Source organism: Oncorhynchus clarkii, chromosome 5 (assembly GCF_045791955.1).
Source record: "Oncorhynchus clarkii lewisi isolate Uvic-CL-2024 chromosome 5, UVic_Ocla_1.0, whole genome shotgun sequence".
Lineage (NCBI taxonomy): Eukaryota > Metazoa > Chordata > Actinopteri > Salmoniformes > Salmonidae > Oncorhynchus > Oncorhynchus clarkii.
The window spans coordinates 47,320,905-47,461,776 of NC_092151.1; the positions used below are offsets into that span (position 1 = coordinate 47,320,905).

At 42.6% G+C, this 140,872-nt stretch overlaps 1 protein-coding gene across 8 annotated transcripts; it reads right to left on the reverse strand.

The window, feature by feature from the left end:
* Window positions 1-11,214: 11,214 nt before the first annotated feature.
* LOC139408936 (mitogen-activated protein kinase 10) lies at window positions 11,215-110,533 on the reverse strand. Of its 8 annotated transcripts, none has more exons than XM_071153432.1 (14): window positions 110,300-110,533; window positions 94,807-94,878; window positions 78,721-78,890; window positions 61,596-61,725; window positions 61,143-61,201; window positions 59,087-59,225; window positions 58,514-58,679; window positions 43,679-43,750; window positions 40,574-40,756; window positions 32,899-33,023; window positions 20,314-20,340; window positions 19,073-19,136; window positions 18,553-18,630; window positions 11,215-12,405 (listed from the first exon to the last, which is right to left on the reverse strand). In XM_071153432.1, the coding sequence occupies exons 1-14, from the start codon at window positions 110,300-110,302 to the stop codon at window positions 12,263-12,265; spliced, it is 1,431 nt and encodes a 476-aa protein (XP_071009533.1). In that variant the 5' UTR covers window positions 110,303-110,533; the 3' UTR covers window positions 11,215-12,262. The 8 variants fall into 8 exon arrangements, with proteins under 8 accessions (XP_071009533.1, XP_071009525.1, XP_071009528.1 ...); XM_071153424.1 differs by lacking the exon at window positions 43,679-43,750 and adding an exon at window positions 57,097-57,168; XM_071153427.1 differs by lacking the exon at window positions 43,679-43,750 and adding an exon at window positions 57,097-57,168 and having other exon boundaries at window positions 94,780-94,878.
* Between the last annotated feature and the right edge of the window lie 30,339 nt (window positions 110,534-140,872).

Genomic DNA, 140,872 nt, shown 5'->3' on the forward strand with positions numbered 1-140,872 from the left:
AGTATATTCATACAGTTCTTACACATGTGTAATTGACAAAAAAAATCGAAAGTATTTCGAAAAACGGTCCAGAAAGCACCTTTTTAAGGGGTTGCTAGGTTTTTGAATTTTTTTTCACTTTTTCAAAATTTTGCTTTTGGATGTTGACTTGTGTTGCATTTGCAATATGAAAAACCACGGTGGAGCACGCTCGCCACCTGTTTTTTAAAAAAGTATTACACCTGGCATTTGCCATATGGCATTTGCAATCAACTTTGAACGAAACGACGCCGAATTGAGTGGTATTGGACACCGTGTATATGGTGCCAATGACTTCCCATTCACTTTTGTCCATTTCAGGGGGGTGTTCCCTTACTATTTGGATGCCTCCATCTAGTTCCCAAGAGCAACAGAGCTTTTGTACTTTGTAATCATCTGTAAAGTTGTTTTATATGCAATCATGCTAGCTAGATATATTTTGTTAAAAAGCCTGTATCACTAGCTAGCTAGATGGTTAATGTGGTGTACAGTAAGAAACATTACCGTTACAGTATTACTGAATGACAACTATATAGCCTTCTCACTACTAGTTGGTAAGTTGGTTGATATGGGATGCAGTAGGCTACAGTACAACATTAGTATTAAATGATAACAACGTAGCCTTGTCACTAGCTAGTAGTTGGTTGATGGGGTGGGGTACAGTAGGCTACAATACAGCAACAATAGCCTTCCTACTCTTCTGTTATTCGTTGGGTCTGGAAATTGTTAAATTAGCTAATATTATAGAAAGATCACACATTCATGCAGCTGTGGTGGTGTCCCATTGTATTTATCCATACCATAGCTGCTGCAATGTATATGCCTTTTACTTGAGAGCTCTGACCTCTTTTCCAGGTCTGATGTTATTGATGTTATTTTTGACCTGGTAAAATAAGCGAACGGTTGTGTGCACTGTCACTAGATAGAATTGTGTGGTTCGGTGGCATATAAAAAAAATAAAAAATAGACATACAGTATATCATCAGCAATTCTCAATCAGATGAGATACACACCAACCCAAATGTAATTTCATTCATTCATAAATGTGGGCACTAATTATTGTTAATATTCCAATTCTCTAGGCCCTCCATTGCCAAACCTGAAGCCCCCTGTCCCCAGCAGGAAAGACCAGGAAATGTTGGCTTAAGGTACAACTTCCTATTGAGGAAATGTAAGATATCATATTTAGAGTTACTGACATGAATAGAAGCATATACAAGAACTCTATCAAATGTATTTATAAAGCCCCTTTTACATCAGCAGTTGTCACAAAGTGCTTTTACCGATACCCAACCTAAAACCCCAACGAGCAAGCAATGCATGTGTAGGAGTAAAGTGGCTAGGAAAAGCTCCCTAAGAAAGGCAGGAACCTAGGAAACTTAGAGGAACCAGTCTCTGAGAGGTGTCCAATCCTCTTCTGGCTGTGCTGATGGAGATTATAAAAGAGTACAGCCATTTAGGGTAGATCGTTCTTCAAGATGTGAAGAACTTTCATAGATGACCAGCAGTGTTAAATAATAATCAGTGGTTATAGAGGGTGCAATAGTTCAGCACCTTTGGAGTAAATGCCAGTTGGCTCTTCATAGCTGAGCATTTAGAGGTTGAGACGTGTAGGTCCGGTAGAAGGAGACAGGATCAAACAGCAGGTCTGGGACAAGGTGGCACCTCCGGTGAGCCCTGAGCAGGTCAGGGTTCCAATAGCTGCAGACAGAAACAGCAGAGACTGGATCAGCAGCAAGACCGGGTAGACTGGGGACAGGGACAGCCAGGAGTCGTCAGGCCAGGTAGTCCTGAGGCATGGTCCTAGAGCTCATGTCCTGCATCCTTTATTTAACTTGAGTGTAGACAAAGCCTAGATTTGTAACTTCTCATGATTTAGCCTATTTTTCAATCCAGATCTGAGTATTTGATATCCTTTACACTGTACACTGTTGATAGTAATTTTTTCCAAAGCCAATCACTGAATGTCCTACTAGAAGGATTTGATCAGGTTGACACTTCTAAGTCATAATAACACAGAACACACACACATTCTTTTTATCATCAATTTCTCTCAGTCAACCTTTGGTCATTTGTGCTATGTGCTGTGCTTGTTAAATGTCCTTCCCTATAGGCATGCTGAAAGTAAAAAGTTTACTAAGGGTTGATAACAGGCTGCTTGGTCAGCTATTTGAGCCAGTAAAGGGGGCTTTTGTCACAGATCCCCCTGGAACTTTCATTGCACACACCTTGCCCCTATTCCCACTGATTGTATTTGTAAAAATGTGACCTTTGTTCACCATGGTGGGGTCGATTATTGTTCCCATGTCTGTTGGTGGTGTGAGTACCTATGCGTTGGTGCAGCTGTTATGCTACGTGCTTTATATACTGTGTATTATGGGTATCGTCCCGTGTCGGTCAACAAGATTTACCCTCGCTCTTTTGTTTGGGTACAGCCCAGTGTTTTTGTATACATGTTTGTTTTGGGTGTATTCCTGCACCTGTCTCCAAAATCCTTTATACCAGAATGACAGCTTTACTATTCTTAAGTAGAGGAATGACTTTTGCTTCGCTCCAGGCCTGAGGGGACACACTTTCTAAATCAAATCAAATGTTATTTGTTACATACACGTGTTTAGCAGATGTTATTTCGGGTGTAGCAGAGTGCTTGTGCTTCAACTTTGGTTGAGAGAATGCCAAGAGTGTGCAAAGCTGTCATTAAGGGAAAGGGTGGCTACTTTGAACAATCTCAAATCTAAAATATATTTAGATTTGTTTAACACCTTTTTGGTTACTACAGGATTCCATATGTGTTATTTCATAGTTTAGATGTCTTCACTATTATTCTACAATGTAGAAAATAGTAAAAGTAAGAAAAAGCCTTGAATGAGAAGGTGTCCAAACTTTTGACTGGTACTGAAGTTCAGCTTTGCAGCGCGATTGAAATTTAAAGGCCCCATTAGCGGAGACCGCATTCAAGCTACTAAGTGTTGCATATGCAGTCTCAGTCAGAAATTACCTTTACATTTCTATTGCACAATCTGTAACGCTTCAGCAATACAGATTGAATAGAGCCCTATCACTCCTCGCTTGGCCACATGTTAATGGGCTAAACACTCCCAACACTCCTAGGATTGGTTCTATTAAGGATAACAAAGGTTGAAAAGGCTGTGGAGGTATGCCATTTTGTCAGCCTGTTATTGTCATGCAAAAGACTTCTGGTCTAACAGGAATTGACCGTTAATTAACATAACCACGTTCTCTAGGCCTCCAAGCATACAAGTAGCATACAAGCCACTGATGCACGCCTTTGGAACATCTACTTTAAAAAAAAGTTGAATAAATCAATTGAATAAACACCATCACCATAAAACCATTATTTATTTTAGGCAGGTCTAAAGAAAAAAAAATATTTCAGAAGAACAGAATATGAGTTGGCCTACTGCATGTTATCTGGCTATGCGCCATGCCATAGGCTTATTCATTTAGCAAATACGATATGCTTAAGTCCCGTGCCATTTTATATGATATGATTTTAAAGTAAGAAGAATATAACTGAACTTAACTGAATAAAATAGAGAGGATATTTTTCCCATTCCGGAGCAAGAGTACGCATATGAATTGGCTATACTGAGTATTTGAAACAGGTCCTATATGCTAGATTTAGAGTTATTTGGCAACTTTAGCCATGAATGATACAAACTATAGAATGCCTTAGAAATCAAAAGATATATGGGCTGCATGATGCATCTATCGGCTATTGATGATTTGGGAAAGTTGCAAATAAAGCTTGCGCTCTGTTCCTTGTCTCAGGTTGCACACACTGTTCTCTCATCAAGTGATCATATGTTCACCCATCAGACGTTACTCAATTTAATCTTGTCTTTAAGTCAAATCTTATTGGTCACATACACGTGTTTAGCAGATTTTATTGCGGGTGTAGCGAAATGCTTGTGTGTCTAGCTCCGACAGCGCAGTAATGTCTAACAAGTAATTTCTAACAATTTCACAACATATACAGAATACACACAAATCTAAGTAATGGAATGGAATTAAGAATATATAAATATATGGACGAGCAATGTCAGAGGGGCATGGACTAAGATACAGTAGAATAGTGTGGAATACAGCATATATGTACATATGAGATGAGTAATGCAAGATATGTAAACATTATTAAAGTGACTAGTGATCCATTTATTAAAGTGGCCAGTATATATATATATATATATATATGTATATAGGCAGCAGCCTCTAATGTGCTCGTGATGACTATTTAACAGTCTGATGGCCTTGATGTTTTTCAGTCGCTCGGCCCCAGCTTTGATGCACCTCTACTGACCTCGCCTTCTGGATGATAGCGGGGTGAACAGGCAGTGGCTTGGGTGGTTGTTGTCCTTGATTACATTTTTGGCTTTCCTATGACATCAGGTGCTGTAGGTGTCCTGGAGGGAAGGTAGTTTGCCCCCTGTGAAGCGTTGGGCAGACCGCACCACCCTCTGGAAAGCCCTGCAGTTGCGGAGGCTGCAGTTGTACCAGGCGGTGATACAGCCCGACAGGATGCTCCCAATTGTGGATCTGTAAAAGTTTGAGGGTTTTAGGTGCCAAGCCACATTTCTTCAGCCTCTTATGGTTGAAGAGGCGCTGTTGCGGGTGGACTGTGTGTGTGGACCAACTTGAAGCTTTCCACCTTCTCCACTGCTGTCCCGTCAATGTGGATAGGGGGGTGCTCCCTCTGCTGTTTCCTGAAGTCCACAATCATCTCCTTTGTTTTGTTGACATTGAGTGAGAGGTCATTTTCCTGGCACCACACTCCCAGAGCCCTTAGCCTACAGGGAAGAGCTGAGGGCTCTGGGAGTGTGGAATATTCCTGGTACCACACTCCCAGAGCCCTCACCTCCTCCCTGTAGGCTGAGGGCTCTTGGAGTGTGGTGCCAGGAAAATAACCTCAACGTCAACAAAACAAAGGATGATTGTGGACTTCAGGAAACAGCAGAGGGAGCACCCCCCTAATATGACCCATTATGAAATGGGCATGAACAAAAAAGACGTCATCCATATGCCCTGGAATAGCGAAAGGAGGCCACTTTCCCACCATTACGTTTTTCACTCATGTCAGGGCTACTCCTGTTACTCCTGTTATTTCGCTGACCATGGGCTCTCCAACCCTGTTCCTGCAGCTACCCAGTGCTTAATTTGGGAAACCAAGTGAAATCTGTATGGGAACATCGATAGTAACATGTTTTCACAACTAAACATATTTCATTAAACTGTTGACAGACCCACTGGAGAAACGAATGGAGTGAGGGGATGAGAAACGCACGATGGGGAGATATTCTGTTGCTAAAGGTAATGTGTCAGCCTATTAATTATGAAAATATAAAAAAATCCCATTTTCTAGGCTACTCAAAATTTAGGCTAGACCAATTTGTTTGTTTTTCTGCTGTTTCATTGTGTTATGTTTTTTGTGGATGTTTCAAAACCTGTTTTCCACTCAGTTTCAACCTGTTGTTGAACTTCTTTCATATATGGACGAGCAATGTCAGAGGGGCATGGACTAAGATGATGTTTTGATGATGTCAGAGTGGTTAGAGTGACAATAGAGCCCTGAGCACCAGGCCATTAGCAACCTGATGATTGTTAGCGAGCTGGGTACTACTAACGCATGTGCAGAGAAGATTACCGTGACTCAGCGGTCATGTAGAATTTCACTGCAGTCATGACTCATGATAAGGTCTCCGCAACAACACTGGGTGCTATTTGGGCCATACCAAACTCAACAAGAAACTTTGTTGTCATGCCAACTCCGCCCTGTTTCTAAGGGAGATATGGGAAATGAACAGGAGGCAGCACTGTAAGGCCAACGACAATAGTGTGCACACACACACAGATAGAAACATTCTCAAGATAAAAAAAGCATACTCATTCCCAAGTTCAAAGTTAGTTTATTTTCAATCATATACATTTTTTTTACATACACTGTGCTTGTAAAATGTTAAGTGTTTTAAACAGGTTTCAGTTATTTTTTTCTCTTTTGAACCATTTTCTTTGTTTGTTTTATTTGATTGGAATTGCTAGCCTTTGGAGCTTGAGATCGATCGTCAGCGTGAACAAGATAAATTATTTTCAAAGTGATAACTATCATGTCAACTAAATGGTTCACTAACTTACATCAGAAAAAGAGAAGGAATGGGAAAAAATCTGAAATGCCCTGATTCAGATGAACCAAATCATCTGTTTAGATTTCAACTTCACATAACAACTCTCAACATCTACTATAATCTGTTCTGTTCCTAACATTATTAGCTATTCACAACATCAGCCCCTTGGTTTAACTATAATAATTGTTTCTTGCACTGTTATAGTATGATCATCGAGAAGTAATAATGGACACTAGCATTGTTGTTTCAATGACTAGGATAGACTCATTTGAAATTAGTCAAAGATATTTTGGATGAATGTTATGCCAGATATCTTATGGCATAAATACAACGGTTGAGCAATGCAGACAGGCCTCGTGGACAATTAATTAACTGTAAAGGCAAAATTTAATTTTTACATTTAATTTAGTCAAAGCTTTTGTGTGGTAGGTCTTTCACAAACACTTTCAGTTCAAATTACAGAAATTATCATTCTGTATTGATACCCCTTCCCCAACCATAATGTCCCAACCAAGTCTAATTCTAGTTTTAATGTGACTGTACACAAATACACTGTATATACCCCTCATCATATTTCCAATGACATACTCTACCACGATACTGTTAAATGTACATAACAAGAACACGCAACAGTTTAAAGAAAACCCTTACATTGACTCCTCTGCCCTGAGGGTCCTCATAACGTAGTGTACAAAGTTAAGGCCCAAAACATCTGAGAACATTGTTAAAATAACGCCCTTTGTCCACATGCCTTTTCCCATTAAATTCAGCTGACAAATGCTGATTTATTGGAAGTCATAGGTATAGTAGGAAACCACATCATTTACATTGATTTCTGACACCTACAGTACATACTGATGTGCTGGCTGTCTAAAAGAAGCAGTTGGAATAAAATAGGCCCACTTCCAGCATTTTAGAACATGTACTCTTCTGATTTAATGTGGTATTTCGTTTCCTGACACAAGAACAAGCCAGTTGATCAGAATATATCATGGAGTATCAGAAATTGCCATCTGTCTAGACAGAAAACTACTTTGAAGTCAGATTTTGCAGTAAAAAAATGGTGTAGATACAGCATTTTGACTTTGTAGAGCAGTATGGTGGAAATTAGTTAATACTACACACAAATCAGACAGAAGCATGATGTGCTGTTGTACATTTTCCACTGGATATTTTTAAATATAAGAACCCACACGTTTGTAATTATTATTACTGAAGTGAAGCGGGTCCTTGTTTTGAAAGACTGAATCTCTCACTAACAACTAAAACTGTACAGGGACGATCATTAAATGCAAAAATGTTTATTTGTTGTGAACTCTTTATCCTACGCATACAATAACAAAAACATCTTCAAATTTCTTTAGATAATATACCTGGCCATTTCAACAGATCAAAGATTTTTTACCAAATTTGTAGTTACTGAGTTTTGCCTTTGTAGGGCAAGCATAAACCAGTCGTAAGAAAATTGTTGGTAATTGATCTAAAATACTATATACATTAAAGTTCTACCCTGTTCTAAAACATTTCTTAGAGCCTGTGAACGGGAAGCCGAGCCCTATCCTGGATACATCTCAGAACCCCCGTTTAGCACTTTATTAGCTCTTTAAAGTGTATGCTTAGCTCTTTGAAGTGTACTGTACTGTATACAGTGCTTACAAGTAATTGCCCACTTATTTACAGTATGGAGACATTAGAAATAAGGGTGTAATTCTAATTGAAATGTGACTATCAATATGACTTCTATAGGTTTGTATTAATTATGACATACTATCTATTTACAGTATTTATATGGTATTGTCCATGCAAGCAAGAAAGTTATACATTTTTGCTAATGCACTGGCTTGCAACAAACATGCAGGAATTCCTTAACAATTTGAATGTCATAATAACAAGACAAATGCACACAATGAAACATTGCTGCTATCCCAACCAATCTCCCAATGTTTCTGTAAACTGTGCTTAATCTAGAAGTGTAGTAGATTAAACTACGTATGGATCTCATGCGTATCTACTACGTATGGATCTCATGCTTATATACAGTATACAAACAAAAGTAAAACTGAGTATTTCATCCCTTTATTGAAATGTAAGGACACTGATCAAATAAGACATTTACAGATACAAACCAAAACCATACAAATTAGGAGGTATTCTGCTCAGTTGCTAGGTAACTATATAGGTCAGAAGAACATTTATATGATGATGACTATCTGATAACAAGTCCATTGTGTTTTAAAAAGTAGGCTTAAATTCTACATTATTTAGTTATTCAAAGATGCAACAATAACATGGTAATGGTCGTAGTATAGTTCCAATAGGGAGGACATGGGCATCGGTCAGTAGTGGTGACTATGTGCATCTACAGTATGTGCAGACAAAGGGTGTGAAATCATGCAGAATCAGATTGAACAGGACACGCTAGACACTCGGGTTTCAACATTTCTGGTAACTTTCCCAAAAATTTCCAGGTTTTTCAGAAAATCCTGGTTGGACAAGAGGAATAATCAGTGAGGGAATCTTCCAACTGGGAATCCTCCAACTGATATTTACGGAAAAACACAGAATTTTGGGAAAGTTACCATAAATATTGCAATCCTTACAGACACCAACTTCAGATTCTACTTCAAATAATACCTAAATTCAGCATCTCAGTAATGGGGTCCGTCAATCTGTAGCTTAATTTCAGTGCACGCATCGTTGTATATCTAAGATGAGGAAATGGCATAATTCCAAACAAGGCACTTCCCATTATTCTGATTCAGTCAATGAAAATAATAAATAAATCAATAATAAATAAACTTCCAGTCAAAAATTATATTTAACATTACTGGTCTTATAGGTAGTCGATATATCATCGGATTCCCTTTTGACAAAATATGGCATTAAGGTAGTACTCATTCAATGTAAATTAAAATGGATGCAATTTGAGGAACAAAACTAAAAACGAAACTATGAGGTAACCCCCCCCCCCCCCCCCAAACTGTTCTGTGCTTCCGACAGTAATACACATATAAGGCGACTGTCTCCTGAACTACTCTCCTTTACACCACAGTAGTGACACAGAAACAGAGTGAGTGACCTTCCTGGTTGTGGTTAGGTGACATTGGGAATGACATGCAAGGCTGTGGGTGGGACTGGGATGCTGTGGGTGGTGCAGGGATGCAGTCAGAATAGATTTCATTTCACAAAAACACAAACCAACTACGAGAACTTAAGGTTCCAGCTCAGCAACAGGGTTTGGGTGAATTTACATTTCAATTCAGTCAATTCTAGTTCTTATTCCAATTTTCCTAGCCTAGTGGTTAGAGCGTTGGACTAGTAACCGAAAGGTTGCAAGATCGAATCCCCGAGCTGACAAGGTAAAATCTATTGTTCTGCCCTTGAACAAGGCAGTTAACCCACTGTTCCTAGGCCGTCATTGAAAATAAGAATTTGTTCTTAACTGACTTGCCTAGTTAAATAAAGGTAAAATAAAAAAATAAAAAATGCATTTCAATGAGAAATGTAGAATTGGAATTTCAGTTGACATTCAGAATTGACTGAATTGAACCCAAACCTGCTCAGCCCTGCTCCTGCAGAAGATCACACACTGTATGTATATTTACATATCCATCATCAATCGAAGCTCCCCATCCACAGGTTTCGTCACCAATATGGTTGAAAAGAAGTTCAATTACGTTAAATGGTATTATAAACAAAAGTATTTATAGTTGTAATTTATCATATAATTAGTGTTAGCTTTTGTAATCATGCAGCAGGACTAAAAGGTCAAACTAAGGTGAAAGGTTAGGGGTCAAATGTCAGGGGTCAAGGTGGTGATGTCATGTGGCAAGGTGTGCTATAGAAGAACATCCAGTACTGCCTGCCTGCCTGCCTGCCTGCCTGCCTGCCTGCCTGCCTGCCTGCCTGCCTGCCTGTCTGTCTGTCTGTCTGTCTGTCTGTCTGTCTGTGTCTCACACAGCTGTACAGAATTACATATTTACAAAGGGCGGGGGTGCTATGCAGTGTCGAGCACTAGCCCTAACACCTGCGGAAATAATCACATGAAAACACACCAATCTGTCACCCACACAAGAGACAAACCCAAGGACCAAACCTAGAGGTTATTAAAACATAGCAATACAGTCACATAGGGGAAAGTGAATGGAGGTTTATACACTGCTCAAAAAAATAAAGGGAACACTTAAACAACACAATGTAACTCCAAGTCAATCACACTTCTGTGAAATCAAACTGTCCACTTAGGAAGCAACACTGATTGACAATAAATTTCACATGCTGTTGTGCAAATGGAATAGACAACAGGTGGAAATTATAGGCATTTAGCAAGACACCCCCAAAAAAAGGAGTGGTTCTGCAGGTGGGGACCACAGACCACTTCTCAGTTCCTATGCTTCCTGGCTGATGTTTTGGTCACTTTTGAATGCTGGCGGTGCTTTCACTCTAGTGGTAGCATGAGACGGAGTCTACAACCCACACAAGTGGCTCAGGTAGTGCAGCTCATCCAGGATGGCACATCAATGCGAGATGTGGCAAGAAGGTTTGCTGTGTCTGTCAGCGTAGTGTCCAGAGCATGGAGGCGCTACCAGGAGACAGGCCAGTACATCAGGAGACGTGGAGGAGGCCGTAGGAGGGCAACAACCCAGCAGCAGGACAGCTACCTCCGCCTTTGTGCAAGGAGGAGCACTGCCAGAGCCCTGCAAAATGACCTCCAACAGGCCACAAATGTGCATGTGTCTGCTCAAACGATCAGAAACAGACTCCATGAGGGTGGTATGAGGGCCTGACGTCCACAGGTGGGGGTTGTGCTTACAGCCCAACACCGTGCAGGACGTTTGGCATTTGCCAGAGAACACCAAGATTGGCAAATTCGCCACTGGCGCCCTGTGCTCTTCACAGATGAAAGCAGGTTCACACTGAGCACGTGACAGTCTGGAGACGCCGTGGAGAACGTTCTGCTGCCTGCAACATCCTCCAGCATGACCGGTTTGGCGGTGGGTCAGTCATGGTGTGGGGTGGCATTTCTTTGGGGGGCCGCACAGCCCTCCATGTGCTCGCCAGAGGTAGCCTGACTGCCATTAGGTACCGAGATGAGATCCTCAGACCCCTTGTGAGACCATATGCTGGTGTGGTTAGCCCTGGGTTCCTTCTAATGCAAGACAATGCTAGACCTCATGTGGCTGGAGTGTGTCAGCAGTTCCTGCAAGAGGAAGGCATTGATGCTATGGACTGGCCCGCCCGTTCCCCAGACCTGAATCCAATTGAGCACATCTGGGACATCATGTCTCGCTCCATCCATCCATGTCCAGGAGTTGGAGGATGCTTTAGTCCAGGTCTGGGAAGAGATCCCTCAGGAGACCATCCGCCACCTCATCAGGAGCATGCCCAGGCGTTGCAGGGAGGTCATACAGGCACGTGGAGGCCACACACACTACTGAGCCTCATTTTGACTTGTTTTAAGGACATTACATCAAAGTTGGATCAGCCTGTAGTGTGGTTTTCAACTTTAATTAATTTTGAGTGTGACTCCAAATCCAGACCTCCATGGGTTGATAAATTTGATTTATATTGATAATTGTTGTGTGATTTTGTTGTCAGCACATTCAACTATGTAAAGAAAAAAGTATTTAATAAGAATGTCATTCATTCAGATCTAGGATGTGTTATTTTAGTGTTCCCTTTATTTTTTGAGCAGTGAATATTGCTGTACAGTAATGTATGAAAAGGGCCCACTTTGCCACATCGACTGAAGCACAGGCAAGGAATTTGGGTTACCAGCAGCCAGTCAATTTACACTTCACAGAAAGATGACTGTCTCAGTATTTTTTATATTTTTTAATGGTGCCATATTTTTTTGGGGGGGATGGGGTGTATAAGTAAAGTAACAAGAAGTTCATATTTCATTGTTTTTTCTTTTTGAATGAAAATTAAAGCTTAACTTTCACAATCATTATTCTTTACGTTTTCTTAAATCCCTTTTAATATGATACTTTTTTTATTTTGAATAATCTTTGTTCTTTTTCAGGTTTTGGTGGGTTGGTTGGTTGTTTGGACATTGCGTTTCACCTTCTGAAGAACATTGGGTTGCGCAGGCAGGCTGCTAGTCACCTGCAACACCCCAGGGGTCCTGCGGAGGTCTCCAGGCTGCTGTCAGTGTCTGAGGCCAGGGTCTGGTCGGTGGACATGGAGGAGATATCGTTGACGGAGGGGGAAGGGAGGCTCTCACCACTGCTGTTCACGGCTGCACCTGTGCTGAGGGAATCAACAGACAGCCGGGTTACAACGAAGTAAGAGGAACTAAGGAAGTACACTGAAATTCAAATTCCAATTTTACTTCAGTGCTTTTCAATTAGAAAAATGTGGAATTGGAATTCCGTTTGCCTTCTGAATTGACTGGAATTTTAATGGAATTGACCCCAGCCCTGCCACAGACACTACTGGACATTCTCAGTCAGTCACAACCCTTATTGTGACACATAACCCCACACAGAAACTGGACACTCGGTCACAACACAACCAAATAGTACACCCAGAACCCCACATACAAACACATCACAGTGTGTCACCAGACAGGTGAGAGGCGAGTTAAGGCTGGGGTACTCTGTCGGCTATCTCCTTAAATACAATAATATCACATTAGTGCATTATAAGAATGTAATACTTTTATGTTAAAAGATGTAGTTCCCTATCTACCTACCTGTCGTTGGAAACATTACAGACCAGGGTGACATTTCAGCATTCATGTGCAACTGTTTACCACTAGATGGTGATGAATTTCTGCAAACATACAGACATGCTTAGGATACAGGACAGTATAGTACAGTATTTTAATGCACTGTAGGTACACAGTATGGATAGTAGCCAGACCATTTCTAATACAATATAGATATATTTGAGGCAAATGTCTTTCAGTCCTGTTTGTCTTAAGTTTCATCTTGTAAGCAAGAGTTTGGTGAGTGGACAGTTATGCTTTTAAGATGAATAAACGTTTGTCGGTGTTCTGGCTTGTTAGGATGTTTAACCGAGGGTTACATTTATACAAATGTTGAATTATACTGGGTTTGTTTTCCAATCATTTTTAAAAAATAGATTTTTTAAAGTCATCCCAAGTGGATGGGGTTGGTCATGGGGGATATATGCCTCCTTTTTTTTAAATATATATTTTTTATTATCCTTCAAATATGCATTTTGCATAAGATACATAAGGTAACCAAGGTGGTTCCCTACAGAATCCCTTCCCTATGTGTAAACTTGATTGTGTTCACCCTAGATAGAGCTCTACTGAGGTTCGGTTTAACATGGTAGTATTTTGCTCTAGAGAGGTAGATGCAGCCTTCCAACAGAGGTAAGGCACGCATGGGGGTCCAAGGTTTTCTTCTGGGTATTTTGTTGTTTTTAGCAGTTTTTTACATTTTATTTATACACTGCTCAAAAAAATAAAGGGAACACTAAAATAACACATCCTAGATCAAAATGAATTAAATATTCTTATTAAATACTTTTTTCTTTACATAGTTGAATGTGCTGACAACAAAATCACACAAAAAGTATCAATGGAAATCAAATTTATCAACCCATGGAGGTCTGGACATGGAGTCACACTGAAAATTAAAGTGGAAAACCACACTACAGGCTGATCCAACTTTGATGTAATGTCCTTAAAACAAGTCAAAATGAGGCTCAGTAGTGTGTGTGGCCTCCACGTGCATGTATGACCTCCCTACAACGCCTGGGCATGCTCCTGATGAGGTGGCGGATGGTCTCCTGAGGGATCTCCTCCCAGACCTGGACTAAAGCATCCACCAACTCCTGGACAGTCTGTGGTGCAACGTGGCTTTAGTGGATGGAGCGAGACATGATGTCCCAGATGTGCTCAATTGGATTCAGGTCTGGCGAACGGGAGGGCCAGTCCATAGCATCAATGCCTTCCTCTTGCAGGAACTGCTGACACACTCCAGCTACATGAGGTCTAGCATTGTCTTGCATTAGGAGGAATCCAGGGCCAACCGCACCAGCATATGGTCTCACAAGGGGTCTGAGGATCTCATCTCGGTACCTAATGGCATTCAGGCTACCTCTGGCGAGCACATGGAGGGCTGTGCGGCTCCCCAAAGAAATGCCACCCCACACCATGACTGACCCACCGCCAAACCGGTCATGCTGGAGGATGTTGCAGGCAGCAGAACGTGCTCCACGGCGTCTCCAGAATCTGTCACGTGCTCAGTGTGAACCTGCTTTCATCTGTGAAGAGCACAGGGCGCCAGTGGCGAATTTGCCAATCTTGGTGTTCTCTGGCAAATGCCAAACGTCCTGCACGGTGTTGGGCTGTAAGCACAACCCCCACCTGTGGACATTGGGCCCTCAAACCACCATCATGCAGTCTGTTTCTGACCGTTTGAGCAGACACATGCACATTTGTGGCCTGCTGGAGGTCATTTTGCAGGGCTCTGGCAGTGTTCCTCCTGCTCCTCCTTGCACAAAGGCAGAGGTAGCGGTCCTGCCGCTGGGTTGTTGGCCTCCTCCACGTCTCCTGATGTACTGGCCTGTCTCCTGGTAGCGCCTCCATGCTCTGGACACTACGCTGACAGACATAGCAAACCTTCTTGCCACAGCTCGCATTGATGTGCCATCCTGGATGAGCTGCACTACCTGAGCCACTTGTATGGGTTGTAGACTCCGTCTCATGCTACCACTAGAGTGAAAGCACCGCCAGCATTCAAAAGTGACCAAAACATCAGCCAGGAAGCATAGGAACTGAGAAGTGGTCTGTGGTCACCACCTGCAGAACCACTCCTCTATTGGGGGTGTCTTGCTAATTGCCTATAATTTCCACCTGTTGTCTATTCCATTTGCACAACAGCATGTGAAATCAGTGTTGCTTCCCAAGTGGACAGTTTGATTTCACAGAAGTGTGATTGACTTGGAGTTACATTGTGTTGTTTAAGTGTTCCCTTTATTTTTTTGAGCAGTGTATTATAGTGCACTCCTGACGTGTCTCACTCTACTGTGTGGGAGTCGTTAAAAGCATATCTAAGGGGCCAAATTATTTCATACACAGCGTATGACAATAAACAGCGCACTAAACGCTTATCGGAGCTATCTCAACTCATTCTAGATGTGGACAACAGATATGCCTCTTCTCCGATTCCTGAACTCTACAAAGAGACTGCTACACTAATCGGAATTTGACAATCTTTCCACTGAACAAACGGAGCAGCTTCTGTTTAAGTCGAGGCAGACATTTTATGAACACGGAGAGAAAGCTGGCAAGTTGTTATCTCACCAGCTTTGACAATCCGCTGCTAGCAGCACCGTACCTGAAATGTGTGTTGCAGCTGATTTAACTTCTACCAATCCCAAATAAATCAACAATCAATTTAAGCAATTCTACTCTGCTCTTTACTCGTCAGTGGCTCTTCCTGACACATCTCGTATGCATGCATTTCTAGACAATCTGGACATCCCCTGTCTCATCTCAGATGAACAAACTAACATGGATGCCTCAATAAGTGATGATGAAGCTACTCTGGCAATCCAGTCCATGCAGAGCAGTAAAGCTCCTGGGCCTGATGGCTTCCCTATTGAATCTTATAAAGCATTCTCCTCTAAACTATCCCCTAGGCTCAGCTCAATATACAATGAAATCCTTTCTAGTCAGAAACTGCCCCAGACATTTACCCAGGAGACCCATTCTGTTTTTCTTAAAAAGGACAAGAACCCCCTAGACTGTGGCTCATACCGCCCCATAAGCCTTTTGTGCTGCGATTATAAAATTCTCACTAAGGTCCTCTCATGCCGTTTAAAGACAGTGATGCTTAATATAATTAACTCTGACCAAACCAGGTTTTTTTCAGGTAGGCAATCTTTCTATAATATGCGGCGGATATTTAAAGTTCTTTATTCTGCCCACTCAACTCGACAGCCAGAGGTCGTCATCTCTCTTTATGCTGAGAAGGCTTTCGACCGGGTTGAGTGAGAATATCTATTTACAGTACTAGAGAGATTTGGGTTTGGCCCGGCATTCCTTTCCTGGATTAAGATGTTGTACTCGTCCCCAGTGGCTTATGTTCGCACCAAGAATGTTACCTCAAGCTACTTCCCTCTCCCACAGGATTACGAATTGATTAATTTGAAATGACTCGTTCAGACATCTTATTGTAATATGCAGAACTCAAGAGGTCCTCATTAATCTTTCCTTTAGAGGATTAGATAGAGCCATTTGCTCTGAAGTTAAATGAAATAGCCCTATCTATAATTTCTTGTAGATTAAAATATGATTGAGCTCGTTCTGTTTTCCCGGGCTGGAATTGACACCAGCATAACAGGGTATGGCAGAATGGGTAACCCCTTGACATGGTTGTCTAAAAACATTAGCAGAAAACAAATAGATGAGGACCGAGTTTAGGACCGAGTTTGGGAAACTGACCAAGTTAAAGAGCAGAATTTTAAACTAAAGATACAAATATTTAAGCAAGTAGGAACACAACAGTTGTTTGGTTCTTGTAAAAGCCCTATGCTCCCGTAGCAATAGAACAGTTTTATTTCTTTGTATGCTCCTATCTTCCCGGAGCAGACATTTAAGCTTCCTGTTGAATCTGTGGCGTTAAACTATCGTAGGTAGCTAGCAAATCTCAAGTCTTTGTCCTAGACAAAGCATCAGACTGCGAAGAATGAGAAAGATGACCAGATACAAAAGATGTACCTGGACATGTGTGGCTCACTTGGTAAAGCATGACACTTGCAACACCAGAGTTGTGGGTTCGATTCCCAATGGGGGACAAGTGTAAAAAAATGTATGCACTCACTACAGTAAGTCGCTCTGTATCTGTCTACTAAAATGTAAATGTAACAAGCAAGTTAAGAGAAAAAGTGAGTTTGCTAAGGCTTGCTAAAACGATCCCTCTCGGTCCAGAGCATGCCAATGGTGCGGTGATATGTAGGCAGACCATTAATCTCCTGTTTGTGTCTGTAGCAGTGGGAGGCACGTGATTATAGGACAGTGGAATACATTTAATCTGACCTCCAATAAAACAGGGAGGCAAAATCACAATTTATGGGTTCATACATTGATTGTGTCGAATAACATGCTTACTCTAATGCTATCCATCTATGTAAGCCCTGAGCCAAGTGGTGCTGAAAGGCAGTGCTTTAGAGCCTGGTACTACTACTGCTGTGAAATATTGCCATCTGGGGCTCTTCAGCTGCACTGTGTCTGTCCTCAGCACTAGGAATACCCATCTGCTTAATTGCAGAGTTCTAGAGAGGAAGAGAGAGATGAGAGAGAGGTAGAGAGATGAGAGACAGAGAGAGGTAGAGAGATGAGGGACAGTGAAGGGAGAGAGCTACAGTATCACACTGTGTATTAAATCAATCCCAAGGTAGCAGTTTAGCCTTATCACTGTCCAAGAGCCCATAACAGGCATGTAAGGGGTTCCCTCTGTAGATCCATCCAGAAAACATTCTCTGCAGAAATTTGCTGCAGAGAACGACCGAGGCAAGTTGTTTTCCTCTCTCAGCAACACTAGACTCTGGATGGACGCCATAATAATGTTACCAATACTGTGCCATCATGATTCCACACTGCTCCACAGTGGCCATACAGGTGAATGACACGCAGCTGCCGCTTTGGTAAACACTCCAATATTTTATTTTTTACTGAAAATGAGATGAGTTCTAGTGCTATCTAGAAGAGTATGGACCAAGGACCCCAGCCTTAAATCATGATATGTGACAGTGCATACACAGATGTGAAGAAAAAAAACAGCCTACATGATATTTGCAGAGAGTAGGTGGATAGCAACCTTTTTAATCAATCCACATTAACACTGCTCTGTTACTCAATATAGAGTGGAGTCACGGATATCTTTCTTAACACTTAATTGCATACAGTAATACCATTCAAATAAAGATGAATCACTAAACATACACAAAACATGCAAGTTTGGTCAAAAATGACCAAATCTACAGTTTAGATCAGGGGTGGGCAATTCCAGTCCCCAAGGGCCTGATTGGTGTCACAGTTTTGCCCCAGCTAACACACCTGACTCTAATAATCACCTAATCATGATCTTCAGATTATAATGAAATTGAAAATCAGCTGTGTTGGATAGGGATGGAGAAAAAGTGTGACAATAATCACACCCTCTAGTACTGGAGTTGCCCACCACTGGTTTAGATGGATACTTTTACATACAGATATAATTACTCATCTACAAATTCCTACAGATATAACACTTATTTAGCCTATCAATTATATTTGTCTCGGGAAAACAAGATGGGAGACAAAGACGCATGGGTCAACGCACAGATGGATTTCTGTTACAAGAAGACCCCAGTGATTATACAGTATTATTAAATCAACTTACAGAGGGACTAGGTTATGCACTGAGAGTACCTGAGGGAGAGGGTTGTCCCTTCACCACCCCGTTCTTCGTCCTCTCCTCAAAGTTCATCACCTCTTTGTAGATTAGTTCTGAAAAGAGAGAGAGAGAGCGAGCATGAGAGAGACAATGGAGAGGGAGAGACCAAAAGAAAAGGGGAGGAAAAAACATTAAAATACCAGCACAGAAATCTATTCTCTGCTTTAGCTGTCTCTTGTTGTAAGTCTAATTACAATGGGAAGGCAGCAAGGTCATTGGAAATGTTAATATACAAAGTTAGTAAACAGAAACAAATAGAAAACAGATAGGAATACTTAATTGTTGACAAGCTTCTACAGTAGGTAACTAGATACACAAGAGAATAGAGAAAAGTAGTGAATGTAAGTTGGGAATTGTCTCCCTAGAGACCACAAACGTTACAACTTACAAATAATTTAGCTTTTATTCAGAGATCCTACCTTATTCAGAGATACTCCCAAAAGAGGCATCCATAGCAATAGAATTAGTAACTATAAAGGAATATGACATGTTTACCTTTCCATTCATCGATAGAGTGTTCTCTCTCATCCAGCTGTTTGTCATAGATAGCAGGAGGAGGCTGGAGGGAGAAAGATAAATCGACTGTTTGCTGAACCTGGTTTTAGCAATGGCTAACAGATTGGTGATATCTAAGAACTGCCAGTATCATGACAGCATTTAAACTATCCCTTGAAAAGAATACAATTTAAAGTTTCAACTATAAATTAAATGACACAAGCTCTAAATATGTGCAACACTAGCCATCTTTACAAAATATGTAGTAGCCGCAGGCACGCACGCACGCATCCACACAATGCATGAGAGTTCTGTAAATCAGCAGAGGGGACATAATATACACTCTCAGCATCAGTTGCATGAGGTGTTTGAACAGCCAAACCCATTCACTGCACAGAACAAGTGTAAAGGACAAGTAAAAGTAGAACAGAGATCATGATGAGAACAAAGAATGGTAAGATACAGAGGTGGGTCGGGATGACAATAGGCTACCGAATTGAGATGAAGAATGAAAGAAACGGAAGATATTTCTTACAATCATTTACAATGCCTCTTTCATGACAATGAATCTCTGAACAACTAAGACAATCTGCTCTAGTTTTCCTTTATGATTAGATTATTGACAGGAAGAAGGACAACACCTCCTCTGGGGATGTAATAATAATAATAATAATAATATTTAACTTGTAGAGCCTACAGACCAGGCCCTTCAAATATTTCCATATGAATATGTTGTTGTCTAACATCCTATAGGCATGCCAGCCTATATTGCTTTCCATTAGTGAGGAGAAAGCCACACAGACACAGTACAGCACATATACATTCTGCCATGTCATCTCTGTAAGAGTTGTTCTATCAACTTAAAATAAGTGTTATAATGCACCATAAAATGTAATATAACTCATTATAAATTCCCTTAGAAGTCATTATGTGTGTGCCTCATAGAACATGTTACCGAGGGGTTTCTTTGGATGGTGCAACTTTGGTCATTTATATTTGTAAAGCTCTATATATGCTGTACAGTTTTTATATGCTGTCCTATATACTGTACATTTCCAACCAAAAAGGTAGCACCATTTTTCTAAGAGGTCATTGAAAAAGAGCTGAAGATTGGGTTTTGGACAGCCGCCCCAAAATATATGTAGTACAGTTTTGTACAGTCATATCTGGTCATATCATGTTTGCAATGCTCTATATGTTGTATGATATAGTTCTCTTGAGGTAGTATAGTTTTTATTTACCATTGATATTTGGACGAGATCCCTGGCCTTCATCAGCATGAAATGACAATAGAGAGGGGGGAAAAAAACAGTACAACATTGGTTTCAGGGAAATGGTAATGCCATAGATGGCCAATATAATATATATATATACTGTATTTCACATCTATACATCCTTATATATGCTACATCAACTAACATCGTCATGTAGGGTATCACTTTTTGGTAATATTTGCTATGATAAACTAAAATGTATGTTTTAACAAAAGAATGAGGCATGCTACAAATTAAATATATACATTAACATAGTCATAATACTTTAAAATGCATATTCCTATTTTCAAAGAAAGATATTATAGTGAAGTAGTGTGATTCGCTCTCAAATAAGGAAGTAACAATAAACTTGATCAATTTATTCATTGATCTTGTTGAGAGGCATTGATACACTTCTTTTTATATAAAGTCGTAGCCTGAAATCCAAACTAATATACACTGCATTCAGAAAGTATTCTATTGCTACAGCCTTATTCTAAAATGGATTCAATATTTTTTTGTCCTCAATCTAAACACAATAACCCATAATGATGAAGCGAAAACAGTTTTTTAAATATTTTGCTGATGTATTAAAAATAAAAAACAGAAATACCTAATTTACATAAGTATTCAGACCCTTTGCTATGAGCATTGAAATTGAGCTCAGGTGCATCCTGTTTCAATTGATCATCCTTGAGATGTTTCTACAACTTGATTGGAGTCCAACTGTGGTAAAATCAATTGATTGGACATGATTTGGAAAGGCACACACCTGTCTATATAAGGTGCCACAGTTAACAGTGCATGTCAGAGCAAAAACCAAGCCATGAGGTAGAAGGAATTGTCCATAGAGCTCCGAGACAGGGACAGATCTGGGGAAGGGTAACAAAACATTTATGCAGCATTGAAGGTCCCCGAAGAACACAGTGGCCTCCATCATTCTTAAATGGAAGAACTTTGGAACCACCAAGACTCTTCCTAGAGTTGGGCCTTAGTCAGGAAGGTGACCAAGAACCCGATGGTCACTCTGACAGAGCTCCAGAGTTCCTCTGTGGAGATGGGAGAACCATCCAGAAGGATAACCATCTCTGCAGCACTACACCAATCAAGCCTTTATGGTAGAGTGGCTAGACGGAAGCCACTCCTCAGCAAAAGGCACATGACAGCCCGGCTGAGGTTTGCCAAAAGGCACCTAAAGGACTCTCAGACCATGAGAAACAAGATTTTCTGGTCTGGTGAAACCCAAGCATCACTTCTGGAGGAAACCTGGCACCCTCCCTACAGTGAATCATGGTGGTGACAGCATTATGCTGTGCTGTGGGGATGGTTTGCAGCGACATGGACTGGGAGACTAGTCAGGATCGAGGGAAAGATGAACGGAGCAATGTGCAGAGAGATCCTTGATGAACATCTGATCCAGACTGCTCAGGACCTCAGACTGGGGAGAAAGTTCACCTTCCAACAGGACAACGACCCTAAGCACACAGCCAAGAAAACACAGAAGTGGCTTCAGGACAAGTCTCTGAATGTCCGAGAATGGCCCAGGCAGAGCCCGGACTTGAAACCGATCGAACATCTCTGATGAGACCAGAAAATAGCTGTGCAGCGACACTCCCCAATCCAACCTGACAGAGCTTGAGAGGATCTGCAGAGAAGAATGGGAGACACTTCCCAAATACAGGTGTGCCAAGGTTGTAGCGTCATACCCAAGAAGACTCGAGGCTGTAATCACTGCCAAAGGTTCTTCAACAAAGTACTGAGTAAAGGGTCTGAATATTTATGTAAATGTGATATTTTTTTATTTTTTTATTTTTTTTTCACCTTTATTTAACCAGGTAGGCAAGTTGAGAACAAGTTTTCATTTACAATTGCGACCTGGCCAAGATAAAGCAAAGCAGTTCAACACATACAACAACACAGAGTTACACATGGAGTAAAACAAACATACAGTCAATAAATATTACAGTAGAAAAATAAGTCTATATACAATGTGAGCAAGTGAGGTGAGATAAGGGAGGTAAAGGCAAAAAAGGCCATGGTGGTGAAGTAAATACAATATAACAAGTAAAACACTGGAATGGTTGATTTGCAGTGGAATAATGTGCAAAGTAGAGATAGAAATAATGGGGTGCAAAGGAGCAAAATAAATAAATAAATACAGTAGGGAAAGAGGTAGTTGTTTGGGCTAAATTATAGATGGGCTATGTACAGGTGCAGTAATCTGTGAGCTGCTCTGACAGCTGGTGCTTAAAGGTAGTGAGGGAGATAAGTGTTTCCAGTTTCAGAGATTTTTGTAGTTCATTCCAGTCATTGGCAGCAGAGAACTGGAAGGAGAGGCGGCCAAAGGAAGAATTGGTTTTGGGGGTGACCAGAGAGATATACCTGCTGGAGCGCGTGCTACAGGTGGGTGCTGCTATGGTGACCAGCGAGCTGAGATAAGGGGGAACTTTACCTAGCAGGGTCTTGTAGATGACCTGGAGCTAGTGGGTTTTGCGACGAGTATGAAGCGAGGGCCAGCCAACGAGAGCATACAGGTCGCAGTGGTGGGTAATATATGGGGCTTTGGTGACAAAACGGATGGCACTGTGATAGACTGCATCCAATTTATTGAGTAGGGTATTGGAGGCTATTTTGTAAATTACATCGCCAAAGTCGACGATATTGCAGGATGGTCAGTTTTACAAGGGTATGTTTGGCAGCATGAGTGAAGGATGAGTGTTGCAAAATAGGAAGACAATTCTAGATTTAACTTTGGATTGGAGATGTTTGATGTGAGTCTGGAAGGAGAGTTTACAGTCTAACCAGACACCTAGGTATTTGTAGTTGTCCACATATTCTAAGTCAGAGCCGTCCAGAGCAGTGATGTTGGACAGGCGGGCAGGTGCCGGCAGCGATCGGTTGAAGAGCATGCATTTAGTTTTACTTGTATTTAAGAGCAATTGGAGGCCACGGAAGGAGAGTTGTATTGCATTGAAGCTCGCCTGGAGGGTTGTTAACAGTGTCCAAAGAAGTATACAGAATGGTGTCGTCTGCTTAGAGGTGGATCAGAGATTCACCAGCAGCAAGAACGACATCATTGATGTATACAGAGAAGAGAGTTGGTCCAAGAATTGAACCCTGTGGCACACCCATAGAGACTGCCAGAGGCCCGGATAACAGACCCTCCGATTTGACACACTGAACTCTATCAGAGAAGTAGTTGGTGAACCAGGCGAGGCAATCATTTGAGAAACCAAGGCTGTCGAGTCTGCCGATGAGGATGTGGTGATTGACAGAGTTGAAATATAAATTGTTATTTTCAATACAATTGCAAAAAAATCTCAACCTGTTTTTGCTTTGTCATTATGGGGTATTGTGTGTAGATTGATGAGGGGGAAAAACGATTTAATACATTTTAGAATAAGGCTATAATGTAACAAAATGTGGAAAAAGTCGTCAAGGAGTCTGAATACTTTTTAAATGCACTGTACTACATTTCATTATTGGGAACATATATACATGTGCTTATTATGCACCATGCCAGTCCTATGTACTGTATGTTTCACTGTATTACAGTTCAAGGAAAGCCATTCCTACTGTATTGCATTATGCATAGGCAAATAGGCCTACTTTGTGTGTGATGCATCTAAATAATTCATCAAGCAAGAGACAGCCTGCATATGGATTTTTCCCAAACTCACTATCATCTCATAATGACAAAGGTCTTTAAGAGGGAATGACTATACTTAATACATAAGCACATAACCAGTGGACCTCAATAAATGCCTGCTATTATGCCTATTACGTTCCAGTAAGATCTGTCCTTATCACACAACTACCATCAATCACAACCCTTGGAGGAGAATGTAGTGTATTCTCCAAAAGTATCGACACTGTGTGTATGTGTCCTATTTGAGGAATCATGCACATTCCAGCAGGCAAAACAATCAGTTTAGCCTGCTGGGATGTATCTACAGTACATGATGGTCAGTAACATGCGAACATGTTTCTATGATTACACAATACCAGATAAGCCTAAGTGGGTCGGAGATGGCCATTAAAGGTCAAACCATGAAGACAAGCAGGGGTGAACAAAAAAGAAATATTATGAGACGTGAAAAAAAAGAAGAAAAAAAAAGGCACTCTCTCTGGACAGTTCCCATAGAAACCATTATGAGAGGGGAACTTAACATACAAAGAAAGCTTTGTCCATTTACCTACATTAAAAAAAAAAAAAAAATAAAAAATCAAATTTATCAACCCATGGAGGTCTAGATTTGGAGTCACACTCAAAATTAAAGTGGAAAACCACACTACAGGCTGATCCAACTTTGATGTAATGTCCTTAAAACAAGTCAAAATGAGGCTCAGTAGTGTGTGTGGCCTCCACGTGCCTGTATGACCTCCCTACCATGCCTGGGCATGCTCCTGATGAGGTGGCGGATGGTCTCCTGAGGGATCTCCTCCCAGACCTGGACTAAAGCATCCGCCAACTCCTGGACAGTCTGTGGTGCAACGTGGTGTTGGTGGATTGAGCGAGACATGATGTGCTCAATTGGATTCAGGTCTGGGAAACGGGCGGGCCAGTCCATAGCATCAATGCCTTCCTCTTGCAGGAACTGCTGACACACTCCAGCCACATGAGGTCTAGCATTGTCTTGTATTAGGAGGAACCCAGGGCCAACCGCACCAGCATAAGGGGTTTGAGGATCTCATCTTGGTACCTTTTCTGCCCAGGATGGCATAGCAGTTCAGACGTATTTTTGTCCTCGTCCTGTCGTGTCCCGTATATATATATATTTACAACTTTTTTTTTTCACATACATTTTTAATTTTCCAAAAACTCATCTTCAGAACACTCTCCTGCAATCCGTTTCACCATTTTATATTTATATAAAAAAGTATTATTTACCTCAGATCTGTGATCCTCCGAGAGGCTAGCCAGAAATTAGCCAGAAGCTAGCCTGGAGCTAGCCAGAAGCTGGTCCAGAAGCTACTCTGAAGCTGGTTCAGGGGCCAGTTCAGAAGCTAGTTAGCTTATTTACTGGCTAATCGTTGGTACTCAGCTGACCACGGTTTGTGGTCATCGGCTGTCCTTTGGCTCGAGAATCTATCGCCAGTTTTGTACGGCGCGGTGCAGCGCAGCACGGCTCGGAGCGGAACATATCGGACCAATTTTTCTCTCTATGTCCCTGGATTTCGGCCGCTGGCTCTGGACGTCCATGCCTGGATCTCACAGCTAGTTAGCTGCTATTCGTGTGACTATCGGCTTTCGTCGATTCCGGAGCTAACATCAATTGTTCCGGAGCTAGCCAGCTGAAGAGTTCCATCAATCACTCCTGGGCTGCAGTCACCTATCCGGACCCGTTTTGCTGCCTACGCGGAGCCCCACCGGGCCTTCACGGCTAGACTGCCGACGTTGTCTACCCGAGGGAACTGTCCGGCTGGCTCCTCCGGCGCAACGTTGCCTGGGCGCCCATCTGCGGCCTGCTAGCCGTTGGCTATCTTATCGGCTGCTATCTGAATAGACAATCGGACAATTTTTATTTTATTTTTTATTTATTTATTTTTCTTCTTGGGCCTCTATAACTATATCTATTGTTTTTATTTTTGTTGTTGTTGTGTGATTTGGATTCATCCCCTCTACCACACGGAAACCCACTAATCTACTGACGGAACGCAAGAGTTGGCTAATAACAGACCTCCATCTTATGCTAGCTTGCTCCTATGCTAGCTTGCTACCAATTTAGCTGTCTAAATCGCCGTGACCCCCAAAGAACCTCTCCACTCACTGGACCCTTTTGATCACTCGACTGAGCATGCCTCTCCTTCATGTCAATATGCCTTGTCCATTGCTGTTCTGGTTAGTGTTTATTGGCTTATTTCACTGTAGAGCGTCTAGTCCTGCTCATTATACCTTATCCAACCTATTAGTTCCACCACCCACACATGCAATGACATCTCCTGGTTTCAATGATGTTTCTAGAGACAATATCTCTCTCTTCATCACTCAATACCTAGGTTTACCTCCACTGTATTCACATCCTACCTTACCTTTGTCTGTACATTATACCTTGATGCTATTTTATCGCCCCCAGAAACCTCCTTTTACTCTCTGTTCCAGACGTTCTAAACGACCAATTCTTATTGCTTTTAGCCGCACCCTTATTCTACTCCTACTCTGTTCATCTGGCGATGTAGAGGTGAATCCAGGCCCTGCAGTGCCTAGCTCCACTCCTATTCCCCAGGCGCTCTCTTTTGACGACTTCTGTAACCGTAATAGCCTTGGTTTCATGCATGTTAACATTAGAAGCCTCCTCCCTAAGTTTGTTCTATTCACTGCTTTAGCACACTCTGCCAACCCGGATGTTCTAGCTGTGTCTGAATCCTGGCTTAGGAAGACCACCAAAAATTCAGACATTTTAATTCCAAACTACAACATTTTCAGACAAGATAGAACTGCCAAAGGGGGCGGTGTTGCAATCTACTGCAAAGATAGCCTGCAGAGTTCTGTCCTACTATCCAGGTCTGTGCCCAAACAATTTGAACTTCTACTTTTAAAAATCCACATCTCTAAAAACAAGTCTCTCACCGTTGCCGCCTGCTATAGACCACCCTCTGCCCCCAGCTGTGCTCTGGACACCATATGTGAACTGATTGCCCCCCATCTATCTTCAGAGCTTGTGCTGCTAGGCAACCTAAATTGGAACATGCTTAACAACCCAGCCATCCTACAATCTAAACTTGATGCCCTCAACCTCACACAAATTATCAATGAACCTACCAGGTACCTCCCCAAAGCCTTAAACACGGGCACCCTCATAGATATCATCCTAACCAACTTGCCCTCTAAATACACCTCTGCTGTTTTCAACCAAGATCTCAGCGATCACTGCCTCATTGCCTGCATCCGTAATGGGTCAGCGGTCAAACGACCTCCACTCATCACTGTAAAACGCTCCCTGAAACACTTCAGCGAGCAGGCCTTTCTAATCGACCTGGCCGGGGTATCCTGAAAGGATATTGATCTCATCCCGTCAGTAGAGGATGCCTGGATATTTTTTAAAAATGCCTTCCTAACCATCTTAAATAAACATGCCCCATTCAATAAATTTAGAACCAGGAATAGATATAGCCCTTGGTTCTCCCCAGACCTGACTGCCCTTAACCAACAAAAAAACATCCTATGGCGTTCTGCATTAGCATCGAACAGCCCCCGTGATATGCAGCTGTTCAGGGAAGCTAGAAACCATTATACACAGGCAGTTAGAAAAGCCAAGGCTAGCTTTTTCAAGCAGAAATTTGCTTCCTGCAACACTAACTCAAAAAAGTTCTGGGACACTGTAAAGTGTATGGAGAATAAGAACCCCTCCTCCCAGCTGCCCACTGCACTGAAGATAGGAAACACGGCCACCACTGATAAATCCACCATAATTGAGAATTTCAATAAGCATTTTTCTACGGCTGGCCATGCTTTCCACCTGGCTACTCCTACCCCGGTCAACAGCACTGCACCCCCCACAACAACTCGCCCAAGCCTTCCCCATTTCTCCTTCTCCAAAATCTGCTCAGCTGATTTTCTGAATGAGCTGCAAAATCTGGACCCCTACAAATCAGCCGGGCTAGACAATCTGGACCCTTTCTTTCTAAAATTATCTGCCAAAATTGTTGCCACCCCTATTACTAGCCTGTTCAACCTCTCTTTCGTGTCGTCTGAGATTCCCAAAGATTGGAAAGCAGCTGCGGTCATCCCCCTCTTCAAAGGGGATGACACTCTTGACCCAAACTGCTACAGACCTGTATCTATCCTACCATGCCTTTCTAAGGTCTTCGAAAGCCAAGTCAACAAACAGATTACCGACCATTTCGAATCTCACCATACTTTCTCTGCTATGCAATCTGGTTTCAGAGCTGGTCATGGGTGCACCTCAGCCACGCTCAAGGTCCTAAATGATATCTTAACCGCCATCGATAAGAAACATTACTGTGCAGCCGTATTCATTGATCTGGCCAAGGCTTTCGACTCTGTCAATCACCACATCCTCATCGGCAGACTCGACAGCCTTGGTTTCTCAAATGATTGCCTCGCCTGGTTCACCAACTACTTCTCTGATAGAGTTCAGTGTGTCAAATCGGAGGGTCTGCTGTCCGGACCTCTGGCAGTCTCTATGGGGGTGCCACAGGGTTCAATTCTTGGACCGACTCTCTTCTCTGTATACATCAATGAGGTCGCTCTTGCTGCTGGTGAGTCTCTGATCCACCTCTACGCAGACGACACAATTCTGTATACTTCTGGCCCTTCTTTGGACACTGTGTTAACAACCCTCCAGGCAAGCTTCAATGCCATACAACTCTCCTTCCGTGGCCTCCAATTGCTCTTAAATACAAGTAAAACTAAATGCATGCTCTTCAACCGATCGCTACCTGTACCTACCCGCCTGTCCAACATTACTACTCTGGACGGCTCCGACTTAGAATACGTGGACAACTACAAATACTTAGGTGTCTGGTTAGACTGTAAACTCTCCTTCCAGACCCATATCAAACATCTCCAATCCAAAGTTAAATCTAGAATTGGCTTCCTATTTCGCAACAAAGCATCCTTCACTCATGCTGCCAAACATACCCTTGTAAAACTGACCATCCTACCAATCCTCGACTTTGGCGATGTCATTTACAAAATAGCCTCCAATACCCTACTCAACAACTTGGATGCAGTCTATCACAGTGCAATCCGTTTTGTCACCAAAGCCCCATATACTACCAACCATTGCGACCTGTACGCTCTCGTTGGCTGGCCCTCGCTTCATACTCGTCGCCAAACCCACTGGCTCCATGTCATCTACAAGACCCTGCTAGGTAAAGTTCCCCCTTATCTCAGCTCGCTGGTCACCATTGCATCTCCCACCTGTAGCACACGCTCCAGCAGGTATATCTCTCTAGTCACCCCCAAAACCAATTCTTTCTTTGGCTGCCTCTCCTTCCAGTTCTCTGCTGCCAATGACTGGAACGAACTACAAAAATCTCTGAAACTGGAAACACTTATCTCCCTCACTAGCTTTAAGCACCAACTGTCAGAGCAGCTCACAGATTACTGCACCTGTACATAGCCCACCTATAATTTAGCCCAAACAACTACCTCTTTCCCTACTGTATTTAATTTATTTATTTATTTTGCTCCTTTGCACCCCCATTATTTTTATTTCTACTTTGCACATTCTCCCATTGCAAATCTACCATTCCAGTGTTTTACTTGCTATATTGTATTCTACTTTGCCACCATGGCCTTTTTGCCTTTACCTCCCTTATCTCACCTCATTTGCTCACATAGTATATAGACTTGTTTATACTGTATTATTGACTGTATGTTTGTTTTACTCCATGTGTAACTCTGTGTCGTTGTATGTGTCGAACTGCTTTGCTTTATCTTGGACAGGTCGCAATTGTAAATGAGCACTTGTTCTCAACTTGCCTACCTGGTGAAATAAATAAAATAATAAAACCTAATGGTAGTCAGGCTACCTCTGGCGAGCACATGGAGGGCTGTGCGGACCCCCCAAAAAATGCCACCCCACACCATGACTGACCCACCGCCAAACCGGTCATGCTGGAGGATGTTGCAGGCAGCAGAACGTTCTCCACGGTGTCTCCAGACTCTGTCACGTCTGTCACATGTGCTCAGTGTGAACCTGCTTTCATCTGTGAAGAGCACAGGGCGCCAGTGGCGAATTTGCCAATCTTGGTGTTCTCTGACAAATGCCAAACATCCTGCACGGTGTTGGGCAGTAAGCACAACCCCCACCTGTGGACGTCGGGCCCTCATACCACCCTCATGGAGTCTGTTTCTGACCGTTTGAGCAGACACATGCACATTTGTGGCCTGCTGGAGGTCATTTTGCAGGGCTCTGGCAGTGTTCCTCCTGCTCCTCCTTGCACAAAGGCAGAGGTAGCGGTCCTGCTGCTGGGTTGTTGCCCTCCTACGGCCTCCTCCACGTCTCCTGATGTACTGGCCTGTCTCCTGGTAGCGCCTCCATGCTCTGGACACTACGCTGACAGACACAGCAAACCTTCTTGCCACAGCTCGCATTGATGTGCCATCCTGGATGAGCTGCACTATCTGAGCCACTTGTGTGGGTTGTAGACTCCGTCTCATGCTACCACTAGAGTGAAAGCACCGCCAGCATTCAAAAGTGACCAAAACATCAGCCAGGAAGCATAGGAACTGAGAAGTGGGCTGTGGTCACCACCTGCAGAACCACTCCTTTATTGGGGGTGTCTTGCCAATTGCCTATAATTTCCACCTGTTTTCTATTCCATTTGCACAACAGCATGTGAAATTATTTTAAATCAGTGTTGCTTCCTAAGTGGACAGTTTGATTTCACAGAAGTGTGATTGACTTGGAGTTACATTGTGTTGTTTAAGTGTTCCCTTTATTTTTTGAGCAGTGTATATCTTCACACCTCTAATACAAACAAGGCAAATGGAAACAGGCTTAACTAAATAGGCACTGAGCTATAGGACTGAGCAAGGGCTACTAATCTTGGGCTCCCGAGTGGCGCAGCGGTCTAAGGCACTGCATGTCAGTGCTAGAGGTATCACTACAGACCTTGGTTTGATTCCAGGCTGTAATCACAACCGGCCGTGATTGGGAGTCCCATAGGGCGGCGCACAATTGGCCCAGCATTGTCCAGGTTAGGGTTTGGCCCGGGGTAGGCCATCATTGTAAATAAGAATTTGTTCTTAACTGGCTTGCCTAGTTAAATGAAGGTTAAATAAAAAATATATAATAATCTATAAGGCTGCCACTCTCATCCTGGCTACCCAGCTAGCACATTTGGTGCCTTGGGAATGTGGGAATGTATGTTTTTGGTTTCACATTGGTTATGGGAACAAAGCCATACCTTTCCTGACAGGTAAAACTGATTTTTTTTTAAATGTTCTGAAAACAGAAGTGAACATTTTGACTTCCTGGGAACGTTTATTTTTAGGTTGCAGGGATGTTCTGAGAATGATTTACTCTGGTTAATTGATTATTTTCCTGTAAAATTGTATTAATTGAATAACTTCCTTAAAACTTTAATTTAATATTTCAATATGTTTTGCTGATGCTAAGAACGGAATGTTTTTAAATAACTGTTAGTAATGAAATACCAAGAAAATACATTTGTTTTTGTCAAGTTCCTTAAATGTGCTGAGAATTTTCCAATGCCTAACAACTATCCTGCACCATTCCCAAAAAGTTGTGGGAAGGTTGTATGCAAAATACAACCACGCCTTCACCAAGCTCTAAGAAACATATGGTTCTCAGAACATTACAGTACCAGTCAAAAGTTTGGACACACCTATTCACACATATGGAATCATATAGTAACCAAAAAAGTGTTAAACAAATCAAAATATATTTAATATTTGAGATTCACACTCTTGGCATTCTCTCAGCCAGCTTCAAGAGGTAGTCACCTGGAATGCATTTAAATTAACAGGTGTGCCTAGTGTTATGGGATTATTAAATTCCTCTAACACCTAGTTATAAGTTAATTTGTGGAATGTCTTTCCTTATTAATGCGTTTGAGACAATCAGTTGTGTTGTGACAAGAGAGGGGGGGTATACAGAAGATAGCCCTATTTGGTAAAATATCAAGTCCATATTATGGCAAGAACAGCTCAAATAAGCAAAGAGAAATGACAGCCCATCATTACTTTAAGACATGAAGGTCAGTCAATCAGGAAAATTTCAAGAACCTTGAAAGTTTCTTCAAGTGCAGTCGCAAAAACCATCAAGCGCTATGATGAAACTGGCTCTCATGAGGACCATCACAGGAAAGGAAGACCCAGAGTTACCTCTGCTGCAGAGGATAAGTTCATTAGAGTTAACTGCACCTCAGATGTGAACAGATGATTTCTGCATGTGTGGTTACCACCGTGAAGCATGGAGTAGGAGGTGTGATGGTGTGATTTCCTGGTGACGCTGTCTGTGATTTATTTAGAATTCAAAGCACACTTAACTAGCATGGCTACCACAACATTCGGCAGTGATATGCCATCCCATCTGATTTGCGCTTAGTGGGACTATCATTTAATTTTTAACAGCCCAATGACCCAAAACACACTGTGTAAGGGCTATTTGACCAAGAAGAGTGATGGAGTGCTGCATCAGATGACCTGGCCTCCACGATCACCCGACCTCAGCCCAATTGAGATAGTTTGGGATGAGTTGGACCGCAGAGTGAAGGAAAAGCAGCCAACAAGTGCTCAGCATACGTGGGAACTCCTTCAAAACTGCTGGAAAAACATTAATTATGAAACTGGTTGAGAGAATGCCAAGCAAGTGTTCAAAGCTGTGATCAAGGCAAAGGGTGGCTACTTTGAAGAATCTAAAATCTAAAATATATTTAGATTTGTTTAACACTTTTGTGGTTACTACATGATGTGTGTTATTTCATAGTTTTGTAGAAAATAGTAAAAATAATGAAAGACCCTGGAATGAGTAGGTGTGTCCAAACTTTTGACTGGTACTGTATGTGCTAGCTGGGTACAGACTCATCCACATAGAATGACGTCATTCTAATTCCTTCATTGCTTTTCCTACTCACCGCCTCCACCTCGGCTGGGTCGTACCAAACGTTGATGTAGGGGTGCTGTAAGGCTTCGTCCACTTGTATCCGCTTGGCTGGATCAATAATCAACATCTTAGACAACAGATCTCTGGCCTGGCTAGCTGTGGAGACAGAAATAGAAGCAGATTCAGGTTCCATACAGGGTTCAGAGTCAAGGGAAAGGACATGAGAGAGGAAGAAAATCAATCAGCAATAACACACTGTATCAAACAGTCTGCATCTGAAATGGCACCTTATACTATGTTGTGCACTAAATTCGAATAGGGCTCTGATCAAAAGAGGTATGCGATATAGGGAATAGGGTGCCATTTCAGACACAGCCAAGGTGTGAGACAATAGTTTACAGTGCCTTTAAGATTCTCCCTCTGTTTCCATAGCACCACAGTCAAGGCTTAAAGGGGAATGGAAACACTTTAGGAAGTAAATCTAAGCAGAGATGTATTCAATCCACTAATACTAAACGTGCATTTAACATAAAAAAAACATCTCTATATTCAGTATTTTGATCGTCAACAAGGTTTATTTGTGCTATGGTCAGCGCCCTTTTTTAATTGCCATAGTAATGACTGACGCCAGTGCGTCACTGGCAGGAATCATCAAATTGTCTGTGGTATTGAGTCTTCGCGCGGAGAGTGAATCGAAGAGAGTAAGGGTAGGTGCAGACAACGAGGATGGCAACAACAAGTAGTAATTCAAACATGAACTGTATAGCGCCAGGCTGTATGAATTGGCAACAAAAAAATCCCTTGGTAAATTACCATCCTGCCAAGGACCCACAACTTTTGAAGAAGTGGCTCCATGTCCTGAAGAGGAAGGACGTGCCAGCTTGAGCAGAAGGATCTGCAGACAGCACTTTGCGGAGGCAGATTTCGCGATGAAGTGCACTTTCGTTGCAGCAACCGGGAGTTTCCGAATGGAAAGGAGTCATAGGCCTACGTTGAAGCCCTACCGACCGACCATCATCAACATCGCTGACAGATTTGTTTTTGTAATGTTTTGTTAGCTCCTCCTCATTTAGCTAGACTGAAAATAAATGTCCCTGTATTTGCTGTGTGTGTGTGTGTGTTGACAAAGCATACAAGACAGGAAGCTTGTTAATGCCAACTGATATATTTGGGTTGAGTTGTCTTAGGATGACATCTTCTTCCCTGAAAATGTTTTAATCCTGGAGGAGACTGTGCAGGTTAGTACAGCATGCCAAACTGACCCCTAGGTGCCAGAGTGTTCCTGTGCTGCGGTGGAGAAGAGGTCCACCATCACTAAAGAGCTTGGAGCCCAGAAGGATTGCGCTCAAGACCATCAGTATACAACAGAGTCCTGCCCCTATCGGCCACAGATGGAGCTGACGGAGAGTGAGATCAGTGAAGACCAGAACTCAGAGCGAATTCAAAAATACACATCGGAGTGGAATTGTTTTTCCACATCAACGGATGTGCTACCTTGTCCCAGTTCTGCTGTTTCGGTTCTATCTCTCAACCTGTGAATACTCAGCTATGAAAAGCCAATTGACATTTATTATTTTGATGTAAAAAGGGCTTTTGTAAAATACATTTGAGTGATTGATTGTTTGCTGTGCTGGATGCTGTCTGAGTAATGGGACATTTTTATAGTATATTTTGGTATCTATTTAATCTGCATCTTAACTTCTTAAATGGCAATCAGCAGTAGAAACAATTATACAGTGTTATTATACTGCTCCTCTTTCGGTAAAAAGCTGAGGGATGGGGCTGGAGAAATTAAACCACTTTCAAATTCATAGACGGAGCTATAGATGCAAGGACTATACTGTACCCAGTTCGCTTTGGATACAGGCATCTGCTAAATGGCATATATTATAGTCTACTTTGATTCTGCCAACTAGCTGCCCAGTGTAGTTACCATTCCTTTATTTTTTAATTTTTTTTATTTTTACCCCCAATTTCGTAGTATCCAATTATTAGTAGTTACTATCTTGTCTCATCGCTACAACTCCCGTACGGGCTCGGGAGAAACGAAGGTCGAAAGTTATGCATCCTCTGAAACACAACCCAACCAAGCCGCACTGCTTCTTAACACAGCGCGCATCCAACCCGGAAGCCAGCCGCACCAATGTGTTGGAGGAAACACCTGGCGACCTTGGTTAGCGTGCCACAGGAGTCGCTGGTGCACGATGAGACAAGGATATCCCTACCGGCCAAACCCGGGTTCGCGCCCAGGCTCTGTCGCAGAACGCCACGACTGGGAGGTCCGTGGGGCGACGCACAATGACCAACCTCCCAATGGCCAATTGTGCGTCGCCCCACGGACCTCCCAGTCGCGGCCGGCTGCGACAGAGCCTGGGCGCGAACCCAGGGTCTCTGGTGGCACAACTAGCACTGCAATGCAGCCCTAGACGACTGCACCACCTGGGTGGTGGGGCTCGTATAAACACTGATGGCGGCGCTGGCTGGGGTGATTGATCTCACAACCTATGCATTTTTCTCTTCAATACTCTCCAATCACCACATCTAAAAGTGTGGCTACAGAGGCCTTGATGGTGTCCACAAAAATAGTATTGACCACCCCATCAAACACATCCTCAGGCTGTGTACATGTAGGGTGTGTCAGGGGTCTTGTCAGGGGGGAGTAGAATGGTGTGCTGCGAGGCATAGAGTCCTTAGGGTCTGGCACCCATGACGTATCGGAGTCGTGGTATGTTGTATGAACATCCATGGTATATGCTGAAATGAAGAACCGGAGGATTTATGGGCACTCCTTTTATTGTTGAACCAGTCCTTTGGTATCAGGGCGTGGTTAACGCAGCCACATACTTAGTTTTCTTCGGGGGCTGACCCTTCTGAGGATGTCCCTTCTTGGGATTCCTTTGAATCTAAATCCTCAGGATTCGTATATATTATGCACTCCCTTAGCCCAACAATGCTCTGCCGCTGTTGGCTCCGTACAAAGAGCGTCCATCAACTAACATTTTCAATTCTATTAGTTCCCAACTTTTAAAAGGAATAAGCACGCACAACCTAAAATCCCCAGTCACAAATATTTTGGTTGCGGACTTCCTCGTTGCTGATATAGATCTCTACGCACCCACATGGAAGTCCAATCTTTCTTTGTATTTTCACCCTGTGAAATACTCTCTCTGAGGAGTCAGGGGCACCTTCCCAACGGGTCTGGTACCCCGTGAACACGCTATACCCCTTTGTGATAACTCTCAGTTTGGGACACACGACCTTGCGAAAAACCTGCCAGTCTTCAAGCCCGTAGTCCACTCCTAAAGTCCGGTCTGTATTTTCTTCTCCTTCGGCTACGGTATAGAGTTTCACTCTACAGGCATGGTAATCAAACTGATAACCCCATTGCTGTCCATTAGACATCATCACTTGATCTTTCAGCGACGTTGCAGGCGGTATTTGGGTTCTATACACATTTAGAAACCGCTTTTTTGGCGCATCGTATATTGTTGCTTTATACGCAGACCTTTCAACCGCGGTCCTGCTTCCGTTGTTACGGTCATCACTGCTTTGCCGCTGATCACAAAATCCATGTTTAATTTCTTTAGTGGTTTATCATGGTCACTTGTGTTGTTCTGGGTCTTATTTATAATGCGTCTTCCCCCAACACAATACACCCAGGACATTCCTGCTTCATAGACAACAGCCCTAAGGGCAATAAAATAGGGTGTGTGGGGCCATCCTCTTTGAAATGATTCAAACACACCCCCCCCCCCAGTTCAACGAGGTCCCTACACATATATCATCATGACAACTTCAAAGGAATAGATGCAATATATGCATAAATTAACACACACTCTAACGCGTGACAACAGGATGCACTTATATGGGCATAACCAAGTGATAACTTCCCGCCAGGATGTCCTGACCGGATGTCCTGAGCATATTTGGGCATGCACACGCTATCCGGACATAGGGTGCCGTCTACTGTATTCCGGACATAGGGTGCCATCTACTGTATACTGCGTGCCGTCTTCTGTATTCTCTCTCACCTCATCCAATTATCCCTTGTGCCCATAGGGTGAACTGGCAATAAACTGCTAGCCTGTATGCTCTGCAAACAAAATCATTAGAAATGTTAGCCTGATACCGAAACTAAATCACAATGTGTAATGGAGCACGCCCCATTATTGGTTAGAATGAGATTTCATGAATCATGATGCTGTCTGCAATTCGAACTCCGGTCGTCTAATCTAAAAGGTAAATGTCATACCATCGCGCTGAACAGCGCTGGGGATAAACATCATTATAGGATACTGATTGTATATAATGAGCACCTATCCACTACTGATATTAACCTTAAACAATTTATAACCAAACAACGTTTCACCAATTATTTGACTGGCATATTGGCTGCTGACTGGTTGAGTAACCTCTTCTGCGAGGAAGTCCTTCATAAGAATTAGTGACACGTCCAATAAATACATTGCCATCCAGACAGACTTACAGGAACCTCTGACTGGAGAGCAGCAGATTTAATTATACTGTATTTAGGGAATCTGTCTTCCTTTGATATATCCTTCTAGGATATTCTCTGGTAGCCTAATGTAGGAATACTTATTGGGAATATTTTTTTAAAAGATTTCTTTCTCAAGAAATGTAGAGGGAAATGTAGTGCATTACGTCTTGGTTTAAAACATCTTCCTCTGAAATTATTTTACATTTGTGGGACTAAACTATTTGTATTATTTAAAATGTTTCTTTTTTATTCCAAATATTTTAAAAATGTATTTTTTTGCAAAGAGAAGTATTTTTTATATATATTTTTTTTTTCTTCATTTTTTGGTATTTCTGTCCCTATTTTTTTTCAATCATTGGCATGTAATACCATTGACATGACCACCAGACTACCCTCCACGCCTACCCAAGAACACACAATCCTCTTCAGCCCAAAACCTCAATGTGGTGAACAAACAAGCAATTACTCGAACTACAAAAGCACATAAAATAAAAACACCACAATATAAAAAATTATAATACAAAAATAATAATATTATATATAATATAATTATAATATTATATATAATATAACTGTCGATCAGGAGCACATTTCCTTTGTCTATGAAATCAGTATGAAATCTATGAAATTTTACTTATCAGTAAAATCTTGTGACCTCCCAGTTTCTTTTGAAATGAATCCTTCTAGTGTATAAAAGTGTTTGACAGTTATTTTGAAGTTTAAAAAAGGAAAGCTTTCCCCAGCAGAATTAAGAGATGGTATATCATGTTGCTTCTATCCATTAAGTCACCCAATATAACTGTTGGTGGCGATATAACAAAATTGTTTAGAACAGGGAGTAACCACTGTTTTACTTTTACCCAAAAGTTAGCAATTATGGGCCTCCCGAGTGGCACAGCGGTCTTAGGCACTGCATCACAGTGTTGTGGTGTCACTACAGCCTGGAGTTTGATCCGGACGTGACCGGGAGACCCATAGGGGGGCGCACGATTGGCCCAGTGTCGTCTGGGATTAGGGGAGGGTTTGGCCGGGGGGCTTTCCTTGGCTCATCGCGCTCTAGCGTCTCCTTGTGGCGGGCCGGGGACCTGCAAGCTGACCTCAATCGTCAGTTGAACAGTGTTTCCTCTGACACATTGGTGCAGCTGGCTTCCAGGTTAAGCGAGCGGGTGTTAAGGAGCAGCGCAGCTTGGCGGGTCATGTTTCGGAGGACGCATGGCTCGATTGTAAAAGGATCGCAATTGGATATCACAAAATTGTGAAGAAAAAGGGGGTAAAATTACAAACAAAACAAATGTTAATGTAAAAAAAGGAATAATAAAGTTATGGGGCAATACCAGATTTGTATCAAATCCTCCACACCACTAAAATGGCACAAATGGGATTCTTTGATGCATCATCATCTTGTTAGTAGCCAGATATTTTTACAATATCTTCAACTGAAGATGGAGTGTAATGTTGTTTTATAATAAAACCAAAAACCTGTTGTTTTCAAGGGATGGGAGTATCAAACAGCTCTTCCTAGAAAGAGTGGAATTTGTGTGTCAAGGCAACCAAAATGAAAATGGTATGGCTTCATTGATTTTAACTATAGTTTCCCATCTGTGAGATTTATAATAAGATGTCTACAAACAAACAGTTTCTCTTTTCTTTCCCTTAACTTTTTCCCCCATTCTGTTGAAATTGCTGCCAGTAACTGATTGTTATTATAATTTGTACATACACTCAGTTGACAGTTTATTAGGTAAATCACCCCGTTCACAAAAACGGATCGCTCCTACAGGCAGTGAGTCATGTGGCCGTGGCTTGCGATATAAAGCAGGCAGACAAGCATCAAGGCATTCAGTTAATGTTCGATTGAATGTTAAAATGGGCAAAACGAGTGACCTAAGCGACTGAGCGTGGTATGATCGTCAGTGCCAGGGACGCCGGATCCAAAATCTCAGAAACTTCCTCCTGGCCTTTTCACACACAACAGCAAATAGGGTTTACAGAGGATGGTGCGACAAACAAAATGGTGGGCAAACACATCTTAATGTGGATGGTGGGCAAGACGGATGGTGGGCAAAAACATCTTGTTGGTTAGAGAGGTCGAAGGAGAATGGCAAGAATCGTACAAGCTAACAAGCGGGTCACATACAGACAAATAACAGCGCAGTACAACAGTGGTGTGCAGAACTGCATTTCGGAATGCAAAACTCGTCGATCTACTCCTAGAATTTAAAAACAAGAAGAAGCGGCTCCAGTGGGCATGCGATCACCAACACTGGACAATTGAGGAGTGGAAAAACATTGCCTGGTCTGAGTCCCATTTCCTGTGGCATCATGCTGATGACAGTGTCGGGATTTGGCATAAACAGCATGAGTCCATGGACCCAACCTGCCTGGTGTCAACGGTATAGACTGGTGGCGGTGGATTAGGGACTGTTTGTCTGGAACACGTTAGGTCCCTTGATACCAAGTGAGCAACAATTGAATGCCACAGTGTATTTGAACATTGTTGCTGATCAAAACATTGTTGCTGACCATAGAGCATCGAACGGGCTGTTTTCAGCATGAATGTACCGTGGTCCAATCTGCAACAACTGCATGATGTAATTGCGTCAACATGAACCAACACACTGTAGAATCCATGCCTCAAAGAACTCAGGCTGTTCTGGGGGGTACGACCCGGTACTAGATGGTTGTACCTAATAAAACTGCCTATTCCTATACATTGTGCATAGTGCTTGATATTAAAATTACCCTTACTGTCAATGATATCATTTTTAAATCAAATAAAATGTTCCATCATCTGCATATAAGGACATTTTGGTTTCAAGCACAATAAAGTGAGTGGTCTCCAGTTTTTGAGGTGTACATGGCTTTTATATTGACCATTTGCCTCCTGCTACAATAGTACCCTCTTTGGGTGGTTGATAGTTACCCGTTGAAAGGAAAAATGTAAGCAGGCGAAAAAAGTTAATTTAATTTCTGTAAAAAAAATAAAAAAAAATTTAAAAATCAATTGGTATAACATCAAAAGCAGGAGATTTGCCTGAATTCATCTAACCAATTTAAGTGAAGCTATATTACTTAAATTAGGCTGGCACCTCGCGAGCCACATTGCCTCAAACTACACAACCTCCACACACATTCTCTAAGGGCTGTAAGCATAAAATGAGAAATACTAGAATTATTAGGCTATAGAATACTTTATTGTCTCACTTACCTTTGAGTTTGTTGTGCTCTGAGTCTGCAGGGAAGAGGCAGTCGGGGAAGAGCTTGGGAAAGGTGAGGCCTGCGTATTTGGGTCTGTTCTCTACATAGTTACGGACAGTGGGCTGCAGCTTCTTCATAAACTCTGGTGAGGGTGTGCCCAGCTGCTCAATCACTTTATTCCATTGGTCGATATCTGATAGGGGGTGGGGTTAAGAAAAACACACAACAAACCTGGACAGGACAGCACTCTGGCTGTATCAAATAAAAAATATATAGGCTTTAATATATAGCAGTAACCAATTGAAGGGGACAATTGCATAGGCCTACAATAGTCCTACAAGCAGATGCGTAAGAGCCACATTGGGACATATCACTAAATGGAGGGACATGAGCAAAGTGTAACAGTAACAGACAACTTTTCTATAATCTGCCATTTCTTAAACAAGTTCTCTCTTCCATATTTAATTAGTTCAATCATAGTAAACAAACAGATTTCTTCCTATTCTGACAGTCCAACAGATGTTGATCAACATTGTGCAGTTGCGGTATGGACTGTGAGTGGGTTCACAAACGAACAAGTCCTTGTAAATCCTATGAATCACTGCAAAAAGGTGTCAACTTGTAGGGAGGGATTTCCAATGGAATGGAGTTTGCCAATTGTGCAATATGTGTTGTGTATGGTCCCTGACAAATAAACAAATTGAATAGATAATAAAATATTTACATTGTCGACAATAAACACTAGTATAGTACCTCAGTATAATATCTATACTGACGCAAAACTCTCCAGATGTACGTGTCAGAACAATGTATAGAGAGTCCTGTCTGAATGTACTATTGGTCAGAGACTTCACCCCCCTCTCCTCATCTCATCTGCAATGGTAATTCCACTGCTTTAGTCTGCTATAAGAAAGACCCTATTAATACTAAAGCTTTTGCTATTACGTTATAGCCCTCCCCATTTCCCATAGCCTTAAAGGGGTTCCAAATGGCAGCCTATTCCCTATATAGTGCACTACTTTTGACCAGGGCCCCTATATATGTAAGGACACACACTGGAGACGAGAAGCAGGTACAGAGAATGAACATTTAATGGAAAACGGACTTCAAACAAAACAAGAACAGTGTCTGGACAGGGTGAACAAAAGAACATTACGACAATAATGTTGACACAGAGAACAAAACTGAGGAACAGACAGATATAGAGGGAGCAATCAACAACGTGAATGAGTCCAGGTGAGTCCAATGAGCACAGATGCGCTTAATGATGGTGAAAGGTGTGCGTAATGGAGGGCAGCCTGGTGAGGGGAAGTGTGAGCAGGTGTGACAGTACCCCCCCTCTAGGGGCGCCACCCACCTGGGCGAGCCTGACGGGCCAGCTGAGGCATGGGCGCTGGACAAGCCGGGTGAGGCGTAGAAGCCTGAAAAGCTGGCTGAGGCATGACGTGGGATGGGAGCCTGCCGAGCCAACCGAGGAAAGGAAACCTCTCAAGCCAGCTAAGGTGTGGAAGCCTGACGAGCCAGCTGAGGCACCCCCGGTTCCATCAGCGGCAGCACCCAGACCCAGGCGTCACCACCAAAAACAAAAAACAATGCTTTGCATCAAATAGTGGTGTCAGCATTCTATAAGGACAGATGCTGGAGACAAAGAAGCAGATACAGGGAGTGAACATTTAATAGAAAACGGACATCAAACATTACAAGAACAGAGTCTGGACGGGGGGGAACAAAATCGACATTACGACAATAACGCTGACACGTGGAACAAAACTGAGGAACAGACATGTATAGATGGGTCAATCAACAACGTGAAGGAGTCCAGGTGAGTCCAATGAGCGCAGATGTGCCTAATGATGGTGTCAGGAGTGCGTAATGGAGGGCAGCCTAGTGCCCGAGGGGAAGCGGGAGCAGGCGTGAGAATATAGAGAATAGGGTGCCATTCGGGACATCGTCACAGTGCTAGTGAGCGGAGCCAACACTTCACTGGTGGGAATGATTTCCTCTTTGGTTTCCTAGCCCTTTAAATTATTTAAACTGTTTCCTAATGCTGGGTTAAATACGTTGCAAGCACATTTGTGTTTAATGTGGGTTTTAAAACTAGCAGATAGCAGATTGAAACAGCTCCTAGTTCTCTCTCTAATTTATAACCATTGCTTTATGAATATGCAGATTATTGTACTGGTACTGTACAAAGTTCCAAATGCCAATTGGTGTGATTTGCTGTTTTTAATGCTGTTTTTATTGGGAGAGCTCGATTTCCATGTCATTTATTACAAATGGCAAATCAACTTGAAACTTTATTTGAATTATCAGCACTATTTTGGGATAGGAACAGAGGGGGAACGGATGGTGTGTGTGTTTGTGTGTGAGGGTGGCCAGGCTGAGGGGGTCTATGTCATTTTTCTCTCCATCTCCCACAGGTGGGTGCCAGTTCAAAGAGAGAGCCAGCAAGCCAGGACAAACAGAAACACATGACCTCATCCTGCTGGAACGCCGCTTTCATTTCCTCTTTGTCTACATCATACTTTGGCAATCACATCTACACAATGCAGGAAAAGGAGTCCAATCTACACAATGCAGTGAGAGGAGCCTTGGCTTTCATTCCTTAAAATGATTCTATATGGATGTTAAGCTGTCTAATTTGATTTAAAAAATTGTTCCATAAAAGTTCCATATAGATAAATATGTTAATTTGTGTTGAATTAAAAATAAAGTATTGTTTTTTATACATATGAGTATCCCTCATCATGAATTTAGGCTATTTTCTAAATGTTCAGATTTTATGATGGTGTTCAAACTGCTCATCTCGATGACAGACCTGATATATTGTAAAGGCTAGAAGAAGGCCAGAAGTATGTACGTGTAGCCAATGTGAAATCACTAGCTAGTTAGCTGTGGTAAACTAGTAGCACAGCCAATGTGTCGATGTATTGATACGAGTTACAGTCTACAGAAGGAGGCAAGGATACCTCTCAAAATGTTCTATATAGAAATAACTGCTTTAAGGGCCATGTATGACGCTAGCCATTTAACCCTATACAGTATTTGGTTCTTCTAGCAGTGTACAGTATAGTGTTGATGACAGTACCAGAAGGAGACAAGGAGGCAAGGATACGGTCGGTGCCTGGGAACAGCACTGTTCCTCTTATCACCTCTCCAAAGATGCAGCCCACAGACCACATGTCCACTGCAGCCAGACACAGTCCCATACCAGTCACCCAGCATACATGCAGGTACATACATGACACATGTCACACAAACTCCATCAACCACACACTGCGCGCAGACATGCAAAAAAATTCCACGTCATTGTGAGTCCTGTCTGTCATGTAATTGCAAACATGTTATGTTTTGTTTACCACAACAATGGCTGTTAAGACACTGCTGTCTTTGTCAGTTATTATGTAGCGGTGGTCACCAACAGGTCGATCGCGAGACATTCCTAGTCGAGTCATTCCTAGTCCTAGTCGAGACATTCCTAGTCGATCACCAAATGATAAATTTTTTTATTTATTCGTGTTTTGCACTGTTGGCGGTAGATGTTCCTGATTCAGAAGCGTTGCGAACTGGGTAGGCGAGGTGTTCACATTTGGAACCATTTCATTTGTCTTAAAAGACCAACTCTGCCTACCTGGTGGACCGGGAGATCTGTGGCTAAATAATGTGTGCCTACTGTGCTGGCCAATCCAATAGCTCAAATCACTGTACCTACAGGTTCTAAGACTCTGGCCACAGCAAAGTTTGATACTAGCCTACCTGAGATTTCATAACTTTTAAAACCATGACCAGAGAGAGAATGTCAAAGAATACCGCAAACAGCTGCTGTTTTTATGAGTGAGTTCACATTTAAGTTTTTATTAAGCACTGTGAACACAGTTTTCTTTATATATATATATATTTTATTTTTGCATTTTCCAATTAAGAACATTCAAAACAAAAGTGAAAAGATATTAGACAACAATAGGACAAAGTGACAGTAACAGACAAGCGTAAAAAAAAAAATATATATTATAATTATATATACAAACATACAATAAGGAAAAAAAATTATAATGAGACATTGGATCACTTGCCGTAGGCTACATATTATACATTACGTGTGAAACATTATGTGAGAATTATATAGAGATTCAATCAATGAAATGTGGGGGGAGATTCTTGGCAATCGCTAGCAATATTTCTGTTAGCTTTATAGTATGGCTTTGCCTAAGATTGGTGTTAGTAAAGTTGCCCAGTAGACAGACCTCCAGGTCTAAAGGGAATGCAAACCCATGAATTGAGGATATGGTATCGCATACCCCCTGCCAGAAACCGTGTAGTTTTGAACACTGCCAAGTGGAATGGAGGAATGTTCCTTCATCTGAGCCACATCTAAAACATAGGGAGGAGATATCTGGGTTGAACTTGTGCAGTCTAGATGGGGTGATATAGAGCTGATGGAGGAAATTAAACTGGATCAGTCTGTATCTGGAGTTCAATGTGGATGTAACACCATCCCTGCATAGGTCACTCCATAGACCCTCATCAAGACCAATACCCAGATCTTTTTCCCATCTAAGTCGGGGTTTATCTAGCTCAGGCAGTGTTAGTCCTGACATAAGAGCATCATGTACACAGGGAATTGTCTTGAACAGTGGTTCATCTGCGTGGCAGAGTTGTTCAGTAGGTGACATCTTAGGTAGGTTCCATTGTCCCTTGAGAGTCACCCTAATAAAGTTTCGTAGTTGTAGGTAGCTCAAGAAGTCCCTGTTAGGCAAGTGGTATTTCTGTTTCAGCTGATCAAAAGACATAAGAACTCCCTCCTCGTAACAATGTTCCAGAAGAGTGATCCCCCTTATCAGACCATTGTCTAAAGTTACTATTCTGGAAAAACATAGGAATCAATCTATTGTTCCATAAAGGGGTTTTAGGGGAAAGAAATCCCCCTCGTCCGAACAGCTCATGCAGTTTGCACCATGCCAGGACAGAATGTATGATTAAAGGGTTGTCTGTGATGGTTTTTATATAATTTCTGTCCCATTTGTAAAACAATTCTGCCCCAATGTCATCATTTACCTCAAGCTTTTCAATGTTCAACCATGAGGGAGAGGGACCATTGTCAAAACTCTGAGCCAGAAACCTAGACTGTGCAGCCCAGTAATACATTCTAAAATTGGGGAGGTTTAACCTCTTAAAGCTAGGTGGCAGATTTTTCACCTTTGGATAAATAGCGTGCCCAATTTCAACTTCCTGCTACTCATGCCAAGAATATAAGATATGCATATTATTCATAGATTTGGATAGAAGAAGTTTCTAAAACTGTTTGAATCATGTCTGTGAGTATAACAGAACTTATGTAGCAGGCAAAACCCCGAGGGCTAACTGTTCAGAATTATTTAAACATTTTTCCCCATATCTCTTCCGTAAATTGTCTTTGCCATTGGAAATTTAATAGGAACATACTTTCAGTTCCTACCGCTTCCACACGATGTCGCCAGTGTTTGAAATATGGCTGAGGTTATTTCTTTGTCGTAACAGGAAGTAGGCCAACTCAGAACAGGGGATACATTTGTGAGTTGCACAAGACGTGCGTTTTTCTAAGCTGTTTTTTTATGGATCAAACTCGCTTTAGAAAATTTACATTTTCGATATATATGGACGGAATTAATCGTACAAAAGGACCAATTGTGATGTTTATGGGACATATTGGAGTGCCAACAAAAGAAGCTTGTCAAAGGTAATGCATATTTTATATTTTATTTCAGCGTTTTGTGTAGCGCCTGCTACGCTAGCCCCTTTGTTTACTGCTGGTGAGGATGGCTGCAGGCTATCAGATAATAGCTTCATATGCTTTCGCCGAAAGGCATTTTTAAAATCTGACATGTTGGCTGGATTCACAACGAGTGTAGCTTTAATTGAGTATCTTACATGTGTGATCTAATGAAAGTTTGAATTTTATAGCATTTTATTTGAATCTGGCGCTCTGCATTTCACCTGGAAATTGGCCAGTTGAGACGCTAGCGTCTCCCCTATGACTGTAATCAAGGGTCAGTTTATCCAGGCCAACCCTAGGGGTTTTGCCGTGCCAGATAAACCATCTGGTCAGCTTGTCGAGAGAGGGAAAAAATGCTGTGGGAACAGGGATAGGGAGAGATTGAAACAGATATAGAAATCTGGGCAGGACATTCATTTTAATTACATTGATTCTACCCAGTAGAGTGAGAGGTAGGTCCATCCATTTACAAAGGTCACCCTCCACCTTTTGCAACAAACTGGCCAGATTGAGTTTATAGAGGTTGTTCAGATTACCATCCACCATTATGCCCAAATATGTGAAGCCCATAGGCGACCATCTAAAAGGAAACTTGTGCTTGATGGTATGATGGTCAAAGACAGACAACGGTAAGATTTCACTTTTATCAAAATTGACCTTATATCCAGAGAAAGAACTGTAACACTGCAAGTGAGAGAGGGAGTGTTCTGGGTTTGTTAGAAATAAGATAAGGTCATCCGCAAAGAGTGATACTTTATAGGTATGGGGTTCCACCTCAAAGCCATGTATGTCAGGGCACGTTCTAATAGCCTCAGCCAACGGTTCGATGGCGAGGGCAAAGAGGTGGGGGCTAATTGGGCAACCTTGTCTGTTCCCCCTATAAAGAGGGAAAGAGGAGGAAGTAATCCCATTGGTAGCAATCCTAGCTTTAGGAGATTGTGAGTGATTTTATCAAATTTACAAACACGGTACCTAAACCAAACTTTTCCAAGACGCGAAAGAGGTATGGCCATTCAACCCTATCAAAGGCCTTTTCAGCGTCGAAGGAGACTGCGACACTAGGTATTTTGTTTTTGTTAGCAAAGTGAATTATATCAAAGAACCTTCTGAGATTATTGGAGGGCAATCTATTAATTATGAAGCCAGTCTGATCTGGGTTGACCAACAGGGAAAGACATGACTCCAGTCTCTTAGATAGCATCTGGTGACCAGTTTACAATCTGTGTTAAGGAGAGAGATTGGTCTATAGGAGGCGCACTTTAGCGGGTTTTTCCATTTCTTGTGGATTACAGTAATCACTGCTTGAGAGAAAGACTCTGGAAAGCAGTTGTCTTCCCTGGCTTTTTTAAGTACCTCCATAAGGTAGGGGACCAACAGCTCCCTAAATTCTTTATAGAACTCTGGAGGGAAGCCATCCTCCCCAGAAGATTTATTAGAAGGTAAGGATTTAATGGCCTCCAACAATTCAGGAACTGAGAAGTGTTCACTCAGGCGCTCGCTGTCTTCCCCTGACAGGCATGGGAGGTTGAGAGAGGAGAGAAAGGAGTCGATCTCTGATAGATCATCGCTTGATTGGGAAGTGTAGAGGTCTTCATAGTATTTCTTAAAAGTATTATTAATTTCAGTAGGGTCAAAAGATATCTCATTAGTAAGAGTTTCTATAGCATTAATTGTCCTCTTACTTTCCTCTGCTTTCAGTTGCCATGCCAATACTTTGATCTGCTCTTTGATGAATGCACAAAATTCAGGTTGCTTTAGGAGTGTAGAATTTAGTCTCCATCTATATGCTCCATTTACCTTGGTAGGAATGAAGATTGATAATACCAGAGGAGAATGGTCACTAAGCAATCTGGGGAGATACTCAACATCTAACACTCTACGAAAGTAAAAAGTTATCTATGCGTGTGTGTGTCTTGTGTGGGTGTGAATAAAAAGAGTAGTCCCTATCCTGTGGGTGCAACTGTCTACAGATCTCTAGTAAATTGAGATCTTTCATGAATGACATGGTGAGCTTGCCGGCTTTGGTAATAAGTGAGGGTTTATCAGAGGACCTATCAAGAACTGTATCTAAACAAAAATAAAATCTCCTCCAACCAGTAGCTTGAGAGTTTGAGTTACTCTTGTCATTTTAGTGTTTTAAGTCTTTGGCTTGTAGGGGGGTTTTTATGTAATGATACAAATAAATGGTGCTTGAGTGACCTGAATGAAGACATTCTGAATAAACATATGGTCATCGAAGTTAGGAGCATAAATATTCACTAGGGTCCAAGACACTGAAAACATATGCCCCTGCACCAAAACAAACCTGCCAGAGGGATGTTGACGCAGAAGGGGATGTGTCTACTTATCAAAATTGCAGTTCCTCTTGCTTTGGAGTTAAAAGAGGACGCAAAAACTTGTCCTACCCATTCCCTCTTCAATTTCTTGTGTTCACTGGCTGTAAGATGTGTTTCTTGTAAAAACACAATGTCAGCCTTTAATTTCTTAAGGTATGTATAGATTATTTTCCTTTAAATCGGGCTGTTAAGACCTTTTACGTTGAATGTGACATATTTTAGTGGATTAAGCATAAATTGGGTTTCAATTTGCTGCTGCTTCACTGCAGCCGAGGTGAGTAAGACATTTAAACGTGTTAACCCTCGCAAGGCTGCAGGCCCAGACGGCATCCACAGCCGCGCCCTCAGAGCATGCGCAGACCAGCTGGCCGGTGTGTTTACGGACATATTCAATCAATCCCTATACCAGTCTGCTGTTCCCACATGCTTCAAGAGGGCCACCATTGTTCCTGTTCCCAAGAAAGCTAAGGTAACTGAGCTAAACGACTACCGCCCCGTAGCACTCACTTCCGTCATCATGAAGTGCTTTGAGAGACTAGTCAAGGACCATATCACCTCCACCCTACCTGACACCCTAGACCCACTCCAATTTGCTTACCGCCCAAATAGGTCCACAGACGATGCAATCTCAACCACACTGCACACTGCCCTAACCCATCTGGACAAGAGGAATACCTATGTGAGAATGCTGTTCATTGACTACAGCTCGGCATTCAACACCATAGTACCCTCCAAGCTCGTCATCAAGCTCGAGACCCTGGGTCTCGACCCCGCCCTGTGCAACTGGGTACTGGACTTCCTGACGGGCCGCCCCCAGGTGGTGAGGGTAGGCAACAACATCTCCTCCCCGCTGATCCTCAACACTGGGGCCCCACAAGGGTGCGTTCTGAGCCCTCTCCTGTACTCCCTGTTCACCCACGACTGCGTGGCCACGCACGCCTCCAACTCAATCATCAAGTTTGCGGACGACACAACAGTGGTAGGCTTGATTACCAACAACGACGAGACGGCCTACAGGGAGGAGGTGAGGGCCCTCGGAGTGTGGTGTCAGGAAAATAACCTCACACTCAACGTCAACAAAACTAAGGAGATGATTGTGGACTTCAGGAAACAGCAGAGGGAACACCCCCCTATCCACATCGATGGAACAGTAGTGGAGAGGGTAGCAAGTTTTAAGTTCCTCGGCATACACATCACAGACAAACTGAATTGGTCCACTCACACACACAGCATTGTGAAGAAGGCGCAGCAGCGCCTCTTCAACCTCAGGAGGCTGAAGAAATTCGGCTTGTCACCAAAAGCACTCACAAACTTCTACAGATGCACAATCGAGAGCATCCTGGCGGGCTGTATCACCGCCTGGTACGGCAACTGCTCCGCCCTCAACCGTAAGGCCCTCCAGAGGGTAGTGAGGTCTGCACAACGCATCACCGGGGGCAAACTACCTGCCCTCCAGGACACCTACACCACCCGATGTCACAGGAAGGCCATAAAGATCATCAAGGACATCAACCACCCAAGCCACTGCCTGTTCACCCCGCTATCATCCAGAAGGCGAGGTCAGTACAGGTGCATCAAAGCTGGGACCGAGAGACTGAAAAACAGCTTCTATCTCAAGGCTATCAGACTGTTAAACAGCCACCACTAACATTGAGTGGCTGCTGCCAACACACTGACACTGACTCAACTCCAGCCACTTTAATAATGGGAATTGATGGGAAATGATGTAAATATATCACTAGCCACTTTAAACAATGCTACCTTATATAATGTTACTTACCCTACATTATTCATCTCATAGGCATACGTATATACTGTACTCTATATCATCGACTGTATCCTTATGTAATACATGTATCACTAGCCACTTTAACTATGCCACTTTGTTTACATACTCATCTCATATGTATATACTGTACTCGATACAATCTACTGTATCTGCCTATGCTGCTCTGTACCATCACTCATTCATATATCCTTATGTACATATTCTTTATCCCCTCACACTGTGTACAAGACAGTAGTTTTGGAATTGTTAGTTAGATTACTTGTTGGTTATTACTGCATTGTCGGAACTAGAAGCACAAGCATTTCGCTACACTCGCATTAACATCTGCTAACCATGTGTATGTGACAAATAAAATTTGATTTTGATTTGATTTGAAATATGTAACTGAATGGAAATCTATCATATGTAGATAATTAGGAAATGTTTCAACTTTGGTTTGAACACAGAAGTGACCTATGTGTCTCTTTAGGAAGGAAACAATAAACATAGAAAAAAGGAAGAAAAAATTATAAAAATCCCACCCACCCCGAATGTCAGATTAAAACAACAATCCCAACAATCAAACATGAATACACTTGTAGAGATACGTTGCTGCTTGCTTTCCATCTTGCTCTTACTAGTTAAACCTTGGCGTAAACTAAAACCTGCGAGCTCTCTAAGTTGAAAACAAACATTGTGAATAGATATTTATGGCTGAATATTTACTGCCCACGGTAAGGGCCGCTTGAGTCTCTTTTCGAAAGATTAACATAAATGAGGGGGAAAGCAGTGGGCCTAAGCCCACTTATTTGCTTCGCCCAGTGGATATGGACTAAAACCAAAATATACTCTCCTGTAAATGTAATAGAACTCACCCCGGAAAGATACGGTTAGTTGAAAATGCTGCGGTTAGTTGAAAACAAACAAACTGCATTTTATCCCCCAGAGAGACCGTCCTGGCTCAGACGTCGTTCAGTTCTTTGAAAAAAGTGTGCACTTTTCCTGGTGTGTTGAAGAGATGGCTTAGGCCTTTATACTGAACTTTCATCCGCGCAGGGGGGATGAGGTAGCCGGTGATGTTCTTCTCCTTCCGTGCTGGCGGCAGGTCTGAACTGCTTGTGGCGTCTGGCGAGATCCGCGCTCATATCCGGGAAAAGGCTGACCCTCTTTCCATCGATGGTGATGTCCCCTTTGGCTCTTGCGAGTTGCAGTATCTTCTCTCTGTCTTGGAAACGGAAGAACCTGATCAGGACAGCCCGTGGGGGCTCATCTGGCCGGGGTTTCGGCACTGATGTTCTGTGGGCACGTTCGATTTCCAGCGGCTTGGTGAAGTTGATTATGCCTAGGACCTCCGGGATCCATTGAGTGAAGAAACGGACCGGGTCACGGCCCTTGCTGTCCTCTTTCAATCCCACCACACGGATATTACTACGTCTACTCTGGTTCTCCATCTGATCTACCTCGTTTTTGAGGTAGGCATTGTCCTTTTGCAGTTGTATCAAGACTTGGTCATGTCGAGCGATGGTATCTTCAACTGTGCTAATGCGCAACTCTGCCTCAGTCGTTCTCAAAAGGAGATCATTCATGGAGGATTTCAGGTCATCACTGGAAGAATGGAGTGTAGCCGATTTCTTATCAATTTTCATAGAAAGACCTTTGTTACCATCCTGAATTTCCCGGAGGAGAGTAGCCAGCATGTCGGCAGGCTCGCAAGAGGCTGTTGGGAGCAAGAGTCTGGAACTGTTGTCTGAGTTATGAGGGCTAATGCTAATCTTGCTAGCTGTAGCGTTATCGTTATCTTGGGAATCAACAACGTTTTGGTCGTCCTTCTTGCCTCTCGGTCGGAGGTCCATGGCTCTTTGGGAAGGTAAGTACTTGACAATTTATCAGCCGATGTTAGAATATTGTTTCAACGTTGTTATTTAGGTAAAAATAGAATAACTTTTAAGAGCTCGGTTTGTCAACGTCTGCTCAGCTCCGCCGCATCATGTGCTCTCGTGAACACTGTTTTTATTCATCATTATTACAAACATAAAACACGCTTCTCCCTACTTCCGCTCGCGCTGCAATGAATGAGTAGCCAAGTGTATCGATAGCCGTGCATTTTTATTATTAGCAGCTCGTCTTGTCTATTTTAATATCGATGAATATTTTACTTTCTCTGGTCATAGGAACAACATTAATTTTTGCATGAGGCAGATGCGGATGCGCTGCAACTCGAGTTTCTCCAGGTGGAAGACGGTGTCCCCTCTGTCTGGTCAGTCTCACCAGAGGAAAGGAAGGAGAGAGCAGGGACCATGAGAGGTGGACCCTCTGCTGCTCTCTCTCTCCCTTTTCTGAGACTAATGCCGTGTTCAAAACAACTGGGAACTGGGAAATCTCCGACATCTGCCTTCAGAGCGTTTAAGACAACTGGGAATTATGTTTTCGAACGATCATCCAACTCGGAATTCAAAGTCAGAAATTCATCTTTCTGAAGCGCAGACTTTCTTGACCTGAAGACCACTGACGTCATGATTTGAGCTTGTTTTTTTTAATTTTTAGTTCCAGTTTATGCTCAGCTGTGCCTCGCAATTGCTACACCAACTGATCTATTTTGTTATCAAAGCTTTAGTTTTGAAATATATTATTGTCGGGGGAAACAATATTGGCAGGCCAGGCATATAACCAATATGCTATGATACTATATTCGGCCTATTGCACAAACCTCATTCCTAAAGAGCTGTTTTTATTAGGTTAATGTTAAAAAATGTAATCATGTAAAAAATAGTCTGAGCAATAGATCTTGCTTTTTGACTGTGAAAGTGATCTTGACTCAGAAGAGGTTGGTGACCACTGATCTAGCAAGAGTATGTGAGTAACGCCACACTGTCCTTGCAGGGCTTTTCTTAAAGCACAAATCATGCAGAAGAGGACTGTAGGTTCTTGTAACTTCTTGTAACATGTAACCTGGGGGGCATGGTGTACGGTGTCTGACCCCACAACACACTCCAGGCAGACGCACACCGGCGCCAGAAATATTCCAATAAATATTCAGAGTGAGGGATGTCTCATTCTGCCAAAGGGGTCCCGAAATAAAAGAGGTTAAATACAGGATGGATTCCCATAGAAATATAATTAGTCATTCCATGATGGATCCATGGCTTTGTCATCACATTCTTCAAGTAAATCATTTATATAAACAGGACTTATGGACTTAAAATATGTATTTTTTTTAGGGGTTACTGAATTTATGGTGAATTATGGTAATGGTGATACATTATTATTAAATATATTATTTGAGCTATTAGAGGTGTTATGAAGCCAGCCAGTACAGTAGCAAGATTGGTTAGAGACAATAGAGCTAGGTGGAAACCATTGTACCTAACAGAGGAGTACAGGCCACGTATTGATTCAATTCACCTTCAGAGAGTCTGAGAGTCATAGGGCTCTATTTTCGCCTGCCATTAACGCACACTCTTTGGCAAATTTGACTTGTCAAAGCCAGGCGCCAGGGTATGTAATTTACTTGTCTTATACAGTGCCTTGTGAAAGTATTCGGCCCCCTTGAACTTTGCGACCTTTTGCCACATTTCAGGCTTCAAACATAAAGATATAAAACTGCATTTTTTTGTGAAGAATCAACAACAAGTGGGACACAATCATGAAGTGGAACGACATTTATTGGATATTTCAAACTTTTTTAACAAATCAAAAACTGAAGAATTGGGCATGCAAAATTATTCAGCCCCCTTAAGTTAATACTTTGTAGCGTCACCTTTTGCTGCGATTACAGCTGTAAGTCGCTTGGGGTATGTCTCTACCAGTTTTGCACATCGAGAGACTGAAATTTTTCCCATTCCTCCTTGCAAAACAGCTCGAGCTCAGTGAGGTTGGATGGAGAGCATTTGTGAACAGCAGTTTTCAGTTCTTTCCACAGATTCTCGATTGGATTCAGGTCTGGACTTTGACTTGGCCATTCTAACACCTGGATATGTTTATTTTTGAACCATTCCATTGTAGATTTTGCTTTATGTTTTGGATCATTGTCTTGTTGGAAGACAAATCTCCATCCCAGTCTCAGGTCTTTTGCAGACTCCATCAGGTTTTCTTCCAGAATGGTCCTGTATTTGGCTCCATCCATCTTCCCATCAATTTTAACCATCTTCCCTGTCCCTGCTGAAGAAAAGCAGGCCCAAACCATGATGCTGCCACCACCATGTTTGACAGTGGGGATGGTGTGTTCAGGGTGATGAGCTGTGTTGCTTTTACGCCAAACATAACGTTTTGCATTGTTGCCAAAAAGTTCAATTTTGGATTCATCTGACTAGAGCACCTTCTTCCACATGTTTGGTGTGTCTCCCAGGTGGCTTGTGGCAAACTTTAAACTACACTTTTTATGGATATCTTTAAGAAATGGCTTTCTTCTTGCCACTCTTCCATAAAGGCCAGATTTGTGCAATATACGACTGATTGTTGTCCTATGGACAGAGTCTCCCACCTCAGCTGTAGATCTCTGCAGTTCATCCAGAGTGATCATGGGCCTCTTGGCTGCATCTCTGATCAGTCTTCTCCTTGTATGAGCTGAAAGTTTAGAGGGACGGCCAGGTCTTGGTAGATTTGCAGTGGTCTGATACTCCTTCCATTTCAATATTATCGCTTGCACAGTGCTCCTTGGGATGTTTAAAGCTTGGGAAATCTTTTTGTATCCAAATCCAGCTTTAAACTTCTTCACAACAGTTTCTCGGACCTGCCTGGTGTGTTCCTTGTTCTTCATGATGCTCTCTGCGCTTTTAACGGACCTCTGAGACTATCACAGTGCAGGTGCATTTATACGGAGACTTGATTACACACAGGTGGATTGTATTTATCATCATTAGTCATTTAGGTCAACATTGGATCATTCAGAGATCCTCACTGAACTTCTGGAGAGAGTTTGCTGCACTGAAAGTAAAGGGGCTGAATAATTTTGCACGCCCAATTTTTCAGTTTTTGATTTGTTAAAAAAGTTTGAAATATCCAATAAATGTCGTTCCACTTCATGATTGTGTCCAACTTGTTGTTGATTCTTCACAAAAAAAATACAGTTTTATATCTTTATGTTTGAAGCCTGAAATGTGGCAAAAGGTCGCAAAGTTCAAGGGGGCCGAATACTTTCGCAAGGCACTGTACAAACGTATGTGGACACACCTTCAAATGAGTGGATTTGGCTATTTCAGCCACACCCGTTGCTGACAGGTGTATAAAATCGAGCACACCGCCATGCAATCTCCATAGACAAACATTGGCAGTAGAATGGCCTTACTGAAGAGCTCAGTGACTTTCAACGTGGCGCCGTCATAGGATGCCACCTTTCCAACAAGTCAGTTTGTCCAAAAAGTTCATTTCTGCCCTGATAGAGCTGCCCCGGTCAACTGTAAGTGCTGTTATTGTGAATTGAAAACATCAAGGAGCAACAACAGCTCAGCCGCGAAGTGGTAGACCACACAATCTCACAGAATGGTACCGCCAAGTGATGTAGCACATAGCACGTAAAAATCTGTCCTCGGTTGCATCACTCACTACCGGGTTCCAAAGCATGCCGCCATTGAACTACAGAGCAGTGGAAACGCGTTCTCTGGAGTGATGAATCACGCTTCATCTGGCAGTCTGACGGACAAATATGATTTTGTCGGATGCCAGGAGAACGCTACCTGCCCCAATGCCTAGTGCCAACTGTACATTTTGGTGGAGGAGGAATAATGGTCTAGGGCTGTTTTTCATGGTTCAGGCTAGGCCCCTTAGTTCCAGTGTTGGGAAATCCTTGCAATACAGCATACAATGACAATCTAGACGATTCTGTGCTTCCAACTTTGTGGCAACAGTTTAGGGAAGGCCCTTTCCTGTTTCAGCATGACAAATCAAATCAAATGAATTTATATAGTCCTTCGTACATCAGCTGATATCTCAAAGTGCTGTACAGAAACCCAGCCTAAAACCCCAAACAGCAAGCAATGCAGGTGTAGAAGCACGACAATGCCTCTGTGCACAAAGCGAGGTCCATACAGAAACGGTTTGTCGAGATCGGTGTGGAAGAACTTGACTGGCCTGCACAGAGCCCTAACCTCAATCCCATTGAACACCTTTGGGATTAATTGGAACACCGACTGCGAGCCAGGCCTAATCACCCAACATCAGTTGCATTTGTGGCTGAATGGAAGCAAGTCCCTGCAGCAATGTTACAACATTTAGTGGAGCCTTCCCAAAAGAATGGTGGCTTTTATAGCAGCAAAGAGGGGACCAACTCCATATTACTGGAGATGTTCGACGGGCAGGTGTCCACATACTTTTGGTCATGCAGTGTAAAATCCAAACATGATTGCAAACACGACATGCACAACTCTTGTTGAAACAAGACGTCATGTTATTGTATATAAACTGTTGCTCGTGGTAACGTGGCAGCGCACTCCGAGAACAACAAAGACACCTTCCCTGTAAGCTAACACAATGTAAATATACGGAACGAGTGAAATTATAATATGCAGTGCGATTTCTGTAACTTTTTTTGAACAACTTCTGTGAGGTCGTACTTTATCGGAGCTCCCGTTTATTAAAAATGATACGGAGTGTTCACAGCTGTCTTTACGAGGGGGAAAATGGCACCCTTATTCTTTGAACTAGCTCAACGGCCATTATTTACATTATCTGAATAAGGATACAGTCACGGCCAGGGAACAGGATTTTGTGACGCACCATTTCTCCCATAATGCACCCCACCGACCATATATCCACTGCAGGTACAGAGAGAGAGAGTGAGAGATAAGTCAGAGGTTAGCATTAGAAAAGAAAACGTAGGCTCTTTCTCAGTTCCTTTATCCTCAATCCCTTGTATCCTTTCTCCTCTCTTCTTTCTCAAAACTAATTAGAGGTGAAGATTCAAGGTCCCTGTTAGGAATATTATGAATAAATGACTAAACAATATTCTCATTTTAAATTCTCCTCCGATGTGTTTTGAGAATGAGGTGAGTATATGATAGAGGGTGCAAGGAATCGAGGAATGAGGAATTAAGAAAGAACCCTTGTCGGTAGAGCGCTATCGGAAACAAAGTAATTTGAATGTGGCGGTTGATTATTCAGACTGAGAAATAATTAGTGTGAGAGAAGAGAGGTAGCATGCAGACAAATTACTATTCCACTAATAAAGAGAAGCAGTTAGAGTCTCCAGGGGCTTTGCTGGTGGCAGGAAATCCATGGTCTGCTCTCTCTGCCTACGTCTAGTCTAGTTTTATATTTACCCAGGTAAGTTGACTGAGAACATATTCTCATTTACAGCAATGACCTGGGAAATAGTTACAACCTGGGAAATAGTTACAGGGGAGAGGATGAATAAGCCAATTGGAAGCTGGGGATGATTAGGTGGCCATGATGGTCAGATTGGGAAATTAGGCAGGACACCAGGGTTAACACCCTTACGATAAGTGCCATGGGAGAGTCAGGACTCTCGTTTAACATCCCATCCGAAAGACAGCACCCTACACAGGGCAATGCCCCCAATCACTGCAGCATTTTTTTTAAACAGAGGAAAGAGTTCCTTCTACTGGCTCTCCAACACCCCTTCCAGCAGAATCTGATCTCCCATCCAGGGATCGACCAGTACCAACCCTGTTTAGCTTCAGAGGCAAGCCAGCAATGGGATGCAGGGTGGTATGCTGTGAACCATACAGCTATTCGGTAATCACCAAGGTCACCAGATAAATACAGAGCTATAAAGGTTTATTTACACGTTAATTTACTCAATCCATTCAATGGAGGCTAGAGTTAGCTACCGGAAGTAACTTTATCTAATTTCCAAAAGGGTACTTGGATTCGAAACACAGTGCATAAAATTAGGTGTTCAAGGCACACACTTCAGTAATAGATAAGGTGACAAAGAAGAAGATATGCTTATGTTCTGTGTCACCAGAGGTGTCAGTGAGTTATGGGTGTTAATTGACCCCAACCCTGGCTGTTAGTGCAAATGCATGTTACAATGTAGAGGTGTGTTACAGCAGAGGTGTGTTAAAGTATTAGAACACACTCAACCAGTAGCATGTTACAGTGTTAGAACACCAGAACACATTTTCAAACCTGTCTTACCATTCTCTTTGTACCCCATGCCCAGGATGACCTCTGGAGCTCTGTAGTACCGTGTCACCACGTACGGGGTCATCATGAAGCTGGTGCCTGCAGTCCTTGCCAGGCCAAAGTCCAGGATCTTCAGCGTACAATCAGACTTCACCACTATATTGCTAGGTTTCAGGTCCTTCAGACGGAAAGCAACATCAAAGAGATGAGGATCATTGAGGTAAAAGTTTAACGGGTGATGCTAGCTACTACAGTATTTTTATTTTAAATGTCGACAGATGGCGTTTCACAGCAGACAAAACCGGTTGCAATGACGTAACTTCCACCAGCGCTGCTCACTGGGTTATGAGCAGTGCAAGGTTGAGCATGAGTAATGTTTACTATATCCAGAACATCCTAGTACATAATATCAATGACTAGGGTTACTGCTGGAGACCTGACGGAAAATTTGATTAATTATATTTCTAGGTTGGAGGACTTCTCACCATGTGTATGATGCCAGCGAAGTGCAAGTGTTTGATGCCACACACACATGCGTACAGTACACGTAAAGGCACACGCACTCACACACACAGGCCTTCTCACCCTGTGTATAATTCCAGCTGAGTGCAGGTGTTTGATGCCACACAGCATCTGATAGAGCAGGTAGGACATTCTCTCATGGTCTAGCTCCATCTGAATCACCTGGCATAGGTTGGCATCCATCAGCTCCATCACCAGGTACCTGGGATGGTGATACATACAGTTAGTTATAATATGTTTTCATAACTGGTAATGCACTGAGGCTGAGACTGGCTTTCTGGACACAGATTAAGACTAAAAAGCATGTTCAATGGAGAATATGGCTGTAGTAAAATAATCTCCAGAATGTCACTGCCATCTTTGCTTCAGAAAACCCTCAACACCAGAGAGAGACAGGGTAACACAAGGAGAGGTTCTAATTGCCTACACTTCGGCATAACTGTTATAATAACGTTCACTGGAACAGAGGTCTAATAAAAGAGATGAGATGCTTCAACCCAAGAGGCCCTACTTTAATGTGGGCTCCCGAGTGGCGCAGTGGTCTAAGGCACTGCATCTCAGTGCTAGAGGTGTCACTACAGACCCTGTTTTGATTCCAGGCTGTATCACAACCGGCAGTAATTGGGAGTCCCATAGGGCGGCGCACAATTAGCCCAGCGTCGTCCAGGTTAGGGTTCGGCCGGGGTAGGCCGTCATTGTAAATAAAAATGTGTTCTTAAATGACTTGCCTAGTTAAATAAAGGTTAAATAAAAATACTTATGATTCCCACTCTCCTCCCTACCACATCTCTTCTTTCATTCCTCCTTTACATCTATTCTCAACACAATGGACACCACACTGCAGAACATCAATGGGAATCTACATACTCTTTCTCAAAAATGTACATACTTAAAACCTCTCTTGGTAGGGGGCAGTATTTTCACCTCCGGATGAAAAGTGTGCCCAAAGTACACTGCCTGTTTCTCAGGCCCAGAAGCTAGGACAAGCATATAATTGGTAGATTTGGATAGAAAACAAATGTCTGAGTATAACAGAACAGATATGGCAGGCGAAACCCCGAGGACAAACCATCCAGGGGGGAAAAATTGAGGTCATAGGATTTTCCAATTGTTTTCTATGGGATACCCTTATTATTAGGAACCTGGTTGCAGTTCCTATGGCTTCCACTAGATGTCCACAGAACAATTTCTAAAGACTATGTTTTTTTGAGAAATTAAGAAGTAGTCCTATTCATTGTAAGTGTCACTCCAGGTGGACTCTACTGTTTTGGTGCGAGTGAACTGGACATAAAGATGGACATTATCGAACAAAAGGACCATTTGTGATGTTTCTGGGACATTTTGGAGTGGCAACAGAAGAAGATCTTCAACGGTAAGGCATGAATTATGTCGCTATTTCTGACTTTTGTGGAGCACCTGCCTGGTTGAAATATTATTTTTATGTCTTTGTATGCGGGGCGCTGTGCTCAGATAATCGCATGGTTTGCTTTCACCATAAAGCCTTTTTGAAATCTGACACAGCGGCTGGATTAACAAGACGTAAAGCTTTATTTTGATGTATAACACATGTATTTTCAAGAATGTTAAATATTTTAATTTGGTATTTTTGAATTTCGCGCTCTGCAATTTCACCAGATGTTGGCCAGGTGGGACGGTGCCCATAAGAAGTTTATTTTTATTTTTTTACTGTACATAGAAAAGCCCATTCTTATTTAAATTGCTGTAATACATTTTTAATTTCAAGCACATACTTTGTTTAATTTTGTGCTGTTTTGGATTGAAAACAAACACCATTCCTTGCACTACCTTGCACTGACAAGCATGCTTCCTTCCATTCACTGTAGTATCAGCAACATTCATGAATCATCCAGTACAAAAAGACAGAGCCTGAGGCTTCAAATTATACTACACTAATATCACTTTCACTGACATCACTCTTAGTGGTTATTTTCTCAGACTGAGAATAATTTAACAAGAGTCTTGAACGTACATAATATAATTTTGCTCATCTGAAATCAGACTTAAGTCTGATGAAACTAGAAATGTAATTGGCCTACATAAAGTAAATATAATCTCACGATTATTCCTTTTTCCTCTGAATATTGTTTACTGTACTTACACATCCTGAAAGTCTTCTAGTGATTTCTGTGGTGTGAAAACATTTAATAAACTGATGATCTGAAAAAGAAAGACAACAGAGAAAAAAACTGGGTCAACATTCAGTATCAGGTTAACCAAGTCCATCTACAGTAACAACAATAACAGCACATTGCTGATTTCTTTTGCCATATTGAAAACTGAATATAGGGACAGAGAGAGAGAGAGAGAGACAGACAGACAGACATCTGCTCTGTGAGGATTATATCCATGGAAAAACAAAAAAATCTGTCTGCCTGTATCAATTCCCATCATACACATTGCCCCAGGCAGGCAAGAAATGTATTCTGGTCACAGACTCACTTTACGGGGAGGGGACTCACTCTATCAGCACCACAGAATGGGCCAATAAAAGACCACAAAACACCAGCTAGACTATTATCTTGTTATTTGTTTAACCATAGAGACATCTCACATTTTTGTGATTGACACATTTCATGAGCACCAGTTCCCTGTATGCCCGCTTGGCATGGGTCTGGTTCTGAAAGGGTCTGCTGAGCTTCTTGATGGCCACGTTTCTGTCGAGGACTGCATCGTACCCGGCACTGCAGAAAACACAGGACAAAAACATTGAATTAGAACCACAGAAATGTACCAGTCAACTTACTGTCGTGTGGGGGGCTTTGTCCATTCTAGTCATTATGTTTCTATATGACAAAACAGGAAGTGAGTCAGAGACAGCACATGGCAGACAAATGAGAATGATAAGTGAAGTCCTGTGAAAGATTTAAGGGTTTGCTATTGATCAAGATCGATGGTCCTGGCTCTTCCAGGGCCTTTCTGTCTGTTCTGACCATGATTGTAAACTAGCCTGGTCCCTGATCTGGTTCTGCTGTATAGCCAACTTCTATGGTAGTTGTGCCAAACAGCACAAACAGATGTGGGACCAGGCTAGGGTGTAACCATCTAAAGCCATTTGTGCTGATATTAGAATTACATAGGGAATACCTGTAGATTGACTTTAATGCAGACTTCTGATGCCAGAGAAAATCCACCAGAACCACCAGTGTAGACATATCCTTTGGGGCCCTGGTCAAAAGTAGTGCACTATATACAGTGCCTTCGGAAAGTATTCAGACCCCTTGACTTTTCCTACATTTTGTTATGTTACAGCCCTACTCTACAATGGATTAAACAAAAATCCTCAGCAATCTAGACACAATAATGACAAATAATGACAAAGCGAAAACAGACATTTAGACATTTTTGGTAATAAAAAACAGAAATACCTTACTTACATAAGTGTTCAGGGCCTTCGCTATGAGACTCTAAATTGAGCTCAGGTGCAACCCAATGGTTGCAACCCAATGGTTCCACAGAGTTCCTCTGTGGAGATGGGAGAACCTTCCAGAAGGACAACCATCTTTGCAGCACTCCACCAATCAGACCTTTATGGTAGTGGCCATAGCGTCACTTCTGGAGGAAAGCTGGCACCATCCCTACGGTGAAGCATGGTGGTGGCAGTCTCATGCTGCTGGGATGTTTTTCAGCGACAGGGACTGGGAGACTAGTCAGGATCGAGGGACAGATGAACAGAGCAAAGTAGAGAGGGATCCTTGATGAAAACCTGCTCCAGAGAGCACAGGACCTCAGACTGGAGTGAAGGTTCACCTTCCAACAGGACAACGACACTAAGCACACAGCCAAGACAACGCAGGAGTGGCTTCGGGACAAGTCTCTGAATGTCCTTGAGTGGCCCAGTCAGAGCCTGGACTTGAACCCGATCTAACATATTTGGAGAGACCTGAAAATAGCTGTGCAGCAAAGCCCCCCATCCAACCTGACAGAGCTTGAGAGGATCTGCAGAGAAGAATGGGAGAAACTCTGCAAATACAGGTGTGCCAAGGTTATACCCAAGAAGACTCGAGGCTGTAATCGCTGCCAAACGTGCGTCAACACAGGACTGAGTAATGGGTCTGAATACTTATGTAAATGTGATATTTCAGTTGTATATTTTTTTATACAATTGCAAAAATGTCTAAAACCTGTTTTAGCTTTGTCATTATGGGGTATTGTGTGTAGATTTATGAGAAAAAAACAACAATTTAATCCTGTTTAGAATAAGGCTGTAACGTAATATACCCTTTCAAGCATTTTTCTTTATTTTTACTATGTTCTACATTGTAAAATAATAGTGAAGACATCGAAACTATGCAATAACGCATAAGGAATAATGTAGTAACCAAAAAAGTGTTAAAAACAACCCCCCCACCCAAAAAAATCTGCTTTAATATTGTGGATAGATTGTTGCTTCCATCAATGTAATTGTCTGCATCATTTCCAATCAACCATATATTTTGGGGGTAAATATATATATCTATATACATACATACTGTCACGATCGTTGTAATAACATTCGGACCAAGGCGCAGCAAAATAGAGAATTAAAAGGCTCTCTATGGTCAGGGCGTGACACATACTGTACATACACACACACCCACCCATATACAGTTGAAGTCGGAAGTTTACATACACCTTAGCCAAATACATTTAAACTCAGTTTTTCACAATTCCTGACATTTAATCCTAGTAAAAATTCCCTGTCTTAGGTCAGTTAGGATCACCACTATATTTTAAGAATGAGAAATGTCAGAATAATAGTATAGAGAATGATTTATTTCAGCTTTTATTTCGTTCATCACATTCCCAGTGGGTCAGAAGTTTACATACACTCAATTAGTATTTGGTAGCATTGCCTTTACATTATTTGACTTGGGTCAAATGCTTCGGGTAGCCTTCCACAAGCTTCCCACAATAAATTGGGTGAATTTTGGCCCATTCCTCCTGACAGAGCTGGTGTGCCTGGGTCAGGTCTGTAGGCCTCCTTGCTCGCACACGCTTTTTCAGTTCTGCCCACAAATTTTCTATATGATTGAGGTCAGCGCTTTATGATGGCCACTCCAAAACCTTGAATTTGTTGTCCTTATGCCATTTCTCCACAACTTTGGAAGTATGCTTGGGGTCCTTGTCCATTTGAAAGACCCATTTGCGACCAAGCTTTAACTTCCTGTCTGATATCTTGAGATGTTGCTTCAATATATCCACATAATTGTCCTATCTCATGATGCCATCTATTTTGTGAAGTGCACCAGTCCCTCCTGCAGCAAAGCACCCCACAACAGGATGCTGCCACCCCCGTGCTTCACGGTTGGGATGGTGATCTTCGGCTTGCAAGCCTCCCCCTTTTTCCTCCAAACATAACGAGAGTCATTATGGCCAAACAGTTCTATTTTTGTTTCATCAGACCAGAGGGCATTTTTCCAAAAAGTACGATATTTGTCCCCATGTGCAGTTGCAAACCGTGGTCTGGCTTTTTTTTATGGCGGTTTGGAGCAGTGGCTTATTCCTTGCTGAGCAGGCTTTCAGTTTGTCTATATAGGACTCGTTTTACTGTGGACATAGTGCTTTCGCGCCAAAGTACATTAATCTCTAGGAGACAGAACTCATCTCCTTCCTGAGCGGTATGACGGCTGCATGGTCCCATGGTGTTTATACTTGGGTACTATTGTTTGTACAGATGAATGTGGTACCTTCAGGCATTTGGAAATTGCTCCCAAGGATGAACCAGACTTGTGGAGGTCTACAATTTTTTTTCTGAGGTCTTGGCTGATTTCTTTTGATTTTCCCATGACGTCAAGGTAAAGAGGCACCGAGTTTGAAGGTAGGCCATGAAATACATCCACAGGTATTTTGTGGAATTTTCCAAGCTGTTTAAATGCACAGTCAACTTAGTGTATATAAACTTCTGACCCACTGGAATTGTGATACAGTGAATTATAAGTGAAATAATCTGTCTGTAAACAATTGTTGGAAAAATGACTTATGTCATGCACAAAGTAGATGTCCTAACCTACTTGCCAAAACTATAGTTTGTTAAGAAGACATTTGTGGAGTGGTTGAAAAATGAGTTTTATGTAAAGTTCTGACTTCAACTGTATACACAGGGTGCTTTAGCAAACAAACAGCAGAGACCTGAAGACACCATACAACCTGGAACTGAGCTTGCTAGGACAGACCAGATACAACTTCAATTAGCACTGAGGTGTGAAGTGAGAGGTGTCGATGCCTTTGGGCCCAACAAGTGGCAGCAGACTTTGAAGCCATCCACTGACATTTTCTACAAGAAATCCAGAAATGAAAGATTCTCCCAAGTGGGTGTGACACCTACTCCCACTGCCTGCTGCACTGCTGCTTGGATTCCACCTGGCGATCTGTCTCCCAGTCTGGTACAGGTAACTTCACCACACTCCCCCCTCTCCCCTGAGCTTTCGCTCACCTCCAGCACACACGCACTGCACTATTGGGGCGAGTGACTCTGAACTTACAATGGCTAACCCCAAGTCGTTATTTTTCTTTTTTTTGTGCATTTTGCCATTTGCCTCATGACTCCTGCATGCCTTGTTGACTACAAACTTTCTTTACCAAGCCGTGGGACAGACTGTTTGTTCCCACACTCGGGACTCTGACTCTCTATTGGTTACACAGACTTTTGGCCTCCCATCCTATTCTAACCACCTTTCGCTGGCTTTGTATTCATGTTACCTGATGAAAATGCTGTACAATATGATCTTGTTGCCATCTAATGCACATTCAGATGTCATAAATCAGCACTGCCAAGCTCTCCCTGTCCTAAGCCGTGCTTTGATTGTATGACTGTTGATGATATCTGGAAATATGCATGTACACCCTGGCACATCTACTGTTTTAGCACCAATTCTGACTTGTGCTCTGATATCTGCTTCACTGATTTCTGCTCTCGTAAAAGCCTGAGTTTTCTGCACGTTAATACTAGAAGATTATTACCTAAAATGGATCAATTGAAAGTGTGGGATCACAGCTCCAATCTAGATGTGTTAGTCATTACTGAGAGGTGGTTAAGGAAGAGTGTTTTGAATACTGATGTTAACCTTTCTGGTTATAACCTTTTTCGGCAAGACAGATCTTCCAAAGGTGGGGGAGTGGCTATCTTTACCAAGGATCACCTTCAGTGCTCGGTTGTCTCCACCATGTATGTCCCCAAACAATTTGATTTGCTGGTTTTAAGCATAAACTTCAAATGGCTCTTTGTTGACTGTTGCTGGGTGCTATCATCCTCCATCAGCACCGGCCTGTACCCTACCTGCCCAAAGCTCTCTCCTGGCCCCTTACACTAAGTCTGAATTTGTCCTGCTAGGTGACCTAAACTGGGACATGTTTAAACTACCTGACCAAGTCCTAAAGCAATAGAGCTTCCTAAATCTTTCTCAGATTATTACCAATCCCACAAGGTATGACTCCAAACACCCAGAAAAGGCTACACTCCTAAATGTTATCCTCACAAATAATCCTGATAGGTATCAGTCTGGTGTTTTCTGTAATGACATTAGTGATCACTGTTTTACAGCCTGAGTTTGGAATGTCTGTTCAGTGAAACGATCTGTTCTGATTTGTCATAGACGCTTGCTAAAAATCTTTAACGAGCAAGCCTTCCTTCATGAACTGGCCGCTGTAAAATGGTACAGAATCAGCTTGATCCCCTCTGTCGAAGACGCTTGCACCTTCTTTTTTGATATTTTCAGTGGTATTCTCAACAAACACGCCCACATAAAGGAAACGAGAATTAAAAACAAGTTCAGCCCCTAGTTCGACCATGATCTTGCAGAGTTTCTCCACCTCAAGAATTGCATTTGGCGAAAGGCTTGGCACATGCATACTCGTGTTCAGGCAAATGAGAAATAAGTGCACTCAAAATATCCGGAAGGCCAAAGTTAGTTACTTTAAGGAGCAGTTCTCTCTCTGTGGGTCTAATCCCAAGACGTTCTGGAAAACGGTTAAAGACCTGGAGAATAAACCCTCCTCCTCACATCTGCCGATGTCCCTTAATGTTGATGATGTGGTTGTTACAGACAGGAAGCACATGGATGAGCTCTTTACATCACCACCTCATTAAGTCAGGATTCCCATTTGACTCAACCATGCCTCCTTGCCCGTCCAACATTTCCTCATCTCCCATCCCTTCTAATTCAACTATCCCTGATGCTTCTCCCTCTTTTGCCCCTGCCCCGCTAGAAAGTTCCTCCCTGCAGGCAGTCACTGAGTCCGAGGTGCCAAAGGAGCTCCTGAAACTTGACCCCAAAAAAACATCTGGGACAGATGGTTTAGACCCTTTCTTCTTTAAGGTTGCTGGCCCTATCATCGCCAAGCCTATCTCTGAACTTTTTAACAAGCCTCTCCTTTCTGGGGAGGTTCCCATTGCTTGAAAGGCAGCCATGGTTCATCCTTTATTTTAAGGGGGAGATCAAGCTGATCCTAACTGTTATAGGCCTATTTCTATTTTGCCCTGTTTATCAAAAGTGTTGGAAAAACTTGTCAATAATCAACAGACTGGCTTTCTTGATGTCTATAGTATTCTCTCTGGTATGCAATCTGGTTTCCGCTCAGGTTATGGATGTGTCACTACAACCTTAAAAGGTCCTCAATGATGTCACCATTGCCCTTGATTCTAAGCAATGTTGTGCTTCTATTTTATTGACTTGGCCAAAGCTTTTGATACGGTAGACCATTTAATTCTTGTGGGCCGGCTAAGGAGTATTGGTGTCTCTGAGGAGTCTTTGGCCTGGTTTGCTAACTACCTCTCTCAAAGGGTGCAGTGTATAAAGTCAGAAAATATGATGTCTCAGCCACTGCCTGTCACTAAGGGAGTACTCCAAGGGTCAATCCTAGGCCCAACGCTTTTCTCAATGTACATCAACAACATAGCTCAGGCAGTAGGAAGCTCTCTCATCCATTTATATGCAGATGATACAGTCTTATACTCAGCTGGTCCCTCCCCGGATTTTGTGTTAAATGCTCTACAACAAAGCTTTCTACCCTTAACCTTGTTCTGAACACCTCCAAAACAAAGGTAATGTGGTTTGGTAAGAGGAATGCCCCTTTCCCCACTGGTGTGAATACTACCTCTGAGGGTTTAGCGCTTGAGGTAGTCACCTCATACAAGTACTTCGGAGTATGGTTAGATAGTACACTGTCCTTCTCTCAGCAAATATGAAAGCTGCAGGCTAAAGCTAAATCTAGACTTGGTTTCTTCTATCGTAATTGCTCCTCTTTCACCCCAGCTACCAAACTAACCCTGATTCAGATGATCATCCTACCCTTGCTAGATTACGGAGAGATCATTTATAGATAGTCAGGTAAGGGTGCTCTCGAACGGCTAGGATGTTATTTACCATTCGGCCATCAGATTGGCCACTAATGCTCCTTATAGGACACATCACTGCACTCTATACTCCTCTGTAAACTGGTCATCTCTGTATACCCGTTGCAAGACCCAGTGGTTGATGCTTATTTATAAAACCCTCTTAGGCCTCACTCCCCCTTATCTGAGATATCTACTGCAGCCCTCATCCTCCACATTCAACGAGCTGCAACAAACACTCAAACTGGACAGTTTTATCTCAATCTCTTCATTCAAAGAGTCAATCATGCGTGATGTATTGTTGTCTCTACCTTCTTGCCCTTTGTGCTGTTGTCTGTACCCAATAATGTTTGTCCCATGTTTTGTGCTGCTACCATGTTGTGTTGCTACCATGCTGTGTTGTCATGTGTTGCTGCCTTGCTATGTTGTTGTCTTAGGTCTCTCTTTATGTAGTGTTGTATCTCTTGTCGTGATGTGTGTTTTGTCCAATATTTATTTTTCATTTTTAATCCCAGCCCCCGTCCCCGCAGGAGGCCTTTTGCCTATTGGTAGCCAGTCATCGTAAATAAGAATTTGTTCTTAACTGACTTACCTAGTTAAATAAAATAAAACATTTTAACAACTAGTTAATCCAATAAAATGACCCTTTGAATGTGATATTACAGTGCAGAACACTGTTTTGACATTAGGCAATACACTTGCACTACTCATTAACATTGACTGAACATCACATTTCCATAATTTCTATCCCATGTCTGATCAAAGGTGTGATCATTGAAGACATCTTCAATAATCATTGATACAAAAAATAAAATGTATTGTTTAATTACAACATACTGTATGTATTCTGTAATCAAATAAAACTAAATGAAAGAAACAATATTTAGCAGGCACTAGTTTGCATTAAGCCTGTCTTGAGCATTTGGCCATAGGTTTCGACATCACAGTAAATGTGCCCATTGCTCATGTACTTAGGGAAAAACCTTTTTGGCATGGCGAACCCAAGCCTGACACAGGTCTGGAACGATGACACTGCATGTCTCATTCATGGCCTGAATGAGGGTGGTAGTCTCATGGGTATGGCAATGATACATCTTTCACCTGTACTGTAATCGTCATGTATTGTATTTTACAGTATTGTATTGTTCCTGTACGTTACTCAGTTCGTGTGGCACTAGCAACACCAGAGTTGTGGGTACGATTCCCACTGGGGTCACATACGAAAATGTGCAGACTCACTGTTGTCACTTTGGATAAAAGTGTCTGCTATGTAAATGGAATATATTGTATTATGGTATTACAGTAATTTATTGGCCAATGCAATTTTAGTAAAGCAGTATAAACCCCACCAACTTCATTTTGGATACATGTTTACTGTACAGGGAATGCATTTGTTACATACAGTGCATCTCTGATCTTGTCAACATCAGATACAATTTACTGTAAAGTAAAATCATAATAGTCACCATCATAATAGTACATTACAGTATACACTGAGTATACAAAACATTAAGAACACCTGCTCTTTCCATGACAAACTGACAAGGTGAATCAAATCAAATCAAATGTATTTGTCACATACACATGGTTAGCAGATGTTAATGCGAGTGTAGCGAAATGCTTGTGCTTCTAGTTCCGACAATGCAGTAATAACCAACGAGTAATCTAACCTAACAATTCCAAAACTACTACCTTATACACACAAGTGTAAAGGGATAAAGAATATGTACATAAAGATATGAATGAGTGATGGTACAGAACGGCATAGGCAAGATGCAGTAGATGGTATCGAGTACAGTATATACATATGAGATGAGTAATGTAGGGTATGTAAACAAAGTGGCATAGTTTAAAGTGGCTAGTGATACATGTATTACATAAAGATGCAGTAGATGATATAGAGTACAGTATATACATATACATATGAGATTAATAATGTAGGGTATGTAAACATTATATTAAGTAGCATTGTTTAAAGTGGCTAGTGATATATTTTACATAAATTCCTATAAATTCCCATTATTAAAGTGGCTGGAGTTGAGTCAGTGTGTTGGCAGCAGCCACTCAATGTTAGTGGTGGTGGTTAGCAGTCTGATGGCCTTGAGATAGAAGCTGTTTTTCAGTCTCTCGGTCCCTGCTTTGATGCACCTGTACTGACCTCGCCTTCTGGATGATAGCGGGGTGAACAGGCAGTGGCTCGGGTGGTTGTTGTCCTTGATGATCTTTATGGCCTTCCTGTGACATCGGATGGTATATGTGTCCTGGAGGGCAGGTAGTTTGCCCCCGGTGATGCGTTTTGCAGACCTCACTACCCTTACGGTTGTGGGCGGAGCAGTTGCCGTACCAGGCGGTGATACAGCCCGACAGGATGCTCTCGATTGTGCGTCTATAGAAGTTTGTGAGTGCTTTTGGTGACAAGCCGAATTTCTTCAGCCTCCTGAGGTTGAATAGGCGCTGCTGCGCCTTCTTCACGATGCTGTCTGTGTGGGTGGACCAATTCAGTTTGTCTGTGATGTGTACGCCGAGGAACTTAAAACGTATTACCCTCTCCACTACTGTCCTATCGATGTGGATAGGGGGGTGCTCCCTCTGCTGTTTCCTGAAGTCCACAATCATCTCCTTTGTTTTGTTGACGTTGAGTGTGAGGTTATTTTCCTGACACCACACTCCGAGGGCCCTCACCTCCTCCCTGTAGGCCGTCTCGTCGTTGTTGGTAATCAAGCCTACCACGGAAGTGTTGTCCGCAAACTTGATGATTGAGTTGGAGGCGTGCATGGCCACGCAGTCGTGGGTGAACAGGGAGTACAGGAGAGGGCTCAGAACGCACCCTTGTGGGGCCCCAGTGTTGAGGATCAGCGGGGTGGAGATGTTGTTACCTACCCTCACCACCTGGGGGCGGCCCGTCAGGAAGTCCAGTACCCAGTTGCACAGGGTGGGGTCGAGACCCAGGGTCTCGAGCTTAATGACAAGTTTGGAGGGTACTATGGTGTTAAATGCTGAGCTCTAGTCGATGAACAGCATTCTCACATAGGTAACCCTCTTGTCCAGATGGGTTAGGGCAGTGTGCAGTGTGGTTATGATTGCATCGTCTGTGGACCTATTTGGGCGGTAAGCAAATTGGAGTGGGTCTAGGGTGTTAGGTAGGGTGGAGGTGATATGGTCCTTGACTAGTCTCTCAAAGCACTTCATGATGACGGAAGTGAGTGCTACGGGGCGGTAGTCGTTTAGCTCAGTTACCTTAGCTTTCTTTGGAACAGGAACAATGGTGTCCCTCTTGAAGCATGTGGGAACAGCAGACTGGGATAAGGATTGATTGAATATGTCCGTAAACACAACAGCCAGCTGGTCTGCGCATGCTCTGAGGGCACGGCTGGGGATGCCGTCTGGGCCTGCAGCCTTGCGAGGGTTAACACGTTTAAATGTTTTACTCACGTCGGCTGCAGTGAAGAAGAATCCGCATGTTTTGGTTGCGGGCCCTGTCAGTGGCACTGTATTGTCCTCAAAGCAGGCCCAAACCATGATGCTGCCACCACCATGTTTGACAGTGTGGATGGTGTGTTCAGGGTGATGAGCTGTGTTGCTTTTACGCCAAACATAACGTTTTGCATTGTTGCCAAAAAGTTCCATTTTGGTTTCATCTGACCAGAGCACCTTCTTCCACATGTTTGGTGTGTCTCCCAGGTGGATAGTGGCAAACTTTAAACTACACTTTTTATGGATATCTTTAAGAAATGGCTTTCTTCTTGCCACTCTTCCATAAAGGCAAGATTTGTGCAATATACGACTGATTGTTGTCCTATGGACAGAGTCTCCCACCTCAGCTGTAGATCTCTGCAGTTCATCCAGAGTGATCATGGGCCTCTTGGCTGCATCTCTGATCAGTCTTCTCCTTGTATGAGCTGAAAGTTTAGAGGGACAGCCAGGTCTTGGTAGATTTGCAGTGGTCTGATACTCCTTCCATTTCAATATTATCGCTTGCACAGTGCTCCTTGGGATGTTTAAAGCTTGGGAAATCTTTTTGTATCCAAATCCAGCTTTAAACTTCTTCACAACAGTATCTCGGACCTGCCTGGTGTGTTCCTTGTTCTTCATGATGCTCTCTGCGCTTTTGATGGACCTCTGAGACTATCACAGTGCAGGTGCATTTATACGGAGACTTGATTACACACAGGTGGATTGTATTTATCATCATTAGTCATTTAGGTCAACATTGGATCATTCAGAGATCCTCACTGAACTTCTGGAGAGAGTTTGCTGCACTGAAAGTAAAGGGGCTGAATAATTTTGCACGCCCAATTTTTCAGTTTTTGATTTGTTAAAAAAGTTTGAAATATCCAATAAATGTCGTTCCACTTCATGATTGTGTCCCACTTGTTGTTGATTCTTCACAAAAAAATACAGTTTTATATCTTTATGTTTGAAGCCTGAAATGTGGCAAAAGGTCGCAAAGTTCAAGGGGGCCGAATACTTTCGCAAGGCACTGTACGCAGTGGTTTAAACGTCTCTAGAGACAATATCTCTCTCATCATTATGTAATCATATCCTACCATACCTTTGTCTGTACATTATGCCTTGAATCTATTTTACCGTGCCCAGAAACCTGCACTTCTTACTCTTTGTTCCGAACGCACTAGACGACCAGTTCTGATAGCCTTTAGCCGTACCCTTACCCTACTCCTCCTCTGTTCCTCTGGTGATTTAGAGGTTAATCCAGGCCCTGCAGTGCCTAGCTCCACTCGTACTCCCCAGGTGCTCTCATTTGTTGATTTCTGTAACCGTAAAAGCCTTGGTTTCATGCATGGTAACATTAGAAGCCTCCTCCCTAAGTTTGTTTTATTCACTGCTTTAGCACACTCTGCAAACCCGGATGTCCTAGCCATGTCTGAATCCTGGCTACCAAAACCCCTGAAATTTCCATCCCTAACTATAACATTTTCCGACAAGATAGAACTGCAATGCAGAGTGTTGGGGAATAATCAGAATTAGTTGGGTAACATAGACAGGATGTTTTATTTTCATGATAGGCTTATGAGTTATTTCTCATAAGAATGAATTTTTTTGTACTATAGTGGTGGCCATTGGCAGTTCTCTGTTCTCTGTCACGACTAAGTTGTTTGGGCCGCAGAGATGGGAGAGGCCAAGGTGTCATCATGTGTAAACATATCTTTTGCTCCACTGTGTGTTTGTGTGCCAGTCACTCCCTACTTTTCCCATCGGGGAGAGGAGGATGGTAGTGTCTGGAATCATCATGTTCCCTCTCTTGTTGCTCCTATCTTGACCTATAGCCCCACTCTCCTCTCCGTGAGCTTGTCCAGGATTGGTTGTATTTAGAATTGGTTGTATCTAAATGACAAATTGATATATATCATAGGGTGGGGGTAATGTCTTGGTACCATTTTGTACCAAGGACGAGATAAGAGCTTTGTTTAGGAGACCAAACTGAACGATAATTTATAGCCAACTCTGTCTTCTTTGGGGATACTCCTCTCTGAAGTAAAGTTTTTTCTTTGTGTAAGTTCCTAAGACATGTGTTTTGTCATGTCGTCTAGGGGGGGTGGATCTTTCCTATAAAGAATCCCATTTGCCATTATGTTGGCCACTCTCAACTTTTCATTGGAGATACTGAACTGTTGAAAGTCAAAATGCTATTGCAAAAGCTTAATTATTATTAAAGGTGAAGATTAAGCATAACTCTGACTCGTGTGTGATTTGCTCTCTCATCATTTGGTAATTAAGGAAATTTCCACGACAAGAGATAGCCTGCAGAGTTCTGTCTTACTATCCAGGTCTGTACCCAAACAATTTGAGCTTCTACTTTTAAAAATACACCTTTCCAGAAACAAGTCTCTCAATGTTGCCGCTTGCTATAGATCACCCTCTGCCCCCAGCTGTGCCCTGGACACCATATGTGAATTGATTGCCCCCCCATCTAGCTTCAGAGCTAGTGCTGCTAGGTCACCTAAACTGGGTCACCTAAACTGGGACATGCTTAACCCCCGGCCATCCTACAATCTAAGCTTGATGCCCTCAACCTCACACAAATTATCAATGAACCAAAATCCGTAATCACGGTCACCCTCATAGATATCATCCTAATCAACTTGCCCTCCAAATACTCCTCGGCTGTTTTCAACCAAGATCTCAGCAATCACTGCCTCATTGCCTGCATTCGTAATGGGTCTGCAGTCAAACAACACACCCCACATCACTGTCAAACGCTCCCGAAAACACTTCAGAGAGCAGGCCTTTCTAATCGACCTGGCCCGGGTATCCTGGAAGGATATTGACCTCATCCCGTCAGTAGAGGATACCAGGTTATTCTTTAAAAGTTCCTTCCTCACCATCTTAAATAAGCATGCACCATTCAAATAATGTAGAACCAGGAACAGATATAGCCCTTGGTTCTCTCCAGACCTGTCAGCCCTTTACTAGCACAAAAACATCTTGTGAATTTCTGCATTTGCATCGAATAGCCCCCGTGATATGCAACTTTTCAGGGAAGTTAGGAACCAGTACACACTGGCAGTTAGCTTTCCTAAGGCTAGCTTTTTTCAAACAGAAATTTGCATCCTGTAGCACAAACTCAAAAAAGTTCTGGGACACTGTAAAGTCCATGGAGAATAAGAGCACCTTCTCCCAGCTGCCCACTGCACTGAGGCTAGGAAACACTGTCACCACCGATAAATCCACTATAATTGAGAATTTCAATAAGCATTTTTCTACAGCTGGCCATGCTTTCCACCTGGCTACCCCTACCCCGGTCAACAGCCCTGCACCAACTCACCCAAGCCTCCCCCACTTCTCCTTCACCCAAATCCAGATAGCTGATGTTCTGAAAGAGCTGCAAAATCTGGACCCCTACAAATCAGCTGGGCTAGACAATCTTGACCCTCTTTTTCTAAAATGATCTGCCGAAATTGTTGCAACCCCTATTACTATCCTGTTCAACCTCTCTTTCGTATCGTCTGAGATCCCCAAAGATTGGAAAGGTGCCGCGGTCATCCCCCTCTTCAAAGGGGGAGACACTCTAGACCCAAACTGCTACAGACCTATATCTATCCTACCATGCCTTTCCAAGGTCTTCGAAAGCCAAGTTATCAAACAGATTACTGACCATTTCGAATCCCACCGTACCTTTTCTGCTATGCAATCTGGTTTCAGAGCTGGTCATGGGTGCACCTCAGCCATGCTCAAGGTCCTAAACGATATCATAACCGCCATCGATAAGAGACACTACTGTGCAGCTGTATTCATCGACCTGGCCAAGGTGTTCGACTCAATTACCACATTCTTATCGGCAGACTCAACAGCCTTGGTTTCTCAAATAATTGCTTCGCCTGGTTCACCAACTACTTCTCTGATAGAGCTCAGTGTGTCAAATCAGAGGGCCTGTTGTCCGGACCTCTGGCAGTCTCTATAGGGGTGCCACAGGATTCAATTCTCGGGCCGACATTCTTCTCTGTATACATCATTGATGTCGCTCTTGCTGCTGGTGATTCTCTGATCACCATTCTTCTGGCCCTTATTTGGACACTGTGGTAAATAACTAACTAAGCTTCAATGCCATACAACTCTCCTTCCATGGCCTCCAACTGCTCTTAAATGCAAGTAAAACTAAATGCATACTCTTCAACCAATCGCTTCCTGCACCTGCCCGCCAGTCCAGCATCACTACTCTGGACGGTTCTGACTTAGAATATGTGGACAACTAGAAATACCTAGGTGTCTGGTTAGACTGTAAACTCTCCTTCCAGACTCACATTAAGCATCTCCAATCCAAAATTAAATCTAGAATCGGCTTCCTATTTCGCAACAAAGCATCCTTCACTCATGCTGCCAAATATACCCTCGTAAAATTGACCATCCTACCAATCCTCGACTTTGGCGAAGTTGTTTACAGAATAGCCTCCAACACTCTACTCAACAAATTGGATGCAGTCTATCACAGTGCCATCCATTTTGTCATCAAAGGACCCATATACTACCCACCACTGCGACCTGTACGCTCTCGTTGGCTGGCCCTCACTTCATACTCGTCGCCAAACCCACTAGCTCCAGGTCATCTACAAGTCTCTGCTAGGTAAAGCCCCGCCTTATCTCAGCTCACTGGTCACCATAGCAGCACCCACCCGTAGCACGCGCTCCAGCAGGTATATCTTACTGGTCACCCCAAAGCCAATTCTTCCTTTGGCCGCCTTTCCTTCCAGTTCTCTGCTGCCAATGACTGGAACAAACTGCAAAAATCACTGAAGCTGGAGACTCATATCTCCCTCACTAGCTTTAACCTCTCTGGGATATGTGGTAGCGTCCCACTTGGCCAAAAGCCAGAGAAAATGCAGAGCGCCAAACTCAAATAAATTCATATAAAAATCTATCTTTCATGAAATCACACATGTAAGATACCAAATTAAAAGCTACACGTGTTGTGAATCCAGCCAACATGTCAATTTTCAAAAAGGCTTTTCGGCAAAAGCAAACGATGCTATTATCTGAGGATAGCACCTCCATAAACAAAAGAGAGAAAACATATTTCAACCCTGCAGGCGCGACACAAAACACAGAAATAAAAATATAAATCATGCCTTACCTTTGACGAGCTTCTTCTGCTGGCACTCCAATATGTCCCATAAACATCACAAATGGTCCTTTTGTTCGATTAATTCTGTCCACACATATCCAAAATGTCCATTTATTTGGCGCGTTTGATCCAGAAAAACACCGGTTCCAACTTGCGCAACATGACTACAAAATATCTCAAAAGGTACTTGTAAACTTTGCCAAAACATTTCAAACTACTTCTGTAATACAACGTTAGGTATTTTTAAAGTAAATAATCAATAAAATTGAAGACGGGGTGATCTCTGTTCAATACAGGAAGAAAACAAACTGAAACATGCTTTCTGGTCATGCTCCTCTATCCTCTAGTGACCCTCGTTCAAGATGGCCGTACTTCTTCATTACACAAAGGAATAACCTCAACCAATTTCTAAAGACTGGTAACATCCAGTGGAAGTGGTAGGAATGGCAAGCAAGTCCCTTAGAAATCTGGATTCCCAATGAAAACCCACTGAAAAGAGAGTGACCTAAAAAAAAAGAGAATCTGAATGGTTTGTCGTCTGGGTTTTGCCTGCTACTGTTATACTCACAGACATGATTCAAACAGTTTTAGAAACTTCAGAGTGTTTTCTATCCAAATCTACTAATAATATGAATATCTTATCTTCTGGGGATGAGTAGCAGACAGTTGAATTTGGGCATGCTTTTCATCCAAAATGCCAAATGCTGCCTATCCTAGAGAAGTTAAGCACCAGCTGTCAGAGCAGCTCACAGGTCACTGCACCTGTACATAGCCCATTTTTAAATAGCCCATCCAACTACCTCATCCCCATACTGTATGTATGTATTTATCTTGCTCCTTTGCACCCCAGTATCTCTACTTGCACATTCATCTTCTGCACATCTACCATTCCAGTGTTTAATTGTTATATTGTAATTACTTCGCCACCATGGCCTATTTATTGCCTTTCTTCCCTTATCCTACCTCATTTGCACACACTGTATATAGACTTTTTCTATTGTATTATTCACTGTATGTTTGTTTATTCCATGTGTAACTCTGTGTTGTTGTATGTGTCGAACTGCTTTGCTTTATCTTGGCCAGGTCGCAGTTGAATAAAGGTTAAATAAATTTGAAAAATAAATAAAAGTATGGTTCAGTTTGGCTGCATGGTGGCCCTGTTGGACAAGAAAAAACATTAATGCAAGCTCATTGGCTCATAGCGGCCATATTGTTTGAGCTTCAGTCCTGCATTCAAAAACATGAGTACATAGATGTTATGTACCAAACTTGGTACTGATCAGTTAAGCGGTTCTGGAGAAGACGTTTAAAGTAGTCAACATCAATACAAATGGTTCAAAATACATCAATCGCATATTGCATGATCTGTTTGATGTTGAGTTCTGATATTTGGTAAGCATGGTAAAATGACAGAAGTAGCTCATCCTAGGGTGATGTGCCCTATTTGTCCTGATGGTGGTACAGTGGGCCCACAGCTTGAACCCCAGCATTGCTGCTTGCAGCTTTAATAATCAATTTGGTATTCTTCTAGAACTCTTCGTTAATCAAACTCAAGGTTTTAATCTCACACATACTGTACAAACACATATACAAATACACGTGCCACCTTGATACACAGTATAAATCTTTGCAAAGATCATAATGCAATGACCATACAGCCACACAACTCTATCTACTAACACATTATACATCAACCAAATATTAAGGTATACAGTTGGTTTTGCCACTATAATGTACATTTTCATTCACTACACTATAAAGAGTGTAAAATGAGGATTCAGTACTCACCAGACGATTCCCTGAGCTCCAGAACCGATGGGTTTTAGATTCTGGTAACGTTTGAGAACTGTGAAGGTGGAATCTCCTACTTCCACACTGTAGAACTGGTTGTCCACTTTGCATTTGCTCATGTTGTAATGCTTGCCAATGTATGACACATCCAATTGTTTACCAAAACCCTGCAGTAAACAAACAAACAAAGATCAGTGATGTCACTTTCACCTCTCTGACTGGCACTTCCACCAGTTGAATTATTACATTTAAGTAATTTGTTCGTCCATTTGTTTGTGCGTTTATTCGTTCATTCAAATCAAATGTTATTAGTCACATGCGCCGAATACAACACAGTGAAATGCTTACTTACGAGCCCCTAACCGACAGTGCAGTTTAAAAAAATACAACAAATACACTATATATACAAAAGTAAATTACTGGATTCTGCTATTTCAGCCACACCCATTGCTGACAGGTGTAAAATAAAAAAAATTGCACACAGCCATGCAATCTCCATAGTCAAACATTGGCCTTACTGACGAGCTCACTGACTTTCAATGTGGATGCCACCTTTCCAACAAGTCAGTTCATCAAATTTCTGCCCTGCTACCCCAGTCAACTGTAAGTTATATTAGTGTGCTGTTTTGCTCAGCCGCAAAGTGGTAGGCCGCACAAGCTCATCGAACGTGTCCGCCATGTGCTGAAGCATGTAAAAATTGCCTGTCCTCGGTTGCAACATTCACAACAGAGTTTCAAACTGCATCTGGAAGCAACGCAGCACAATAACTGTTTGTCGGGAGCATCATGGAATGGGTTTCCATGTCCAAGTAGCCGCACACAAGCCTAAGATCACCATGTGCAATGCCATGTGTCGGCTGGAGTGGCGTAAAGCTCGCCACCATTGGACTCTGGAGCAGTGGAAACGCGTCCTTTGGAGTGATGAATCACGCTTCACCATCTGACAGTCCGACGGATGAATCTGGGATTGGCGGATGCAAGAATACTACCTGCCCGAATGCATAGTGCCAACTATAAAGTTTGATGGAGGAGGAATAATGGTCTGGGACTGTTTTTCATGGTGCAGGCTAAGCCCTTTAGCTCCAGTGAAGGGAAATCTTAATGATGCAACTTTGTGGCAACAGTTTGGGTAAGGCCTCAGTGCACAAAGCGAGGTCCATACAGAAATGGTTTGTCTCGAACAGTGTGGAAGAACTTGAATGGCCTGCACAGAGCCCTGACCTCAACCCCATTGAACATCTTTGGGATGAATTGGAATGCTGACTGCGAGCCAGGCCTAATCGCCCAACATCAGTGCCCGACCTCCTTAATGCTCTTGTGACTGAATGGAAGCAAGTCCCCGCAGCAGTGTTCCAACATCTAGTGGAAAGCCTTCCCAGAAGAATGGAGGCTGTTATAGCAGCAAAGGGGGAACAACTCCATATTAATGCCCATGAATTTGGAATGAGATGTTGAAAGAGAAGGTGTCCACATACTTTTGGTCAAGTAGTGTATATAATACAATGTTAATTAATATCATGATGACTACAACATGTCTGCAAAATAAAGCCATATGTTATATATTCAGACTGCATAATACAAACAAATCAATCAATCAAGCGCCTGGTGTAACTGAGTCAGGTTTGTAGGCCTCCTTGCTCGCACACGCTTTTTCAGTTCTGCCCACACATTTTCTATAGGATTTAGGTCAGGGTATTGTGATGGCATCTCCAATACCCTGACTTTGTTTTCCTTAAGCCATTTTGCCACAACTTTGGAAGTATGCTTGGGGTCAATGGAAGACCCATTTGCACTCAAGCTTTAACTTCCTGACTGATGTCTTGAGATGTTGCTTCAATATATCCACATAATTATATTTCCTCATGATGCCATCTATTTTGAGAAGTGCACCAGTCCCTCCTGCAGCAAAGCATCCCCACAACATGATGCTGCCACCCCCGTGCTTCACGGTTGGGATGGTGTTCTTTGGCTTGCAAGCCTCCCCCTTTTTCCTCCAAACATAACGATGGTCATTATGGCCAAACAGTTCTATTTTTGTTTCATCAGACCAGAGGACATTTCTCCAAAAAGTAAGATCTTTGACCTCATGTGCAGTTGCAAACCGTGGTCTGGCTTTTTTATGGCGGTTTTTGGAGCAGTGGCTTCTTCCTTGCTGAGCGGCCTTTCATGTTATGTCGATATAGAACTCATTTTACTGTAGATATAGATACTTTTGTACCTGTTTCCTCCAGCATCTTCACAAGGTCCTTTGCTGTTGTTCTGAGATTGATTTGCACTTTTCGCACCAAAGTACATTCATCTCTAGGAGACAGAACGCATCTCCTTCCTGAGCGGTATGGCGGCTGCGTGGTCCCATGGTGTTTATACTTGGGTACAGATGAACGAGGTACCTTCAGGCATTTGGAAATTCCTCCCAAGGATGAACCAGACTTGTGGAGGTCTACAATTTTTTTCTGAGGTCTTGGCTGATTTCTTTTGATTTTCCCATGACGTCAAGCAGAGGCACTGAGTTTGAAGGTAGGCATTGAAATAAATCCACAGGTACTCCTCCAATTGACTCAAATGATGTCAATTAGCCTATCAGAAGCCATGACATAATTTTCTGGAATTTTCCAAGCTGTTTAACGGCACAGTCAACTTAGTGTATCTAAACTTCTGATCCACTGGAATTGTGATACAGTGAATTATAAGTGAAACAATCTGTCTGTAAACAATTGTTGGAAAAATTACTTGTGTCATGCACAAAGTATATGTCCTAACCGACTTGCCAAAACTATAGTTTGTTCAACAAGAAATTTGTGGAGTGGTTAAAAAACAAGTTTTAATGACTCCAACATAAGTGTATGTACACTTTCGACTTCAACTATACATAATAAGTTGCATGGACTCACTCCGTGTGCAATAATTGTGTTTAATCTGATTTTTTAATGACTACCTCATCTCTCTACCTCACACATACAATTATCTGTAAGGTCCCTCAGTTGAGCTCTGAATTTCAAACACAGATTCAACCACAAAGTCCAGGGAGGTTTTCCAATGCCTCGCAAAGAAGGGCACCTATTGGTAGATGGGCACACATTGAATATCCCTTTGAGCATGGTAAAGTTATTAAATATACTTTGGATGTTGTATCAATACACCCAGTCACTACAAAAAAAACAGGCGCCGCTCCTAAGTCAGTCACCGGAGAGGAAGGAAACCGCTCAGGGATTTCACCATGGTGACTAAAACAGTTACAGAGTTTAATGGCTGTAATAGGAGAACATTTAGGATGGACCAACAACATTGTATTTACTCCACAATACTAGCCTAATTGACAAAATGAAAAGAAGGAAGCCTGTACAGAATAAAAATATTCCAAAACATGCATCCTGTTTGCCACAAGGCACTAAAATAATATGGCAAGAAATGTGGCAAAGCAATTCACTTTTTGTCCTGAATACAAAGTGATATGTTTTGGGCAAATCCAATACATCACTGCGTACCGCTCTCCATATTTTCAAGCATAAGGTGGTTTCATCATGTTATGTGTATGCCTGTAATTGTCAAGGACTGGGGAGTTTTTCAGGATAAAAAAAAATACTAAATATGGAGCACAGGCAAAAGCATAGAGAAAAACCTGTTTCAGTCTGCTTTCCACCAGACACTGGAAGATGCCGAGTTAGTTTGAAAATCTATGGCAAGACCTGAAAATGGTTGTCTAGCAATGATCAACAACCAATTTGACAGGGCCCGAAGATTTTTTAAGAATCATGTGCAAATAGTGTACAATCCAGGTGTGCAAAGCTCTTAGACATTTACCCAGAAAGACTCACAGCTGTTATTACTGCCAAAGGCAATTCTAACATGTAGTGACTCAGGGTTGTGATTACTTGTGTAAAGATATTAGATATTTCTGTATTTCGCTTTAAATACATTTGCAAAGTTTTCTAAAAAACATGTAATTAAACTTTGTCATTACGTGGTATTGTGTGTAGATGGGTGAGATTTTTTTTTATTTCATCAATTTTGAATTCAGGCTGTTACACAACAAAATATGGAATAAGTCAAGGGGTATGAATATTTTCTGAAGGCACTGTACAACTGACTGCTGTTGTTGGCACTAATTTCCTGAATTTATATTAAGACATTCCTATTCCCTCCATTTCCTCAATCCTTTTTTCTGTATGGACATTCACAGACAACCATGAAAACAAAACATACAGTACAGTATTCTGTGGACAAAGGACTTGCATGAGAGTGGGCGTATCATCATACATAACTAGCAGGGAGACATAACCAGCAGGCAGCATAAACCGGACAGGATAGGGACGCAACATGGTGCTGTGGTTATGTCTACGGTGTAGGTCTGCATTAAAACTCCATGTGATCCCAGTGGCCGGTGTAGTCCAGCCGCTGACCCGGCACACACATACAGTGAAAACCTCCTTCCATCAGCAAGGGCATTGAAGATGGAACGTGGCTGGGTCTTTCAGCATGACAATGATCCCAAACACACCACCCGGGCAACGAAGGAGTGGCTTCGTAAGAAGCATTTCAAGGTCCTGGAGTGGCCTAGCCAGTCTCCAGATCTCAATCCCATAGAAAATCTTTGGAGGGAGTTGAAAGTCCGTGTTGCCCAGCAACAGCCCCAAAACATCACAGCTCTAGAAGAGGTCTGCATGGAGGAATGGGCCAAAATACCAGCAACAGTGTGCAAAAACCTTGTGAAGACTTACAGAAAACGTTTGACCTCTGTCATTGCCAACAAAGGGTATATAACAAAGTTTTTTTATTGAGATAAACTTTTGTTATTGACCAATTACTTATTTTCCACCATAATTTGCAAATCAATTCATAAAAAATCCTACAATGTGATTTTCTGGAATTTTTTTCTCATTTTGTCTGTCATAGTTGAAGTGTACCTATGATGAAAATTACAGGCCTCTCTCATATTTTTAAGTGGGAGAACTTGCACAATTGGTGGCTGACTAAATACTATTTTGCCCCACTGTATGCCAGAGTCGGCATGGGTTCAAATACGGCCCAAAACCCTTTGACTCATGCTCCTCCTATCTCCCCTGTCTTTCCATCATTTTACTATCTCTTCAATAAAGTAACAAAATTACAAAAGGAGTTAATTACAAAAAAAATCCATGTGATCCCTGCAAGAATTGAACCCACGGCCTTGGTATTGCCAGCGCCACGCTCTCACCAACTGAGCCACATAGGACGCACACATGACTCCGTGTGCATATCAGTACATGTCCAGTCCAATCTAGTAATTGCTTGTCCAAAGATGCGTACATAATCCAACTATATTCCATGACAAATCACGTCCGCATAATTCTGGATAAGAGAGCTGTGAACTTGCACTACAGAGATACTGTATATAGTGCTTTAATTATATTTCTATGCACCCTGTGGGCCCTGGTCAGAAGTAGTGCACTACATAGGAAATAGGGTGGCACTTGGGTCACATGCAATATCTAAAGAGAACTAGACTAAGGGAAGAAAATCAACAGCCAGTCCATTAAATCCAGTTCTACCAAGATACATGCTTTTTATCCTAGAGCCGACTAACAATTAAACTGACAAGGCTAATTTGATCGTAATTAATAAAGATTTTATATCATTGCAATATTTTATTGAAGTTAGTGAGAGGGCTCTAGACAGCTTTTATTAACTACAGGTTACATCCCAGAGATGTATCCATCCATTCATCGTTGACTCTGCTGCAAATGATCAAAATATATATTTTCTATATATTTTACTCAGTTGGACGCCATTTATGATATGATGCCAGTGGTTCGAATTGCAACAAATAACAAATAATCAACCCCAATCAGTTTCAGTCTAACATAAGAATCTTCCATTGGTTCGTTATCACCACTAGCACCAGTAGTGTAACATTGTCCCATACTGTATGTGATGTTGGATGGCATGACAACTATGATGATAACAATCTATTACAGGGCTTCCCAAACTATTTTGGCTTACAACCCCATTTTGATATCTGAAAAATCTCATGACCCCAACCATGTGAAAAAAAAGTATATAATTAACAGCCAATGTTAACTTTTTTATTTCGGGCTATGGCAGTCAATGAAAAAACATTCTAACAGTATTTATGATGGTCTTCTCAACTCACCATCACATACTTTTAATGTGGGGCTATGACAGTCAATTGCAAATTAGTCTGACATAATGTATTTTATCTCACCACCACTAATGAGATGGGTGTGCTAGATGCATGTCAGAGCAGAGCTTCTCAGAGCTTCTCAAAATCAGGGGGGTGGTCAAAAGTGTGAACCTCATCTCATCACCTCATCTCATATCCAACCTGGATCGATATTTGGTTTTAATGCGGATGAGAGCACTGATGGTACTTTCAAGACAAATGGGAAATCTGAAAAAGAGGTAAAATCATGACGTCAGTGATCTTTAGGTCAGAAAGTCGTTCAAGATGAATGTCCATTCAAAAAAAAATAATTCCAGTCAGAGCTATATTTCCCAGTTGTCTTGAATTCACTGATGTTTGAAGTCGGAGATTTCCGAGTTCCCAGTTATTTTGAAAGCGGCATTAATGCTCAGAGGGAGCAGGGTATTGTCATGCGTAGGTGTAATAGGTGGCAGGGAAGTCAGGCGCAGGAGAGTCAAATGGAGTGAAAAATGGAGTCTTTTAATAAAGTCCACAGAGTATGCTCCATAACACTAAATGTACATAAACATACAAACATGGGTACGAGGACCCGACGCGCACCTATACAACAATCACACTACACTGACAATAAAACAATCTCTGACAAAGACATGAGGGGAAACAGAGGGTTAAATACACAACAGGTAATGAATGGGATTGAAAACAGGTGTGTGGGAAGAAAAGACAAAACCAATGGAAAATGAAAAAAGGATCAATGATGGCTAGAAGACCGGTGACGTCGAACGCCGAGCACCGCCCGAACAAGGAGAGGCAACGACTTCGGCAGAAGTCGTGACAGGGGGCGGGCCCTGACGCGCGGCTCCAGCTGCGCCTCGACACCGGCCTCGGGGACGACCCGGAAGGCGAGGTGCAGGGCGATCCGGATGGAGACAGTGGAATTCTGATAACATGGAAGGATCTAACACGTCCTCCACCGGAACCCAGCATCTCTCCTCCGGCCCGTACCCCTCCCAGTCCACGAGGTACTGAAGGCCCCTCGCCCGACGTCTCGAATCCAAAATGGATCGAACAGAGTACGCCGGAACCCCCTCGATGTCTAGATGAGGCGGAGGAACATTACGCACTTCAGCCTCCTGGAGCGGGCCAGCCACCATCGGCCTGAGGAGAGACACATGGAACGAGGGGTTAATACGGTAAAGAGTGGGTAGTTGTAACCTATAACATACCTCGTTCACTCTCCTCAGGACTTTAAACGGCCCCACAAACCGCGGACCCAGCTTCCGGCAGAGCAGGCGAAGGGGCAGGTTTCGGGTCGAGAGCCAGACCCTGTCCTCTGGTGCGAACACTGGGGCCTCACTGCGGCGACGGTCTGCGCCAATTTTCTGGCGCCTTATGGCACGCTGAAGGTGGACGTGGGCTGCCTCCCAGGTCTCCTCAGCGTGCCGAAACCAATTGTCCACCACAGGGGCCTCGGTCTGGCTCTGATGCCAAGGAGCCAGAACCGGCTGATACCCTAATACACATTGAAAGGGAGTAAGGTTAGTGGAGGAGTGACGTAGCGAGTTCTGAGCCATCTCTGCCCAGGGCACGAACTTCGCCCACTCCCCCGGCCGATCCTGGCAATAAGACCGCAGAAACCTACCCACATCCTGGTTAACTCTCTCCACCTGCCCATTACTCTCGGGGTGAAAACCTGAGGTAAGACTAACCGAGATCCCCAGACGCTCCATGAACGCCTTCCAGACCCTTGATGTGAACTGGGGACCCCGATCAGACACTATACCCTCAGGCACCCCATAGTGCCGGAAAACGTGTGTAAACAGGGCCTCTGCAGTTTGTAAGGCCGTAGGGAGACCGGGCAAAGGGAGGAGACGACAGGACTTAGAAAACCGATCCACAACGACCATGATCGTGGTGTAACCCTGTGAAGGTGGAAGATCAGTCAAAAAATCCACCGACAGGTGCGACCACGGCCGTTGAGGAACGGGTAGAGGTTGTAGCTTACCTCTGGGCAGGTGTCTAGGAGCCTTGCACCGGGCGCACACCGAGCAGGAAGAAACATAAATCCTCACGTCCTTAGCTAAAGTGGGCCACCAGTATCTCCCGTCAAGACAGCGCATCGTCCGACCTATCCCAGGATGACCAGAGGAGGGTGACGTGTGAGCCCAATATATCAATCGGTCGTGGACAGCAGACGGAACGTACAGACGACCAGCTGGACACTCAGGGGGAGAAGGCTCTGCACGTGACGCCCGCTCAATGTCCGCGTCCAGCTCCCACACTACTGGCGCCACCAAACACAAAGCTGGGAGTATGGGAGTGGGATCCATGGACCGCTCCTCTGTGTCATACAGCCAAGACAATGCGTCTGCCTTAACGTTCTGGGAGCCTGGTCTGTAAGAAAGAGTAAACACAAAACGAGTGAAAAACATGGCCCACCTTGCCTGGCAAGGATTCAATCTCTTCGCCTGCCGGATATACTCCAGATTGCGGTGGTCAGTCCAGATGAGAAAAGGGTGTCCCCTGATGCAGGGATTCAGAGACATATGTCTCCATAGCCTCCGTCTCCGCTTGCGACAGGGGATACACGTGACTCTTGGGATATGCAGCGTCTACCAGGAGATCTATCGCACAATCCCCCCGTCGATGGGGTGGTAATTGAGTCGCCTTCTTTTTACAGAAGGCGAGAGCCAAATCGGCATATTCGGGGGGAATGCGCACGGTGGAGACCTGGTCTGGACTTTCCACCGTAGTAGCACCAACGGAAAGGGTAGGCCTAGCACCACAGAATACGCAGGAGAATCAATAAGGAAAAGACTAATCTTCTCCTTGTGACCCTCCTGCGTTATCATACACAAAGGTGCGGTTACCTCCCTGATAAACCCTGACCCTAATGGTCAACTATCTAAGGCATGAATAGGGAAAGGCATATCCACAGGAACAATAGGGATCCCTAAACTATGAGCTAGACTTTTATTTATGAAATTCCCAGCCGCACCCGAATCTACTAGCGCCTTATACTGGGAATGCAGTGAAAAATCAGGAAAAGAGACAGAGACAAACATTAGTGCAGAGGGCTCTGGATGAGAATGGTGCCTACTCACCTGGGGTGACGCCAGAATGCCCTGCCTGCCCTCTCTATTCCCAGAGGAACCAACCCGGCACCGACCAGCAGTGTGCTCTCTGCGACCTTGAATGGTGCTCGAGCGGGAACCCCCTCCGGTCTCCCTGCGCACCATCCCTCCCAATTCCATAGGTTCGGGAGAGAGGGTGCGGGAGGATGGAACAACCAGACCCCGATCTAGACGTCCACGAGTAGCCAGCATGTTGTCCAGCTTGATGGACATGTCCACCAGCTGGTCGAAGGTGAGGGTGGTGTCTCTACAGGCCAGCTCCCGACGGACGTCCTCGCGTAAACTACAACGGTAATGGTCGATCAGGGCCCTGTCGCTCCATCCAGCGCGGGCAGCCAAGGTCCTAAACTCCAAAGCAAAATCCTGTGCACTCCTCGTCTCCTGCCTCAGATGATAGAGAAGCTCAACCGCTGCTTTGCCTTCAGGTGGGTGATCGAATACTATTCGGAATTGGCGGGTGAACTCCTCAAAATGGTCCAGCGCCGCATCCTCCCTACTACACACAGCGCTGGCCCATTCCAGGGCTTTCCCGGTGAGGCATGAGACGAGGGCGTAACTCTTCTCACGGTCAGATGGTACTGGGGAGGCCGTGGCTAGATACAAGTTCAGTTTAAGGAGGAAACCCTGGCAGCCGGCAGTATCTCCGTTGTATCCCGTAGGTAGGGATAAATGGATCCTCGATTCCGGAGAGGAAAAAACGTTCACGGGAGATTCCGGATGTGGTGGTGGTGGCACTGGAGAAACTCCCTGTCTCTCCCAGCGATCCATTTTCATGACAATGTGATCCATGACGGAGGTTGATAACGTCAAGCTCCCTCGCTTGTTCTTGAACGCGTTCCTCCAGCTCCATGGGCATGTCCTCTCCTGCTGACTTCATATATTTGGTCAGAGATTCTGTCATGCGTAGGTGTAATAGGTGGCAGGGAAGTCAGGCGCAGGAGAGTCAAATGGAGTGAAAAATTTAGTCTTTTAATAAAGTCCACAGAGTATGCTCCATAACACTAAATGTACATAAACATACAAACATGGGTACGAGGACCCGACGCGCACCTATACAACAATCACACTACACTGACAATAAAACAATCTCTGACAAAGACATGAGGGGAAACAGAGGGTTAAATACACAACAGGTAATGAATGGGATTGAAAACAGGTGTGTGGGAAGACAAGACAAAACCAATGGAAAATGAAAAAAGGATCAATGATGGCTAGAAGACCGGTGACGTCGAACGCCGAGCACCGCCCGAACAAGGAGAGGCAACAACTTCGGCAGAAGTCGTGACAGGTATTTATTCCCTTTGAGTCAGGAACCAAATTTCCCCCGTAGAGACCCGTGAATGCATTAGGTCACATGACAGCTTGATCAGCTGTCCGATTTCACTTACCAGCATGTCACCTGAGCCAGGATCACAGTCAAGCGGATTGAGAAGTAGGTCCCAAAGTGCTCTTCCAAGCGTTGGTGGTGAGCAGTCATCACTCGTGTGTGACACTTACTGATGCTGTTTTCTGTTAGAATCTTGCACAGCCGAGGGAAGTTGGCATGTTTCGCTTTTGAAAGACTCTCTCTCCAATAATAATAATTTCCTCTGAATCCACTGATTCGGTCACTGTTTTATGCATGTTTTTGTATTTCCCCTGCATGCTTGCGTTCAGTTCATTCAGTTTCTCAAATATATCATAGGCAAGGAGACATTTTATTTCATTACACAGAAAGTCAACCAGGTTTATTATTTATTGTTTTACATCCATTGTGAATGACAACAGGTCCTCTCTCAATGCGAAAAATATTTCCAACACTCGCCCTCGATAACCACCAAGGTGTGAAATAAAACATTGTCATGCTCTGATCAATATCTCCACATAGTTTTGAGAATAGGCGAGCGCGCAGTGGATGTGATTTATAATCAAAGATACCTGCTGCAGTATATCTCAGAGTTCTGTGCTCAGTTCTTTCATACAATGCGTCAATATGGCAGAGGGAGACACATTCATGACTAGAGTGCAGAGGCCTAAACGCCCTCCCGCCATAGATGGAACCCCATCTGTGCAAAAGCCCAGCATTCGATCCCATGGAATTTTTCGGCAATATAGCCTGGGCGTCTCGGCCCTCACAACTAACGTCCAATTGGGGACTTTTTGAGTTGTTCAGTCAGAGTTCCGTCTCGATTGCGAGCAATAGCATACATTCTTTGCTTAATAGTGTTATCGGACAAAGGTATTGATCTAAGTTTCTGTGCCTCTACTTCGCCACACATTGTTTCACCACATCAATTGCAGCTGGCAGTGGCGGACTGGCCGTCGGGACCCCCGGGACATTTCCCGGTGGCCTGAGGGTCGCTTTGGCCTGCCGTGAATAGTCAACTTGACCAGCGATAATATAGCAAGCAGGAATGAGTTGAAGGAGAATCCACGCATCAGGCACAACTCTCACTCTCTCGCTGCAGTGTCCCCTCACAAGGGTGCGCGCGCCGCACATAGCAACAGTCTACCTGCTTGTCTACCGATAACATTTTAGACAAGTCGCACGGCGAAATGGACGGTCAGAAAAGGAAAGGTGGAGCAGAGAGGGAGAGAATAAAAAAGAGAAAGGTCCTTGCCACAGATGCAGAGAGAGAGAGAGAGAGAGAGAGAGAGAGAGGAGAGAGAGAGAGAGAGAGAGAGGAGAGAGAGAGAGAGGTTCAGAGCCCAGTACAGGGAAAATAGAAAGGGACAGCAAAAGCACTGTAAATCCATTTTATTATTTTGCCAGTCCTCAGTCCAAGGATTTGTACTTATTTTTTTCAGTACCATCCAAAACAATTTTAATTTTATTTTTTTATTTTTTTCTAGTTGAGAACGAGTTCTTATTTGCAACTGCAACCTGGCCAAGATAAAGCGTAGCAATTCGACACATACAACAACACAGAGTTACACATGGAATAAACTAAACATACAGTCAATAATACAGTAGAACAAAAGAAAACAAAAAGTCTATATACAGTGAGTGCAAATGAGGTAAGTTAAGGAAATAAATAGGCCATGGTGGCAAAGTAATTACAATATAGCAATTAAACAATGGAATGGTAGATCGGCAGAAGATGAATGTGCAGGTAGAGATACTGGGGTGCAAAGGAGCAAAATAAATAAATGCCAGTATGGGGATGAGGTAGGTAGATAGATGGGCTGTTTACAGATGGGCTATGTACAGGTGCAGTGATCTGTAAGCTGCTCTGACAGCTGGTGCTTAAAGCTAGTGAAGGAGATGTGAGTCTCCAGCTTCAGAGACTTTTGCAATTCGTTCCAGTCATGGGCAGCAGAGAACTGGAAGGAAAGACGACCAAAGGAGGAATTAGCTTTGGGGGTGACCAGTGAGATATACCTGCTGGAGCGCGTGCTACGAGTGGGTGCTGCTATGGTGACCAGTGAACTGAGATAAGGCGGGGCTTTACCTAGCAGAGACAAACCCCTCAATGTGTAATTCCCAATGTATTCCACTCCAAAGATGGCACAAACAGAAAATGTCTGACATACAATAAAGTAACTCACTTCTGCTCAGTATGTCTTGCATTTGCAAAACCTTCAGCCAGTGATAGTGCATTTGTCAAAGGAGGCATGCAGGCCTGGAAACATGCCAATCAGAGAGTACAGGAACATGAGAGAAGCAAGACCCATAGAAAGTGCAGAAGTCTTTTTCCACAGAGCCAGCAAGCAGACTTCCGTCAATCATGACAAGTTTCTTGAGCTTATATTGTTGTTAAGCAAAATCAGAATCTTTAGAATGTTGATTCAGCAGACAATTGCTGTTGAAGTGAGAAAGGCAGGGATGTTATCAATTCAAATGGACACAACACAGGATTTAACATCCAAAGACCAGTGTGCAGTAGTTCTGCGATATGTCACTAATGTTGTCCACGAGAGACTGATTGCGGTCATTGACTGTGAGTCATCGACTGGACAGTACTTAGTGGACCTTGTGAAACAGCCCCTTGAGAAGATGGACATAGATATCAAACAGTGTGTTGGTAATGCAACAGACAGAGCAGATAATATGCAGGGACAATACAGGGGCTTCTCTGCATTGCTCACAGTAGTCTCCTAACCAAGTACACATATGGTTTCACTCACATGTCCTCAACCTTGTGCTAACTGACACCACTGGGGTTGTTGTGGCAAGTGAATCCCTTTTCTCACTACTGAATGACATTGCAGTGTTCGTTCGAGATTCCTACAAGCGCATGAAGCTATGGGAGGAAGCCAGTGAGGACAGGAGACACAGATGGCTTGATGTAATTGGTGAAACACGCTGTTGGGCTAAAGACGAGGCCTTGAGGAAAGTATTTGGAAGCTTTGCAAAGTCTGACCGTGCACTTTACACAGATGTGGTCATCACTATGGAAATAATTGAAAAGGATGCGACCATAAAACCTGCCTTCCGATGCAAGGCCCAAGGGTACAATGATGCTCTCCTAAAGTATGAAACCATGCTTACAGCTGAGGTTTTTCTCAGGATATTTGAGCAGACATCCCCTCTCTCTAAATACTTGCAAACAAGTGGCATGGATATCGTAACAGCACAGCACTTGGTGACTGGAACAGAGGATAACCTGAGAAAGTGTGCCCGAGACTTTGAGGGTGTGAAGAAGGCAACAGACAACTTTGTTGAGTGGGACAATGGCATTCTGGAGGAGTAGCAGGACTGTGATGCCAAAGCTCAGACTGCTCTCCCAGAGAAGAGAACAAAAAAGAGAAGAGAAAATCAGGTGAGTTGGCAGAATATGAGCCCATTGCTAATGCAGACATGGATTACAAAATCAAGATCCACATGTGGTACTGGACACTGTTGTTGAAAGTATTCACCTCATTTATGCAGCAAATGCAGTGCTGTGAGACAGCCATGAAGGAGCTCAGCAAATGGAATTTGATGAACATGCCACTGTTACGGCATTGCAGGCTGAACTGATCAGCCTTGCACAACAGTGGGAAAGACTGAAACAGTCAGCATTGGAGGAGTACAACACCAGGGCCGCCGCCACCAGTGATGAATCAGCGGAAGCCTTTGAGGATCCTGATGAAAGTGTGGAGTTGGTGAGCAGAAGTTGTTCCACATGTAAAAACTGCCCGATATGCTGCTATCTTCTCCTGTCTCAGTACAATCTGCTCACGGATGAGTATCACATCATTGGTTTGGGCTACAAGTTCCTCCTCACTCTATCCATCACTCAGGTGACTAGTGAGAGGACCGCAGTTATGTAGCCAACCCTGAAATTCGTGAAGAACCGCCTAAGAACCTCCCTCACTCAAGAGAACCTTGAAGCATTCCTTTTGATGGCAACAGAGAAGGATATTCTTATGGGACTTGACAAAGATGACATAATTGACAAGATGGCAGAGAGCAGTGAGTTACTTCGCCACCTACTGGTTTACTAGTGGTAATTACTTACTGGTTACTCTAAAGTAGTGATGCTATGACTCTTCCTTAACAGGCTGACATGGGTGAAATACAATTTGCTGTTGAGTTAAAGCTTTTGTACAGAGGCATGTTTTTTGGACTTTCATATTATACTTGCAGTTATGTAGCCAATGTTCAATTTCATTGACTCAAGTGTATAGATGTGTTTATTTTTGTGCAGTTTGCTTTATGGACACCAGTGAGTGAACATTGTAATCTAAATTTTTTTGTAGAGGAGTGCTTTTTCGACTTTTGTATTATACTTACTTACATTGTTGTAGCTTATGTTCAAGTTCAGTGAATGTGTGTGTGTGAAGGTTTTTGATACTTTTGATATGCTTGATGCTTGAATATAAAGATATTCATTTGAACATTTGAGCTAACTCTGTATATCACCTTCTCTTTTAAAAAAATGTAGGCTAATAGTTTTGTGTGTCTAGCCTTGTACATTTGTATGTGCTATGATTGGTGTATTCCTAGTGAGTTTGAGGGGGCACCCATAGCCATAGCATACCTTGAAAACTCAGTGTTCAGATAGGCTACTTGTTGGTCAGTCCCAAGTGTTTGTATTTTGTAATGTGCATAACTTTCTTCCCAGATGAACATAGTGGCCAAATGTATAACTAGTTCAGTACCCGTTACATCAACAAATAGGGTTAGCCTACAAAATTAGCGGTCTGGTGGTTTGCGTGAACAGGGGGGCCTGGGATGGAGTCAAATTCCCAGCCTGAATTATTATTTTAGTCCGCCCTTGGCGGCCGGTTATGTATTGACTTTGAAGTCTCTGCAATAGTGTGTGGTTTCATAGCATATCGGGCCTAGCCATGTGTGGCCTTTTCCCATGAGCTAAGGGCGCTCTCTGATTGAATTTCTCTTTAAGATTTGAATAATTCTCATTTAAATACATTTTTAAGGCTAACCACATTAGAATGATGTTTAGATACAAAGACAATATTATAATATATATATATATTTTTGTATGTATATTTTTTCTTCACGATTTTGGAAATTCTCCCGGGACCCCATTTTCACAATAGGTGGCCCAACATGGGGTCAATCACTGATTTATTAACACTAACGCTAACACAAAGTAGTTAGCTACAGCACATACAGTATAGGACAAGGCTACAGTACCTGTTGGGTCATCATATGACACAAACACACCATTGATTTGGATAGATGGTACACTTGCCACAAAGCCTGTTTTAGCATGGGTGGCCCCGTAGAAGGCTTTCACCACCACCATTTTAAGGCAGACCTAGTCCCTCAATAGTGCTAACACTCTTTCCAGCTCTATGAAACAGACATAACACTAATGAAGAGGAAATGGAAGTGAATGAATACTGTACCTTATTTTACCTGTAAGGAACACACACCTGACAAAAGGCTATTTTCACATCTAGGACTGGTTCACCGCAGTAATAGAAGAAATGCCTGCTCATAAATACCTGCAATACACAAACAGAGGAGAGAGGAGAGGTTAGAGATTAGAGGTTCATTAATTTATTAATCCTTGTTTTACCAGTTAGGTTGCCTGAGAACACATTCTCTACAGCAACAACCTGTGGAAGGTAGAGGAGAGTGGGGGTCTTTCTAGACTCTGGCAGTGTAGCCTGATCTCAGATCTGTGTGTACGGTAGCCAACTTGTATGGGAGTTTGGGATGACAATGACTATAGTAGTTGTCAAGACACTGGGCGAAAAGGGATATCTTTACATGACATGTTTTTGTATATTCTAGGGAATAAAGACCATTTTCAATACATAATTTGAGTTTTGTGGATATGCACCATATCCTATATCTGAATCCAGATGTGTCTTTTAGACATACAGTACCAGTCAAAAGTTTAGACACACCTACTCATTCAAGGGTTTTTCTTTATTTTCACTATTTTCTACATTGTGGAATAATAGTGAAGACATCAAAACTATGAAATAACACAATCATGTAGTATGTTGCGTTTATATAGATAAAAAGTATAGATAAAAAGACAAATTATGTTACAACTTCCTCTGGTCTCCTCTTACTAATATTGAGTGTGCAACTTCCAAACAATGTCCCCCACTATTCCTTAACAGCGAATCAAGGAAATTCTGATGAGCACGACAACATTTTGGGATATTTTTCAACAAAAGTAAAGGACAGTAATGTTACGAGTAAAACAGGAAGCCCAGGTTTCAATAGGCAACTAGATAATAATGTGTCATGGAAGGAGTGTGGACATATGGCCTGGCGAAGCGGTTTTTAGGGGCTGATAATGATGAGTTTTTCACTCTGCTGGTCTCGGCAAGAAATTACGAGTCCTCATTGTCCGAGACCGAGTAAAAAAAATGCAAACACTGAGACAAAACCTAGGGACTCAATATGTGGTGTTGAGACTGGATTCAGGACTGAGATCGGTCTCAAGTCCTGCAACACTACAAAGAAGCACAAAAAAAATGAAAAGAAGCAAAAAAAGAAGCACTGCAAAAAAGCACAAAAAAATGAAAGTAAATGGCAGCAGCAGACGTATAAAAACAATGAATACAACAGGCTGAAACCCTGGCAATTTGACTCATGTGTACCCAATGGCTGCCTGGTATTATGATGCAATGATTTCCATGGTAATGTAGAATGTTCATTCAAATTGTTAACTGATGTGGCTCATGCTACGGAATGTATTTTTAGTAAGGTCAGTTGAGTTGAATCAACAAATCACAGCACATATTGATAAGTACACTTGCTTTCACTTCCTGCTTTTACTTCCTGCTTTGCTCTTATGGATACACTCGCAATGGCCGCCAGTCCACCCATTATGTCATTGTGTAGTTAGCCGTTTTCTTTGGTAACTGTGGTATATATATATATGGAAAAATGAACTCCCTGAAGGGACTCAGCACTGCCTCGTCTATTATTTCCAAGGTAATTTACAGAACGTCTATATCCCTTACATAATATAGTGGCTGAGCATTGGGCAGCATATTACTAAAGTAGTGATCCTTTATTTGGCCCGAATATCTCTGGCCATCCTATTCTCCCCAGTAGGACCCTACGCTATATATATATCTGAGGTTAGAGTACCTCATGATAAGCTGTAGACCACACCACCTACCAAGAGTTTTCCTCTATATTTTTCCTAACTGTCTATTTACCACCACAAACCGATGCTGGCACTAAGACCGCACTCAACGAGCTGTATAAGGCCATAAGCAAACAAGAAAATGCTCATCCAGAAGTGGCGTTACTAGTGGACCTGGACTTTAATGCAGACAAACTTAAATCCGTTTTACCTCATTTCTACCAGCATATCACATGTGCAACCAGAGGAAAAAAACTTTAGACCAGCTTAACTCCATGCACAAAGACATATAATTCTATCCTCCTGATTTCTGCTTACAAACAAAAACTAAAGCAGGAAGTACCAGGGACTCTCTCAATAGGGAAGTGGTCAGATGACACAGATGCTACGCTACAGGACTGTTTTGCTAGCACAGACTGGAAAATGTTCCGGGATTCATCCAATGGCATTTAGGAGTAAACCACCTCAGTCACCGTCCCCACAGTGACCGTAAGTACATATCCCAATCAGAAGCCTTGGATAGCAGGCAACATCCGCACTGAGCTAAAGGCTAGAGCTGTCGCTTTCAAGGACTGGGACACTAATCTGGACGCTTATAAGAAATCCCGCTGTGCCCTCAGATGAACCATCAAACAGGCATAGCATCAAACAGGACTAAGATTGAATCCTACTACACCAGCTATGACGCTCATCGGATGTGGCAGGACTTGCAAACTATTACGGACTACAAAGGGAAATCCAGCCGCGAGCTGCCCAGTGACACAAGCCTACCAGACGGGCTAAATGCCTTTTATGCTCGCGTCGAAGCAAGCAAAACTGAAACATGCATGAGAGCACCAGCTGTTCCGGACAACTGTGATCACGCTCTCCGTATCCGATCTCGATGTAGCCGATGTGAGCAAGACCTTTAAACAGGTCAACATTCACAAGGCCGCAGGGCCAGACGGATTACCAGGACGTGTACTCCGAGCATGCGCGGACCAACTGGCAAGTGTCTTCACTGACATTTTCAATCTCTCCCTGACCGAGTCTGTAATACCTACATGTTTTAAACAGACTACCATAGTCCCTGGGTCCAAGAACGCGAAGGAAACCTGCCTAAAAGAAGTGCTCTCAAAGGCTGGTCATGGCTCACATCAACACCATCATCCCGGAAACCCTAGACCCACTCCAATTCGCATACCACCCCAACAAATCTCAATAGCACTACACACTGCCCTTTCCCACCTGGACAAAAGGAACACCTATGTGAGAATGCTGTTCATTGACTACAGCTCAGCGTTCAACACCACAGTGCCCATAAACATCATCACTAAGCTAAGGACCCTGGGACTAAACACCTCCCTCTGCAACTGGACCATCCTGAAGGGCCGCCCCCTGGTGGTAATGGCATCCTGACGGGCCGCCGCTAAGTGGTAAGGGTAGGCAACAACACATCTGCCACGCTGATCCTCAATACAGGGGCCCCTCAGTGGTGAGTGCTCAGTCCCCATCCTGTACTCCCTGTTCACCTACGACAGCGTGGCCAAGCACGAATCCAACACCATCATTAAGTTTGCTGACGACACAACGGTGGTAGGCCTGATCACCGACAACGATGTGACAGCCTATTGGGAGGAGATCAGAGACCTGGCAGTGTGGTGCCAGGACAACAACCTCTTCCTCAACGTTAGCAAGACAAAGGAGCTGATCATGGACTACAGGAAAAGAAGGGCTGAACACGCCCACATTCACATCAATGGGGCTGTAGTGGAGCACTGTCCACAACACCAACAGACTATCATGGTACAAACACACTAAGACAGTCGTGAAGAGGGCACGACAATGCCTATTCCTCCTCAGGAGACTGAAAAGATCCTTAAAACATTCTACAGCTGCACCATCAAGAGCATCCTGATCAGTTGCATCACCACCTGGTATGGCAACTGCTTGGCATCCGACAGTAAGGTGCTACAGAGGGTAGTGCGTACGGCCCAGTACATCATTGCGGCCAAGCTACCTGCCATCCAGGACTTCATTACTAGGCGGTGTTAGAGAAAGGACCAGTCACCCAAGTCATAGGCTGTTCTCTCTGCTACCACACGGCAAACGGTACCGGAGTGCCAATTCTAGCTCCTTAACAGCTTCTACCCCCCAAGCCATAAGACTGCTGAACAATTATGACTCACCACCTGATTCGGTCTTATGTAGCAACATTTGAAATTGTTTTTTTTACATACAGCAATGTTGTTATCTAGTTGCGTCGTGATTGGCTCAGTGTTCTGTCACTCAAGTACAAAATCTACGGTTTGTACTGCCATAGATTTACATTAGAAGTCCCCATCCAAGAAGACTCAAGGTCATTGGCCACAGAAAAAATGATGTCAAATCATGTTAAATCATATTTACAAATATTAACAGGACTAATTGGCCAATAAACTCTGTATGGAAAATAACAAACAGGAAGTTGTAAAAGACTTGAATAAATCAAAGATATTCTCAGTATATACTATTCTGGCAACAACTCTATTTTCTATAACAAAACTCTGGTTTAACTCTACTCTAGCCAACCTATTTCCTGCTCTCCCCCCATGCAAAAGCCAACTGAGCACCTAAGTACTCTTTCCAGGAACTCCCTTCAGCTAGGAAACACATTTCTACCATAAATACGTAATTTCCCATGGACATACAACATCATAAACAACAGTTTTATATACACACACACTTCAATAACTTGTGAAATAACTTCTTCTTTAAGTCACACAATGCACATTCATGAAGTAATTCACCCCCGGGATAATTCATCACTTTGCATATTCTCGTAGTCTAATTTGCCTCTTGCAATGCACACCAGCACTTAAACAAGGAGACAGAGCGGGTCTTCAGACAAACACACAAGGTAGGTTAACTGATATGATTATACTCTACAAATACTTTGATCATTGTTCTAATAATATATTTCATATTGCTAGAGCATGTACATTTAAAATGGGCAGCATTATACACAATAGAAAGATGGTTAACAAGTTACATTGTTTTAGTAACTGGCTTGCACAACAAACAGTCAACTTTGTTGCCTTATGTCAAAGTATTGTTGGCAAACGGAATGCGCTACTCAATGCAACATATTCTATTTTGTTTCAGGATTCTTGGCTATACATTGAAGAGATACAATAGAGTATTTCTTCAACCATTAATTTGTTTCAGTGTCATTGTCTACAAGTCATGTACATATGCTCCATGACACCAATTATCCTACATATAAAAAAAAAATGCATGACACAATTCAAGGCCTTAAAGAGGTCATTTGAATTTGAAGAGGTAGAAATAGCAAAAACACAGCTTGAATAGCTTTTGTGTTATTCACAGACACACACACTTCACTCTCTCTTTCTTTCTTCCAGCTCTCTCTCCACGTCTCTCTCTCTCTCTCTTCCTCTATATCCCTCCCTCTGTCAGTGTGAACGATGGCGGTGTAGGATGGAAATGGAAACTTGCTGATGCTGCATTTTCCCGAGGGCTGGAACATGAACATGGATAGTGAGTCTATTTAGCACATTCTTAAATCAACCTGAAACATAATCAAGCTGGATGCTAGGGCCGAAGCAACCCACTTTGAACATCTAGCCCTTCAGTGAGCAAGCAGCAAGCAGCGAGCAAGCAGTTCCGCACAGTCTTTGAACATAAGTAAATCACTTGCAATTATCTGTAGCAATGATATTATATTTTTACTGCTAAACATTCTGGTTTAATGTGCTACTTATAATGTAGAACTGTAGTTTGAGAAATTGTGACCTACATTTGTGAATGTCTTCACATGAGGACAATAAAAGCATACTATTGAATTCCACTGAGCAATTAAACTTGTCCTCTATGCAAAGAGGACAGAAGGTACAGCAAAAATGTCTCAAGTTATTTCAAGCCCATTGTTCCACATAAAGACGTTGTATTATATTATATTATATCATGAAGGTGGTGGTGCACATAAGGATCAGTTTCACTGTGGCTTTCAGTCCAGATTAATGCTGTCTGTTAAATCCTTTGATGGCCCATGCCTTGCTGTGTGACCCCTTAATAAGATTGCTCCCGTTACAGATGTGATGCTGCTGCTTATCATGGGAGAGGACTGGGCAGAGACTATACACACACACATAATCCCTCTCCCTATGCTGCTGCTTATCATGGGGAGGGGCTGGGCAGAGATGGCTACGTCCCAAATAGCATCCCATTCCCTACATAGTGCACTATGGGCCCTGGTCAAAAGTAGTGCACTACAGTGGTTGCTTCACTAAGAGTTTTGCAATTATGCTGCGGGACTTTGAGGTAATTTGTGGTTTAGTACGGTACCCTGCGTCACCACTTCATTGCGCAAGGGGGAGTTAGAGCATTGATTATGCTTTTGGGTCATACTGTGTCTCTAACTGACCTGGGCGAACTGAACTGGGCGACATAAACCTAAATGTAAACTGATAATTGTGCATGACTTCAGTATTATTTACTAAAACTGTTGTTGCACTAAGATTCATATTATTTTATTTTGTTAGGATTATTTTTCTCTTACTGTAGAACTATAGGCCTTTCCCGACCGGTCATATTATACAGCGCCTGAATGGCGCAACGGTCTAAAACACTGCATAGCAGTGCAAGCTGTGTTGCTACAGATGCTGGTTAAATACCTGTGCTGCCCCCGAATGGGTGACCCATGAGATGATTGTAGGTTTATCTCCCTCTAAAAAGATAAATACATTTAAAAAAATGCCTTTATTTACAAACTTTATTTACAAATTAGTCACAAAGTCTCACCCCATGATCAAGAATGGCCTTTTTTTGGGCCGTTATTTGAAAACAATATTTTGGAGATTATTTAGTTATTTTATAAACAAAGCGATTATTATTATTGTTATTATTATTAATGATGAATTTAGAATTATATAAAAGCCCATTAGATATTCTCACAGATATATCATTAACCCTGTTATTAGCAGGACAATATACAGTGGGGCAAAAAAGTATTTAGTCAGCCACCAATTGTGCAAGTTCTCCCACTTAAAAAGATGAGAGGCCTGTAATTTTCATCATAGGTCAAACGTTTTCTGTAAGTCTTCACAAGGTTTTCACACACTGTTGCTGGTATTTTGGCCCATTCCTCCATGCAGTTCTCCTCTAGAGCAGTGATGTTTTGGGGCTGTTGCTGGGCAACACGGACTTTCAACTCCCTCCAAAGATTTTCTATGGGATTGAGATCTGGAGACTGGCTAGGCCACTCCAGGACCTTGAAATGCTTACGAAGCCACTCCTTCGTTGCCCGGGCGGTTTGTTTGGGATCATTGTCATGCTGAAAGACCCAGCCACGTTTCATCTTCAATGCCCTTGCTGATGGAAGGTTTTCACTCAAAATCTCACGATACATGGCCCCATTCATTCTTTCCTTTACACGGATTAGTCGTCCTGGTCCCTTTGCAGAAAAACAGCCCCAAAGCATGATGTTTCCACCCCCATGCTTCACAGTAGGTATGGTGTTCTTTGGATGCAACTCAGCATTCTTTGTCCTCCAAACACGACGACTTGAGTTTTTACCAAAAAGTTATATTTTGGTTTCATCTGACCATATGACATTCTCCCAATTTTCTTCTGGATCATCCAAATGGTTTCTAGCAAACTTCAGACGGGCCTGGACATGTACTGACTTAAGCAGGGGGACACGTCTGGCACTGCAAGATTTGAGTCCCTGGCGGCGTAGTGTGTTACTGATGGTAGGCTTTGTTACTTTGGTCCCAGCTCTCTGCAGGTCATTCACTAGGTCCCCCCGTGTGGTTCTGGGATTTTTGCTCACCGTTCTTGTGATCATTTTGACCCCACGGGGTGAGATCTTGCGTGGAGCCCCAGATCGAGGGAGATTATCAGTGGTCTTGTATGTCTTCCATTTCCTAATAATTGCTCCCACAGTTGATTTCTTCAAACCAAGCTGCTTACCTATTGCAGATTCAGTCTTCCCAGCCTGGTGCAGGTCTACAATTTTGTTTCGGGTGTCCTTTGACAGCTCTTTGGTCTTGGCCATAGTGGAGTTTGGAGTGTGACTGTTTGAGGTTGTGGACAGGTGTCTTTTATACTGATAACAAGTTCAAACAGGTGTCATTAATACAGGTAACGAGTGGAGGACAGAGGAGCCTCTTAAAGAAGTTACAGGTCTGTGAGAGCCAGAAATCTTGCTTGTTTGTAGGTGACCAAATACTTATTTTCCACCATAATTTGCAAATAAATTCATTAAAAATCCTACAATGTGATTTTCTGGATTTTTTTTCTCTCATTTTGTCTGTCATAGTCATAGTCAAACTAAAACAATGTAACTTCTAATGGCAGCTTTATGCTTCGTTAATAAAATAATTATAAAAATACTCTCAAAATTACTATGATTATTTAGTTACGTATCCATAACAAATTACTATGGAAAAAAATATCACTGAATTAGAGAAATATCCTCCAATCCTCTATATGTAATTATTGACTGAGAGTTCCATCATATTTTTCGATATACTGTAGGCGTAACATAGGCGACATGAGTCTCACTAGTGTTGAGTATTTCAACCCCAGTCTCCCGCGTGTCTGCATTCTCTAGTACAGTCACTATTGAAGGCTATCAAATGCTTCTCAAAGATGTCCTCTGGTGGTCAAACTAGCACTAACTAGCATTAATGGTACCAGTCTTTCACACTTAAATAACGTGCCATAGAATTCTGCGGCACCGTGCAAGCTGTGCCGCAGTACGCTGCAACTTTTAAAGGACAAACCACTGTATATAGGGAATAGGGTGCCATTGGGGATGCACACAACTACAATATGGCTACCTGGCTGGCTTAGCATTAGTCAGCTGGGTGGGTGCATAGAGACAAAATAAAAACCCCATCCAGTATTTCCATCGGCTCAAATCAATGTATGTAACCTAATAACTGTAGCTCTCTGCAGAGCATATTGCTTTGGTTCTCAACAGACAGTTGCTATCTTTACTGTATTCACATTTTATTTATTCAGGGAAAACCCATTGAGACCAGGGTCTCATTCACAAGGGTGCCCTGATCACAGTAATACAACAATCAATATAATATGAAACAAAACAGCAATCAAAACAATGTTAAATAAAATGTATTTAGGGCTGACGCCAATTAGTTGACAGGTCAATTATTTGGTTGATAGGCTGTTGGTCGACCAAACTTTTTTTTGTCGAGCAGCAGTAGCAAATATATATATATACACAGTAGATATGTTTTTTTATGGAACACGAGACACCTGTCTGATTCGCACCCATCTCAGTAAAGAGGCTGAGACAAAAACCATTGCGGAGGCTGTGTGGATGGCATGGTCCAAGAAGAAGAGTGTCTAAAATGTACAATGCAAGTCTCTATAAATTGTACAATGCGCTCCCTCACGCCAATTTGTGCACATTCAATGTTTCATAACTTCATTGTGTGAATTGTTTGCCTTGATTGTTAGTGTCTATCAATTCCCCATTACATATATAACCAGTAGTAGCCTACATGTACCGTTAATTACTATGATTTCTAATATACTGTATAATGTATGTTTGGTTATGATCATTTCTGTTAATGCATTCAATATACAGTTGAAGTCGGAAGTTTACATACACCGTACATTTAAACTCAATTTTTCACAATTCTTGACATTTAATCCTAGTAAAAATTCCCAGTCTTAGGTCAGTTAAGATCACCACTTTATTTTAGCAACGTGAAATGTCAGAATAATAATAGAGAGAATGATTTATTTCAGCTTTTATTTTGTTCTTCAGATTACCAGTGGTTCAGAAGTTTACATACAATCAATTCGTATTTGTTAGCATTGCCTTTAAATTGTTTAACTTGAGTCAAACATTTCAGGTAGCCTTCCACAAGCTTCCCACAACAAGTTGGGTGATTTTTGGCCCATTCCTCCTGACAGAGCTGGTGTAACTGAGTCAGGTTTGTAGGCCTTCTCGCTCAAACACGCTTTTTCAGTTCTGCCCACAAATGTCCTATTGGATTGAGGTCAGGGCTTTGTGATGGCCACTCCAATACATTGACATTGTTTTCCTTAAGCCATTTTGCCACAACTTTGGAAGTATGCTTGGGGTCATTGTCCATTTGGAAGACCCATTCGCGACCAAGCTTTAACTGATGTCTTGAGATGTTGCTTCAATATATCCACATCATTTTCCATCCTCATTATGCCATCTATTTTGAGAAGTGCACCAGTCCCTCCTGCAGCAAAGCACCCCCACAACATGACGCTGCCCAGCTTTATATGTAGTCTATTTTTATATACAGTGGGGCAAAAAAGTATTTAGTCAGCCACCAATTGTGCAAGTTCTCCCACTTAAAAAGATGAGAGAGGCCTGTAATTTTCATCATAGGTACACTTCAACTATGACAGACAAAATGAGAAAAGAAATCCAGAAAATCACATTGTAGGATTTTTTATGAATTTATTTGCAAATTATGGTGGAAAATAAGTATTTGGTCACCTACAAACAAACAAGATTTCTGGCTCTCACAGACCTGTAACTTCTTCTTTAAGAGGCTCCTCTGTCCTCCAATCGTTACCTGTATTAATGGCACCTGTTTGAACTTGTTATCAGTATAAAAGACACCTGTCCACAACCTCAAACAGTCACACTCCAAACTCCACTATGGCCAAGACCAAAGAGCTGTCAAAGGACACCCGAAACAAAATTGTAGACCTGCACCAGGCTGGGAAGACTGAATCTGCAATAGGTAAGCAGCTTGGTTTGAAGAAATCAACTGTGGGAGCAATTTTTAGGAAACGGAAGACATACAAGACCACTGATAATCTCCCTCGATCTGGGGCTCCATGCAAGATCTCACCCCGTGGGGTCAAAATGATCACAAGAACGGTGAGCAAAAATCCCAGAACCACACGGGGGGACCTAGTGAATGACCTGCAGAGAGCTGGGACCAAAGTAACAAAGCCTACCATCAGTAACACACTATGCCGCCAAGGACTCAAATCCTGCAGTGCCAGACGTGTCCCCCTGCTTAAGTCAGTACATGTCCAGGCCCGTCTGAAGTTTGCTAGAGAGCATGTGGATGATCCAGAAGAAAATTGGGAGAATGTCATATGGTCAGATGAAACCAAAATATAACTTTTTGGTAAAAACTCAACTCGTCGTGTTTGGAGGACAAAGAATGCTGAGTTGCATCCAAAGAACACCATACCTACTGTGAAGCATGGGGGTGGAAACATCATGCTTTGGGGCTGTTTTTCTGCAAAGGGACCAGGACGACTGATCCGTGTAAAGGAAAGAATGAATGGGGCCATGTATTGTGAGATTTTGAGTGAAAACCTCCTTCCATCAGCAAGGGCATTGAAGATGAAACGTGGCTGGGTCTTTCAGCATGACAATGATCCCAAACACACCGCCCGGGCAACGAAGGAGTGGCTTTGTAAGAAGCATTTCAAGGTCCTGGAGTGGCCTAGCCAGTCTCCAGATCTCAACCCCATAGAAAATCTTTGGAGGGAGTTGAAAGTCTGTGTTGCCCAACAACAGTCCCAAAACATCACTGCTCTAGAGATCTGCATGGAGGAATGGGCCAAAATACCAGCAACAGTGTGTGAAAACCTTGTGAAGACTTACAGAAAACGTTTGACCTCTGTCATTGCCAACAAAGGGTATATAACAAAGTATTGAGATAAACTTTTGTTATTGACCAAATACTTATTTTCCACCATAATTTGCAAATGAATTCATAAAAAATCCTACAATGTGATTTTCTGGATTTTTTTTCTTCTCATTTTGTCTGTCATAGTTGAAGTGTATGTACCTATGATGAAAATTACAGGCCTCTCTCATCTTTTTAAGTGGGAGAACTTGCACAATTGGTGGCTGACTAAATACTTTTTTGCCCCACTGTATGTAGTGGTGTAATGTTTAATATTTTGTTTTATATGTAATGTAAGTGCTTTAATGTTTGGACCCCAGGAAGAGTATCTGCTTCCTTGGCAACAGCTAATGGGGATCTTTAATAAATACAAATACAAATGACTTTAGGATGCAGTTAAGACATTGACTCCTTGTTTCTAACCTTTGACTTTTATGATTATGTTTCCAAACACATTTACAACAATTTGTCAAAGGCCAATTTGCAGTCTGTCGCTACCTCTTGAGATGTCAAATTTACAAAAACACATTATTCAAATGTCTGTTCTTATTTTCGTATTGCAACATTTAATTAGTGACCAGATCAGACTTTCCTACTACAGTATCCTCATCATTATCTCTTCTTCAATACACACTGATGTTTGTTCCATAACATCAGATTGTATCATACGCCAAGAGCCACAAATGAAAAGCAAAGCAGGCTACACCAAGACGGACACACTTAATGCTCAATTGAATCTATCTATCAATGGCTTGAAAATTGCCATTGAGACCACTCCATGGGGGGAATTGGAGCATACCTCAAAATCAATGTTGATGAATTGTATATGTTTATCTAAGCCCACATTACATTACCTGAAACAGCAGGATAAACATGAAGATTTTGTATAGCTTATGCTTCAAATTAAACAACTTGAATAGTAACAATAATCAAATACTGTATTATTTATATTTAATCTAATTGTCTCTCCAATTAGACTTTGTAAACAATTACCGAAAGCCTATTGATGATGAAGAGGTTGAACCTACTAGCCGTATAAAGTGCACTAAATAGAGAATAAGGTGTCATATGGCACGCAGCCCTACGTGGGTCTAGTGTATCTCTTAGGAGGATAGCAGCACATTCTAACCAGCACACAAATAAATGAATTGATTAATTGTTAAGTTGCTCCCGGCAGCACTTCTTCCCATTCATAGTGTTTAATAATTTAGCCCACAAGGTTACAGTCTTTCAAACCTTCTCTCTTAAGCCTTGTATGCATGCAATGGGCTGTTCAGTAACAACCTTTTGGCTAGTGCTTACTCTTGGATTGCACATCTTCCCTTTTTACCATGCTCAACAGCTATACAGTATTCACCAGTATCATATGCAATAGGCTGTAAAGTAACACACATTTTGGCCCATGATGCCGCCTCTTGGCATTGCACAGTATCCACTTCAGACAGGCTATCATGTTGCCATCGACATAGGTGACATATACAGTACCAGTCAAAAGTTTGGACACACCTACTCATTCAAGGATTTTTCTTTATTTTGACTATTTTCTACATTGAAAAACAATAGTGAAGACATGAAAACTACAGAAAAACACATGGAATCATGTAGCAACCAAAAAAAGTGTTAAATATATTTGAGCTTATTCAAAGTAGCCACCCTTTGCCTTGATGACAGCCTTGCACACTCTTGGCATTCTCTCAACCAGTTAATGAGGTTGTCACCTGGAATGCATTTCAATTATTTGAATAACAGGCGTGCCTTGTTAAATGTTAATCTGTAGAATTTCTTTCCTTCTTAATACATTTGAGCCAATCAGTTGTGTTGTGACAAGGTAGGGGTGGTATACAGAAGATAGCTCTATTTGGGCCAAGTCCATACTTCTATGGAGGATAGGTTCATGAGAGTTAGCTGCACCTCAGATTGCAGCCCAAATAAATTCAGTAACAGACACATCTCAACATCAACTGTTCAGAGGAGACTGCATGAATCAGGCCTTCATAGTCGAATTGCTGCAAAGAAACCACTACTAGAGGACACCAATAAGAAACGTGAGCAATGGACATTAAACCCGTGGAAATCTGTCCTTTGGTCTGAGTCCAAATGAGAGATTTTTGGTTACAACCGCTGTGTCTTTGTGAGACGCAGTGTAGGTGAAAGGATGATCTCTGCATATGTGGTTCCCACAGTGAAGCATGGAGGAGGTGGGATGGTGTAGGGATGCTTTGCTGGTGACACTGTCTGTCATTTATTTAGAATTCAAGGCACACTTAACCAGCAGGGCTACCACAGCATTCTGCAGCGAAATGCCATCCCATCTGGTTTGTGTTTATTGGGACTATCATTTGTTTTTCAACAGGACAATGACCCAACACACCTCCCAACTGTGTAAGGGCTATTTGACCAAGAAGGAGAGTGGTGGAGTGCTGCATCAGATGACCTGGCCTCAACAATCACCCGTCCTCAACCCAATTGACATGGTTTGGGATGAGTTGGACCACAGAGTAAAGGAAAAGCAGCCAACAAATGCTCAGCATGTCATGGCTGGCTGAAGGACTGGACCAAGGTGCAGCATGGTAAGCGTACATTTTAACTTTATTTAAAAATGACGCCGACAAAACGAAGAACAAAAAAACAACTGTGAAGCTTTGGGCTATGTGCCCTGAACAAAGACAACGTTAACTTCCCACAAAACAGGTGGGGGGAAAAGGGTACCTAAGTATGGTTCTCAATCAGAGACAACGATAGACAGCTGTCCCTGATTGAGAACCATACCAGGTCAAGACATAGAAATACAAAACATAGAAAAAAAGACATAGAATGCCCACCCTGGTCACACCCTGGCCTAATCAAAATAGAGAATAAAAAGCCTCTCTATTATGGCCAGGGCGTGACACAGCATATGTGGAAACTCCTTCAAGGGTATTGGAAAAGCATTCCAGGTGAAGCTGGTTGAGAGCAAAGCTGTCTTCAAGGCAGTGGGTGGCTATTTCGAAGAATCCAAATAATTTGTTTAACACGTTTTTGATTACAACATGATTCCATATGTGTTATTTCATAGTTTTGATGTCTACACTATTATTCTGCAATGTAGAACATAGTAAAGATAAATAAAAACCCTTGAATGAGTAGGTGTCCAAACTTTTGACTGGTACTGTAAAACTATAATGGTTGACGGCCACTATTTTGACATATTCTAATGAGACCTTGTTTTCTCGTTGTACCAAGAACACCACAACAACTTAATGGCTATACAGTATATTGACCACCTTAAAACTGATTGTCTCATTCACATAGCATAACACAACTCAGTAAGAAGCTCTATATATATTGACAACACCAAAACAGTGTGTTTTGCTGTGTTCAAATTTAAAGCACCTGTTACTGTATCAATAATGTATTCAATCTCTTGAGATTCAATCTCATGAGATCTCTCACATCTCATCATGCATTGTGCAATAATATGTCAGGTGGTCCATTCATTCATGATCTTTCTGGGCGAGTTTGTAAATGTGCACTTTTATAACGGAGATGCATTGATGCAAAGTCATTCTGTAGGTGATTGAGTCCATAGCCCACACAAGGTTCAGCTGACATCTGAGAGTGGGTGCATAGGCCTATCTATAAAGTCCTGGCTGAATGGTCTACCGTTTAAATTGATCAAATGTAAGTTAAATGTATCCAGGCCCAGATCTAAGTCCTATCGTGATGCCTTATAAATGCTAAATAATATAGCATTCATTGATGTATTGACATATTTATATTGCAACATTGTTGATATTATATTCTCAATTGTTGATAGGCCTACATACTAACACATCAGCCTAGTGATAATGAAAGGGATGTTATGAAATGTCGGTGCATGTATAGGCAGGACCATCAATCAACGGTAGAAAAAAACATCCTCGTGGACAACAACATTTGTGTCCTGCATCAATAACATATCAAGTCAACACCTTATTAATTCCATCCCTGACCACATATTTATAACAAACACTGGACAAGTCAAATCAAAAGAGGTTTGTTATTGTCGCTGTCGCGTTCTAAGACTGAAAGAAACGCCGTTAGTCGACGTCATTAACCTTAGAGCAATAATCATCACCCCATCCGTCAGCAGGTTCCCGCTGCATCAACATCACTGTTCCACCACACCACACCGAGCAAACATACCATTCCGTGCCAGCTGACGACGATCCTAGGCCGGTGACAGTTCTGTTCAAAACATTCCGACGAGAGACATTTAACGACTTAGCACGCACAGAAAAATAAAAGTGAACATGGAGATAACTAGAAAAAAATGCAGCGATGGAAGAAAAAAATACCGGTATAGCCTTGAAATTACGATTGTAATGCTGAATCACTCCCCGTTTACCGTCTTGTAAGCATTATGCTGCAAGATGCTGGCTGTACCATTGGGAACGTACCAGAAAGGAGGAGGGACAGAAAAAAGAACGGGGTTAGGGAAAGAAATTGCTATGGCAACCTAAGGGAGCACATGTGACGTCATACCCAAAGCATAGCCGGGAATGGATGGGAGGGGTGTGCATGAAGGAGAGAAGCTCGAGCTTCCCTCTCTCTGATCCTGCGACGTTCTGCCAGTGCGCTCAAGATATGCGGGGAGGCGGTCAGGAGCGCTTAAGATTCCACCCTCTGGCCATATCATAGGTCTCACTCACTCATTCCACACACACACACAGCTTTCCCTTTTGAGTTTATAAACATTAAAGGATGCATTGCACACACATACAAATTATTTTAAAGGAATACTGATTTAATATATGTTTTACCAGGTAAATTGAATGAGAATACATTCACATTTACAGCAACAACCTGGGGAATAGTTACAGGGGAGAGGAATGAGCCAATTGGAAACTGAGGATGATTAGGTGGCAATGATGGTATGAGGGCAAGTTTGGGAATTTAGCCAGGACACTGGGGTTAAGACCCCTACTTTACAATAAGTGCCATGTGATCTTTAGTGACCACAGAGTGTCAGGACACCCATTTAACGTCCCATCTGAAAGACAACACTCTACACTGGCACATGAGATATTCAATGGTGATGTAGCCTACTGTCTTCCTTCCAAATGAACATTGACCAGACACATCTCACCGAGATCCCTTGAACAAGCACACATTTGCAAATCTGATAGTATTTGCATTTTTTTTTTTTTTTTACCACTAGAGGGCAAATAGTGAGCTAGAAACAGGTTAACGGGCCCAAACTGAGGAAGGAAGTCCTTGATGCTAAATTACTTCCTGACTATAGTTGATGTGTTAGTGCTCATCGTTGATATTTTTAACTGCTATGCTAAAAAGACTTTTGTTGATAATATGGATACTTCTGAGAGACATATAGGGATATGGGCATCACACAATACAACTGGGGTCCCCAATTCACCCATGGGCCGAATTTTCCTCGAGCGGATTATCTGGGGGCTGGAACATAGATATAAATAATTTGGACACTGCAGATTTACTGCAAGAAACCCAAACTGATCAAGTATTATTTGCACTATAACGGTGACAAACAGTGCCTACAAACTGTTAGGGCCTACATAAAGCTGTCCCTCTTGTAGAGTCCCAACAGCAGTCCTAACACCTTACCACTGCTACACCTGGCTATCAGCGGAGCATTGTCTGGCAGCGAAACAGTTCATTCAGCCTCATATACTGCCTTTTAAAAAATCCTCATGACACAAATATTAATTTCCACAAAGTTTGCTGCTTCAGTGTCTTTAGATATTTTTGTCAGATGTTACTATGGAATACTGAAGTATAATTACAAGCATTTAATAAGTGTCAAAGGCTTTTATTGACAATTACATGAAGGTGATGCAAAGAGTCAATATTTGCAGTGTTGACCCTTCATTTTCAAGACCTCTGCAATCCGCCCTGGCATGCTATCAATTAACTTCTGGGCCACATCCTGACTGATGGCAGCCCATTCTTGCATAATCAATGCTTGGAGTTTGTCAGAATTTATGGGTTTTTGTTTGTCCACCCGCCTCTTGAGGTTTGAACACAAATTCTCAATGGGATTAAGGTCTGGGGAATTTCCTGGCCATGGACCCCAAGTATCGATATTTTGTTCCCCGAGCCACTTAGTTATCCCTTTTGCCTTATGGCAAAGTGCTCCATCATGCTGGAAAAGGCATTGTTCGTCACCAAACTGTTCCTGGATGGTTGGGAGAAGTTGCTCTCGGAGGATGTGTTGGTACCATTCTTTATTCATGGCTGTGTTCTTAGGCAAAATTGTGAGTGAGCCCACTCCCTTGGCTGAGAAATAACCCCCCACATGAATGGTCTCAGGATGCTTTACTGTTGGCATGACACAGGACTGATGGTAGTGCTCACCTTGTCTTCTCCGGACAAGCTTTTTTCCAGATGCCCCAAACAATCGGAAAGGGGATTCATCAGAGAAAATGACTTTAACCCAGCCCTCAGCAGTCCAATCCCTGTACCTTTTGTAGAATTTCAGTCTGTCCCTAATGTTTTTCCTGGAGAGAAGTGGCTTCTCTGCTGCCCTTCTTGACACCAGGCCATCCTTCAAAAGTCTTCGCCTCACTGTGCATGCAGATGCACTCACACCTGCCTGCTGACATTCCTGAGCAAGCTCTGTACTGGTGGTGCAGAACCACTCTCCTTGAAGTTCTTAATGATAAATGGTTGATTTAGGTGCAATCTTACTGGCAGCAATATCCTTGCCTGTGAAGCCCTTTTTGCGCAAAGCAATGATGACTGCACGTGTTTCCTTGCAGGTAACCATGATTGACAGGAAGAACAATGATTCCAAGCACCACCCTCCTTTTGAAGCTTCCAGTCTGTTATTCAAACTCAATCAGCATGGCAGAGTGATCTCCAGCCTTGTCCTCGTCAACACTCACACCTGTGTTAACGAGAGAATCACTGACATGATGTCAGCTGGTCCTTTTGTGGCAGGGCTGAAATGCAGTAGAAATGATTTTTGGGGATTCAGTTCATTTGCATGGCAAAGAGGGACTTTGCAATTAATTGCAATTCATCTGATCACTCTACTTAACATTCTGGAGTATATGTAAATTACCATCATACAAACTGAGGCAGTAGACTTTGTGAAAATTAATATTTGTGTCATTCTCCAAAATTTTGGCCAAGACTGTATGCTACTTTTATTATTATCCTGTAAATTGTTCAGTGCCTATACTTTAGGCTGTATGTATAATGGGGCATGAAGGAAATTACCTCTACTAGATTATAGTGATAAGGAAAACAGCATACAATGTTGGACTGTGTATTCATTTGCCTATAACTAATCAGAATTCCATTATGTTTACATAAAAAAGAGAATACTTCAAAATGAGAAGATCCTGCCATGGAAAAGACAAAGTGAAAAGGAGGGTGTAGATGGCCAAGGTAGTTGCACAGAACTTTCCCAACATCTCCTCCAAAATTGATATAGAACCACAAAAACACATGAAGTAACTGTGAAAAGAAATGGCTGAGGATATACTAAAAATGTCTGGTATGTAATGACATTTAATTCTAAGTAAATGCTCATTCTTTATTTTTATGTAGCTGTGTGGGACAGCCATATGTTCAGTTCATGCCTATGATTTTAGATTTCAACAAGCCAGCAACTGCTTCATGTGTGCCACTGATAAAGAACCTGGATTTGGCCCAAAGACTGACTGGGCTAGTAACTTTATTTAACAAGTTTATAATCTTTTGACAACAGTGACGCATGTAAGACATTTTATGAAATAACACAATGGATGGCTAATTCGTCATTCTGCATTGATATTTGATATTATTTATAACGTGTTACGCTTTGTTTTGTTTTAGATTGAATGTTTTGCATGCCAACGGTAGATCTATTTGCTGTTCCTAGGAATGAAGACAAAGGAGATCAACAGAGTAAAGAAAACAAACTGGAAGTGCTGTCTTTGTTGTTGAAAATGTATGCTATACCCCATCCACACTGAAGAGGCTCTGAAATGTACCTCAACCAGGGATAAAGAGAAAGTTAACACTGAAATGTTTTGTACTTATTTGAAGTAAAGTGTCAGATGAAAATGGACAAACTAAAGGGTGAGCAATGTGTAGGCCCACTGAGTGGACATTCTGAAACTTGTTTGAAGTCATTAGGTCACATGACCAAAGAGCTATTGAAATGTTAAATTCAGAAAAATTAATGTAAACTCTTTTCAGATGACAATGGACAAACTAAAGGGTGTGCAGTGTGTATGCCCACTGAGTAGACATTCTGAACCTTGTTTGAAGTCATTAGGTCACATGACCAATGAGCTATTGACATTTTTAATTTAAAAAAAAAATCATGGAAAATCATGTGAGTGTAAGGGATCTCGTCCTCCTCTTCTGAGGAGGAGAAGCAAGCGTGGTAAGTGTCTATAATGTTTAATTTACAACAAACTGAACACTACGAAATACAAAACAATAAACGTGAAATTAACGAACCAGTACCGTGTGGCGACAAACACTGACACGGAAGACAAACACCCACAACCCAAAAGTGAAACCCAGGCTACCTAAGTATGATTCTCAATCAGGGACAACAATTGACAGCTGCCTCTGATTGAGAACCATACTAGGCTGAACTCAAAAACCAACATAGAAAAACAAACAGACTGCCAACCAACTCACGCCCTGATCATACTAAAACACAGATAAAAACAAAGGAACTAAGGTCAGAACGTGACAGTGAGATGAAAATTGACAAACTAAAGGGTGTGCAATGTGTAGGCCCACTGAGTGGACATTCTGAACCTTGTTTGAAGTCATTAGGTCACATGACCAAGGAGCTATTGAAATTCAAATGTAAATAAAAGTGTGTACTTTGTTTACGCTCCCTAACTAATTCAACTAGGAATACAATAAACATTTCCACATGTTTATTAGCTTTAGAAAACAAATTAATGTCCAAATCGTGTAAATAACAGCTGTGTAATGTTGTGCGCAATTTTTCCATCATCATGACACTTATTGGAGACTGTGGCTCAAGTGGTTTGAAAGCTATTGAGGTTTGAAAGAGCGAATATACGTTGAATATCAAACTTGAAACTGTCTTTACCTCGGTTGTTGGTCAATGTGCGAATCACTCTTCCTAGCGCACAGTGATAGATAGTGCGCAGTTTGACTAGGCTACTGATATTGCCTGGGGTTGTTTGGCATGCAAAATGACTTGCAGATCAATGACTCAACGCAGTTACATGCTTAGTTTTGACAGTTCTCAAAAATGAGGTATTTATCAGAAGGTAGAAGGTAGAAAGAAAGTGAACTGACGATTCGTAACGTTTGAATTAATTATATGACCAATGCATGCTACATTTTGATCGATTTGGGGTCTCGCGGACCGATGCACTTGTATCTTAAAAGCATTTGAACCACCCCTAGTACCATACCGGTTCACTTTTTATGTGTTCGGTTCTGTTTCGATTTAGCACACTTTGGGTTAGCTGTGTGGATCAACCTTTGAGGTCTCCCGACAGCTGCTTCATCCAATAGAAAATTTGTGGGCAGAACTGAATAAGCGTGTGTGAGCAAGGAGGCCTACAAACCTGACTCAGTTACACCAGCTCTGTCAGGAGGAATGGGCCAAAATTCACCCAACTTATTGTGGGAAGCTTGTGGAAGGCTACCCGAAACATTTGACCTAAGTTAAACTATTTAAATGCAATGCTACCAAATACGAATTGAGTGTATGTAAACTTCTGAACCACTGGGAATGTGATGAAAGAAATACAAGCTGAAATAAATCATTCTCTTTATTATTCTGACATTTCACATTCTGAAAATAAATCGGTGATCCTAACTGACCTTAAACAGGGGATTTTTACCAGGATTAAATGTCAGAAATTGTGAAAAACTTAGTTTAAATGTATTTGGGTAAGGTGTATGTAAACTTCTGACTTCAACTGTAATTTTTTCCTCAATCTAAGCAATAACCCATATTGACAAAGTAGTTTTTAAAAAACATGTTTGCAAAAAATAAAAATGAAATATTACATTTACATACGTATTTAGACCCTTTACTTTGTACTTTGTTGAAGCACCTTTGGCAGCAATTACAGCCTTGATCTTCTTGGATAGGACACTACAAGCTTGGCACACCTGTATTTGGGTGGTTTCTCCCATTCACCTCTACAGATCCTCTCAAGCGCTGTCAGGTTGGGTGAGAAGGGTCGTGGCAGAGATATTTTCAGGTCTCTCCAGAGATGTTAGATTGGGTTCAAGTCCGGCCTCCGGCTGGTCCACTCAAGGGGGCCACTCAAGGACATTCAGAGACTTGTCCCGAAGACAGTCCTGTGTTATCTTGGCAGTGTTCTTAGGAGCGTTGTCCTGTTGGAAGGTGAACTTTCACCCCAATCTGAGGTCCTGAGCAGGTTTTCATCTTTCCCTTGATTTGACCTTCAATGCTGCAGACATTTTTTGGCACCCTTCCCCAGATCTGTGCCTCGACACAATCCTGTCTCAGAGCTCTACGGACAATTCCATGGCTTGGTATTTGCTCTGACATGCACTGTCAACTGTGGGACCTTATATAGACAGGAGTGTGTTCCATATCATGTCTAATCAATTGAATTTACCACAGGTGGACTCCAATCAAGTTATAGAAACATCTCAAGGATGATCAATGGAAACAGGATGCACCTGAGCTCAAATTGGAGTCTCATAGCAAAAAGTCTGAAAACTTATGTAAATAAGGTACTTGTTTTTACTTTTAATAAATGAGCAAGCATTTCTAAAAACCTGCTTTCACTTTGTCATTATGAGGTAGTAGTTTGTAGATTGTAATCAGGAACATTTTTATTAATCCATTTTAGATTAAGGCTGCAACGAAATGTGTAAAAAAGGAAGGATTCTGAATACTTCCCGAATGCACTGTATGCTTAGTTTAATACAGAGAAAACAAACTTAAAGATACCAAAAACGATTTAGTCCACTCAATGTGTTTAAATATCATGTGGCTGTCCATGGTACTGATTTCAGTCTGTGTGTATGTGTGTGCGCGCAAGTAAAACAAGAACTGTTGACTCACCCTACTTAAGACTAGTTGAACGCCATTGCCATCCTCCGCTTTCATGTTGGCAAAACGGTCTGTGGCACTGTCATACAGTACATTTTTAGTTTTTGTTGTCATAGGCTACCTAGCTAAAATGCTTGCTAGCCTAACTTCCTCGCATGGACAACAATGAACCAGCTAAGTTATATAGCTAGTTACCGTGTGCCTACTAGGCTACATATTAAACTTCAAATCGTCTCAGGCCAGTTGCACAACATATTATTTAAAAAAAACATGTTTTGAACTTTTCTCCCTTTTTCTCCCCAATTTTGTGGTTTCCAATTGGTAGTTACAGTCTTGTCCCATCGCTGCAACTCCCGTATGGACTCGGGAGAGGCGAAGGTCGAGAGCCATGCGTCCTCCGAAACAAACAAGTGCAAGCTCACTAGCTAAATTGCCATAAATGTTTAATGGTTTTTGACCTGTTCCCAAATGAATGTAATTGGTTCTGAGTTTGTTTTGATATTTTAACCTACGTGTCGTGATCGCGTTTGGTGTAGGGGGACAAAATACATTTTTGCACGATGGCGCACGCACGCAGCTGGTTTGGGTTCCGTGTTAGACCACTGCACCACTCGAGAGGCCAACATATTAATTTATGGTTAGATTGAAATCGCAGTCATAATCATTGGCCAGCACAAATAATTAAGTCAAAACCACAAGTCCCCATATCCATCCATGGCTTAAGAAAGTGACGATATAGCAAGCTTGCTACTGCAGGACAACACAAGCAGACCAATCTTATAGAAACAGAAAGGGGGCATTGCATATTTTATATATATATATATATATTTTTCTTACTTCTGTGGTAAACCTGTGCAAACATGAAACATAAACATGTTAAATTTGCAGAAAATGTAATACGATACTATTTAAAGTATTCAAGTTGTAAACCTTTTCAAACTAACTTCTTCAAGCAAGCATTATCCAGACAGTCTGTATGCTTCTCAGTTCACCATGCAACAATTCACTGCCTCCGTCTTCACAAGTTCCGTGCCAGGAACACCAGCCTATTGACAGTTTCTGGCTGCAAAGTTGCCCTGTGGCCTGTGACCACATTGACCCCAGTGCTAAATGCTCTCTCAGAGAGCAAACTTGTGGCAGGGATGCATATGTATTTCTTTGTCAGACAACTCACTTGTGAGAAGTTAGATGCTTGAACTCGCCACCACTCCAAAGGATCAGCCTCACTGTCTGCTGCCATCAGAGTGTAGCTGTCCAGCTCTTGTTCGATGACCTGTCTCTGGGTTCTTAAGGCAGGTGCATTGCTGGTTTTCTTAAAGAAGCTCAAAAGGCATATCTTGGAATTCTTTGCTGATTGTGGAGCAGTGACAGCTTCTTTCTCTCTCTCTGGTTCTCTTCAAGAGAGAAGTCTCCCATGGCTGTGTTCCCTCCCTCCCGTTTTTTTGAGTTCCCAGTTGTCTTGAACACTCTGAAGTTGGAGATGTACAAGTTCCCAGTAGTTTTGAATGCCACATATGGGAAGTGCACTTCAATTACCAGTTGAGAAATCTCAATTGTAGCCCTTCTTAATTGTGGCCATCAAAACAGTTTAAGACACGATGCAATTAGAATTGTTGCCCAATGATTGGGCTTATACAGTAAAAGCACGTTTCGCTCCAGCAGCAATGAACAAGCGGTTTGGGGAGCTGTGGCAGCACTCGTGGTACATCGACTGGTATGTCATTAAATTAATAGGCTAAAATGCATTATTTCGCAATGGGAGTTTAAAAATTATCCAGGAACAATTGGCTGGCACCAACTTTATTTAAAATCAGATTTTTTTTAATTAGTCAATAGCCGGCTATTACCGGCTAAATGAAACCCTGGACCAGAGCCTTATGGGCCCTGGTCAAAAGTAGTGCACTATATAGGGAATAGGGTGTCATTTTGGGACACATCCAGTGTGATAAACCCCAGTTGCTGGGCAGGGTGACAAAGGTTTACTTTTAAATCAACATTCACAAGGCCGCAGGGCCAGAAGGATTGCCAGGATGTGTACACCGAGCATGCGCTGACCAACTTCACTGTCTTCACTGTTATTTTCAACTTCTCCCTGTCGGAGTCTGTAATACCAACATGTTTCAAGAAGACCATAATAGACCCTGTGGCCAAGAACACTAAGGTAACCTGCCTAAATGACTACCAACCCGTAGAGCTCACACCTGTAGCCATGAAATGCTTTGAAAGGCTGGTCATGGCTTATATCAACACCATTATCCCAGAATCCCTAGACCCACTCCAATTTTCATACCGCCACAACAGATCCACAGATGATGCAATCTCTATTGCACTCCACACTGCCTTTCACACCTGGAAAAAATGAACACCTACTGTATGTGAGAATGCTATTCATTGACTACAGCTCAGCGTTCAACAACATAGTGCACTCAAAGCTCATCACTAAGCTAAAGGACCCTGGGACTAAACACCTCCCTCAGCAACTGGATCCTGGACTACCTGACAGGCCACCCCCAGGTGGTAAGGGTAGGTAACAACACAGGGGCCCCTCAAGGGTGCCTGCTCAGTTCCCCCCTGTTCTCCCTGTTCACTCCAACACCATCATTAAGTTTGCTGATGACACAACAGTAGGCCTGATCACTGACAACGATGAGACAACCTATAGTGAGGATGTCAGAGACCTAACCGTGTGGGGCAAGGACAACAACCACTCCCTCAACGTGATCAAGACAAGGGAAAATTATTGTGGACTACAGGAAAAGGAGGACTGAGCACGTCCCCATTCTCATCGACGGGGCTGCAGTGGAGCAGGTTGAGAGCGTCAAGTTCCTTGGTGTCCACATCACCAACAAACTAACATGGTCCAAGAACACCAAGACAGTCATGAATAGGGCACAACAAAACCTATTCCCCCCTCAGGAGATTGAAAAGATTTGGCATGGGTCCTCAGATCCTCAAAAGGATATTATACAGCTGCACCATCGAGAGCATCCTAACGGGTTGCATCACTGCTTGGTATGGCAACTTCTCGGACTCCGACCGCATGGCACTACAGAGGGTAGAGCATCACTGGGGCCAAGCTTCCTGCCATCAGGACCTCTATACGAGGCAGTGTCAGAGGAAGGCCCTAAAACCTAAAAAATTCTCAAAGACTCCAGCCACCCTAGTCATAGACAAAATGGGTGGGCTATTTACCGATGGACTATGTGCAGCTGCAGCGATCGGTTAGCTGCTCAGATAGCAGATGTTTAAAGTTGGTGAGGGAGATAAAAGTCTCCAACTTCAGCGATGTTTGCAATTCGTTCCAGTCACAGGCAGCAGAGAACTGGAAGGAAAGGCGGCCAAATTAGGTGTTGGCTTTAGGGATGATCAGTGAGATGCACCTGCTGGAGCGCGTGCCATGGGTGGGTGTTGCCATCGTGACCAGTGAACTGAGATAAGGTGGAGCCTTACCTAGCATGGACTTGTAGATCACCTGGAGCCAGTGGGTCTGGCGACAAATATGTAGCGAGGACCAGCCGACTAGAGCATACAGGTCGCAGTGGTGGGTGGTATAAGGTGCTTTAGTAACAAAACGGATGGCACTGTGATAAACTGCATCCAGTTTGCTGAGTAGAGTATTGGAGTATTGGATACTCTAGTCACTTTAATAATTTGACCTACATGTAGATATTACCTCAATTACCTCGACACCGGTGCCCCCACACATTGACTCTGTACCGGTACCCTCTGTATATAGCCCCGCTATTGTTATTTTACTGCTTCTCTTTAATTATTTTGTTATTATTTTCTTTTATTTTTGGAGGGGTATTTTCTTTAAACTGCATTGTTGGTTAAGGGCTTGTAAGCAAGCATTTCACCTGTTGTTTTCGGCGCATGTGACAAATAAAATTTGATTTTGATTTTTAGAATACAAAAATCCTATGAATCCCATTGCAACATGATGCAAGTAAATAAGATAGGACAACTTTATAACTAGGAATTATTAGGAAAATTGCAATCCCACTACAGTGCTAAAACACAGATTATGTCATGAATATCATACAAAATATCATTGGGTAAGTCTCTTAAATCTTGAAGCTTATCCAACATGAAATCCACCCTAGCACAAGACCAAAAATGCCAAAGTAGGCTACAAAAAAGTAGACCAAAATCATTCCAATCCCAATTAAAATGCAACGGCTGTTTAGCGTGTTGAATGGTTGGCTTTAGGACCATCGCTCAGAGAATCTGCCAGCCTGCCTGCCTTTCTCTCACTTTAAGAAAGCAGAGACTGTCACGACTTCTGCCGAAGTCGTTGCCTCTCCTTGTTCGGGCGGTGCTCGGCGTTCGACGTCACCGGTCTTCTAGCCATCATTGATCCTTTTTTCATTTTCCATTGGTTTTGTCTTGTCTTCCCACACACCTGTTTTCAATCCCATTCATTACCTGTTGTGTATTTAACCCTCTGTTTCCCCTCATGTCTTTGTCAGAGATTGTTTTATTGTCAGTGTAGTGTGATTGTTGTATAGGTGCGCGTCGGGTCCTCGTAACCATGTTTATGTACATTTAGTGTTATGGAGCATACTCCATGGACTTTATTAAAAGACTCATTTTACACTCCATTTGACTCTCCTGCGCCTGACTTCCCTGCCACCTATTACACCTACGCATGACAGAGACCGTGCCAGTTTTTACCCCTAAACCTTAAGACTCATGAACAGGAAATTAAATTGCATTGAGTGTCCCCCCCACCCAACCTCTTTTACAGTGCAGCTACTCTGCTTATCATATTTGCACAGTCAATTTAACTATTGTGGTAAACGTGGGGTGTTGGGTTGAGCATGCAGAGATTGACACAGAGACAGGGAGGCTTTTGTCAGAAAAACAACTTTACTTAAGACAGAAAATAAATATATCAAATAAATAACTTAGGTTTAGCTCAGTCTTCATTCTCTCGCTTAACTGGTGTCCATCTCTCTCCCGCAGTGTGCCATCGTGCTCCTTTTATTTGTGCTCCTTTTATTTAGCCTCCACGGCTGGTTGGCACTTTCCTCTAATTACCTCCACTTAGCTGTCCGTGTTGGGGTGCCCAGCTCCCGTATTCCCAGCAGAGGGAGCCAACATCGCCTCACGTACCTCCCCGCTATTACCATCCCTCGGTGTTGACCTCCTGGGATACCACACAATTCATTCATGTACATATGTACAGTATAGGATCCAACCCTATCACAGAGTGAATAAATGTAGAGCGTTTGTAAATTTGAAGAAAAAAATATGAAGTGACAGTTTCATCAGTACGTGCTTAAAGAAAATCATATCACAAAGATCACAGATGACAGTGCCCACCAAATCTATGACAATAGAGAATGAATTGGAAGTACCAAAGTGTGTTAAAGTGTGTTTGTCAAAATAATATCTGAAAATGTCAGTTGTTGAACATAATACTTCTATTTGAAATAGCAATTTATGATATATGCCGTTGAAGAACACTACATGTAGGACGGACATAAAATATTCCCACATACAGTATACACATACATAGAGGCATTTTTTCAGCTATGATTTTACCACTCAGAATCCAGAATGGATATGACAATGGGGCCAGCACAGGACGTAATACACCCTTACAACAATCAACTTTTTGATCTTCTTGATTTCTTATCTGTAAACTGCTACTGTGTGTCAAAAAAAGAGTCCCAATTAGGGGTTAGTATACTCCAGTAAAAAAGTATGGATAAGATTAAAAACTACTGCCCTGTATCCCTGTTCATAGGGGCATGAGAGACTAGTCAGTGGTAGAATTTAGTTGGCAAGTTATTGGCCGAAACACCCTCAGAACCACAAGGTTGAGGTTACTCATGGAAATATTTGTACCCATAAATACAAAGGAGGATGTCTCTCCTCATACCTCTGGCACTTTAGTCAGACTGCCAGACTGTGTAAAAACTTTATGATGGGGCCAGCAATGGAGTTCCCATTGACTAAGCACCACAGAGCCAATTGGGAGAAAATACCCAGGTCAAGGGTGCCAATTGAAAGTCAAAGAATGTGTCTGTGCCTTTTGGATTACTCTCTCTTTACAGAGAACCCCTGTGGTTCAAGTCAAGAGCTATTCTTCCTCTTTCAATCTGCTCTGCGCATGTCTGAAAGTGACAGAGCCAGCAGCCAAGTTTTTCACAGTATGTCATAAAAAATTATTACACTTATGAATGTAAGTAAAATGCAAATATGTATTAGATCCAGAACAATGGAATAACTAAGACAGGAATTTGAATGCAGCAAGTTCCGATTCCTCCTTCTCTTTCTGTCCAGCAGGGTCAACCAAAAACACTTGGCCCGATGGTTCATGCAGATACTGGGCAAGCAATATAGAAATGTATTGATCCCTTAAATTATTTTACTATTAAATTACCCATACCACAACCCTCATAACCCTTCACAAAATGTATCTAAATCAATTTTGGAAAAAGGATTTTACTCACAATGAACTTCCAGTGGTTCTGGTTCTCATTCAAGAAACTCATGACAGCATTGTAGTTACTGAAGTTCACCTGAAAATATTTCACATTCTTGCCACTAAGCCAAAAATATTTTATCAATAGTTCATCTTTTACAATTCCACTAACAGATTGTGTCAGTACCTTGGGAAGACTTTGCTTGCGTACTAAACTTATTTCTCCATTTAGAATGACTAGGGCTGGGAAGTGATTTAGGATGTAAATCTTTGTCCCGTAACTGCAGCTTTTTGTGGTTGCTTGTCTAATATATTCTGTCTACATGCAATTTTAATGGGTCATTGTCATATACAGTTGATGTCGGAAGTTTACATACACTAAGGCTGGAGTCAGTAAAACACATTTTTCAACAACTCCACAAATTTCTTGTTAACATACCATAGTTTTGGCAAGTCGGTTAGGACATCTACTTTGTGCATGACGCAGGTCATTTTTCCAACAATTGTTAACAGACAGATTATTTCACTTATAATTCACTGTATCACAATTCCAGAGGGTAAGAAGTTTAAATAGACTAAGTTGACTGTGCCTATAAACAGCTTGGAAAATTCCAGAAAACTATGTCATGGCTTTAGAAGCTTCTAATAGGCTAATTGACATCATTTTAGTCAATTGGAGGTGTACCTGTGGATGTATTTCAAGGCACACCTTCAAACTCAGTGCCTCTGTGTGACATCATGGGAAAATCAAAATAAATCAGTCAAGACCTCAGAAAAAAAATTGTAGACTTCCACAAGTCTGGTTCATCCTTGGGAGCAATTTCCAAACACCTGCAGGTACCACGTTCATCTGTACAAACAATAGTACGCAAGTATAAACACCATGGGACCACGCAGCCATCATACCGCTCAGGAAGGTGATGCGTTCTGTCTCCTAGAGATGAACGTACTTGGTGCGAAAAGTGTAAATCAATCCCAGAACAACAACAAAGGACCTTGTGAAGATGCTGGAGGAAACAGGTACAAAAGTATCAATATCCACAGTAAAACGAGTCCTATATTGACATAACCTAAAAGGCTGCTCAGCAGGAAAAGTATGTGGATATATTGAAGCAACATCTCAAGACATCGGTCAGGAAGTTAAAGCTTGTTCGCAAATGGGTCTTCCAAATTGACAATGACCCCAAGCATACTTCCAAAGTTGTGGCAAGATGGTTAAGGACAACAAAGTCAAGGTAATGGAGTGGCCATCACAAAGCCCTGACCTCAATCCAATAGAACATTTGTGGGCAGAACTGAAAAGCATGTGCAAGCAAGGAGACCTACAAACCTGACTCAGTTATACCAGCTCTGTGGTGAATGGGCCAAAATTCACCCAATTTATTGTGGGAAGCTTGAGGAAGGCTACCTGAAGCGTTTGACCCAAGTTAAACCATTTAAAGGCAATGCTACCAAATACGAATTGAGTGTGTGTAAACTTCTTACCCACTGGGAATGTGATGAAAGAAATAAAAGCTGAAATAAATAAAACTATTATTCTGACATTCTTAAAATAAAGTGGTGAACCTAACTGACCTTGGACAGGACATTTTTACAAGGATTAAATGTCGAGAATTGTGAAAACTGAGTTTAAATGTAGTTGGCTAAGGTGTATGTAAACCTCCGATTCAACTGTACATATCAAATAAAATTGTATTGGTGAAATACACATTTTGTGCAGTGAAATGCTTATTTCTAGCTCCAACAGTGCAGAAATACCTAACAATACAAATTACACACAAATTGCCAAAATTAAAAGAAAGGAATTAAGAAATATTAGAACTAGCTGTATATACAGAACTAGTCAAATGTTTGGACATACCTACTCATTTAAGGGTTTGCCTTTGTTTTTTGTATTTTCTACATTGTAGAATGATAGTAAAGACATCACAACTATGAAACTACACATAATATGGAATCATGTAGTAGCCAAAAAGTGTTAAACAAATCAAAATTGTGGAGGCCAGGTCATCTGATGTAGCACTCCATTATTCTTCTTGGTAAAATAGCCCTTACACAGCCTTGAGGTGTGTTGGGTCATTGTCCTGTTGAAAAACAAATGATAGTCCCACTAAGTGCAAACCTGATGGGATGGCGTATCGCTGTAGAATGCTGTGGGAGCCATGCTGGTTAATTTTGCCTTGAATTCTAAATAAATAATTCACAGTGTTACCAGCAAAGCACACCCACACATCACACCACCACCTTCATGCTTCATGGTGGGAACAACACATGCAGAGATCATCCGTTCACCTACTCTGCGTCTCACAAAGACACATCGGTTGGAATCAAAAATCTCAAATTTGGACTCATCAGACAAAAAGACAGATTTCCACCAGTCTAATATACATTGATTCTGTTTCTTGGGCCAATCAAGTATCTTCTTGATATTGGTGTCCTTTAGTAGTGGTTTCTTTGAAGCAATTTGTCTATGAAGGCCTGATTCAAGCAGTCTCCTCTGAACTGTTGATGTTGAGATGTCTGTTACTTGAACTCTGAAGTATTTATTTAGGCTGTAATATGAGGTGCAGTTAACTCTAATGAACTTATCCTCTGGAGTAGAGGTAACTCTGGGTCTTCCTTTCCTATGGCTGTCCTCTTGAGAGCCAGTTTCATCATAGCGCTTGATGGTTTTGCGACTGCACAAGTTCAAAGTTCTTGAAATTTTACGGCTTGACTGACCTTCATGTCTTAAAGTAATGATGGACTGTTGTTTCTCTTTGCTTATTTGAGCTGTTCTTGCCATAATATGGACTTGGTCTTTTACCAAATAGAGCTATCTTCTGTATACCACCCCTTCCATGTCACAACACAACTGATTGGCTGAAAAGCATTAAGAAGGAAAGTAATTCCACAAATGTACTTTTAACAAGGCACACATGTTAATTGAAATGCATTCCAGGTGAAGATGGTTGACAGAGTGTCCAAAGCTGTCATCAAGGCAAAGGGTGGCTACTTTAAAGAATCAAAAATCAAAAATATATTTTGATTAAACATTTGTTCTGTTATTTCATTGTTTTGATGTCTTCACTATTATTCTACAATGTAAAAATAGTAAACATAAAGAAAATCCCTGGAATGGGTAGGTGTGTCCACCGTTTTGACCCGGACTCAATATATAAGCAACATTTCTGCTGAGGTTTATTTCTGTCTGTAATAATCTATAGATTAGGGCATAATGAATTTATTTCAATTGACTGATTTCCTTCTATGAACTGTAACTCAGTTAAGTCTTTGCGTATATATTTTTGTTCATTATACCTGTATATGCTTTCCCATAGAATGAAGAAGGTATGATATGGAGCTAAGTTTATTTTGCAGAGTGCAGACTGTCATGTGAAGCTTTATATTTAGCTATCACGATCGTAAGTATGACTTTACATGCGTTGATGTCTACTGCCTGTCAGCAACAGCACTACGCATTCGTCATCAACTTAACCACCCCCATAGTTCATCAGCGGATGCAGATTGGTCTGATGCAACTGTGATGGGAAAAGGCGGGATTAATGCTCACGCCTTTGCTGCCCTTCCAGACTGCAATCCTTGCAGCAACATTCCTGTAAGCTTGCGAGATCAGGCAGCTTAGCGAGGCTAGCTTTATTGTCCACTGTGTGAATTCTGGATTGACATGGAGGAGGTTCAAAAGGCCCTGCTGCCTGCTTTCTCTGTGTGACTGGATGCCAGCCTTTTTGACTATACATAGAATGATTAATCTATGCAAATACTGATGTCATTATTAGACTGGTTACTGCAGAGAGAGAGATTAGAAACTGTGCAGATCAATTTAGTCACTGGGGTCATAGGACAATCCCCAGCTTCTGCAGATTCTGAGTAGGATTACACAATTCTGGTAACTTTCCCAAAGTTACGTTTTTTTTCAGAAATCCTGCATGGAGGATTCCCTTCCTGCTTATTCTTTCCTTATTTCAGGAATTCTCCAACTGGGGATGACAAAGCCGGTTTGGGGCATGTGACATAGCCGGTTTGCTATGGGTCTTCAGAAACGCTACTGTCCTTGGTCAATGAATGTGATGTCAAGTCTAGCCTTGATCTAGGCCCCTCTCTGAGCATTCATGAGAAGCTTTGTTTTTTCACTTCTAGATTTAACAAGTTTACAGTTAAAGGGCTTTTATAACTCAGCTCAGAAATATGCCTGTCATTCTAAGGTCCACTGCAGCGTTCTAAAAACCTTGTAAAATTCCTGGAAAATGTTTATCATACTTCACTTTCATGTACGTATATTCCAAGACCCATCAACTGCTGTAGAATACATTGTTTTACTGAGAATGGCAATAACTGAAAGTTTGAGCTGCATTTATTTAAGCAAAGACTGAAGTCAGCTGCTGCTCTTTATGGTTAATGTCACACCCTGACCATAGTTTGCTTTGGATGTTTCCTGTCTTTGTGTTTGTTGCACAAGATAGGGCTGTTTCGGGTTTTCCACGTTTATTGTTTTGTATTATGTTCATGTTTAGTTTTCTTATTAAAAAACATGAACTTCAACCACGCTGCATTTTGGTCCGCCTCTCCTTCCCAGGAAGAATCCCGTTACAGAACCACCCACCAAAACAGGACCAAGCGGCGTGGTAACAGGCAACAGCAACAGCGGCGCAAAGAGGAATGGACATGGGAGGACGAATTGGACGGTAAAGGACCCTGGGCACAGCCAGGAGATTATCGCCCCCCCAAAGAAGAGCTGGAGGCGGCGAAAGCGGAGAGGCGCTGGTATGAGGAGGCAGCACGGCGACGTGGATGGAAGCCCGAGAGTCAGCCCCAAAAATATATTGGGGGCGGCACACGGGACGTGTGGCGAAGCCAGGTAGGAGACCTGTGCCAACTTCCTGTGCTTACCGGGCAGGCACCGTGTTATGCTGTGGAGCGCACAGTGTCCCCAGTGCGGGTGCATAGCCCGGTGCGGTACATACCAGCTCCGCCTATCGGCCGGGCTAGAGTGGGCATCAAGCCAAGTGCCATGAAGCCGGCTCTACACATCTAGTCTCCAGTGCGTCTCCTTGGGCCAGCTTACATGGCACCAGCCTTGCGCATGGTGTCCCCGGTTAGCCTGCATAGCCCAGTGCGGGCTATTCCGGTGCAGCCAATAAGGAGGAGATGCACTGCAGTACATAATGCAGCTGGTGTGCCACACCAGATACTGACTGTTACTTTTGATTTTGACCCCCCCCCTTTGTTCAGGGACACATTATTCCATTTATGCTAGTCACATGTCTGTGGAACTTGTTCAGTTTATGTCTCAGTTGTTGAATCTTGTTATGTTCATACAAATATTTACACATGTTAAGTTTGCTGAAAAAAAACGTAGTTGACAGTGAGAGGACGTTTCTTTTGCTTTCTTTTTTTCTTTCCAAGACCCATCAACTGCTGTATTCACTATTCACAAAACTGCCTCTAGGCCTAATAAACTAGTTGTATTTGCATGTAGGTCTCGTGTGTATACTTGTGTTCCTGACTCTGCCCTACTTTTACCAATAGTTTCGTCAAGTTCTATCTTGTGGTGGAAATAAAGCAATTAATTGCAGGATAATTCAGCTAGAGTAGTGCCCATAGTACAACCCAGCCCCCTTAAAGTAACTGCCTAGTTTTTCCAAGTTTCAATTAAATATGACCTATAATTACTTAAAATTTGAGTGAAATAATATTTCCTCCAAAAATGTTTTAATTATGTTAAAAAGCAGCTTTTCTGTGTTGGAATGGAGTGGGTGTATACCGGTCATATGTTTTTTTTCTTCATGCAAGTCGACTGCTGATTAGCCAGCTCCTCCTCCTCTAGACTGCTGATTGGCCAGTTTATCCTCCTCAATATTATTACATCATATCTAATGAGGAGATAGCAAGCATTTTTTAAACTGTCTGTTTGAGATACACGTTAGAGGTGAAGTTTAAGTGTTTTTCTATTTATTTATTTATGCTTTGGCCACAATTGTAAGTATGGGACGAGTCAACCAAGATTATTTGGGTATGAGTTAACAGAATATTAATTTTTATAGAGCAAGATTTTCACTGGACAGTTACTTTTAAAACCTGTTAAATATAATGTAAAATGTTGATTTCTGCCTAAATTATTTATGAGGGCAATTAACAATACCTAGTAATGTTTATACTGACAAAGATAAAAAATATCACCTTTTAGGTAAAAATAGTTATAAATAGCTGAGGTGTAGTCACTTTTGTGGACACCATCTCAAGTGCAGTACAAATATGAAAAATCATGATTTTTCGCTATTCAACAAGTGGATTGAAAGGCTTTCTAACTATAGTAACGATCAAATTATAAACTACTAACTATAATATTTCACCTCATAACTGCAAAATAAATGTGATCATACTTAGTGACAATACACAATTGGCTGCATTTCATATAACTGGGAACAGAGCATTCTATGCCCGTGCCCTCTGAGCGATGCAGAAACGCCATTCAAATGCCTGCTGACTTCAGCTTTAAGCACCAAATGTTTTCCCTCTGTGACCAAGAGAAAGGGGTCTTGTTTCAATTCTACAAAAACAAAAAATATTGAGAGCACTAAATCCATCAGAGAACATCACGGCGAGATGATACTGTGTTTGCTGCAATCGCTAGGCTCTCCCATTTCACATGCCACATTATAAGCAGAGCTGTGATGCTCACAGGCAGAGGAAATGTGATGTGTTGCTCCCTATGCAAATCATTGGTCATATTTCACTTACTGCATCTCAGATGAGAGCTGAGAAAAGCATGTGAAGCGAGACAACCAGAGCGTTCACTGAGTGCACAGAAAATTATGTTGCAATATTCACAGAGCGCTCTGTACACACACACACAAAATGTACACCAAAAAAGGCCTATCCCCAGGTGTGGACCTAGACCAGAAATCGTCCCGGACATTTTCTAACACACCAGCCAATTTTTTTCCCCTTGAGGCCCCCGCAACAACCCGTTTCTTACCTTGAAGCCACCCATTATTAGCCAGATAATGATAATTTTGGACAAACGAAAAAAAGTTAGACTGTTCAACTAGGCTAAAAGTGGACCAGCCAGAGGGCCAGTGCACCCCTGCCCATCCCTGTTCTAATAAGCTGTTCATACATCTGGCACCTTCATCATTCAGATGATTGTAAAATGGATTTCGCAATGTCAAATCATAGGCATTATTAGTTGAGTGACAACCAATGTAATTTGCTGGGTCATTGCTACCAAATGCACTGTAGAAAATTGTTTAACCGGAGTTGTGTAGCCTACCGGAGTAGATACAACTCACATCCAACTGCTGCTTGGGGTTTTCAATCATTCAGATTGTTCAGGTTCACCATAAGAAATAGTTTTCATAGATATGTTTTAAACAGTCAGTGTATTTTGTCATTTTAACATGAACAGAGTAACTTCATTAAGGACAGCAATCATTTCACATTCATTGGTCAGAGCGGGAGAAGCTATCTGTAAAATTCCAAATATCTAAACCATTCACTTTCAAGACTGGTGAAAGCCAATGCTGCATTATACTAATTGGCTAAACGCCATGCTTATTTCTAAGTGTAGATATCGACATAGTACTATCTCAAAATATTTTCAATCTACAAAAATGACAAGTTAATCAGTGGGTGATGGCGTTTTCAGGTAAGTGGGGGGACAAAAAGCCCAATGTCTCAGCACATACCATTGACACACACACACACACACACACACACACACACACACACACACACACACACACACACACACATACACACAGCAACTCAGCTTAGAGCCTGAGCTCCAATCAGCAGTAGATATGAATTTAAAATGGAAAATGAATGAGTTCATGCAAAAAAATGTTAGTGCATCGAACCGAATCGCATCAATTCGTTCCCCTAATCAAACCGAAACGCACCGAATTGTTTCAAATTAAAATGTATCTGAGCCCATGTATCTAGATGCTTATTGAATCCTTCATGAAAGGAGAGATTCACATCCAGGGAAAAGTTTTTTTTAATTTTCCATTTGATTTATTTATTTTATAATTATTTTAGCTTAATTTCAAATAAGGGGAATTTTATAAGGACAAATATTTGTTTTTGAATCTTCAAAATATTTGTTATTATTCATTTCCATGTCGGCTCTATGAGAAAGGATCTCAATTTCAAACTCAAAAAAAAAATTCTAAGGGTTTTATGTAGTTTCTTGCAATAGCCCTCTATGCCGTTGCAGATTTTTTTTCCTCAAAACTGTGATTCCTAAATAGAAAAATGTCTTAGGATCTTGTCAACTCCGTCAGATTTGTCAATCTTTAATTCATGAATGAGCATCAGTCAGCTATACCATAAGGACCCACTATTCATGTCCTCATTACATGTTGTGTAACAAGACCACTCATGGTCTGTAAAGTTCTCTAGTTTGATAGATTTAAGTAAACAATATTGAAATCAACATGGCCACAACTGTAGACCGTCAACTCCATCTCCCTGATAGATTAAGGCAGAATATGAATTTTGTTTCAGATATGTTTATTTTAATTAGGTTTGGTCATAAAGGAACTGAGGAAAAACATATTTGCTACATTATTAGGGATTTTATAATTAATAATTTTCCATATTTTACAAATGTTTGTGTTAAACTTATTTTTGGAGGCAAAAATATGTCTGAGTATCTGATAACTGTTAATGACTCTGTTAATGACTGTTCTGTAACATCTCCTTAATCTATTGAAATATTTGCTGTGCTAGATTTAAGGCATAATTTTGGATTTATAAATGCTTTATGTTCTGAATCTAGAAAAACATGCAAAAATGCTGGTGCATTATATAGTACTATAAAACAAAAACAAACATTTGGAGATTTGTATTACATATTTGAATTATCTGTTACAATTACACAATCAAGGCATTTAAACACGTGTTGAACAATAAATGTACAAATCTAATGCTTTTTATGGTGTCTGACGGAGTTAACATAAATCCAGTTGCATTTTATGAAAAAAATACAAAAAGCAGGTTGTCTCTTTACATGTTGTGTTTGGAGGCAGGGCTTTCTCCTATAAGAGCTCCATTTTTATGGAACGGTCTGCCTACCCATGTCAGAGACGCAAACTCGGTCTCAACCTTTAAGTCTCTACTGAAGACTCATCTCTTCAGTGGGTCATATGATTGAGTGTAGTCTGGCCCAGGAGTGGGAAGGTGAACGGAAAGGCTCTGGAGCCCTTGCTGTCTCTGCCTGGCCGGTTCCCCTCTTTCCACTGGGATTCCATGCCTCTAACCCTATTACAGGGGCTGAGTAAGTGGCTTACTGGGGCTCTCTCATGCCGTCCCTGGAGGGGGTGCGTCACCTGAGTGGGTTGATTCACTGATGTGGTCATCCTGTCTGGGTTGGCGGCGCCCCCCCCTGGGTTGTGCCGTGGCGGAGGTCTTTGTGGGCTATACTCAGCCTTGTCTCAGGATGGTAAGTTGGTGGTTGAAGATATCCCTCTAGTGGTGTGGGGGCTGTGCTTTGGCAAAGTGGGTGGGGTTATATCCTTCCTGTTTGGCCCTGTCCGGGGGTGTCCTCGGATGGGGCCACAGTGTCTCCTGACCCATCCTGTCTCAGCCTCCAGTATTTATGCTGCAGTAGTTTATGTGTCGGGGGGCTAGGGTCAGTTTGTTATATCTGGAGTACTTCTCCTGTCCTATTCGGTGTCCTGTGTGAATCTAAGTGTGCGTTCTCTAATTCTCTCCTTCTCTCTTTCTTTCTCTCTCTCGGAGGACCTGAGCCCTAGGACCATGCCCCAGGAATACCTGACATGATGACTCCTTGCTGTCCCCAGTCCACCTGACTGTGCTGCTGCTCCAGTTTCAACTGTTCTGCCTTATTATTATTCGACCATGCTGGTCATTTATGAACATTTGAACATCTTGGCCATGTTCTGTTATAATCTCCACCCGGCACAGCCAGAAGAAGACTGGCCACCCCACATAGCCTGGTTCCTCTCTAGGTTTCTTCCTAGGTTTTGCCCTTTCTAGGGAGTTTTTCCTAGCCACCGTGCTTCTACACTTGCATTGCTTGCTGTTTTGGGTTTTAGGCTGAGTTTCTGTACAACACTTTGTGACATCAGCTGATGTAAGAAGGGCTTTATAAATAATTTATTTGATTTGCGCACATCCACTACCACACTCACTACCATACCTCAAATCTAAGGTAGCCTCCCTACCTCTCAGGTGTAGAGCTGGATCAAAGCTGTCTCCTTGAATTGTGTCTTTGTGAAACACAGCTACTGCATGATTCGATAGAACATGTTGTAGGCCTTATTTACAGCACAACATAGTACAGTATGTGTTTGTAACTCAACGTCTTCTTACTCTGTACACTGTTTTTCCCCACTGTAGAATTTATTTTGTCCTGAATTTGTGAAGTTGATGAACGAGCAATGTGCTGCCTTAACTGTTCCTTCTTCAATAATGGTGAGACTCATTACATCAATGCGTTTCACACAGGCTACTGGAGCGATGTAACGACGTTCGTCTGTAGAAGGAGAAGCGGACCAAAAAGCAGCGTGGTGGTTACTCATGTTTCTTTAATGGAAAATGAACGATAAATGAAATAACTTAACTCTACAAAACAACAAACGGAACGTGAAAAACCTATACAGCCTATCCTGTGACAACAAACACAGGGACAGGAACAATCACCCACAAACACACAGTGAAACCCAGGCTACCTAAGTATGATTCTCAATCAGAGACAACTAATGACACCTGCCTCTGATTGAGAACCATACTAGGCCGAAAACATAGAAATGCCCCAAAACATAGAAAAACAAACAGACTGCCCACCCAACTCACGCCCTGACCATACTAAATAAATACAAAACAACGGAAATCAAGGTCAGAACGTGACAGTACCCCCCCCAAAAGTGCGGACTCCGGCCGCAAAACCTTGACCTATAGGGGAGGGTCTGGGTGGGCGTCTGTCCGCGGTGGCGGCTCTGGCGCGGGACGCGGACTCCACTTCATCATTGTCTTAGTCCGCCTTATTGTCCGCCTCCGTGGCTTTCTCACCATGGCCACCCCTCTCAATGACCCCACTGGACAGAGGGGCTGCTTGGGACAGAGGGGCAGCTCGGGACAGAGGTGAAGCAGCTGCTCGGGACAGAGTGACAACTGCTCGGGACAGAGGGGCAGCTGCTCGGGACAGAGGGGCAGCTGCTCGGGACAGAGGGGCGGCAGCAGCTCGGGACAGAGGGGCGATAGCAGCTCGGGACAGAGGAGCGGCAGCTGCTCGGGACAGAGGAGCGGCAGCTGCTCGGGACAGAGGGGCGGCAGCTGCTCGGGACAGAGGGGCGGCAGCTGCTCGGGACAGAGGGGCGGCAGCTGCTCGGGACAGAGGGGCGGCAGCTGCTCGGGACAGAGGGGCGGCAGCAGCTCGGGACAGAGGGGCGGCAGCAGCTCGGGACAGAGGGGCGATAGCAGCTCGGGACAGAGGGGCGGCAGCTGCTCTGGACAGAGGGGCAGCTGCTCGGGCGGCCCCTGGCTGACTGGCAGCACTGGCGGCCCCTGGCTTACTAGCAGCCCCTGGCTGACTGGCGGCACTGGCGGCCCCTGGCTGACTGGCGGCACTGGCGGCCCCTGGCAGACGGGCGGCACTGGCGGCTCCTGGCAGACGGGCGGCACTGGCGGCTCCTGGCAGACGGGCGGCACTGGCGGCGCTGGGCAGACGGGCGGCACTGGCGGCGCTGGGCAGACGGGCGGCACTGGGCAGACGGGCGGCACTGGCGGCGCTGGGCAGACGGGCGGCACTGGCGGCGCTGGGCAGACGGGCGGCACTGGCGGCGCTGGGCAGACGGGCGGCACTGGCGGCGCTGGGCAGACGGGCGGCACTGGCGGCGCTGGGCAGACGGGCGGCACTGGCGGCGCTGGCGAGGAGGAAGGCTCTGGAAGCGCCGGACTGAGTAGCTCTCGTAGCGCCGAACAGGCGGGAGACTCCGGCAGCGCTGGACAGGAGGAAGGCTCTGGTAGCGCCGGAGAGGCGGGAGACTCCGGCAGCGCTGGAGAGGAGGGAGCCCCTGTAAGGATGGGCCGGAGAGACAGCCTGGTACGGGGGGCTGCCACCGGAGGGCTGGTGCGTGGAAGTGGTGACGGATAGACCGGGCCGTGCAGGCGCACTGGAGCTCTTGAGCACCGAGCCTGCCCAACCTTATCCGGTTGAATGGTCCCGGTCGCCCTGCCAGGGCGGCTAGGTGGAATAGCCCGCACTGGGCTATGCAGGCGGACCGGGGACACCGTGCGCAAGGCTGGTGCCATGTAGGCCGGCCCAAGGAGACGCACTGGAGACCAGATGCGTAGAGCCGGCTTCATGGCACTTGGCTCGATGCCCACTCTAGCCCGGCCGATACGCGGAGCTGGAATGTACCGCACCGGGCTGTGCACCCGCACTGGGGACACCGTGCGCTCCACAGCATAACACGGTGCCTGCCCGGTCTCTCTAGCCCCCGGTAACCACAGGAAGTTGGCTCAGGTCTCCTACCTGGCGTAGCCATACTCCCTGTTAGCCCCCCCCCCCCCAAGACATTTTTGGGGCTGACTCTCAGGCTTCCATCCACGACGCCGCGCTGCCTCCTCATACCGGCGCCTCTCCGCTTTCGCCGCCTCCCGTTCTTCCTTGGGGCGGCGATATTCTCCTGGCTGAGCCCAGGGTCCTTTACCATCCAAATCTTCCTCCCATGTCAATTTCTCCAAATAGTGCAGCCTCTCCCACTGCTGCTGCTGCTGCTCCTGTTGCTGCTGCCTCTGTTGCTTCTCCTGCTGCTCCTCTTGCCGTTGCCCGTTACCACGCCGCTTGGTCCTGTTGTGGTGGGTGATTCTGTAACGACGTTCGTCTGTAGAAGGAGAAGCGGACCAAAAAGCAGCGTGGTGGTTACTCATGTTTCTTTAATGGAAAATGAACGATACATGAAATAACTTAACTCTACAAAACAACAAACGGACCGTGAAAAACCTATACAGCCTATCCTGTGACAACAAACACAGGGACAGGAACAATCACCCACAAACACACAGTGAAACCCAGGCTACCTAAGTATGATTCTCAATCAGAGACAACTAATGACACCTGCCTCTGATTGAGAACCATACTAGGCCGAAAACATAGAAATGCCCCAAAACATAGAAAAACAAACAGACTGCCCACCCAACTCACGCCCTGACCATACTAAATAAATACAAAACAATGGAAATCAAGGTCAGAACGTGACAAGCGAACTGATTAGAGACTGGTTGTGGAAGTGAGGGTTGTGTCAGTGGAATGGAATGGGTCCTTCCTCTCCTCTTCAGATCTTGGTTCAACCCGTATTTGCTTTTATTTGAATCATTTAGCTGTTCATACATACAGTTGAAGTTGGAAGTTTACATACACTTAGGTTGGAGTCATTAAAAATAATTTTTCAACCCCTCCACAAATTTCTTGTTAACAAACTATAGTTTTGGCAAGTCGGTTAGGACATCTACTTTGTGCATGACACAAGTCATTTTTTTCCAACAATTGTTTACATACAGATTATTTCACTTATAATTCACTGTATCACAATTCCAATGGGTAAGAAGTGTACATACACTAAGTTGACTGTGCCTTTAAACAGCTTGGAAAATTCCAGAAAATTATGTCATGGCTTTAGAAGCTTCTGATACGCTTATTGACATAATTTGAGTCAATTGGAGGTGTACCTGTTGATTTATTTCAAGGCCTACCTTCAAACTCAGTGCCTCTGCTTGACATCATGGGAAAATCAAAAGAAATCAGCCAAGACCTCAGAAAAAAAGTCTGGTTCATACTTGGGAGCAATTTCCAAACATCTGAAGGTACCACGTTCATCTGTACAAACAATAGCACGCCAGTATAAACACCATGCTTTGCTGCAGGAGGGACTGGTGCACTTCACAAAATAGATGGCATCATGAGGAAAGAAAATTATGTGGATATATTGAAGCAACATCTCAAGACATCAGTCAGGAAGTTAAAGCTTGGTCGCAAATGGACAATGACCCCAAGCATACTTCCAAAGTTGTGGCAAAATGGCTAAAGGACAACAAAGTCAAGATATTGGAGTGGCCTGACCTCAATCCAATAGAAAAGCTGTGGGCAGAACTGAAAAGCATGTGTGAGTAAGGAGGCCTACAAACCTGACTCAGTTACACCAGCTCTGTCAGGAGGAATGGGCCAAAATTCACTCAACTTATTGTGGGAAGCTAGTGGAAGGCTATCTGAAACGTTTGACCCAAGTTAAACAATTTAAAGACAATGCTACCAAATAGTAATTTAATGTACAGTGAGGGAATAAAGTATTTGATCCCCTGCTGATTTTGTATGCTAGCCCACTGACAAAGAAATTATCCATCTATAATTTTAATGGTTGTTTTTTGAAAAGTGAGAGACAGAATAACAACAAAAAAATCCAGAAAAACGCATGTCAAAAATGTTATAAATTGATTTGCATTTTTATGAGGGAAATAAGTATTTGACCCCTTCTCAATCAGAAGGATTTCTGGCTCCCCGGTGTCTTTTATACAGGTAACGAGCTGAGATTAGGAGCACACTCTTATAAATCCTGTTAAGCCTACCCCCTCCTTTTTCGAACATTCTGTTAAAAATCGCGCAACTTTTCAGCGTCCTGCTACTCATGCCAGGAATATAGTATATGCATATGATTAGTATGTGTGGATAGAAAACACTCTGAAGTTTCTAAAACTGGTTAAATCACGGCTGTGACTATAACAGAAAGTGCAAGAAAAACTGCTCACTGAAAGCTAAAAATAATATCCATGCGTCACTTTCATGGATTGTTAAAAGGGCACAAAATTAATTATGGACCTGCATGCAATTCCTACAGATTCCACACGATGTCGCCATTGTTGTCATTATCCGGGGAGTTTTTTGTTGGTAAATCCAACTAACTGGATTCCATTTCTTCCGGTCTCCGCCAGGATGTTTTGAAGTGCACATTGTCGGCCATTGATTTGAAGACGAGGAGCTATTGAATACACATCGCCCTGTAATCATTTTGATAGATTATAAACGTTTACTAATACCTAAAGTTGGATTACAAAAGTATTTCGAAGTGTTTTGTGAAAGTTTATCGTCAACTTTTTTAATTTTAAAAAATGACGCTGCGTTTTAAAACAATGTTTTTTTCTGAATTACACAGCTTCCATAGATGGCTATTTTGGGTATATATGGACCGATTTAATCGAAAAAAAGACCCAATAGTGATGTTTATGGGGCATATAGGAGTGCCAAGAAAGAAGCTCGTCAAAGGTAATGAATGTTTTATATTTTATTTCTGCGTTTGTGTATCGCCGGCTACGCTAAATCTTTTGTTTACGTCGCATTCAGGCATTTTGGGGTGTTGCATGCTATCAGATAATAGCTTCTCATGCTTTCGCCGAAAAGCATTTTAAAAATCTGGTTGGCAAGATTCACAACGAGTGTAGCTTTAATTCTATACCCTGCATGTGTATTTTGATGAACGTTTGAGTTTTAACGAGTACATTTAGCATTTAGCGTAGCGCATTTGCATTTCCAGGTGCCTAGTTGAGACATCTGCGTCTCAAGTAGGATCAAGAAGTTTAATGGTAGTGCTCCTAATCTCAGTTTGTTACCTGTATAAAAGACACCTGTCCACAGAAGCAATCAATCAATCAGATTCCAAACTCTCCACCATGGCCAAGACCAAAGAGCTCTCCAAGGATGTCAGGAACAAAATTGAAGACCTACACAAGGTTGGAATGGGCTACAAGACCATTGCCAAGCAGCTTGGTGAGAAGGTGACAACAGTTGGTGCGATTATTCTCAAATGGAAGAAACACAAAAGAGCTGTCAATCTCCCTCGGCCTGGGGCTTCATGCAAGATCTCACCTCGTGGAGTTGCAATGATCATGAGAATGGTGAGGAATCAGCCCAGAACTACACAGGAGTATCTTGTCAATGATCTCAAGGCAGCTGGGACCATAGTCACCAAGAAAACAATTGGTAACACACTACGTCGTGAAGGACTGAAGTCCTGCAGCGCCCTCAAGGTCCCCCTGCTCAAGAAAGCACATATACATGCCCGTCTGAAGTTTGCCAATGAACATCTGAATGATTTAGAGGACAACTGGGTTGTTCGATGGTTCGTTTGAGGGCATTGAAGGATTTCTATTAACGTCTGGATTAGTCTCCCGCTCCTTGAAAGCAGCAGCTCTAGCCTTTAGCTCGATGCGGATGTTGCCTGTAATCCATGGCTTCTGGTTGGGATATGTACGTACAGTCACTGTGGGGTCGACTTCGTCGATGCACAAGGTGGTGTACCCCTCAATGCCATTGGATGAATCCAGGAACATTTTCCAGTCTGTGCTAGCAAAACAGTCCTGTAGTGTAGCATCCGTGTCATCTGACCACTTCCGTATTGAGCGAGTCACTGGTACTCCCTGCTTTAGATTTTGCTTGTAAACAGGAATCCGGAGGATATAATTATGGTCAGATTTGCCAAATGGAGGGCGGGGGAGAGCTTTGTATGCATCTCTGTGTGTGGAGTAAAGGTGGTATAGGATTTGTTTTTCTCTGGTTGCTCATGTCACATGCTGCTAAGAATGTGGTAAAACTGATTTACGTTTGCCTGCATTTAAGACTCCGACCACTAGGAGCACCACTTCTGGGTGAGAATTTTCATCATGGTTTATGGCCTTATAGAGTTGGTTGAGAGCGGGCGTAGGACGTAGACTTTCTTTTGTGGATTCTCAAATCAACAAAACCTTTGTTTTAAAGGTAAATGTGATGTCAGCTGTATGAGATAAGATTCCATGGCAGCTCCATGGACATCTAGGAATGCTCACTGACTTTAATAGTATGTATATAAGCAAAATGATATAGTATGTACACAATAATAAGGATCTTATTGCACGTCAACACATCTGCGTCATTTTTAAGAAACCTTTACTCCTCCCTTTCCCATATTATAGGATGTTAACATTATACGATGATCTATGAGAATGTATGAAATGCCTGTGTTTTATAAAGTGCCATATAAATGATTCTGCTGTCTACTGAGCTATAAAAAAAGAGGCGCTTATTAAAATAGGTTTGAATTGTAAGTGTAACGGATGTGAAACGGCTAGCTAGTTAGCGGTGGTGCGCGCTAAATACCTTTTCAATCGGTGACATCACTTGCTCTGAGACCTTGAAGTAGTGGTTCCCCTTGCTCTGCAAGGGCCGCTGCTTTTGTGGAGCGATGGGTAACGATGCTTCGTGGGTGACTGTTGTTGATGTGTGCAGAGG

Coding starts and splice junctions, on each gene's coding strand:
- LOC139408936 (XM_071153432.1), bottom strand. Junction 20,341..32,898: donor ACCCAGCCGAGGTGGAGGCG/GTGAGTAGGAAA, acceptor ATGCTGATGAAG/GCCAGGGATCTCGTCCAAAT. Junction 19,137..20,313: donor ATCTCGTCCAAATATCAATG/GTAAATAAAAAC, acceptor TTCTCCCTCCAG/CCTCCTCCTGCTATCTATGA.